Raw genomic sequence first — 144,179 nt, 5'->3', positions numbered from 1 at the left:
TAATTTGCAAATAAATTCATAAAAAAATCCTACAATGTGATTTTCTGGATTTTTTTTCTCATTTTGTCTGTCATGGTTGAAGTGTACCTATGACGACAATTACAGGCCTCTCATCTTTTTAAGTGGGAGAACTTGCACAATTGGTGGCTGACTAAATACTTTTTTGCCCCACTGTATGTAAAGCATTCCGTTGCATTAAAAAAATAGGTCAGGTGTCTTTCCTCCTCCTTTCGCATTGAGGATTTTTGATTATTTATTTTGATCCCGAGAACACCCCAAACTCTTTGATTAGGTCCAGAAGTGCGGGTATGGAATTGTACAAGTCTGTGAGAAACAAAATTTCATAGTTTGCATGAAGGACAATTCTATGTTCTATATGATCTATTCTGATACCTGAAATATTGGGGTGGGACCTAACAGCTACAGCTAGAGGCTCAATGGCTAGGATAAACAGGATAGGAGAAAGAGGGCAGCCCTGCCTAGAACCCCGGCAGATGTCAAATTTTTAGATACCGTATTAGTAGTAAGGATCTCTGCAGTGGGATTTGTATATAGTATCTTCATCCATTTAAAAAAGCTCTCACCACAACCAAAATGAGTAAACACTTCAAAGAGGTAGAGCCACTCAACCCTATCCAAGGCCTTCTCTGCATCCAACGACAGGATGGCAGTGTCTGACGACCCAATTCTAGCATGTAGAACATTTAGCACTCTCCTAACATTATGAAATCCTTGACGACCTTGAATAAAGACATTTTGGTCCCTACCCACCACATCCGGGAGAAAACCCTCCAACCTCCTCACAAGTGCTTTACAAAGAACCTTAGAGTCACAATTCAAAAGTGAGAGAGTATGATAGGAATCACATTTGGTATGCAGCTTTCCAGGTTTTAGGAAAAGATTGATCAGAGGTCCTCTCAAAGAATGGGCAGGAGACCATTTTTGTAAGATTCCAAAACATCTCCAGGAGGGGAGTGCACATTTTGTTCTCGTTCTCTTGTAGATGTCAATGGGCAGCCCATCTGGGCCAGATGCTCTCCCAGCCCTCATACTATCAATTGCATTGGAAATTTCCTCCACAGTCAGCTCATATAATTTTTCAGAAAATGAATTAAAGGTATTGTTTATCTCCCAATTGTCTACCTTCACAGCTCCCAATGCCTCCTGAATTGAATTGATTGCTCTCTCTGCTTGCTGCTGTTTGATTCGCCAGACCAACAGCTTACCAGCTTTTTCACCCTGGTCATAATATGATTGGTTTAGTCTCCAATAAGCTTGCTGCAGCTCTACCCACAGAAATCCTGTTATATTGAGCCCTGAGCAAGAGCAACTCCTTGTGTGCAGCTGTGGAATTAGTGAGGAACATTTCTCTCTCCAGAGATTTAATTTTGGTTTCAAGTCATTTCATTTTTTGACCAGTGTAATTTGACCACATATGAAACCTTTAAAGGCTTCCCATCTAGTACAAGCTGAAGTCTGTGTTGTATTAATTGAAAAGTATAGGTCAATTTGCTGTCCAATGTATTCTGTAAAACTTGTATCTTGCAGCCATTTAGGTTGGAAGCGCCATTTAGGTGGGTCACCGACTAAATTTGAATCAGAATATTTAAGAGATGCTGGAGCATGGTCAGAGATGACAATGCTCTCATAAAAGCAATCTTCAATTCTAGAGCGTAACGCTGCTGAGATCAAAAAATGGTCAATTTGGGAATAGGTCTGGTGGGTGCTAGAGTAACAGGAGTATTCCATATCATCTGGTTTCATTTCTCTCCAAATCTCTAAGTTTAAGTGTCACGCCCTTGACCTTAGAGCTTTTTATGTCTCTATTTTGGTTTGGTCAGGGCGTGATTTGGGTGAGCATTCTATGTTCCTTTTTCTATGTTTTTGTATTTCTTTGTTTTGGCTGGGTATGGTTCTCAATCAGGGACAGCTGTCTATCGTCTCTGATTGGGAACCATACTTAGGTAGCGTTTTCCCACAGGGGTAGTTGTTGTGGGTAGTTGTTTTCTGTTTAGTGTTTTGCACCTGACAGGACTGTTTCGGTTTCGGTTATTCACTTTGTTATTTTTGTTTAGTGTTCAGTTTAAATAAAAAGTCATGAACACTTCCCATGCTGCGCTTTGGTCCGATTCCTCTTCATCCGACGACGACACCCATTACATTAACCTTTTAGGGATAGGGCTGTCTACTGCCCCCGCTGGAGTAATTGCGTGCCCATGGTAAACATAATAATTTTTTGTCAAAAGTTGCTAATATATGCAAATAAAAAATAGTATTGAATAGAAAACACTCTAAAGCTTTTAAAACCGTTTAAATTGTGTCTCTGTGTAAAGCAGAACTCTCAAAATATGCATTCTCCCAAACTATCTCTTCTCATCAGAAAACTTAGGCCACCTTTGACGTCATCACAGACACCCTCCACAAACAGTTACCGCTCCCAGAACAGTCTCCACATGTTCAGCGTGATCTCAGCTTTCAAATGGGGCTTGTCATTGTGAGAATTGCCCGCTCGCGAGAGTTTGAGCACGTGGTATGCTCCCAGTCAATCAAAAACAGCTGTCACTTTTCTCTGCGCAGTGGTCAAGTCCTCTCTTTCTTCCAAGATCGATTGAACGGTGCCTGTGTTTCTGTTTGTTCTCAAAATTGCTGTACACCTTTATAACATGTTAAAGCTTGATTATGAAGTTAGTTTGACAAGTTAACTAGACATATAATATATAATTTCAACGTTTTGGTGCGCAACTACTTCAATTTTGCGTAAATTTCGACCGAAATGTGGTATTTTGACAACTGAAAGACTTGAAAACTAAACGCTGGTTTGGTAAGTATAATCCCTTCCAGGTCGTTTGATGGAAGAACAACAAAGGTAAGGGAATATTTAATGTATTAATTTTGGGTTTCTATCGACTCCAAGATAAAGGAGTCATTATGCTACTGTGGGAGCGCCGACTCCATATTATAGTCTAGTGAACGCAAAATGTAACGTTAAAATTAAATTTAACAATGCAATTGCATTTAGAAGAAGTGTATCTTGCTATACATATGTAAAACATGCATATTTAGTCAAAGTTTATGATGTGTATTCCTTGTTAGCTGACGTTATCTGCCGGGGCTATCGTCATTTCTCAGGACATTTGGGTAGCATTTTTTGAACGATGCATCATTGTAAACAGAGATTTATGGATATATATAGCATATTATTGAAAAAAATGAATGTACTGTGTAACATGTTATATTACTGTCATCTGATGAAGATTTCAAAAGGTTAGTGAAATGATTTTTCTTTTAATCCTGCGTTTGTTGATTGCATATTTTTTCCTACTTGGCTATGCTAATGAGCTATGTCTGCGGTGGTGGTTTGACATAAATATGTGCTATGTTTTCGCTGTAAAACATTTTAGAAATCTGACTTGCTGGCTAGATAAACAACTTGTTTATCTTTCATTTGAGCTATTTTACTTGTTAATGTGTGGAGGTTAAATATTTTTAGGAATATTTCTTGCGTTCCCTGCGCCACATTCCAGCTGGGGGGGTGGGGGCGCGTGTCCAAATGGGAACTGGTGTCTCTAACAGGTTTTAAGTCCTTCATAAAATGCTGTATTGTTTTCCTAGATTAGGTGTGGGAGTAGTTTGAATCCGAGTTGCGATTTTTTTTAACAGGATCTAAAGTGCAATTGAAGTCTTCTGCAACAATATAATTACCTGGAAGTGTGGAAAGGTTTAAAAACAAATCGTTAAAGAATTTAGTCATCTTTGTTGGGACCATACACATGAATTAAATTAAACTGCTCGGACAGCAAGGTACCCCGTATAATAATATATCTACCGGCTGGATCACAAATTGTTTGCAAATCTGATATGGAATGGATTTATGTGGAAGAATAATAACTCCCCTGGCATGGGAACTAAATGAGGCTGCAATGACCTGCCCAGTCCAACTCTTGCGTATCTTAGGAATTTTGCCAGATAATAAATGTGATTCTTACAAAAATATGATCTACTATACCAATAGACATCTGTTACCACCATAAACAAAAACACAAAGGACGCTTTAAAGCACGTCATTGTACAAAAACACATGCCTAACAATCAACCACAAACGTGTGATTAACCCTCTTACCCCAAAGTCTCTAACAGACCTCCCCCTTCCCCTCTCAGTGACACGCCATATAAAGTGCTCAACAGATCCACACACATGCGTTTTTTCCCCCTTTCTATACCTTCTGCCCCGCCAGTTGTCACTACACTATATTGTGTTCACCATTTAACAAAGAACCAAACAAATTACCAGGAGTGAGCCAGAATATAAGACCACCATGAACTAGCCTCATATAGGCCTAACTTAAACAAAACCGTTTCTATTTATATAAAATTATAATAAGGCTTACTTGTAAACTGGCCATGTTATTACAGTTCAAAAGACAGTGCTACTATGTTACTAGTTCAATTATAACACGGTGAACTGGCTCAAACCGAAAGCAACAGTTCGAGAAATGTAAAAAAAATTGCTCAAAGTTTAACTTTACGTTGCTATTGCCTCTTCTTCAACGTTGCTCTACTTCCACACCTCTGCCTAGCTTCTCAAGAATCTGCTCCGCCTCGGCTGGTGTTTAAACAATGTAGGAACAATCACAGTGAGAGACCCTCAGGTGCCCTGGGAAGATGATTCCATACTGAATAGCCTTAGCCTGTAGCCGCTGCTTGACACTGTCGAAGCATTTCTGCTGCTTGTGGACTTCCATGCAGAGATCTGGGATTATTGTAGAGTACTCTCCCTTTCGCCCTGGCTGCATTCACCATGCGCATATTACCTTAATAGTTTAAGAACTTCATTATCAGAGCCCCCGGGTGTGCGTTGGTGTCGGATTGTGGGACAGAAATCTCCAGAGCCTGGGTGGCTCCATCTCCAGAGCCTGGGTGGCTCCATCTCCAGAGCCTGTGTGGCTCCATCTCCAGAACCCGGGTGGCTCCATCTCCAGAGCCTGTGTGGCTCCATCTCCAGAACCTGTGTGGCTCCATCTCCAGAGCCTGTGTGGCTCCATCTCCAGAGCTTGTGTGGCTCCATCTCCAGAGCCTGTGTGGCTCCATCTCCAGAGCCTGGGTGGCTCCATCTCCAGAACCTGTGTGGCTCCATCTCCAGAACCTGTGTGGCTCCATCTCCAGAGCCTGTGTGGCTCCATCTCCAGAGCCTGTGTGGCTCCATCTCCAGAGCCTGTGTGGCTCCATCTCCAGAGCCTGGGTGGCTCCATCTCCAGAACCTGTGTGGCTCCATCTCCAGAACCTGTGTGGCTCCATCTCCAGAGCCTGTGTGGCTCCATCTCCAGAGCCTGTGTGGCTCCATCTCCAGAGCCTGTGTGGCTCCATCTCCAGAGCCTGTGTGGCTCCATCTCCAGAGCCTGTGTGGCTCCATCTCCAGATCCTGTGTGGCTCCATCTCCAGAGCCTGTGTGGCTCCATCTCCAGAGCCTGGGTGGCTCCATCTCCAGAACCTGGGTGGCTCCATCTCCAGAGCCTGTGTGGCTCCATCTCCAGAACCTGTGTGGCTCCATCTCCAGAGCCTGGGTGGCTCCATCTCCAGAGCCTGTGTGGCTCCATCTCCAGAGCCTGGGTGGCTCCATCTCCAGAGCCTGTGTGGCTCCATCTCCAGAGCCTGGGTGGCTCCATCTCCAGAACCTGTGGGGCTCCATCTCCAGAGCCTGGGTGGCTCCATCTCCATGCTTGCTCTAGGAATGAGCAAGCATCACTCCCTGCCGTGGCCCTCCAAATCAGCTAGTTTGGAGGTAAGCGATTCAACCTTTTCCTCAAGAGTGGTGGTCATTGCCTGCAGGGCTATAATGTTGTCTTGGGTTCCAGAGATGCGTACCGCAGCCTGAGAGATTTGAACAGCACATTCTTTGACTACCTTTTTAACATTGTCCACTGCAGACAGTACATTTTGGGGTGGCAGGTAGCCTAGTGGTTAGAGAGCTGGGACAGTAATCGAAAGGTTGCTAGATCAAATCCCAGACCTGACAAGGTATAATTATGTCGTTCTGCCCCTGAACAAGGCAGTTAACCCACTGTTCCTAGGCTGTCATTGTCAATAAGAATTTGTTCTTAACTGACTTGCCTAGTTAAATAAAGATAAGTTAAAAAACAGTTGAATTTGATAGAGAATTCTGCATTCATATCTTTGATGGCCTTGAGGATATCTTTGAAGCTAATGGCACTGCACGTGTTAATCACCTCAGTTCTGCTTCCACCACTAGCACATGAAGCACGGCGCCTTCGTTCTCAGACTCTTTGGTGTGACTTTGTCGGCATTGTGGGTTTTGGAAGCTAATAAACTATTACTGCCTTTCCTGGTACATTAAGCTTATTTTATGATTTCTTTCAAATTTGTATTGGAGGCAAAAAAAGATGCGACTCCTCAGCTCTGCTTCATACCGGAAGCCCCGCCACGGCTACACTTATGCTGTGCAACAACTCCGTGGTGGAGGAGTGTGTAACATGCGTGGTAGTGCAAAACCAAGAGTCGGATGAGGCAATTGAGTTCTCAAATGGGGATTTATTAACTAAAAAGTCTTAACCGGTAGCTTGGGGAATCTTCATGTCCCAAAATAAAGTTCTCCCTCAAACTTGGCAAACTCTCCATATCAAACACTGGCCATTTAAGGCAATAACTAAAATAAACTTAAATACTGCTGATATCCCAGAGGGTGTCTTAGTCAAGGCATAGCTTTAACCTGCATTGTGGTTCTAAAGCAATGGATACGTATCACTAGTCTGTCCACAGAGCAGCGTTGCTCATTCGCACATTATCTTAATTTGGATTTTATGAGAGGCCATTCTTCTTGTTCCCCTACTCAAAGAGCTTCAGTGTGGACAGTGAAAAGGACAAACAAATCACATTTATTATCTCCGTTAACTAATCTAAATTCGCAGTACTTTCAGATAGCGGCTGAAGAGATATTTAGAGCACTACTGTAAAATTAGACTGCAAATGTGCTTTCTTGCAATTAAATAGCAATTTATGGGTTTGCGTCAGCAAACCTCCAACGACCCGAATACGGCCAGACGTCGGAAGTGCTTTAAAAGCTTCATGGGGAAAACTGGGAAAGTTTATCAAGTTTATTAAGTCTGCCCCACTTCCTAATGTAGTCTGACTCCCACATGGTTTACTACAGTGATGAGAGGCATGAGGCAGAGTGGATGTGAAATGTGGGCACAAGCTGTGGGCGGTATCTGCTTCCTCTGTCTCCATTGGAGATGACAGGGAGACAAGAAGGCCTGCTGCACATTAGCCCGTCACTAATTCAAGATAGCAGCTGGAGTCAGAGGGCATTGTGTGATAATGTGTGTGAGGAGCACAGGAGTGTTACTATAACAAAACATCTGTTGGCATTATCTGTTTAGGGGTATAGTGTAACATTTGTTGGAAATATGCCATCTGTTTACATATTCCATTAATATGATATGTGCTCTTGGTGTAAAGTCAGCACTAATACCTCCTGGTATCCATTTGATTTGATGTCCAAGAAATGTTTCTTTATTTGCTGCAGTTTCAGCTTCTTCTATATGCTTAGACCTCAGATATATATTGAAGCTGCTTAGCCATATTCTGTTAAGCTTCTATAAAGGGACATTGGGGCAAAATAAGGCCTGTACTCTATGTCAATATATATCTGTCTATGATTCTATACGTCCTCTTTTCCACATCCCGTGTCTCTACTTACTTCGCTCAAATGTTCCACTTCCACACTGTTTCTATCCATGCCTACCGTTTACTCTTTTCTCTGACTGTGACTTGAATAGCTTTGAATTCACTAACCTCAGGTTCCCCCTCATCTACAATCGTTTAGCAGGACTTTGAAAAGGGCCTGTGATTTCAGGACCCTGTCAATAAGTCAAGTGTGGAGAGATAATTGTTTGACTGTTCTCATCCACAGAGACCCACTGCTGGGAATAGAGGAGAGGAAAAGCTCTCTTAGAGTGACACGGTTTTGATAGATCCGGTTAGTCAAAAAGCTCTTTAACATGATTCCCCAGAGTGCGTGACTGGCCAGTCGATATTGGTCCAACATCGCTCAGTTTAAAAGGGTGAAAGTCTTCTCTAGGACTCCAGTCCTCCAATAAGACTGGATCAAATATGGAGGTTTTCTGCTTTCTATCCCGCTCCTGGAGTCACCTGGCTCAGTAAAGGCCTCAGTCCTGTTCAAGTGAAATTATCTCTAGCTGCTCTGAAAGATGAAAGGCTGTGCATCCTCTCTGATTGGCCCATTTCCTCTCATTAATCTGATCCAGGATCTAGGGCCGTGGAGCTGCAGCCCAATGCACTGCCGCTGACAGCTAATCAACTTCTCATTCATATCACATGTCACATCGAGCCAGAGTTCTCTTGACTCCTTAGCCATTTAATATTGTGTTATGGACTGATTTGTCTTCTTCCCCGACAATTGAATCTCCGCCATGTTAGATCTCTATCATTTCTGGTCATTCATAAAATGGGGCAATATCCCAAAATTAAACGCAAACAAGTAATCTGATTAAATGTATTACATCTGTCCTATTTGAGTGGTCCAAGGAGAAAGCTAATGAGAAGTTCCAGAGTTTACCTGTTTTAGGGGAATATATTTGAAATCCCTAGCGTGTGTATAGAGGAACCAAAAACACAAGGCTCCTGAACAGGTGTCTGTGTACAGATCATGTATCAAGGCTCTGTACTGTGGTACATATTTTGAATAACAGCTCGAGGCTTTTCTTATGCTTGTGTCTTCTGTGGTTTTCTACGGTGGCTAAGCCATTTTAGACTTGTATTGTTTGTGTGTCTACATAGGGGAAACAAACGGTTTGGACACACCAAAGCCCACTGTGATGATAATGAAATCACATTTTTTGTTCCCCTCTCTCTGTATGTAATCCAGTGCAATCATACTCTACAATGGCTGTCCTGGCTGACAATACATACTGTATATCTCACTGAAACAGACAACAGTCGCTTACAATATATCACATTCCTCTTTTAGAAAGCGAAGTAAATAACTGTGTAAGCACCAAAATGACAATTTGTATAAGTGTGTAGTGTCTTCCTTCACCATACACATACATTACCTGCAGAGATTAAGAAAAACATTTCAGTCCCACAGACATTTTCATGCGGGAGGGGAGATAAAACAGAGGAGAGAGAGGAGATAAAACCGGGACAGAGGAGAGAGAGAAGGGATTAGGGTGGTCTCTGTATGATAGACCCTCTCTCTGTCTCCACAGTAGAGTATAGAGGAGTAAAGCAGAGTGTAGGGAGGCCACACAGTCGTATCAGTGTTGTGCTGACTCAGCTGAACTCTCCCTCTGAGAGGCTGATGAGGAGGAATGGCCTCGTGGAGGAGCTGGCGATGTGCATCCATAGCTGTCATCATCAACTCAATACAGGACTGCTGAGTCTGCAGCCCAGGCCCCCTGCATGGATGGGAAATGACCTGTCTGCATCAGACTGACACCCTCTTCGTCTTCACTAGGCCATCCAACCCCTCCAGCACTATCAACTACAGTGACCCTTTGACCTTCAATACACCATAGTTGTAGTATGTGGAAACCTTTTTCTGAGACTGCTTCATTGTGCTCTGACCTGTTGTTTGTGATGCATGGTGCTTTCAGGAGCTCAGCAGGAACATGTCCATGGAATATTCCAGTTCCATCTGCTGTGGTCTGCCAAGCTGGCTGGGTCCTCAACACTGGAGAGGGGGCGTGAGCTGTGAGTGAGACGATGGGGTTTTGGCTATTGGCCTATCCGTTATACGGTGGGGATTTTTGGCAAGAGCAAAGAGTGAAATGTAATGTCTTGCATCATGTGGGCGTGTGTGATCCACTGTGGGACAACAATTTTGGGTTGGCTAACCGCTCACACCTGCCTCTTATGTGTTCTCATATGCCAAAATCCAGTGAGTAAACACACATGAGGATTTATATGTGTCCAGGATAAGGGGAAAATGTAGGATTTTCAAATGCTCTCATAGCAGTTTGCGGATCAAATACATATTTATAGATGACAGGCGGCATTCTTTGCCTTCAGCAGCCTGTGCAGTGCACTAAATTGAATTCTGGTAAGCATTTCTCCCTGACAGAATGCTGAATAACTGAAAGGATTTGTATTTTGGAGAAACGCATGAATGGCATGGTCTGCATATAATGTACTTCAGAATAAAAATGATACAGTATGTTAGGACCAAAACACCCTTGGCACTTGACAGACAGAAGACTCGCTGCAAAATGAAAGCATGTAAATTAAAGCTGGACAAGACAACATAAATGTTTTTAAATTGTATTTCTTCTACACTACAGACGAAATGTACCACAGTTTAAATTCCTGTGATGTTCAGCTGTATTGTGTTATCCTACGCAAGGTTCTTCAATATTTTATTGTTAACAACTGTGCTATTGGCATATATTTCATCAGAGAAACCAGGCACCAAATAAATTTAGACTTATTCCATTGGAAATAAGAACAAGAAAGAATATTTGTAAAAAAAAGGCAAAAAATCTGTATAGTTAATTACGCGTTTTGATAAAATATATATATTTCTCTATTCCCCCTGAGCCACCTCAGAGTGAATCTTCTCAGAGACACAGAGACATTCTGCAGTGTTCTGCCACTGTGAATCTATTGATCTGTCAGGTCTTGGAGATGAGGCTCTGTATCCTCGAGTTTTGTTTTAATATCACAAAAAGTCTTTGTAAATATAAGAACGTCACTTCACACACTGCTTATTGTAAATACAATCTTGGTAAGGCAAAATTGATTGGCAGAGATCGTGTCAACATGATATAGACTGGTGCTACAACAGTATCTCAAATAAATTGGGTGCATTTAAAAGTTGGAAAAGGGCACATTTTATTTAATCAGTTTATAATGAATGTCTGTTAAATTGACAGATGCAGGGCTGTAGAGTAATCTGGGCGGTGATAGGGCTATGCCACACTTGACAGAGTTTACATGTGAAAGTGTGGTCGGTTTATCATAGCTCAGAACAAAATCATCACCTGAGCATGGATCACTGTCAGTTGCAAATCAAAATGTCCTTGGATAAAATGAATGATAGGAAATGTCCTCAACATCAGTAACAAAAGGATACCATAACTAGGGCCAAGAGTTTTTCCTGACCACGTGACCTGACTAGAGAACCTCCTGGCCCTAATCTTCACGACAGTGAACCACTCTTCTCCCCCCAGTGTAGAGGGCAGACAGAAACACAGCCACACAATCAAACGATGTAGGATTCATACAGCACAATTAGAAAGAACTAGGAATGATCAAATATAGAATACATATCAAGGGCCCTCAATTACACATAAAATACCAATTGTACTGCAGAAGGAACATGCTGTTTTTACTCTGAGGATTACATACGATGTGGTTCATGCCTATCAAGTAGGGGAGTCTGATCACATAGAATTGATACGTGTGAACTTCAGCCCTGGTCAGAGTGCTTGTCTTGTGGAATGCAGAGCTGGAACAGCAAGTATCTGAGAGGGGCATAGGTCTGTAGAGACCACAGTACTACACAATATTTATGTCTCATTACCATTCACTACCATGCTTATTGTATGCTGATATATTCACAGCCGAGAGGGAGTGAGGGAAAAAACCCCGACTACATTATTACATTAAGAATGCTGTATGTGGGAGGAGTAACAGTAACGTAGCCTATACATTTACCTAATTACCATTCAGTACATTAGGTCAATCTAATCAGTGCTCACATGCTTTTTGAGTGCCATTTAAATGCGCTACTCTGTTTTGCTGTGGGTGGTTTGACTAAGAATACTGAGTGTACAAAATATTAGGAACCATGACATAGACTGACCAGGTGAATCCAGGTGAAAGCTATGATCCCTTATTGATGCCACTCAATCAGTGTAGATAAATGTTTTGTACACTCAGTGTACAAATACAATGTGTTGCCCACTTCTGTTGGAGAATGTGACTGACTCACTCTACAAACACCTGTTCCTCCTCTTTCCTTCTCAGGACTTAAAGGTAAAGGTAAAAGGTGGTCCGCAGGCCATTTTCATCTCATCTGATGAAACAAACAAACTGTTCCAAAGGAAGTGTTTACTGTGACAGTACTCAGCAGCCCCAGGAGTAGGAGGAGGACCTACAGGAGCTAGCATCACTCATAGAAGCTGTCTCACGCAACTCTGCACCTACAAACTGACTGTGTTTTTTATTGTCCATTTCTCAACTGATAGCACATAGATTACAAAGGGACTGGTTAAAAAAAAATGTGAGTGTATTGTGTAGAATGAGTCAGTGTCACAATTCTCTGAACATTTCTCAACTTATAGTAACATTGCTCAGAGTGCAAAGCGTCAGACTGCGAGTTCTCCTTGGCCTGAACTGGCAAGATAGAGAGTGCACTCAGTGGCACTGCAGTCATTGTTTTGTTCTGTTTTGTTCATTTTGATTATTTCTCTCCCTACTCTGTCCCCTGGTGCAGTCTTGGATAAAACTACACACAAGTGATGCACTTTGCCTCTCAACCCAGGAGTGTAACTAGCCAGTCAGGATGCACACTTGCGATGTAAGAACAGTATTTTGCAGTGGATGTATGAGAAAACACCAAACTTCTGTCAAGCCTTGCAGCCATGTCCCAGTAAAGCAGGAGGCGCCAGCCCGTGGTCATCCATTTCCGTTAGTCTTTTATCTGAGGAGGGAGTCGCTTGTTGTTGCTGTTGTTTGGGCCCAGCTGCAGGGTAATTAATGGCACTGCTCAGACAGGAGCAGATGAAGAACGGGGAGAGGAATAAAGGTGAGGGATTGGATCGGAGACGCTGAGAGATCGAGCAGAGTTACACGTCCGACTGCACACAGATATTGATATAGTTCACTTGGGCATGGTCGACGTGAGCTGTTTCACCGAAAGCAGGAGCCTGGGGAGGAACTACTCTGTGTCATTGCCATCACACTGAACTGCCCAGGGTTATTCTGTTGTTTCATCCACTGGATCCCTCTTGTCACAACTGAGTCTAGGCTATTACAATCTACTATAGGAACTCCTACTCAACCCATTTCATCATCCATTAAACTCCTCAAGGGGTCTGAGTTTCAAACTAACACAGACAACTACAGAAAAGTGCATAACAATCTCACATTAAGTTGAATTGGGTTTTTATGAAACAAGTGGGTACATTTGTTTTTGATGAGAACTCTGATTGGAATGAGCATCACATTTAACAATGTGTGTTCACACGGCCCTGACAACAGTGGCCCTTTTATAGAGACAAGAATGGGAGCAAATTCAGATGATTACACTGAGTCCTCCCCTTCAGTGGGAACCACTAATTCTACCACATGCATGCACAAAGTCATTAATCAATTAATGCTCCCAATTACGCATGGGACAGCCCATTCATTCACACCTTGCTTTTCCTTTCTGGTCCAGTGTAGCTGTCTGCAGAGAGAAAGAGAGGGAATAAAGAGAAAGATGGGAATAGTGAGAGAGACAGTGAGAGAGATGGGTGAGTGCTAGTGGCTCATAATACTAATGAGGGCAGTCGATTGGCTGAGCATCCCTCATTGTTCAAGGCTGCAGGGGTGTGTGCAAACTGTGCATCCATGAGTCATCCATGCTTATGAGTGTGGTGAACATGTGTGTGTACTGTATGCATGTTTGTGCGAGGAAGAGGCAGTATGATAGCAGTACGCAGTGGAGAGAAAGAGTTGGGAGGAGGCAGTGAAGAAGAAGACTGGAGGAGCAGATGGTGTTGAATTCCAGGGTTTATTTCTGGAGAGTTCAGTCTTTACGGCTCATATACTGACTTAATTATGAGACAGAGGGGAGAATGAACCCCTGAAAGAGAGATTTAAAACGGGAAGGAAATCTTTATTAAACCCACAAGGTGTCAGCAGCACTGATAAAAATAACTTTGCACTCCCCCTAAGATCCCTTTTAACTTTGACAGCCCTCTGAGATCTATCACAACGGGATGATTAATCACACAGATGGTCTCAGGGACAGTTGTTAGCTTCCATGTTATTCCACTATAATATCATTTTTCATTCCACTATGTTTTAGCATCTTTATCCCTTCCATTTAAAGTTGTTATTGATTTCATACCACTTGTTATATAATTAGCAGCAATATTCAACTCTTTTACAAAGACAATTACAAACATGTAGGGGTGGTTTCCCAGACACAGATGAAGCCTAGTCCAGGACTAGAAAGCCTTATCAATGGAGATTCTCCACTGAAATAGCTTCACAATCCAAGACTAGGCTTCATCTGTGACTGGGAAACCGACCCTAATGTTTACCGGAATTGACCCACCTCATTAATGTTATCTCAGTTTTTTACAATCTTTATGTATATTGCGCAATGCATTAGACAAATATCTATGACCTTTCAGACCTAGAATCACTGAGAGTTCCTGGAACTGGTTCCCTGTGTAACATACACTACTAAAGTATGTAGACACCCTTTCAAAGGATTGGATTCGGCTATTTCAGCCACACCAGTTAATGCCAGGTGTATATAATTTTATCACACAGCCATGAAAATTCCATAGACAAACGTTGGCTGTAGAATTGCCTGTACTGAAGAGCTCAGTGACTTTCAAAGTGTCACCCTTGTAGGATGCCACGTTTCCAACAAATCAGTTCGTCACATTTCTGCCCTGCTCAGTGCTGACCCGGTCAACTGTAAGTGCTGTTATTGTGAAGTGGAAACATCTAGGACCAACAACGGCTTGGCCGTAAAGTGGTAGGCCAGACACACTCACAGAATGGGACTGGCAAGTGCTGAAACATGGTCCAACACCTTTGGGGTAAATTGGAACACCGACTGCAAGCCAGGCCTAATCGCCCAACATCAGTGCCCGGCCACCCATTAGACTGGATGCTAGGTTATAGGTAGCCTAGTGGCGGAATGTAGCCTCGTGGTTAGCGTGTTGGACTAGTACCTGAAAGGTTGCAAGGTCAAATCCCCGAGCTGACAAGGTAAAAATCTGTCTGTCTGCCCCTGAACGAGGCAGTTAACCCACTGTTCCTAGGCTGTCATTGAAAATCAGAATGTGTTCTTAACTGACTTGCCTAGTTAAATAAAAATAGCACCAACTCCATATTAATGCCCAGGATTTTGGAATGAGATGTTTGAGGAGCATGTAGTGTATTTGGCCTATTCAAGACAGTCATGCCTTGTGATGTTAGGCATTTCCTGAAAGGAAGAACCTACTCTGGTAGTTCGGAAGAACCTACGCTGAGGCCTCCTGTGCAGACGATCCCCATGGGCAGGGCGCCTAAATCACAAATATGGGAGAACTTGGTGGATGTTCGCCTGTAAATGGGACAGGTTTGGTGTCTTGGTCTCATTTGGTGTTACATTTTGGGCTCCCGAGTGGCACAGCGGTCTAAGGCATCACTGCAGTCCTGTGTTCGAATCCAGACTGCATCACACCCAGCTGTGATTGGGAGTCTCATGGGGCGGTGCACAATTGACCCAGCGTCGTCCGGGTTTGTCCAGGGTAGGCCGTCATTGTAAATAAGAATTTGTTCTTAACTGACTTGCCTCGTTAAATAAAAAAATAATATAAAACATTTCACACACTATGGTGACTGTGGATGTCATGCAGGTGAATGAGGACCCAAAAGCGACTTGGCGAAAACAGAGTTTTTAATCCAGTAAGATACTTAACAAAACAAAAGGCATAATACTACTCGTAAAGACGAGAACAGACTGGAGACTTGATCAAGAACTGCAGGTTGCCTCGGGAAGGCACTTGAACCTAGCAGACTCAGACACCTGCTCACCACGCAGCATCTGAGGGAAACACGACACGACAGGGCAAAACATAGACACAGCACGGTGAATATAGACAAGGATCCGACAGGGCAGGTACGGAAAACAAGGAGAGAAATAGGGACTCTAATCAGGGAAAAGGATCGGGAACAGGTGTGGGAAGACTAAATGATTGATTAGGGGAATAAGAACAGCTGGGAGCAGGAACGGAACGATAGAGAGAAGAGAGAGCGAGAGAGTGAGAGAGGGAGGGGGAGAGAGAGGGATAGAAAGAGGGAAAGAACCTAATAAGACCAGCAGAGGGAAACGAATAGAAGGGGAAGCACAGGGACAAGACATGATAATTAATGACAAAACATGACAGTACCCCCCACTCACCGAGCGCCTCCTGGCGCACTCGAGGAGGAACCCTGGCGGCAACGGAGGAAATCATCAATAAGCGAACGGTCCAGCACGTCCCGAGACGGAACCCAACTCCTCTCCTCAGGACCGTAACCCTCCCAATCCACTAAGTATTGGTGACCCCGTCCCCGAGAACGTATGTCCATGATCTTACGTACCTTGTAAATAGGTGCGCTCTCGACAAGGACGGGAGGGGGGGAGGGAAGACGAACGGGGGTGCGAAGAAAGGGCTTGACACAGGAGACATGGAAGACAGGATGGACGCGACGAAGATGTCGCGGAAGAAGCAGTCGCCCAGCGACAGGATTGACGACCTGGGAGACACGGAACGGACCAATGAACCGCGGAGTCAACTTACGAGAAGCTGTCGTAAGAGGAAGGTTGCGAGTGGAAAGCCACACTCTCTGGCCGCAACAATACCTTGGACTCTTAATCCTGCGTTTATTGGCGGCTCTCACAGTCTGTGCCCTGTAACGGCAAAGTGCAGACCTCACCCTCCTCCAGGTGCGCTCACAACGTTGGACAAACGCTTGAGCGGAGGGAACGCTGGACTCGGCAAGCTGGGATGAGAACAGAGGAGGCTGGTAACCCAGACTACTCTGAAACGGAGATAACCCGGTAGCAGACGAAGGAAGCGAGTTGTGAGCGTATTCTGGACGCACCAATCAAACGACAGAACTCCCTCCAAAACTGTGACGTGAATTGCGGACCTCTGTCTGAAACGGCGTCTAACGGGAGGCCATGAATTCTGAACACATTCTCGATAATGATTTGTGCCGTCTCCTTAGCGGAAGGAAGTTTAGCGAGGGGAATGAAATGTGCCGCCTTAGAGAACCTATCGACAACCGTAAGAATCACAGTCTTCCCCGCAGACAAAGGCAGACCGGTAATGAAGTCTAGGGCGATGTGAGACCATGGTCGAGAAGGAATGGGGAGCGGTCTGAGACGACCAGCAGGAGGAGAGTTACCCGACTTAGTCTGCGCGCAGTCCGAACAAGCAGCCACGAAACGGCGCGTGTCACGCTCCTGAGTCGGCCACCAAAAGCGCTGGCGAATAGACGCAAGAGTGCCTCGAACACCGGGATGACCAGCTAACTTGGCAGAGTGAGCCCACTGAAGAACAGCCAGACGAGTGGAAACAGGAACGAAAAGGAGGTTACTAGGACAAGCGCGCGGCGACGCAGTGTGCGTGAGTGCTTGCTTAACCTGTCTTTCAATTCCCCAGACTGTCAACCCGACAACACGCCCATAAGGAAGAATCCCCTCGGGATCAGTAGAAGCCACAGAAGAACTAAACAGACGGGATAAGGCATCAGGCTTGGTGTTTTTGCTACCCGGACGGTAAGAAATCACAAACTCGAAACGAGCGAAAAACAACGCCCAACGAGCTTGACGGGCATTAAGTCGTTTGGCAGAACGGATGTACTCAAGGTTCTTATGGTCTGTCCAAACGACAAAAGGAACGGTCGCCCCCTCCAACCACTGTCGCCATTCGCCTAGGGCTAAGCGGATGGCGAGCAGTTCACGGTTACCCACATCATAGTTGCGCTCAGATGGCGACAGGCGATGAGAAAAATAAGCGCAAGGATGAACCTTATCGTCAGACTGGAAGCGCTGGGATAGAATGGCTCCCACGCCTACCTCTGAAGCGTCAACCTCGACAATAAATTGTCTAGTGACGTCAGGAGTAACGAGGATAGGAGCGGACGTAAAACGTTCTTTTAGAAGATCAAAAGCTCCCTGGGCGGAACCGGACCACTTAAAACACGTCTTGACAGAAGTAAGAGCTGTGAGAGGGGCAGCAACTTGACCGAAATTACGAATGAAACGCCGATAGAAATTAGCGAAACCTAAAAAGCGCTGCAACTCGACACGTGACCTTGGAACGGGCCAATCACTGACAGCTTGGACCTTAGCGGAATCCATCTGAATGCCTTCAGCGGAAATAACGGAACCGAGAAAAGTAACGGAGGAGACATGAAAAGAGCACTTCTCAGCCTTTACGTAGAGACAATTCTCTAAAAGGCGCTGTAGAACACGTCGAACGTGCTGAACATGAATCTCGAGTGACGGTGAAAAAATCAGGATATCGTCAAGATAGACAAAAACAAAGATGTTCAGCATGTCTCTCAGAACATCATTAACTAATGCCTGAAAAACAGCTGGCGCATTGGCGAGACCAAACGGCAGAACCCGGTACTCAAAATGCCCTAACGGAGTGTTAAACGCCGTTTTCCACTCGTCCCCCTCTCTGATGCGCACGAGATGGTAAGCGTTACGAAGGTCCAACTTAGTAAAGCACCTGGCTCCCTGCAGAATCTCGAAGGCTGATGACATAAGGGGAAGCGGATAACGATTCTTAACCGTTATGTCATTCAGCCCTCGATAATCCACGCAGGGCGCAGAGTACCGTCCTTCTTCTTAACAAAAAAGAACCCCGCTCCGGCCGGAGAGGAAGAAGGCACTATGGTACCGGCGTCAAGAGACACAGATAAATAATCCTCGAGAACCTTACGTTCGGGAGCCGACAGAGAGTATAGTCTACCCCGAGGAGGAGTGGTCCCCGGAAGGAGATCAATACTACAATCATACGACCGGTGAGGAGGAAGGGAGTTGGCTCGGGACCGACTGAAGACCGTGCGCAGATCATGATATTCCTCCGGCACTCCTGTCAAATCGCCAGGTTCCTCCTGAGAAGTGGGGACAGAAGAAATGGGAGGGATGGCAGACATTAAACACTTCACATGACAAGAAACGTTCCAGGATAGGATAGAATTACTAGACCAATTAATAGAAGGATTATGACATACTAGCCAGGGATGACCCAAAACAACGGGTGTAAAAGGTGAACGAAAAATCAAAAAAGAAATAGTCTCACTGTGGTTACCAGATACTGTGAGAGTTAAAGGTAGTGTCTCAAATCTGATACTGGGAAGATGACTACCATCTAAGGCAAACATGGGCGTAGGCTTGTCTAACTGTCTGAAAGGAATGTCATGTTTCCGAGCCCATGCTTCGTCCATGAAACAACCCTCAGCCCCAGAGTCAATCAAGGCACTGCATGTAGCACCCGAACCGGTCCAGCGTAGATGGACCGACATAGTAGTACATGATCTAGATGAAGAGACCTGAGTAGTAGCGCTCACCAGTAGCCCTCCGCTTACTGATGAGCTCTGGCCTTTTACTGGACATGAATTGACAAAATGTCCATCAAATCCGCAATAGAGGCACAGGCGGTTGGTGATCCTCCGTTCCCTCTCCTTAGTCGAGATGCGAATCCCTCCCAGCTGCATGGGCTCAGTCTCTGAGCCAGAGGAGGGAGATGGTTGCGATGCGGAGCAGGGAAACACCGTTGATGCGAGCTCTCTTCCACGAGCCTGGTGACGAAGATCTACCCGTCGTTCTATGCGGATGGCGAAAGCAATCAAAGAGTCCACATCTGAAGGAACCTCCCGGGAGAGAATCTCATCCTTAACCACTGCGTGGAGTCCCTCCAGAAAACGAGCGAGCAGCGCCGGCTCGTTCCACTCACTAGAGGCAGCAAGAGTGCGAAACTCAATAGAGTAATCCGTTATGGATCGATCACCTTGGCATAGGGAAGCCAGGGCCCTAGAAGCCTCCCTACCAAAAACTGAACGGTCAAAAACCCGAATCATCTCCTCTTTAAAGTTCTGGAACTTGTTAGAGCAATCAGCCCTTGCCTCCCAGATAGCTGTGCCCCACTCTCGAGCCCGGCCAGTAAGGAGTGAAATGACGTAAGCAACCCGAGCTCTCTCTCTAGAGTATGTGTTGGGTTGGAGAGAGAACACAATCTCACACTGGGTGAGAAAGGAGCGGCACTCAGTGGGCTGCCCGGAGTAGCAAGGTGGGTTATTAACCCTAGGTTCTGGAGGCTCGGCAGGCCAGGAAGTAACAGGTGGCACGAGACGAAGACTCTGGAACTGTCCAGAGAGGTCGGAAACCTGAGCGGCCAGGTTCTCCACGGCATGGCGAGCAGCAGACAATTCCTGCTCGTGTCTGCCGAGCATGGCTCCTTGGATCTCGACGGCAGTGTTACGAGCGTCTGTAGTCGCTGGGTCCATTCCTTGGTCGGATCCTTCTGTCATGCAGGTGAATGAGGACCCAAAAGCGACTTGGCGAAAACAGAGTTTTTAATCCAGTAAGATACTTAACAAAACAAAAGGCATAATACTACTCGTAAAGACGAGAACAGACTGGAGACATGATCAAGAACTGCAGGTTGCCTCGGGAAGGCACTTGAACCTAGCAGACTCAGACACCTGCTCACCACGCAGCATCTGAGGGAAACACGACACGACAGGGCAAAACATAGACACAGCACGGTGAATATAGACAAGGATCCGACAGGGCAGGTACGGAAAACAAGGAGAGAAATAGGGACTCTAATCAGGGAAAAGGATCGGGAACAGGTGTGGGAAGACTAAATGATTGATTAGGGGAATAGGAACAGCTGGGAGCAGGAACGGAACAATAGAGAGAAGAGAGAGCGAGAGAGTGAGAGAGGGAGGGGGAGAGAGAGGGATAGAAAGAGGGAAAGAACCTAATAAGACCAGCAGAGGGAAACGAATAGAAGGGGAAGCACAGGGACAAGACATGATAATTAATGACAAAACATGACAGTGGAAGAGATGGTGTGAGAGGAGGAGGTGTGTGTTAGAAGTCCCAGCTCATTCTTTCACACTATTGACCCAAGGGGAAATCAACTTCCAGAATAGTGAATATATCAGTTTACTCAGTAAATCAATGGTTTAATGAGACGTAAGCAATGCCACAATGGAACTTTCAGTTCCAGGAACACTCAGTGATTCTATGTCTGAGAAGTCAGAGTTTCTAGTGAGAGTACTTCAGGACAGGAATTACCCATCGAACATGATTGGTTCAGCTAATAAGAAGCACTGGGCTTAATCATTTTTTCCTTTCCCAGAACCCATTGCTGTGGAAGTGGAGCCTCTAAAAGCCCCACTATGTCAATCAATTTGTGCTATTCATCGACTCAGTAGTTGTTATTTTTTGCATCACACACGCATGCCATTTCTGATAAAAAAGCAAAAACATGAGCACTTTGCAAAATACCCATCCTAATGCTTGAAGTGTGAAAGCACTCACAGCGGAGTCAAAAGGCGTCAAATCAAGAGTTCTTTATTGCCTCTGGGATCGCAACAGCTGCTTCAATTTACACTTCATAAGGAGCAACGTGCTGTAAACACCGTGTTCACAAACAGTCAGTAAACTGCCCAACTTAGGAAGTGAACGACTTTGGCAATGGCACAAGCTCCTATTGGCTTGACATTCAAATTGATGGTTTAAATGAATTTCAAAGTCAAGTATGACTGCAAAAGAACCTCGTATGAAAGAAGATAACACATTTCTGTAAACAATTTCTCTCAGGGACTGCCAGTCAAACAACCGTCATCCAGGCATCCAAGCAAATATATTTAGGATAGTAGAGGTGGCTCAGAAGATCTACTTCTATTTTGCATCCTTGGACTAAAACAGGAAACTAGTTATAACTGATATAAATGATGAATGCCGAAGATAAAGCCCTGAAAGTTAGAAACTTACCAGAGCATTGTCTGTATTCAGCCCATGCCTACAGATCACAGTTCCTAAATGAATGAGGCTGTAGCACATGCTGTACTCTGTTCTGCAGACCTAACTCTTACCATATTTCCAGCCTATTTACTTTGTCATGTTATCACAGCCAGTCTTGGGCCTGGCTATATTTAGAGAGCCAGTCTGAATTGAGTAAATTCCTGACCTCAGCACTTCAGTTCAGAAGCTGTGTGTGTGTATGTGAGAGGACATTGGGGAAAGGGAAAAAAGGAGGCATTACCATACATAGTTGAACAAAGCCATCCTCCCCTTACACTTGATATACTGTATCATTTTAATGCTGTACGGTTTGAACAGAAGGCTTGTCGTTATGCACATAATAATAGAGGACACTTGTTTTCTTTTCTTTAAGCATTTCAGCTCTTAGTTAACTGTGCACAATGCCTATGGGGCTCTAATACATTGGCATGTTATGGCCTCGTGGCAACAGTGTGAATCATAAGTACAGAACACAGTCTTTGGGACGTGTCTGTGGAGGTTGGAGTTGAAATCTTGTGTTAAAATGTCAACTAATTTTAAGAGCAATAATGCTATAACTGAATTGAAGTAAGCTCTGATTGTCTCCTAGTGTCAGTGCCGAGGTGTTGGAAAATACATAAAGAACGGGGCAACTTGGCAGCTTAGAATAAAACCTCACCGAGGAGAAAAAGTTACAAAAGTATATATTTTTATTACAAAACATCGAAGCACATTTCACTTTGGATTTATTTAGGATATCTCTTTCTTTCCCTCTCTCCTTCCTTCCAAGTGGAACTGTCCCCCCCCCCCCAACACACTCACCTCAGCCTCACCTTCCATTGTAGCCATTATATTTGTTGGGGTGTCCTTAGATGACTGATAGGAGGACATCTGATTTTGTCTCGGTATGGATTTTCTTCCTCTCCTGATAGAATAAGGTTGCCATAGATGCATCTGTGATGTTGTCATAGACTCATAGAACAAATGGGCAATGTGACCATGTCATTGCAGGGCAGAGGAGTTGGATGAATAGAAAACTCTGGAGGACAACATTTCAAAACAACAAACTGTGTGTATGTGTGTGTGGGTGTCAAATCAAATCAAAATGTTATTTGTCACATACACATGGTTAGCAGATGTTAATGCGAGTGTAGCAAAATACTTGTGCTTCTAGTTCCGACAATGCAGTAATAACCAACGAGTATTCTAACCTAACAATTTCACAACAGCTACCTTATGCACACAAGTGTAAAGGGATGAAGAATATGTACATAAAGATATACGAATGAGTGATGGTACAGAACGGCAAAGGCAAGATGCAGTAGATGGTATCGAGTACAGTATATACAGTACATATGAGATGAGTGTAATGTATGGTATGTAAACATTATAGTAAGTGGCATTGTTTAAAGTGACTAGTGACTATTTTTTTATATGTATGGCAGCAGCCACTCAATGTTAGTGGTGGCTGTTTAACAGTCTGATGGCCTTGAGATAGAAGCTGTTTTTCAGTCTCTCGGTCCCTGCTTTGACGCACCTGTACTGACCTCGCCACCTGGATGATAGCGGGGTGAACAGGCAGTGGCTCGGGTGGTTGTTGTCCTTGATGATCTTTATGGCCTTCCTTTGATATCGGGTGGTGTAGGTGTCCTGGAGGGCAGGTAGTTTGCCCCCGGTGTTGCGTTGTGCAGACCTCACTACCCTCTGGAGAGCCTTACGGTTGTGGGCGGAGCAGTTGCAGTACCAGGCGGTGATACATTCAAGTTCGCTTTACAATGGAGTGCACTCATACTAAGGAAATGGTCTACAACTAGTGACATGAGGCAGGCATGTCTTTATATGCTGTGTACTCCACCCCTATACTATGGGTGTCCTCTCCCGCTCTCTCTACTCAACCATACAACATCTACTGAGAAGGGGATGTGTGCTTCAAGTGCTCATTATACATAAATAACGAATGCAGCCTTGAGTTGTTTGAGTATATTTCCATACAGACAATTGGCCTGATTCTGGTGGCTGAGAGAAACCACTCAGAAAAGTGTTTTAGACTAAATTGATGGATGTGTCCACCTGATGAAGTAGAATACATAAGGTTCTATGAAAGCACAGAGGTCACAATTTGGGGAGACTGACTAAGAAACTCAGCAAACACTCCTAAAACCAGGGAGACAGAAAGTTCTAGAAAACAGAAGGTTTTTCTGGCAGTTGTGAAATGGTTGCTGTTGATGTGTCTCAGTTTTGCCCTTCACTGGGGGAATGTGATAGAAGAGAGGGACCAGACAGACAGCTCCTAGGAGGCTGGGCTCTCGGCAGCCAGAGCTCTGATGTAAAGGTCACTTCTGCTCTGAGATAATTAAAACAACACCTGCCTCTGAGAGCAGCTGCAGGCCTCCAGCCAAGTCCTACAGAGAGACAGACAGGTCTCCCAGGTGCCAAATACAGCAGCAAACTGGACTGGCCTGGGGATGGACATGAAACACTTTATCCTTGGGGAGAGCAGGGCTAGGTGCACCATCCCCACACTGGGTTCCCAAGGCCTTTGTCTGGAAAATGTTGTGAACCTTGATTTAACCCCTATTTCTGATCATAGGAGCACTAGGAATCTTAATGGCCTTCTCCTAGCAGTTTAGTTCGCACACAGAAGTATACTAAATGCTATACATATACTGCATTCGTAATATTCAGATATTGTTGAGGTGAATACAGCCATAGATCAATTATCTGTAAAGGCTAGTTTATATACAGGGCCTCCAAAAAGTAGTCACACCTCTTGACTTTTTCCACATTTTGTTGTCTTACAGCCTGAATTTAAAATGGATTAAATATATATATTTACTGTTCAAAAGTTTGGGGTCACTTAGAAATGTCCTTGTTTTTGAAAGAAAAGCATTTTTTTTCCTCCATTAAAATAACATCAAATTGATCATAAATTAAAAAGAACACAGACACTGGACAGAGGAACTCTGCCTAGAAGGCCAGCATCCCGGAGTCGCCTCTTCACTGTTGACGTTGAGACTGTTTTTTTGCGGGTACTATTTAATGAAGCTACCATCGGTATGCTTGTAATTGGTAAAGGTTGGGGAGCTTTTTAGGATTAACAACAATTGGAATAGAGCTAAGCACAGGCAAAATCACAGAGGAAATGCTTTCCTCCAGACACTGGGAGATAAATTCATGTTTCAGTAGGACAATAACCTCAAATAAAAGGCCAAGTTGCTTACCAAGAAGACAGTGAATGTTCCTGAGGAGCTGAGTTACAGTTTTAAGTCTACTTGAATCTACTTAAATCCACTTGAAAATCTATGGCAAGACCGGACAATGGTTGTCTAGCAATGATCAACAGCCAATTTGATAGAGCTTGAAGAATTTTGAAACGAATAATGGGCAAATGTTGCACAATCCATTTGTGCAAAGAAAGGTCTTAGAGACTTACCCAGAAAGCTGTAATCACTGCCAAAGGGCCTTAAATAAAGCATTGACTCAGGTGTGTAAATACTCATGTAAATGAGATATTTCTGTGTTTCATTTTCAAATAAATGTTTTAAATAAATAAAAACAACTTTTTCACTTTGTCATTATGGGGTATTGTGTGTAGATGGATGAAAACATGTATAATGAATGAATTTTGAATTCAGTCTGTAACACAACAAAATGTGGAATAAGTCAAAGGGTATGGATACTTTCTTAAGGCAGTGTATACACTATAGCCTAGCTGATTCTACCAGGCAGTTTATAAACACATACTTTAGTTTTTATATTTCATTTGTCCTTGGCAGATCATTTAGCTGGTCAAATAGACCTATTGATCATCCAAATGAGAGATGAGAAAAGTGTGCCCTTTGTAAAAGCAAGTAAAGGAATCAATGAAAAGAGTTTTAACCGTTTGGTTTTTAGAAGAGACAACAGTTCATTCCAGATCCTCTACAGAATATTTCCTCAGAGAGTGTTTATGTTCAGAGAGTCCGTGGCAAAACAACATATGATATAGATAATATAATTAAACATGTAAAGTTAATAAGGACAGTGTGGAGAGCAATTGATAATGTTGGAGAGTGATGATATATGCCCATGACCTACATTTATTAAACATTACAGCTGTTTTCATAATCACTACAATTATTTTCAATTTGCTATCCTTTTCCCCTCTGAGGATTGGAAGGACGGTGAGTGGTTTTGACTGCAGAATATTAAGTGCCATAGACATGGTCCCTCATTTAGATTAGATGAGCCTTGGGTCACCTTTTCCTTTAGCTTATTCGCTTTCCAAAGTCTTTGGCCAAAACTGTGAGAACATCGAGTACGGCCTCAGTGGCCTCTATGGGGTGTGTTCGATTAGTCATTGAGTGTACGCTACATCACTCATCAGTTCTACTACAGTGAACGGAGTCATGGCTGGATGTAAACACCTCAGGACCATCCGGTAATGCTGGCATTAAAAATGCATCCTTTCTGTTGCGATGGTGAGCAGTCCGAGGTACTAACTGGTGCATTCTGTGTCAGGGATGGGAAGTGTCAGGTCCCGTCCAAGCTCCGGTGATTGAAACCAAAGCGGACAGCTGCCGATGTTGGACGCTCTGGTACACAAGAAGTGGCAAAGAGACACACAGGTCTGTCTACTGGCATTAGCGTGAGTGACACTCTTTCTGCACCTTCACAGCCACAGACACCCATCTCCATGTCTGAACTTGAGACATATAACAGCTAGCACTTTAGAAGAAAAGGGATAGACAGCGATGGGATAGAAACTCTGTGAATATGTTTCAGTTGCCATCTCAAAGGTGACACGTTGCTTCTGTGTAGGACTAAATAGCATTAGATGTAGATATTATGTTAGACCGTCTCACTTTAGAAAGCAGGGCTAAAGAGAGATGACTGCTTTTACTATGCAATCCATCCACATATGGTAAATATGAAGACATATTGACTGAAGCCATCCCTAGATCTTTTTCCTACTCTAAAATTCAGTATCATCCTCCGCAGTCGGGTAATTAGTCTTCCGCTTACTGGAGAAACACACTGACATTGCATAAAATGGAACTTCATTTATGTATCTTTTATGCTTTCCTAATGTGCTCAGGTCCTCCACTATTTATCAAATGTCCCCACTGATGTCAAAACATGGAAATTGAGCGTTGTTACTCACGGTGCTCTTTGAGAACACATTAGTGGACAGGGAGTCACTGGAGATCTCACCCTGACTGTAACTGTCACCAGGAAGTCTTTCTTTCACAGTGAACTCTGCTGTGTGTAGGGGAGCTCGCTCTGTCTGCACCAACAGAGAAACAGGAAGTGATGCAGTGGTAGACTAGACAAGAAGGTTGAGTCGGGCCAATGTTTATATCAGTGAAAGTTTGTGAATAAAAACTTATTTATGTTTGTTTGTGAGTGCTCATTTCTATGTGTGTGTGTGTGTGTGTGTGTGTGTGTGTGTGTGTGTGTGTGTGTGTGTGTGTGTGTGTGTGTTTGTTTGTTTGTGCGTGTGTGTGTGTGTGTATGTAGAACTGCCTGAATAATAACTGTAAGTCTTTAAAGAGTAAATGATTCATGATTCCGTGCTAGAGAAGGCCCCAGGCCTACCACAAGATCACAAAAATATCCCAGCCTGGGTGACACTGCACTGCACTTGCCTCACATACCATAGAGTGCAACATTGACTCATAGGAGGCAGCGCATCCACCGAGGCACATGCACATTGCCGTGCAAACACACGTGTGCATGCACACCTGTACAACTGCAATGACCCCATCTTTTCTCACTGATACCCCTGGGCTTTAAACCAGAGAGACAAGCTCCAGGACGGACACGTCTTGACCTAAGACTGTTGGCATTCATACAGATCCATGAAGTCTCCTTAGAGGTGCACAAATCCCAATTTGTATCTTTCTTTGATGAGCAGGAATCAATGGAGGAAGGACAGAGGGGAGTAAACACAGCCACCGGCTCTCTCAGTGGATACTGTGTCTGCACTTACATTAACTAGATGTGGGAGTACTTGCAATACTTACTGAGCCGAAAATGATGACACAGTCTACTGTATCGAAGGACATAGCAATGTTATCTTTTAAACAGCAAAAAGCATCTGTGATTATGCTCGCTCTTTGCTCTGTGGAAACGGAATGTTTAACTCGGGTCATACACGTTTCTACGTGCTTACAATATGTTCAGCCATTCTGACACACATAACACAGTCTTACGTTGCAGCTATAGCTATGATAGAACGTGCATACATATGGGTGTTCTTATAAGTATGACCATTCTACCCCGTTCTCTCCGTCTCTGACTAGGGTTGACATGATTACGCCCTCTGACCTCAGCACTGTTTATTTATACGCATCACTTTATATTGCCTCAAAATAAATAATGTATCGAAATTGTGACTATATGCAACTTGGCCCTTCCCCTTTGGTCAATTCGATTGATGTCAGGGGCAAGTACGAGGCCTGCTCAGACACCAACACAGAGAATGCATGATGTGAGAAATACAAGGCTTACTAAGAGTACTAAAGCTGCTGCCCCTGATACTAAAAGTTAGGTTAAGAATAAGAACATGTGTTGTTGTATAAATATGTAACCAACAATTGCATGTGAGACAGTCAGTATTGTTGTGTACTAGTGGTGGCTGTGTACTAGTGGTGGCTGAGTGTATTCTCACTTTCTCAGAGTGTGTCTTGTGTTTGGTATCAGAGCTACTGTAACAGAGTCTATTCTCAGAATGTGCTGTTATACTATGGGTGGCTGAGTATTCTCAGAATCTGTTGTTATACTATGGGTGGCTGAGTATTCTCAGAATCTGTTGTTATACTATGGGTGGCTGAGTATTCTCAGAATGTGTTGTTATACTATGGGTGGGTTAGTATTCTCAGAATCTGTTGTTATACTATGGGTGGCTGAGTATTCTCAGAATGTGTTGTTATACTATGGGTGGGTTAGTATTCTCAGAATGTGTTGTTATATAATGGGTGGGTGAGTATTCTCAGAATGTGTTGTTATACTATGGGTGGCTGAGTATTCTCAGAGTGTGAGAGTAGGTTTGAGTGAGTGAGTGTATGTTGTGTGTGGTACTACTGTAGGCATAGCTGGTGAGGCTTGGTAAGAGCATTTGTTTCAAGTGTAATGCGTGTGCCTCCCTCCTCTCGCACACTCTCATCATTAACCGTGTTTAATTAAAGCTGCAGCCCACTCCTGTGGTTGGTGAGGGTGCTGTTAGGAATGTGAGGGGGGAGATGACACACACAGGGATATCAAACTCTATTAGTTATGAGAATGAGATGGAGGATCTTCTGCAGAGGCCTAAGCAGCCTCAAAGCAGTGTTAGCTTAAAGGGTTTTACTTGGTTTGTTTATTTGATTTAAATAGTCCTCTCTCAGACATCTTAAAGGTGATGAAGAGGAATGTTGGTTATCTTTCCCCTTTGAACTGATAAATACCAGTTTGCTGAATGTCTTATGTAATTCCTCTGTATCTGGTCATAAAACAGTGTAAAATCACGAGTGATGATTGTATTGATAACCTTAACCCCCTAAGGTCGATTTCCGAGCCCCTGCGTGAATAAAAACATTCTCATAAAAATCTGTTAGTTTAAGATAAAGTTAAAACATTTTTTAGTTGCATCTCAATCCACTGCATCCCCCTATGTCATACTTCCGCATCTGCGGTGAAAGGTGACAGAGCAAGAGTGGTGTTTGTCAGACCATGAGACATCCCCAAAATCGGTCTTCTGTAGCGTCTGAACAATTTGGTCTACAAACTATTATGACCCCTCTGCGGAAAGGTGAGACTCTTACAAACACATTGAATACAGTGCTTTCGGAAAGTATTCGGACCCCTTGACTTTTTGCACATTTTGTTAAATTACATCCTTATTCTACAATAGATTAAGTAAATATTTGCCTCATCAATCTACACACAATACCCAATCATGACAAAGCATAAACAGGTTTTTAGAAATAGTTGCAAATTTATATTTAATTTTTTTTAAATAACTTATTTACAGAAGTATTCAGACCCTTTCATTTGGGACTCATATCTGGGGAAGAGCACCAAAAAACTTCCTTGTTGACCAAGAGATTAGGGAGGTGACCAAGATCCCAATAGTCACTCAGATAGAGCCCCGGGGTTCCTCTGTGGAGATGGATGAACCTTCCAGAAGGACCACCATCTCTGCAGCACACCACCAATCAGGCCTTTATGATAGTGGCCAGACGGAAGCCACTCCTGAGTAAAAGGCACATGACAGCCTACTTGGAGTTTGCCAAAAGGCCCCAAAAAGACTCTCAGACCATGAGAAACAAGATTTTCTGGTCTGATCAAGCCAAGATTGAACTCTTTGGCCTGAATGCCAAGCATCAGATCTGGAGGAAACCTGGCAACATCCCTATGGTGAAGCATGGTGGTGGCAGCATCATGCTGTGGGGGTGTTTTTCAACAACAGGGATTGGGAGACTAGTCAGGGTTGAAGGAAAGATGAACGGAGCAAAGTACAGAGAGACCCTTGATGAAAACCTGCTCCAGAGCACTCAGGGCCTCAGACTGGGGTGAAGGTTCACCGTCCAACAGGATAATGACTCTAAGCCCAAGGTCAAGACAATACAGGAGTGGCTTCGTGACAAGTCTCTGAATGTCCTTGAGTGGCCCAGCCAGAGCCCTCACTTGAACCCGATCAAACTTCTCTGGAGAGACCTGAAAATAGCTGTGCAGTGCTCCATCCAACCTGACAGAGCTTGAGAGGATCTGCAAAGAAGAATTGGAGAAACTCCCCAAATACAGGTGTACCAAACTTATAGCATCATACCCAAGAAGACTCGAGGCTGTAATCGCTGCCAAAGGTGCTTCAACAAAGTACTGAGTAAAGGGTCTGAATACTTATGTAAATGTGATATTTCATGTTTTTTAAACAAAAAAATCTGTCGTTCTGCCCCTGAACAGGCATTTAACCCACTGTTCCTAGGCCGTCATTGAAAATAAGAATTTGTTCTTAACTGACTTGCCTGGTAAAATAAAAAAATCAAATAAAAAGTATTGCTAGCAAGTAGTATTGTCATGTAAAGTTGAGAGACCCAGTATAAAGTGTTATTCTGATCAGAAAGAGTGTAGAGGACATATTATGGAAATCAGGGTCAACTTATTATTTTTCTATTCCCTGGTGGCAGAGTGATGCTGTTCTCTCAAAGTCCTCTGACTCTGACCTTTACAGTCATACTACAGCTATGTGTGAAGACAAAGCCACTTCTCACTTTAATAGGTAACATTGATAGTTTGATGATCATCTTTTAAATCTGCCTTCTGACCTCTCATTCTCACCCTATTTGTCTTGATCTTTGAAGACAGAATTAAAGTGCTGACTCAAACAGGCTTTGTAGAAGCAAGGACCCATCTGCTACTTGGTGTTATGGGACTGATATACAGACCTAGTTTACCATGGAGCTCCAGGCAGTGTGATTGTGAGAGGTGGGGTAGTAGGGATTTGGGTGTAGGTAAGAGGTGGGGTAGTAGGAATTGGGGTGGAGGTAAGAGGTGGGGTAGTAGGGATTGGGGTGTAGGTAAGAGGTGGGGTAGTAAGGATTGGGGAGGATGTAAGAGGTGGGGTAGTAGGGATTGGGGAAGAGGTAAGAGGTGGGGTAGTAGGGATTGGAGTGGAGGTAAGAGGTGGGGTAGTAGGGATTGGGGTGGAGGTAAGAGGTGGGGTAGTAGGGATTGGGGTGGAGGTAAGAGGTGGGGTAGTAGGGATTGGGGAGGAGGTAAGAGGTGGGGTAGTAGGGATTGGGGTTGAGGTAAGAGGTCGGGTAGTAGGGATGGAAGTGAGAGGTAAAGTATGGCTAGAACTAGTGCTAGGGTTGAACATAAAGCTAGGGTTAGGGTTGATCCATGGGTTGAACATGAAGCTAGGCTTATGCTTGATCCATGGGTTGAACATGAAGCTAGGGTTATGGCAAGGGTTGATCCAGAGGTTGAACATGAAGTTAGGGTTGGAGTTGATCCAGGGTATGGACATGAAGCTAGGGTTAGGGCTAAGGTTCATCCAGGATGTGGAGATGAAGCTAGGGTTAGGGTTATGGTTAAGGTTAAGATTGAGCCAGGGATTGAACATGCCTGCAGACAACTCCTGTCTTCACCAATATATCCAGTAAAAATATGTCTTATTCTTTTTTATCTAAAATACGGGTCACATTTTATGAGGATAGTCTGGAAAGTCCATCTGTAGATCATATCAACAAACTACATGTTGATACATTTAGAATAAGGGTAAGGGTTAGGGCTAGGGTTAGTATTTTGACAATAAATATATCAATAAGCCAGATATTTTGACTTGAGGTTCTATGTGTCTTCATACTGACGTGGCTTTATTGAGTTAAGTCTGTGTTTTTTGGGGGCCAATGCAACACACAGGAGCTCAAGCACAACAGAGTTGTATTCAGCCTGGCTGGCACAGCTTCCAAAGTCTCTATATAGCTCAGGGTTCTCCAACCCTATTCCTGAAGAGCTACTGTCCTGTAGGTTTTTAGTTGGTTGATGAGCTGAATCAAGTTAGTGACAACTGGGGTTGGATTTAAAACCTACAGGAGGGTAGCTCTCCAGGAACACGGTTGGAGAGCCCTGGCACAGCTGAGAACACATTCAAATCAAGTGCATTTGTCCCCCCCCCCTATTCCTCCCTCCCTCCCTCTCAGCGGCTTGGGTGAGAGGGTGAGAGTGATTCCATAAAGCAGGACATAAATCCACAGAGACGCCCCAGGCAAGGTCTTCATCAGAAGTTAATTCCTCATCACTTTACATAAAGTTGTCAGTGTACCTGTATAATACACTGTGCTTTAGGGAATATGGGCTGGGAAATGCATGCATCTATGTGAGACTGCTCACACAATAAGCATTATACAATGTACAGCGCCTTCGAAATGTATTCAGACCCTTTGACTTTAATTTATTTTTGTTAGATGACAGCCTTCTAAAATGTATTAAGTTATTTTTTCCCCTCATCAATCTACACACATTATCCCATAATGACAAAGCAAAAAACGTTTTTTTATATTTATGAAAAAATACAAACCTGAAATATCACAGTCAAAGCTGTTCGCTGCTCTGGCCCCCCAATGGTGGAACAAACTCCCTCACGACGCCAGGACAGCGGAGTCAATCACCACCTTCCGGAGACACCTGAAACCCCACCTCTTTAAGGAATACCTAGGATAGGATAAAGTAATCCTTCTCACCCCCCCCTCCCTTAAAAGATTTAGATGCACTATTGTAAAGTGCCTGCTCCACTGGATGTCATAAGGTGAACGCACCAATTTGTAAGTCGCTCTGGATAAGAGCGTCTGCTAAATGACTTAAATGTCAAATGTAAATGTACTCAGCACTTTGTTGAAGCACCTTTGGCAGCGATTACAACCTTTAGTCTTCTTGGGTATGACACTACAAGCTTGGCACACCTGTATTTGGGGAGTTTCTCCCATGATTCTCTTCAGATCCTCTCAAGCGCTGTCAGATTGGATGGGGAGTGTTGCTGCACAGCAATTTTCAGGTCTCTCCAGAAGATGTTCGATTGGATTCACATCCGGGCTCTGGCTGGGCCACTCAAGGACATTCAGAGACTTGTCCCGAAGCCACTCCTGTGTTGTCTTGGCTGTGTACATCGGGTTGTTGTCCTGTTGGAAGATGAACCTTCGCACCAGTCTGAGGTCCTGAGCGCTCTGGAGCAGGTTTTCAACGAGGATCTCTCTGTACTTTGCTCTGTTAATCTTTTCCTCAATCCTGAATAGTCTCCCAGTCCCTGCAGTTGAAAACCATCCCACAGCATGATGTTGCCACCACCATGCTTCACCGTAGGGACGGTGAAAGGTTTCCTCCAGACGTGACGCTTGGCATTCAGGCCAAAGAGTTCAATCTTCATTTCATCACACCAGAAAGTCTTGTTTCTCATGATCTGAGAGTCTTTAGGTGTTTTTTGGGCAAACTCCAAGCGGACTGTCATGTGCCTTTTTACTGAGGAGTGGCTTCCGTCTGGCAACTACCATGAAGGCCTGATTGGTGGAGTGCTGCAGTTCTAATGCCGGGCAGTAGTTCTAATGCCAGGCAGTAGTTCTAAACTTCTTCCATTTAAGAATAATTGAGGTCACTGTGTTCTTGGGGATATTTAATCTTGCAGAAATGTTTTGATACCCTTCCCCAGATCTGTGCCTCGACACAATCCTGTCTCGGAGCTCAATAGACAATTCCTTCGACCTCATGGCTTGGTTTTTGTTCTGACATGCACGGTCAACTATTGGACCTTATATAGACAGGTGTGTGCCTTTCAAAATCATGTCCAATCAATTGAATTCATCACAGTTAGACTCCAATCAAGATGTAGAAAGGATGATCAATGGAAGCAGGATGCACTTTGAGCTCAATTTCGTGTCTTGTAGCAAAGGATCTGAATACTTATGTAAATAAGGTATTTCTGTTTTTTCGTTTTTATACATTTACAAAAATGTATAAAAACCTGTTTTTCCTTCGTCATTATGGATTATTGTGTGTAGATTGCTGAGTATTTGTTTTTCTTTAATCCATTTTAGAAAAAGGTTGCAACGTAACAAAATGTGGAAAAGTCAATGGGTCTGAACACCTTCCGAAGGCATTGTATGTACCTAGGTGCATAGTATGGTACATTAAGCTTTTCTAATTGTGCTTTTTACGCTTTTCTGTGCAGAAGGAGATGCTTTGCCATTCGGAAGCATTTTTTGAACGTGTACTGCGGGAAAACGATGTCTGCATCTAACAAACCTTTGCAAGGGGTAAGCTTTGCCCCTGTGAATTCGCTGACAATTTACATGAAATATTTAATTGTAGTATTTAATCATCAGCGTTATCATGACCACGGTGCCAACAGAGTAGACAGGTTTATTGCAGAAAGTAAAACACAAATGGAGATAGAGCAGGCAACAGATAGTCAGGTAAGATTACAAAAAATATCGCTGTGGGATTTTCTGATGACTCTGCACTCACCCTCTGTGCTTAATTACATAATTAATTATCCCATCATGGAAAATTGGGGATATTTAACAAGTAGTCATTAGTTAATCTTCAGTTACAATGCACAGACACGAAGGTCAATACCATAAGTCATTTTAAATTGTATATATATATATATACGTTCAGATACAATGGCCTGCAGAGGTAGTTTTCCACTGAGTTAGACACTGCCACCAAGAGTCATTTGTCATTTTTTAATGGGCCTAAAAAAGAACCACGGTGCATTTTCAAACAAAAAGGACGCAGACATTTAAAGCCTTCTTTCCTATTTTAACTCTTGACTCTGTTTGAGATTGTACTGTAATATTATTAAACCAATCATCCTCCAGTTAGAATCGGATATTCTAACATTTTACAAATCAGTTTGTGTTTGTGCATGTGAGTGTGTGTTGTGGGGTGTAGGTAGATTTGCCTGTGATTACTGTGCCATGTCCCGCTCTGTGAGAGGAAAATTAGGTAGTATTCTGTGCTCTTTGTGTTCACAATCTGTGTTAATGCTGAACCTATCAGTTTATTTACCCCTTTGTGGCAGACGGCAGGGAGAGGTAAGGGGAGTGGTAATTGAGGGTAGATATCTTGCAGGTCGCTGGCTCCACCCCCGGGCCTTATTATGGACTTCCTGCCCCAACGAGGCAAGGCTGTTCTTCGTTAAGCCAGAGAAGGCTTGGGGATAAAATAGGAGTGGTATGAAGAGTGAGATAAGCGAGAATAATAGCTGTGTCATTACCTGTTGTGACCGGACCTGTCGGATCACCCCCTTTGTGTACTGGACTGGCTGAGGACCTGAGTGTGAGGATTACCCCTGGAAAACGGAACGGACAACGAGAATGGCTTCTGGACTCTGAGGTGAATGGTGCATTTCCCCCTCTTCTTTACCAAAACCCCTAATAAACTTCCCATTTGCATTCAATTTGTGCTACTGGTGCCTGTTTTTGTTATTGAACTTGGTGCGGTGGGGTGCAAGTACGCCTGCTATACCTCGTGTAGTCTTAACATTCTGTATACTCCCCTTATCATCCAGGTAAAAAAATGACCCAACTTCACTACACCCCTAAAATAAAGCAGCTTAATTGAATTTTAAACCCTGACTCTATTTTGCATGAAGAAACAACCTGTAATTAATCACACACTTTGAATATCTGGGTTTTCCCTCTTAACAATGCAGATAGACTGCATTTAATCAGTGGACACCACTCGTTTTTATTACAACACCTGTCATTGTTTTCTTTAGTAAAGTAGAGGTTTATTATTGCTAAAAGTACAGCATGGGTGTGAATATTGTTTTGCAAGAGATGGCACTTGTATAGCCTATGAAATTAGCAGAAATGTGCAGAAAGTAGTTTGAATTTTTTATTGATGGGAAACAATAACAGTCAAACTTTTTTGGCAGCATAGTGATATTCTTATATAATGAGGAATTCAACTACAAAGTACTAGTCTTCTCCCTTGTTTTGAACCATTGCCCCCACCCACAAGGTGTATAAACAACACAAGATAATAGATACAAAATAGAAACGTGAGCATAAATCAATCAACTCTAATTAGCACATTTTGAACAGTTTGCAAGTGTGTGTGTGCATGGACTTTGTAGATGTATTTCTCACATGTGCAGCACATAGTATTTGTTTTACAGTCCTCCTTTGGGGGGCAGAATTGGCATCTCCTCCTCTTGCTTGCCCCAGCTGAAGCCTCAGGTGGATCAGGACAAGATTCAGTCCCTTGAACAGTTTCCACAAGGAAAGGCTGCTGTGCAGGGGAGGTGCTCCTTCCATTGAATGTGTGGGGTTACTCAAGTGCTCAGGCTTGTTCTTTCTAACTGTGTCAACCATGGTGATCTTCCTCTTCAGGAGCTTCTGGCTAGTTCAATCCGTAGCACACATAACGTCAATTTCTCAAGTGTTTTTGTGGTGTGTACATGATTTTATAACTGCCAGGTCAAATGACCCTAAGACAATCTTTTTACCCTTGTGTACAGCTTTCATGGAAATATGAACAAAGGTGATGTTTCACTTTTTCCTAATGTTGGTCACTCTATGAAAAGCATTTCAAGTTGAGAAAATATAATTTAGGGGGTTTTCTCTGCTGTTTAACATAATGGTGGGTCAAAAAATGTTTACCCTTAAGACAACAGAAGGGTTAAACACCAGGGACTATCGAGAGACTAACCTGGGATGTGGGGGACTTAAATCCATGGAAACTCAAACCTTTAGGGTAAACAAATCTAGGTGATAACACCCTAGGACATATTTGTTCATACACCGTTTAAATGACCATTCAGGTATTGTAAGTGGAAACCCCTCTATGCAGTACAGAAGAGTAAAGCCCCTTCAAGATTCCAGTTTCAGGGTGTTCAGACAGCCCATCCTGTGAGGTCTGAAGGTGCCCTTGACTGACTGTCTGGGCTCCAATGTACTGAGGTTCTGTCACCACTGGGAGAGGTGTGGGTGGCAGGTTTTAATCAGTAGTTTGATATGAGCAGAGAAAGACAGACGAGGTTTCCCCATCTGCATATCAAAGAGGACCTGTCATCTATATCATCTATCTTGTCACATAACCATTTTCTCACACTTAGAAATTCACCTGCATTCACAGCTGTGTCTTGAAGGGGAAAAGTTCTGTGGTTTAATAAGATAAAGTACATGTGACGATGAACTCAAATGTTTGTGATTCGTCGCATTGCAGCAGAGGTTGGTTGGGTACGTGTTTACATATGGCACAATGGAAAAGGCCTACCATGTTGACACATTCAATCTATCCAGTATACTGGGAGTACAGTGGCATGTGGGTGTCAGTGAGAAACAACTGTTCTGCTACAATGAGTTTTTGGAGAAGAAAAACAAATCCAAAAGGTACACAATCAACTCGTATCACCTGGAACCATATATGCATAACACTTTCGCGTACAGATGATTTAACCAAGATGACTTGGGCTTGATTAGATGTTCTCCTGGGATGAAGAGACTGCTGCTTCTTCCCTGTGCTCACCAAATAACACCTGGCCAGGGGCTCTCTAGTCTGTTTGTCCTCAGCCTTCACTGTCAGCGCTCTATGATAGGACTTTATTTAAGTTCCTCCCTGTGGATGGGATCTGAGCAGAGCATTGTTGAGATCTCAAGCAGTTCCTTATCACGGGCCTCTCACATTGTGCTCATAGAGCCATCACTCAGTTCACGATGCTCTACAGTCAAGTACAATAGCGCTCTCAAAGGGTGAGTCTGTGCGAGTCAGTCACCTTGAGGTGGTTGATAAGCAGACGTGTGAGGCTCGACGAGGGAACATTTACACAATCTTTTTGAGATCACCAGAGAAGTCCCTGGATGGGAAGAAAATACGGTGATCATGGCCAAGATCACTTAAGCCAAGAAATGTGACATCTCCATGACAACTAGGCTGCAGAGCCACCAACCTGTCCCAGAAGAAGCCAGTGAGAGCAGCCAACATTGACAGCAGCCCACAACTTGATTATGAAAGAAAATCTAAGGGAAAGAATTCTGTAAGAAAGTAAAGCCTCAGAAGTCATAATCTCAAAGGTCAGATAGGTTATTACAGTAGCTGCTTTGCCAACTTTTCATCCTGATATTTCCTGGGTGAAAGGTGGATGAGTTTGTTCACTTACCCACATTCAAAAATGCACTTTTTTAATGAATCCACTGTCACAGTATGGCAATATCTACCCGCTCATTTAATCTCTTTCCATCTCCCTATCCAAACCAGGCTGACATGACTGTGTTATTAAATGGGTGTTACACCTCTCTGTTCACACCTTCAAAAGCTTTTTTTTTTACCAAGCTCTGAAGCTGGCTGTGTCTAAACAATCAAAGAGTGCCGTGTCAGTGGATGGTGTTCTGGGGGTTTATTTTCTTGTACGATTGTCTTGGTAAGCAGCTGCTCCTCACACTTCAAAAGGCTGGCAGCAGTACTGGGGTAAAGCCTGTTTCAGTAGGGTAGTGCTAGGCCCCGGTGTTCTATCCTAAATTCACCTTGCATTGGAAGAAGAAAGAATGCCAGGTCCCGTGGGATTTATGAGGGAGCGTTTCACCAGTCGTTAACAGGATGCGTAGAGAAGGAGTGTGCTTAATGATTGATCCTTTGTCCCGTGGGATTTATGAGGGAGCGTTTCACCAGTCGCTAACAGGATGCGTAGAGAAGGAGTGTGCTTAATGATTGATCCTTTGTCCCGTGGGATTTATGAGGGGGCGTTTCACCAGTCGTTAACAGGATGCGTAGAGAAGGAGTGTGCTTAATGATTGATCCTTTGTCCCGTGGGATTTATGAGGGAGCGTTTCACCAGTCGCTAACAGGATGCGTAGAGAAGGAGTGTGCTTAATGATTGATCCTTTGTCCCGTTTGTCCCGCTAACAGGATGGGATTTATGATTGATCCTTTGTCCCGTGGGATTTATGAGGGAGCGTTTCACCAGTCGTTAACAGGATGCGTAGAGAAGGAGTGTGCTTAATGATTGATCCTTTGTCCCGTGGGATTTATGAGGGAGAGTTTCACCAGTCGCTAACAGGATGCGTAGAGAAGGAGTGTGCTTAATGATTGATCCTTTGCTGCCACAGTGGAAATCAAAATGGATTTCTGAAACGTCTTGACTCTTAAATCCCGACCTGGAGGACTGTGATTTATGGGCCTGATGTCAGGAGCGGGCCGCTCTTCGGTGTGTCTTACTGAGCTTGAGTGATACAGCATTGTTGTCTCATTGGGCTCCGTTCTTGTTATGCGTCTTAGGTATTGTGTGTCATACATTCCGCTCTTGTGTGGGATGTTTTGTACTATGCTATCTTTGACATGGTTGGGTTGTGTTGTTGACACAACAACGCTGTCAACAAAGATACATCACAGACTCACAATCATTCATGAATAACACTAGAATGGAATGATGTGATGCATAAAGCAAACAGAGGTGGATGCAGCTGTTGTGGGAAAACATTGACTCGGCACCAGGCTATCAGTTGTGGTTGAGTTGGTCTCATCAGATGTTACGGTGTAAATAGGTCTTACTATTCTACAGAGAGAACCACAAGTGTCACTGTGAAAATGAGCAAGTTTGAGTTGTCTGGTACTTTGTTTAATGACGCAACAGCATCAAGAAGCTGCAACAGTGAAGTCTCCGATCTTTGTGTATGAAGAAATAGTCATTCATCCCTCGGCTCCAAAGCAGACCTGACTTAGATGACTTTCTCTTGTGAACATGAAAGTATCAAATATATGAAACAGAGTTCCTGTCTCATAGAATTATATCGCTGATAGAGATACTGTTCTTTTCAGAGAAAAGCCATTTTATTAAGTTTAGAACAAACTCCCTGTTGAAAGTGAATTATACAAAGAACACGTGTTTATGATCTGGGAAGCAGATAGTTATTTCTGTCTGAATGGTTTGACATATTGATGAAAAAGTCATTGGTATGATGGAATTTTCAAAGTGCATGGGTTTGACTTGGAAAATACACATTTCAGTATATTCAATGATTTCATTCTGAATGATCCAACAATTGATGTGATGGCTGACATGGCCTTTAGAAGCCAGAGCACTTTGAAGCCGACTTAAAGAAAGTAATCAGAAAGTGCCTTCAGAAAGTAATCACTCCCCTTGACTTTTCCACATTTTGTTCTGTTACAGCCTGAATTTACAATTAGATTTGTTTTTTTTTCACTGGCCTACAAACAATACCCCATAATGTCAAAGTGGAATCATGTTTTTAGAAATGTTTACAAATTAATTAAAAATGAAAAGTTGAAATGTTTTGTGTTAATAAATATTCAACTATTTTGTTTTGGCAAGCATAAATAAATTCAGGGCAAAAAATGTTTTAACGAGTCGAATAATAAGTTGCAGACTCACTCTGCATGCATTAATTGTGTTTAATTTTTTTGGGATAGCATTTTGGATGAAAAGCATGTCCAAAGTAAACTGCCTGCTACTCAGGCCCAGAAGCATATAATTGGTAGATTTGGACAGAAAACACTAAATTTTCCAAAACTGTCAAAATATTGTCTGAGTATAACAGAACTGATATTGCAGGTGAAACCCTGAGAAAAATCAAACCAGGAAGTGGATTTTATTTTGAAAACCTCATGTTCCAAAGCCTCCCATTGCTCCATTTAAAGGGATATCAACCAGATTCCTCTTCCTATCACTTCCTCAAGGTGTCCACAGTCTTCAGACATAGTTTCAGGCTTTTATTTTGAAAAATGAGCCAGAACAATAACATTGCGTCAAGTGGTCACATGAGTTTTGCTCTTGGACAGCTATTGTTTTTACCTCTCCTACTGTGAAAGACATTTGCGGTTGATATAGCTTAGAGCATCGCTTATATATTTTTCAAAACAACCCATGAGAATGTATTGACTGTAAGTGAAAACGTCTTAAATGGCATATTTTTTTTATTTTTTATTTTTATTTTATTTTTTATTTTTATATATTATCGATTATATATTTTAAAAACAACCTGAGGATTGATTATGAAAACGTTTGACATGTTTCTGTGGACATTACGGATATTATTTGGAATTTGTCTGCGTTGTCGTGACCGCTCTTTCCTGTGGATTTCTGAACATAATGTGCCAAACAAACGGAGGTATTTTGGATATAAAAAAAATCTTTATGGAACAAAAGGAACATTTGTTGTGTAACTTGGAGTCTCGTGAGTGAAAACATCCGAAGATCAATAGATTACTTTGATTGATTTTCTGATTTTCGTGACCAAGCTACCTGATGCTAAGTGTACTTAATGTTTTGTCATGCGATCGATAAACTTACACAAACGCTTGGATTGCTTTCGCTGTAAAGCATAATTTCAACAACTTTGACGACAGGTGGATTAACAAAAGGCTAAGCTGTGTTTTGCAATATTGCACTTGTGATTTCATGACTATGAATATTATTTGACTGTGGCGCTATGCTATTCAGCGGTTGCTGATGACAATTATCCCGCTTAAGGGATGGGTAGCGTCAAGAAGTTAAGGTTTCAGATGTGAGGCCATGTACTAAACATCCAAAGAGTTCAAGACTAAAGGCTGGTTTATACTACGGGTGTGTTTTCTTAAATTCAATCTGGAGTGCCAGGCATTTATAAACTCAGAACGTTGTCAGATTGGCCGAGTGTTGATCCGAGCATTCTGACCTACAGCAGTCAAGTTAACTGGCTAACATTGGCAAGATTGCTAGCTACTTCCAAACACAAATGAGAGAACAGCTCACTCTGACCATTTTTACTGACCCTAGCAGAGCTGGGTTGCACTCAGACGAGGATGCTCTGAAATCAGAGTAGATAGCCAGGGCAAGTTTACCAGCAATGTCTATCGACAGTTGTTGCAGTGACATGAACATTCTATTGAAATGGTTACTTACATACTGGAGTATTTTGCTTAGACATGTAGCTAGCTAAACAATAGGCCAAAATCCCAAATCATAATGTTACTACCCTGCATGAAACTGCAGGTAGCTATCACCCAGATTCAATGTTAGCTAGCTAGCTAACATTAGGCAATAACTAGCAAAGCAAATGACTCTGATATACAAATAATATTACTACACGTAACATTAGCTAGCTAGCTAACGGTATGCTTTAACTTGAAATAAACAACTTTCTGACTAAATTAGAAATGTGTAATATCTGAAAATGTAGCTAGCTAGACTATCTTACATGGATGGATGCTTCTCCCTCTCTGTTATGCAGGTGAGTGAGGACCCAAAAGCGACTTAACAGAAACAGAGTTTATTAAGTCCAAACAGAAAATAACAAATCCTGAATCCTTAACAGGAAATGTCCAAACGGGGATAACAGAAATCCTCTAGTTTGTAGAGGGGAATAACAGGATAAGCGGCCACAGACTGCAGGTCCCTTCGGGTAGGCACAGGTCGTAGCTGACAGAGACACCTGCTCACACGCAGCATCTGATGAAGGCAAAAACACGACAGGACGGAACAAGTACACAGCGAACAGCAAACAAGAATCCGACAAGGACAGAAGCAGAAACAGAGACAGAAATAGGGACTTAATCAGAGGGCAAAATAGGGGACAGGTGTGAAAGAGTAAACGAGGTAGTTAGGAGAATGAGGAACAGCTGGGAGCAGGAACGAAACGATAGAGAGAGAGAGGGAGGGATAGAGAGAGAGGGATAGAGAGAGAGAGGGATAGAGAGAGGGAAAGAACCTAATAAGACCAGCAGGGGGGAAACAAATAGAAGAGAAAGCACAGGGACAAGACATGACAATATATGACAATACATGACACTCTCTGTCACAGATGCCATGGTTGCCCTTAGTTTGAAGATGTATAAAACACCTGTCTCTGGAATACAACAGACTTCTGTGTGTTCTCTTTTCGACTCACTTTGCATATTTGCAATCTCCTTAGCTATCATACTCCAACACAACACAATAGCTTTTTGCAGTTAAACTACGTGATATTGTTCAAAAAAGCCGTGTTAGAAAGGATTAACAACACATACTGACCAGCTCATGTTATAGACATAAGAGTGCTACAAGGCAGACCAATCCTAACTCACCCCTCCTGTCTCAGTCTCCAGTATTTATGCTGCAACAGTTTGTGTCGGGGGGCTAGGGTCAGTCTGTTATATCTGAAGTATTTCTCCTGTCTTATCCGGTGTCCTGTGTGAATTTAAGTATTCTCTCTCGCTCTCTCGCTCTCTCTCTCTCCCTCTCTCTTTCGAAGGAGGAGGACCTGAGCCCTAGGACCATGCTTCAGGACTACCTGCCCTGATGACTTCTTACCTTCCCCAGTCCACCTGGTTGTGCTGCAGCTCCAGTTTCAACTGTTCTGCCTGCGGCTATGGAACCCTGACCTGTTCATCGGACGTTCTACATTGTCCCAGACCTGCTGTTTACCACTCTCTAGAGATAGCAGGTGTGGTAGAGATACTCTGAATGATCAGCTATGAAAAGCTAACTGACATTTACTCCTGAGGTGCTGACCTGTTGCACCCTCTACAACCACTGTGATTATTATTACCTGACCTGACCTGATTATTATTACCTGGTCATCTATGAACATTTGAACATCTTATCCATGTTCTGTTAAAATCTCCACCTGGCTCAGCCAAAAGAGGACTGGCCACCCCTCAGCCTGGTTCCTCTCTAGGTTTTTTCCTAGGTTCCGGCCTTTCTAGGGAGTTTTTCCTAGCAACCGTGCTTCTACACCTGCATTGCTTGCTGTTTGGGGTTTTAGGCTGGGTTTCTGTACAGCACTTTTTGTTTGACATCAGCTGATGTAAGAAGGGCTTTATAAGTACATTTGATTTATTGATCTCTCAGCATGTCCAGCCCCCTCATCTCAAGCAATCCTGGCTAGCGGGATGGTTGCGGACTTTTTCGGTTGGCAAACCAACTACGCTTTTAATATCATTCATATTTACAGATGGCATACAAGTTTGTTGACTTATATTTTCAAGCATGATGGTGGCTACATTATTTTATGGGTATGCTTGTCATCAGCATCAACTAGGGAGATTTTTAGGATAAAAATAAATAGAATAGAGGTAAGCACAGGCAAATTCCGAGAGAACCTGGTTCAGTCTGCTTTCCAACAGATACTGGGAGACCAATAGACCTTTCAGCAGGATAATTATCTAAAACACAAGGCCGAATATACTTTGGAGTTGCTTACCAAGATGACATTGAATGTTCCTGAATGGCTCAAATCAGCATTATGGCAAGACTTGAAAATTACTGTCTAGTAATGATCAACAACCAACTTGAGAGAGAGGGAATTAGAGAGAGCATACTTAAATTCACACAGGACACCGGATAAGACAGGATAAATATTCCAGATATAACAGACTGACCCTAGCCCCCCGACACAAACTACTGTGGCATAAATACTGGAGGTTGAGACAAGAGGGGTCGAGAGACACTGTGGCCCCATCCGACGATACCCCCGGACAGGACCAAACAGGCAGGAAACAACCCCACCCACTTTGACAAGCACAGTCCCCACACCACTAGAGGGATATCTTCAACCCCATTAACTTACCATCCTGAGACAAGGCCGAGTATAGCCCACAAAGCTCTCCGCCACGGGACAACCCAAGTGGGGGCGCCAACCCAGACAGGAAGATCACGTCAGTGACTCAACCCATTCAAGTGACGCACCCCTCCTAGGGACGGCATGGAAGAGCACCAGTAAGCCAGTGACTCAGCCCCTGTAATAGGGTTAGAGGCAGATAATTCCAGTGGAGAGAGGGGAACTGGCCAGGCAGAGACAGCAAAGGCGGTTGAAGACTTGTGAGGCATCTGTTTCTCAAACTAGACACTCTAATGTACTTGTCCTCTTGATAAGATGTTCACCGGGGCCTCCCACTCCTCTTTCTATTCTGGTTAGTGCCAGTTTGTGCTGTTCTGTGAAGGGAGTAGTACACAGTGTTATATGATATCTTCAGTTTCTTGGCAATTTCTCGCATGGAATAGCCTTAATATCTCAGAACAAGAATAGACTGCAAGTTCTTTGTGTCTGGCCATTTTGAGCCTTGTAATCAAACCCACAAATGCTGATGCTCCAGATTCTAAACTAGTCTAAAGAAGGACAGTTTTATTGCTTCTTTAATCAGGGACAAAAGTTTTCAGCTGTGCTAACATAATTGCAAAAGGGTTATCTAATGTTCAATTAGCCTTTCAAAATGATAAACTTGGATTAGCTAACACAACGTTCCATTGGAACATAGCAGTGATGGTTGCTGATAATAGGCCTCTACGTCTAGATATTCCATAAGAAATCAGCCATTTAGAACATTAACAATGTCTAGACTGTATTTCTGATCAATTTGATGTTATTTTAATGGACAATTTTTTTTGCTTTTATTTAAAAAAAGGACATTCCTAAGTGACTCCAAACTTTTGAATAGTAATGTGTATGTGTGTGTGTATATTAAGATTAACAGATCTATATATATATATTTAACCTAAATTTCACATCACATTCCCAAACTATTTCCTACTTTGCAAGGTCTGTACGTGTCACGCCCTGATCTGTTTCACCTGTCCACGTGCTTGTCTCCACCCCCCTTCAGGTGTCGCCCATCTTGCCCCTTTATCCTCTGTGTATTTATACATGTGTTTTCTGTCTGTCTGTTGCCAGTTCGTCTTGTTTGTACAAGCCTACCAGCATTTTGTCTCTGCTCCTGTTTTTCCCTTAGTCTCTCTTTTTCTCATCCTGGTTTTTGACCTTTGCCTGTCCTGATCCTGTACCCGCCAGCCTGACCACTGCCTGTCTCTGAGCCTACCTGCCATCCTGTAACTTTTCTCCACCTCTGGATTACCGACCTCTGCCTGACCTGACCCTGAGCCTGCCTACCGTCCTGAATTTTGGCCTCAGCTCTGGATTATCAACCCCTGCCTGCCTTGACCTGTCGTTTGTCTGCCCCTGTGGTTACAATTAACATTGTTACTTCACACAATCTGCACTTGGGTCTTACCTTGATTCCTGATAGTACGTGCTTAACCAAGATGTAGACTTTAGCATTTGACATTACCTGACATATCTTCATATCTTTTTTAGTATGGGTCCAAACACCAAATATTTGGTTGTAGGCGCAAGACATTCCCAGAACCTATTTACAACATGTTCCTTACCAAAAAAAACTATGTTCTTGGCCCTCTCCAAGGGGAAGACAGGAGAACATGCAGTGTGGGACTGTAGATTTCGGGCCCTGCCTGTCTGTCTGTCAGGGTGGTCTCCCCTCCAGGGACCTCATTAGTCGCTTGGACACTCTACTTTCCACTCCCCAAATATCTGATTCCATGACACAACTTGCCTTGATTAATTAAGCATTAGCACTGGCCTTTTCCACCAGCCAAGAAAACAGCACACCACATAGAGAGAGGAAGAGATTGAGAGTGAGACCGAGACCGAGACCACCATAAACGTCCCACAATGCTGCACTAGCATCGTATCTAGTACTCCTCAGACCCCTTGTCTTGTCCTGCTCTAACTGTGGACGTCTCCGCTCTACTGAGGTAAATAATGAGGACCTAGCAGGCTGATAGCAGAACGTCAGAGTTCTCAACAAGAACAAATGACCTCACCAGAGTGCTGCTGCCCCCTCACACATCCTCTCCTCAGAAACAGGACACCTGCAGAGGAGAGTTGAATCATGCTAACATCAGTCAATCCACTCATACGGTAAAGCCTCTGTGGATGCCCAATTATTTCCTATACTTTTAGCATTCATTTCTCTCAGGCTCATGACGTTTCATGGAGTATTTAAGTTTAAAAAGGGACACTTCACTGAGAAAATGCATGCCTAATGTTTCTCAACATACAATCCCTCTCGACTAAGCAAGCCCTTAAAAATCGTTATGACGAAATCTGAAATTTTACCTGGTGAGCCATATTTGATAATTTATTGGCAATGTAATGAGAATTTTCTCTGTGAGATATGCTTGAATGGCCAGTAAAATAAAGTGGCTTCAGAATGCATTGTGTAATTATGCATTTAAAAAAATATATATATATTTCACTTTTATTTAACCAGGTAGGCTAGTTGAGAACAAGTTCTCATTTACATGGCCAATATGAAACAAGGATGAAGCAAAGCAGTGCCACACAAACAACAACAAAGAGTTACGCATAGAATAAACAAACATGCATTCAATAATACAATAGAGACAAAGTCTATATACGGTGTGTGCAAATGAGGTAAGATAATGGAGGTAGGCAATAAATAGGCCATAGTAGCGAAGTAATTACAATTTAGCAATTAAACACTGGAGTGATAATGTACAAAAGATGAAAGTGCAAATAGAGATACTGGGGTGCAAAGGAGCAAAAAATAAATAACAGTATGGGGATGAGGTAGTTGGATGGGCTATTTACAGATGGACTATGTACAGGTATAGTGATCTGTGAGCTGCTCTGAGAGCTGGTGCTTAAAGTTAGTGAGGGAGATATCAGTCTCCAGCTTCATTGATTTTTGCAATTCATTTCAGTCATTGGCACCAGAAAACTGGAAGGAAAGGCGGCCAAACGAGGAATTGGCTTTGGGGATGACCAGTGAGATATACCTGCTGGAGCACGTGCTACAGGTGGGTGTTGTTATCATGACCAATGAGCTGAGATAAGGCGGAGCTTTACCTAGCAAAGACTTATAGATGACCTGGAGCCAGTGGGTCTGGCGACAAATATGTAGAGAGGGCCAGCCGACGAGAGCATACAGGTCGCAGCGGTGGGTGGTGCATGAGGCTTTGGTGACAAAACGGATGGCACTGTGATAGACTGCATCCAGTTTGAGTATAGTGTTGGAGGCTATTTTGTAAATAACATTGCCGAAGTCGAGAATCGGTAGGATAGTCAGTTTTATAAGGGTATGTTTGGTGGCGTGAGTTAAGGAGGCTGTGTTGCAAAATAGGAAAAAGATTCAAAATGTAATTTCTAATATGAGTCTGGAAGGAGAGTTTACAGTCTAGCCAGACACTTAGGTATTTTTAGTTGTCCACATATTCTAAGTCGGAACCGTCCAGAGTAGTGATGATATTCGGGTGGGTGGGTGAGGGCAGCGAACAGTTGAAAAGCATGCATTTAGTTTTTACTAGCTTTTAAGAGCAGTTGGAGTCCATGGAAGGAATGTTGTATGGCATTTTAGCTCGTTTGGAGGTTTGTTAACACAGTGTACAAAGAAAGGCAAAATGTATACAGAATGGTATTGTCTGCGTAGAGGTGGATCAGGGAATCACCGGCAGCAAGAGCGACATCGTTGATATATACAGAGAAAAGAGTCAGCCTGAGAAATTAACCCTGTGGTACCCCCATAGTTACCTCCAGAGGTCCGGACAAAAGGCCCTCCGATTTGACACACTGAACTCTAACAGAGAAGTAGTTGGTGAACCAGGCGAGGCAGTCATTTGAGAAACCGAGGCTGTTGAGTCTGCCGATAAGAATATGATGATTGACAGAGTCGAAAGCCTTGGCCAGGTCGATGAAGACTGCTGCACAGTAGTGTCTTTTATTGATGATGGATATGATATCGTTTAGTACCTTGAGCGTGGCTGAGGTGCACCCGTGATCAGCTCGGAAACCAGATTGCACAGCAGAGAAGGTACGGTGGGATTTGAAATGGTCAGTGATCTGTGTATCAACTCGGCTTTCGAAGACTTTAGAAAGGCAGGGCAGGATGGATATAGGTCTATAACAGTTTGGGTCTAGAGTTTCACCCCCTTTGAAGACGGGGATGACCGAGGCAACTTTCCAATCTTTAGGAATCTCGGACGATACGAAAGAGAGGTTGAACAGATTGGTAATAGGGGTTGCAACAATGAAAGAGAGGGTCCAGATTGTCTAGCCCAGCTGATTTGTACTGGTTCCAGGTTTTGCAGCTCTTTCAGAACATCTGCAATCTGGATTTGTGTGAAGGAGAAGCTGGGGAAGCTTGGGTAAGTAGCTTCGGGGGGTGCGGAGCTGTTGGCCGGGGTTGGGGTAGCCAGGAGGAAAGCATGGCCAGCCATAGAGAAATGCTTCTTGAAATTCTAGATTATCGTGGATTTATCGGTGGTGACAGTGTTACCGAGCCTCAGTGCAGTGGGCAGCTGGGAGGGGGTGCTCTTATTCTCCATGGACTTTACAGTGTCCCAAAACTTTTTGGAGTTAGAGCTACAGGACTACAAATTTCTGTTTGAAAAAGCTAGATTTTTCTTTCCTGACTGTGTGTATTGGTTCCTGACTTCCCTGAAAAGTTACATATCACGGGGACTATTAGAAGCTAGTGCAGTCTGCCACAGGATGTTTTTGTGCTGGTCGAGGGCAGTCAGGTCTGGAGTGAACCATGGTCTACATCTGTTCTTATTTCTACATTTTTTGAAAGGGGCATGCTTATTTAAGATGGTGAGGAAATTATTTTTAAAGAAAGACCAGGCATCCTCAACTGACGGGTTGAGATCAATATCCTTCCAGGATACCTGGGCCAGGTCGATTAGAAAGGCCTGCTCACAGAAGTGTTTTAGGAAGTGTTTGACAGTGATGAGCGGTGGTCGTGATTGAAAACAGCAGAGGTGTATTTGGAGGGCAAGTTGGTCAGGATAATATCTATGAGGGTGCCTATGTTTACTGATTTAGGGTTGTACCTGGTGGGTTCCTTGATAATTTGTCTGAGATTGAGGGCATCTAGTTTAAATTGTAGGACTGCCTTAGTGTTAAGCATATCCCAGTTAAGGTCGCCTATCAGAAAGAACTCTGAAGATAGATGGGGGGCAATCAATTCATGCGGCTTGGAGAAAACAGGAGTTCAAACAATATGCCAATCTTTTTCTTAATTTCTTAAGCTTGCTGTTGAAAGCGCTATAGACTCGTATACACAAAAAGGGGGATGAAAATAAATAGGCCAAATGGCATTTCTCTGTTTTTAAAAGGCTTTTGAAAACAAAATGCAAAATAGCTTGGTTAAGTACTTATTGTCATGAATATTACCGAAGGTGACTCCCCTTCTTGTTCGGGTGGCGCTCGGCGGTCGTCGTCGCCGGTCTACTAGCTATCGCCGATCCGTTGTTCTGTGTTCGTTTAGTTTTGTCTAATTGGTAGCACCTGTTTCTAGTTTGGTTATTAGGATAGGGTATATATAGTCTGTTTAGCCCGCTTCTGTTTCGTGCGGGCTTGTTCGTCTGTTTTCTTGGTTGAGTGCATTTTGTTGTATTTAGGGTTACATGCTGTCCGGTTATATTTCTGTTCATTTGTGTTTCCACTTTGTACATGTTGTGTTTCGGGACATTAAAGCGTGTTGTTTTTCCCACATCTTTGCTCTCTGCGCCTGACTCCACACCTCTTCACTCATAACTGTGACAGAAGTCCGCACCACGATATGGATTCAGCAGGAGCAGCGACCACTCCTCTTCCCACTATGGAGGAGAGAGTCCAACATCACACATCCATCCTACATCGCCTAGGATCAGCGATGGAACGGATGATGGAGAGGATGGATCGTTGGGAGAGGAATGGTTTCCCTACTACTCCACCGACCCTCCCACCAGCAACTCTACCATCTGCCCCATCTGGATCCGGTTCCAGCGCTCTGCTCATGACGCCTCCGAGGAAATACGATGATACAGCGACAGGGTGCCAGGGATTCCTGCTGCAATTAGACCTCTACCTATCCACCGTTCGACCGGCCCCCTCAGAGGAGGAGAGAGTAGGGGTCCTCATCACCTGCCTGTCTGGTAGAGCCCTGGAGTGGGCTAATGCGGTCTGGAACGGGCCCGACTCGGCAAGAGACAACTACTCAGAGTTCATCCGCCGTTTCAGGGCCGTGTTCGATCAACCTCCAGAGGGTCGTGCGGCAGGTGAGCGATTGTTCCATCTGAGACAGGGGAAGAGGAGCGCGCAGGACTTCTCGCTGGAGTTCCGGACCTTGGCTGCGGGAGCAGGGTGGAACGACAGGGCCCTGATAGACCATTACAGGTGTAGCCTGAGAGAGGACGTCCGTAGGGAGCTGGCCTGTCGGGATACTACACTTGGCCTGGATGGACTGATAGACCTGTCGATCCGGTTGGACCATCTGCTAGCTGCTCGTGGACGTTCTGAAAGGGTCTTGTCAGTTCTACCTCCTGATCCTCCTGCCCCTATTCCGATGGAGTTAGGAGGTACCGCATCAAGGGAGATCAGAGGAGGAAGCTCCTCCTGTACCAGTTGTGGCTGGAGAGGGCACACGTCTGGTCGGTGCTGGAGGAATTCATCTGGGAATCATGAACGCAGGCAGAATACTCATCGGTCACCCCAGGTGAGTAAGCACCACACTCTCCCAGAGTTTCCTGTTGGCCACATGTTCCTATTAATTTGTTTCCTTAATTATTCTCCTTCTCTCCAGCATAAGGCACTGGTAGATTCAGGCGCAGCTGGAAACTTTATAGATCGCGGACTCGCTCAGAGGTTGAGGATTCCGTTAGTTAAAGTAAACCCCCCTTTTCCCGTGCACTCTTTAGATAGTCGACCATTAGGGTCAGGGCTGGTGAAGAAAGCCACAATTTCATTGGAGATGATTACGCAGGGGAATCACAAGGAGCGAATTAGTTTGTTCCTTATCGATTCACCTGCGTTTCCAGTTGTTCTGGGGATTCCCTGGTTGGCTATTCATAATCCTACGATTTCGTGGAAACAGGGAACTCTACAGGGGTGGTCTGATGAGTGTTCAGGCAGGTGTGTAGGGGTTTCCATCGGTGCTACAACGGTGGAGAGTCCAGACCAGGTTTCCACCGTACGCATTCCAGCTGAGTATGATGATTTGGCTATCGTTTTCAGTAAAAAGAAAGCGACCCAATTACCACCCCATAGGCAGGGGGATTGCGTGATAAATCTCCAGGTTAACGCTGCACTTCCCAGGAGTCATGTGTATCCTTTGTCTCAGGAGAAGGTGGCTATGGAAAATTATATCACCGAGGCTCTGGGACAGGGGTACATTCGGCCCTCCATGTCACCTGTCTCTTCGAGTTTCTTTTTTGTGAAGAAAAAAGATGGTGGTTTGCGTCCGTGTATTGATTATAGAGGTCTAAATTCCATCACAGTGGGTTTTAGTTACCCACTACCTCTCATTGCTACGGTAGTGGAATCATTTCACGGAGCGCAGTTCTTCACTAAACTGGATCTCAGGAGTGCTTATAATTTGGTGCGTATTCGGAAGGGAGATGAGTGGAAAACTGCATTTAGCACTATGTCGGGCCATTATGAGTATCGCGTCATGCCATACGGTTTAAAGAATGCTCCAGCTATATTTCAATCCTTCGTGGATGAAATACTCAGAGACCTGCACGGACAGGGTGTAGTGGTTTATATTGACGATATTTTGATCTACTCCGCTACACGCACTGCGCATGTATCTCTTGTGCGTAAAGTTCTTAGACGACTGCTGGAGCATGACCTGTATGTGAAGGCGGAGAAATGTGAGTTTTTCAAACAATCAGTTTCCTTCCTGGGTTATCGTATTTCCAGCTCTGGTTTGGTAATGGAGGGTGATCACGTTAAGGCCGTGCGTAATTGGCCGACTCCGACCACGGTAAAGGAGGTGCAGCGGTTCTTGGGATTTGCCAATTACTACCGGAGGTTTATCCGGGGTTTTGGTCAGATAGCTGCCCCTATTACCTCACTGCTGAAGGGGGGACCGGTGCGTTTACAGTGGTCAGCAGAGGCGAACGGAGCTTTTCTTAAGTTGAAGGCGATGTTTACTAAGGCGCCGGTGTTGGCACATCCGGACCCTTCTTTGGCGTTTATAGTAGAGGTGGACGCATCCGAGGCTGGGGTTGGAGCTGTGCTCTCACAGCGTTCGGGTGTGCCACCGAAGCTCCGCCCCTGTGCCTTTTTCTCTAAGAAACTCGGGCCAGCGGAGCGGAATTATGATGTGGGGGATAGGGAGTTGTTGGCTATGGTTAAGGCCCTGAAGGTGTGGAGACACTGGCTTGAGGGGGCTAAGCACCCTTTCCTTATCTGGACTGACCATCGTAACCTGGAGTATATCCGATCAGCTAGGAGAATGAATCCTCGTCAGGCAAGGTGGGCCATGTTTTTCACCAGATTTCATTTCACTGTCTCATATAGACCAGGTTCCCTCAACACTAAGGCTGACGCGCTGTCAAGACTCTATGACACTGAGGACAGGTCCATCGATCCTACTCCCATCATTCCGGCAGCTAAGCTGGTGGCACCGGTAGTATGGGATGTGGACGCGGACATCGAGCGGGCACTAAGGGGGGAACCTACGCCTCCACAGTGTCCGGAGGGTCGTAGGTACGTGCCGCTGGCTGTTCGTGATCAATTGATTCGATGGGCTCATTGTCTACCCTCATCGGGTCACCGAGGTGTTTATAGGACTGTGAGAGGTCTTGAGAGGAAGTACTGGTGGCCCACTTTGAGGAGGGATGTGCGATTCTATGTTTCCTCCTGTTCGGTGTGCGCCCAGAGTAAGGCTCCTAGACACCTGCCAAGAGGTAAATTACAACCTCTTCCCGTTCCACAACGGCCGTGGACCCATCTTTCGGTGGATTTTCTTACTGACCTTCCCCCCTCTCAGGGTAACACTACTATCCTGGTCGTTGTGGATCGGTTCTCTAAGTCCTGCCGTCTTATCCCATTGCCCGGTCTCCCTACGGCCCTACAGACTGCGGAAGCTCTTTTCACCCATGTCTTCCGGCACTACTGGGTGCCCGAGGATATAGTTTCTGATCGAAGCCCCCAATTTATCTCCCGTGTTTGGAGAGCATTTATGGAACGTCTGGGGGTCTCGGTCAGCCTTACCTCAGGGTATCACCCGGAGAGTAATGGTCAGGTGGAGAGAGTTAACCAGGAAGTGGGTAGGTTTCTGCGGTCGTATTGCCAGGACCGGCCAGGCGAGTGGGCGAGATATATTCCCTGGGCAGAAATAGCCCAGAATTCACTAAGCCACTCTTCTACCAACATGTCACCATTTGAGTGCGTGTTGGGGTACCAGCCGGTCTTGGCACCGTGGCATCAGAGCCAGACTGAGGCTCCTGCGGTGGAGGAGTGTGTACAGCGCTCTAAGGAGACCTGGAGGGCAGTCCAGGAGTCATTACGCCAAGCTAGTATAAGGCAGAAGAAGAGCGCTGACCGTCACCGCAGTGAGGCCCCCGTGCTTGCACCTGGGGACAGGGTCTGGCTCTCGACCCGTAACCTGCCTCTCCACTTGTCCTGCCGGAAGCTGGGTCCGCAGTGTATAGGGCCATTTAAAGTCCTGAGGAGAATAAATGAGGTTTGTTATCGATTATCACTTCCTTCGTATTATCGTATTAACCCCTCATTTCATGTGTCTCTTCTCAGGCCGGTGGTAGCTGGTCCCATGCAGGAGAATGAGGTACCGGAGGTTCCTCCACCCCCTCTGGACATCGAGGGGTCCCCGGCGTACAAGATACGAGCTATTCTGGACTCGAGACGCCGGGTGAGAGGCTTGCAGTACCTCGTCGACTGGGAGGGGTACGGTCCGGAGGAGAGGTGCTGGGTTCCGGCGAGGGATATTCTAGACCCATCCATGTTGAGTGAATTTCATCGCCTCCGCCCGGATCGCCCAGCGCCTCGGCCTCCGGGTCGTCTCCGAGGCCGACGTCGGCGCGCTGCGGGAGCTGCACGTGAGGAGGGGGGTACTGTCACGAATATTACCGAAGGTGACTCCCCTTCTTGTTCGGGTGGCGCTCGGCGGTCGTCGTCGCCGGTTTACTAGCTATCGCCGATCCGTTGTTCTGTGTTCGTTTAGTTTTGTCTAATTGGTAGCACCTGTTTCTAGTTTGGTTATTAGGATATGGTATATATAGTCTGTTTAGCCCGCTTCTGTTTCGTGCGGGCTTGTTCGTCTGTTTTCTTGGTTGAGTGCATTTTGTTGTATTTAGGGTTACACGCTGTCCGGTTATATTTCTGTTCATTTGTGTTTTCACTTTGTACATGTTGTGTTTCGGGACATTAAAGCGTGTTGTTTTTCCCACATCTTTGCTCTCTGCGCCTGACTCCACACCTCTTCACTCATAACTGTGACACTTATGTCTTCTCAAGTACACAGCAGTGCAACAGTCTGGAGCTATTCAGCAATAAATGTCAGGGCCATAGTTTGTCGAAGAAAATTCAGTATTGTTTATATAATTCAATATGCACAATAACAGAGTCAGTGGAACATTGCAAGACCAAAATACGTTTGAAACTTGTTGCTGGGTATTCATCAAAGTTTCAAAGCAATAACCTCAATAAACCCATAATATTTGTACAGTGCCTAATGGTTTTTGAAGAATCCAGCTGAGAAATACCTGAAATAGGGACATAGAGTTAGTGTTAAGCCTGCTTCCTCTCTAGGTTTCTTCCTCAGTTCCTGGCTTTCTAGGGAGTTTTTCCTAGCCACCGTGCTGCTACATATGCATTGCTCTTTGGGGTTTTAGGCTGGGTTTCTGTACAAGCACTTTGTGACATCTGCTGATGTAAACAGGTCTTTATAAATACATTTGATTGATTGATTGAATCTTCCAGAATAAGAACCAGTCATTAAAACGGAAGACTGCAGTTTGGAGTGTGCCTACACTGCGAGTGACCATACCAGGAAACGACAAACGTTACAGATTCAAATGGCAATAAGAAAAGTCTATATTTTTTGCTCACAAATTGTATTATTTTACTACAACAAATAGTGCATATCAATTACATTTTGGACTATTAGGGGGGAAGTGAACATCTTCTGGAAGGTAATTTACTTGGTTCCTTGTGGTGTGTGGCATTTGATCAGCTTTTATTCTATTGATTACAGCTTTGTCTCCTAGCCGATGCACCTGAGGGGTTTGAAGGGTATGAACAGAGCCGTGCCCCTGCTGGGCTTCACCTGCTGAGCAGTTTTTTGGGCTACACAGCCTCCTGAGGGGGGCTCCAATGGAGAGGTGGAGGGAAGGAGGGGGTCTTATTCATTAATCCCCTCTATGGAGCATCACTGGCAGGCATGCGATGGGAAAGTTCAGAGGCGTCACAGGGTGAACAGGCTGCAGGATGCTGGATGAGGTGGAGGCTTCAGAGGGTATTCTCCCCAGGATACTCAGCCTGTCTGATCTTAGCATGTGAAGCCTACTGAACAAGTGTCTCACTGCAGGGGTCTGATGTCAAGGGGGAGGAGACAGGTTGTGTAAATTAGGGGAGAGTTGATGTAAATAGACAAGAGAGCCAATCCACAGGTAACAAATCATTAAGAGATTGAGTCCCACCCCCTCGTCACTCCTCCTCTGGGTGGATATGGAGCTCTGTGGAGCTCAGGGAGGACCATATAGTTGCATAGAGATCACATTGTTGTATCTTTCCCATTATGGAATCTGTGAGAGCATGGGCAGCACCATTGAGGCCATCTCCATTTTCTTATTTTTCTAGTTCCATAAGTTGGTAAACAAACTGAAAGGGTACATACTCCCACCTGGAGTGTGTTGTTTGAACAGGTATGAAGGCAATGCTGGCAATTTACTGCCACCTGTAGTTATGGAATGGATACTCACAAGTATAATTCATTGGCTGATCCCTCCTGATGACCTGGATGGAATTATGTGATCCTTCCTTAACCCATAGGAAGTCCCGCCCAGTTGACTACTTAAAAATTGTGAAAGTCCTCAATGGTGTTGCCCATGCTAAAACGGCCCATAGAGTCCCCTATATAACTCTATGGGAGGGATTGAGAGAGACTAACCTAACACCTGAGCGGTGTTTCTTTCTTTCTGGTAATGATGAGAGAGAAAAAATGTTGGCCAAGGTTCTCTTATGCACCTTTCAAGCAATCCAGTAAATGTGGAGGAGGAGTTAAGATGGAGTGCATCCGGTTGGCTGCCCATGCTGAGGGTGGGGAGAGATTGCGAAGGAATGGGAGGGAACGCTTAAAGGCATGTCATGTCAGTCTTGCTGGTGACCATAATTAATTATGGCAGCATGACATTCAACATAGGTGTAACAAGTGTAAAAACGGATTTCACTGGCAAGGCAGGCAAAGTTCTCTCATCCTGCATGTCCCTTGTATGCACCAATACACACAGGGCTGCTGGTTCAAAGACAGGGGTATACTGTCCTGCAGAGTTCCCTACAGACATAGTGTGAAAGAGACAACATCCAGATTTCAAACAAACAGCATCTTGTGCGATTCCATGCTAAACCTAGTTGTGGTGCTGCATTTGGCATCCATTATTAGTTCAATTGACAAAGAGTATCGTATGTGGAAACCAATCTACTCTTTTCCGGGTCAACACCTGTGCAATCAATAGAAATGGAACAGCATTATAATTGTGCAATACATGAAAGCACTGACCATAAAATGGTTTAATATAATTATCCCAATTATGTAAAAAATAAATGTAGATGGAAACATGCATTCAAAAGTTTAAAGAATGCAGTGGATGTTTGCTGAATTATAGCACATTTCCCTCTAAGCCTCGGTATTAATTTGGTTACAGCCATCTTTCTCCTCGGATGCAATTGTGCCATATTTCACTAAATAATACATGTTGCAGCTGTCAAATATAATTGTCCTTTCATAAATAAAACAATGTAAGTTTCATGAATAGACAAAATAAAGAATGTTTGGGGGTTTCATTAGTTCAATGATTGACAGAGGAAGCCCATTTCAATTTGTACTCATAGACTGGATAGAATGGCTATCGCTGATGGGCATATGGCCTCAATTGGGTTTATAGGCCATGCAAAAACACAGGGACTCGAGCCAGGAGCTTTATCTAGCAGGAGACTTCCCACAACTCCTATTTTGGACAGGGTAGGCCCGAACAGGAGTCGAAAGGTCTCACAGACTTGATGAGCCATATATCTATCTCTAATCATTAGCTTTCCTCTCTTACATAACAGTTAAGGTTTTATGGGTAAAGAGTAAATGTTCATGTCTTGTGATCTCTATTGGACCCTGACTTGACATTTTAGATTTCCTTTTGTTTTGGAAAAACATTCAATTTGACAGGTTATGATAGAGAATACAAATCTTTCCATTAGTAAAGAGCTGTGATGTTGGCAGAGATGCAGAGGGAAATTGAGAAAAAGTTACAGCTCAATGGACTGTGGCCATTCCAGCAAAACAGAATGAAATATCCATAGCTAGCTTTTATTATTTCTTTGTGGGGAATGGAAAATGATATAGACCAAACCCGGAAAGTAAAACTGAATATTCTATTCATCCAGTAATTGTATGTTGATTTGAATGCAATGACAGGGTGGAGGGCTGTCGTGGTTGTGTGAGCACACATTGAGAGTGAATTTACAGACCTGCCTGTTCATCATTTCCTCTTTACCATCTCCTAAATTACCCACTCACAGCAGCTTGTCCTGACAGAAGGGTATCATCATCTGTATCGGTGTGTGTTTATTGGCCTAAAGTAGAGGGGGAATCACACTGAAACAAACAACACAGTCAGGGTGCTAAATTGTAGCTAGGGCTGTGCATCACCTGTGTTGGCTGTCCCTATAAGCACCAATGAAGAACAACATTAGTAGTACCTTTGTCACCCAGGTGAATGAGCAAGGTGCCAACTGTGGTGAAAGAACCATTCTCAAAAACTCTTCATGAGTATTGAAATAGAGCCCAGACTGTGAAGCAGCATGCCTGAACACAACTTAGCACTGCGTTAATGGAGAGAGTAATTAATGATGAACCATCATCATGAGAGTGAATAAGGGAGGAGGTAGAGGCAGAGGAGGAGGAGAAGAATGACAATTAAAAGAAAGAGTTCGAAAATTCCCCCTATCTTAAGCAGTGGAGCCCCACCTGTTTAGCAAAAAAAATCTTTACCGTACGCAAAGCTGTCATCAAGGCAAAAGGTGGCTACTTTAAAGAATCTCAAATATAAAATATATTTTGATTAATGGAACACTTTTTGGTTACTGCATGATTCCATATGTGTTATTTCATAGTTTTGATGTCTTCACTATTATTCTACAATGTAGAAAATTGTCATGATCTCTCCGGTACTGCTGCTCATTCCGTGCACCAGTTCCCGAGTTCTACGTCACCGGCTTCTAGGTGTCACTGAACTGGTTCAGTACCACCAACCCGGACTGTCTTGTCTAATTACTCACACCTGGTTCCTATTTTCCCCTTATTAGTAATTGTATATACAGTATGTGCCCTCTGTTCACCATTGTGTTGTCGGTTATTGTTGCCATGTCAGTTGGTCCTATGAGTGCCTGTTGTTGTTGTTTCGGTTTTTGTGCTGTATGTTTTGTGCAATTGTTATTACGGGTCTCGTCCCGTGCGTTGTTATTACGGGTCTCGTCTCGTGCGTTGTTATTACGGGTCTCGTCTCGTGCATTGTTATTACGGGTCTCGTCTCGCGCATTGTTATTACGGGTCTCGTCTCATGCATTGTTATTACGGGTCTCGTCCCGTGCATTGTTATTATGGGTCCTGTGCATTGTTAATACGGGTCTCGTCCCGTACATTGTTATTACAGGTTTCGTCTCGTGCATTGTTATTACGGGTCTTGTCCCGTGCGTTGTTATTACGGGTCTCGTGCATTGTTATTACGGGTCTCGTCCCATGCATTGTTATTATTGGTCCCGTGCATTGTTATTACGGGTCTCGTCCCGTGCATTGTTATTACGGGTCTCGTGCATTGTTATTACGGGTCTCGTGCATTGTTATTACGGGTCTCGTCCAGTGCATTGTTATTACGGGTCTCGTCCCGTGCATTGTTATTACGGGTCTCGTCCCGTGCATTGTTATTACGGGTCTCGTCCCGTGCATTGTTATTACGGGTCTCGTCCCGTGCATTGTTATTACGGGTCTTGTCCCGTGCATTGTTATTACGGATCTTGTCCCGTGCATTGCTATTACGGATCTCGTCCCGTGCATTGTTATTACGGGTCTCGTCCCGTGCATTGTTATTATTGGTCCCGTGCATTGTTATTACGGGTCTCGTCCCGTGCATTATTATTACGGGTCTCGTGCATTGTTATTACGGGTCTCGTCTCGTGCATTGTTATTACGGGTCTCGTCTCGTGCATTGTTATTACGGGTCTCGTCCCATGCATTGTTATTATTGGTCCCGTGCATTGTTATTACGGGTCTCGTCCCGTGCATTGTTATTACGGATCACGTCCCGTGCATTGTTATTACGGATCTCGTCCCGTGCATTGTTATTACGGATCTCGTCCCGTGCATTGTTATTACGGACCTCGTCCCGTGCATTGTTATTACGGACCTCGTCCCGTGCATTGTTATTACGGACCTCGTCCCGTGCATTGTTATTACGGGTCTCGTCCCGTGCATTGTTATTACGGACCTCATCCCGTGCATTGTTATTACGGACCTCGTCCCGTGCATTGTTATTACGGACCTCGTCCCGTGCATTGTTATTACGGACCTCGTCCCGTGCATTGTTATTACGGACCTCGTCCCGTGCATTGTTATTACGGGTCTCGTCCCGTGCATTGTTATTACGGACCTCATCCCGTGCATTGTTATTACTAGATTTACTGCATTTACTAGAGGTTTAACCTCGCTCTTTGGTTTGGGTTATATCCCTGTGTGTTTTGTATACGTGTTTGTTTTGGGGTTTGTCCCTCTGCCTTTCATGGCATGTTGGTTATTTTGGGTGGAGTATTAAAACCCCCTATTCCATATTCCTGCGCCTGTCTCCAATAATTTATACAATGTGATAGAAAATAGTAAAAATAAAGAAAACCCCTTGAATGACGAGGTGTGTCCAAACTTTTGACTGGTTTTATTTATATATTTTGTAACGGCTTTCTTGTGGTGCAGGATAGTCGGACCAAAATGCAGCGTGATGATGAATCATGATATTTTAATGAAGGAAAAAACTATACATGCAGAAACTACAAAATAATGAAATGTGAAAACCGAAACAGCCCTATCTGGTGCAAACACAAAGACAGGATCAATCACCCACAAAACACTCAAAGAATATGGCTGCCTAAATATGGTTCCCAATCAGAGACAACGATACACACCTGCCTCTGATTGAGAACCACTCCAGACAGCCATAGACTTTGCTAGATAACCCCACTAATCCACAAACCCAACACCCCACAAAACCCCAAGACAAAACACACCACAATAAATCCATGTCACACCCTGGCCTGACCAAATAAATGAAGACAAACACAATATATTACGACCAGGGCGTGACATATTTTTTTATTTATTTAACCTTTATTTAACTAGGCACTGTATATATTATATTTTGTGTATGCCTGTTTTGCATGTTATTTTGGCATTAATACGTGTCACATATCAGTTTGCAAACTATGTCAAAAAATGTTTTATCATTGAGCTAATTAAGCCGCATACAAACATGGTCTCTTTTTTGCTTTCTTTGTGGAAGGCATCTCCAACATGCAGGTGTTTCAGCCTAGCTCAGTGCTTTCTGTGGTGGTGGGGCAACCGGTGGAAAATACGGAGCGTAGGGGTTGATAATTAGAAGTGCCCATCTAACAAGACTCAAGGTCATTCGCCACAGATAAAATGATGTCAAATCACGTTATATCTACCGTAGCTTTGATTGAACTGATCATGTCAACATCATATTTTCTCATTCTTAGCCAGCAAGCTAGTAGCTGTCATCATCAAGAATCAAGTCGACAATCTACTCGTAAATCCTTTTCGATCCTTGTTATAAAAAGAGAAATTATAGATAAAATGTGTCCGTGCTCATTGGCCATTGGACATAAACAACAAGTTGGAAATGGCAAATTTAACAATGGGTGGTTTGGAAAGAATCAGTGGCTAACTGCAAGCATTACAAAGCAATCACTAGCCTGCTATTCAGTGGAGTCGGGGTGTGTGTGGTCCAAGTCTGGTCCAAGTGGTCCAAGTTTAAAGGGATAAACATTAAACATTGGCCATGCTGTCAATCCAGCATGACTTCTGTCACGTTCAAAATAACTGGAAACTCAGAATGGGAAATCTCAGACTTCAGGGAATTCAAGACAGCTGGGAACTCTGGGGGAAATAAACAAGCTCTCACTGGGAAAATACATTTTGAATGGTCATCCAACTCGGAATTCCAAGCCGGGAACTCAGGCCTCTTTCTAGAGCTCTGACCTGAAGATCACTGACATCATGATTTGTTCAACCTTGTTTTTTTTTAGATCCCAGTCGTCTTGAAAGCATCATAAATCCAGAGAATTCCAGATTTTGATGACAAAGTTTGATTACAAAATTTGGACAGTTACTTCACCTTCCTGTTCAAGTGAGCACAGCACAACAAGGTGAGTCAAAAAATGCTGCATAAATTATGTAATGTGCCAGGGAGATATGTACACTGTAGCTAAGAAAGTACTGCTAGGTGTATGTTGTGTAGTAAGCTGTTAGTAGCCCATATGCCACATCCCAATTTAGTACCCTTTCCCCTAATAACTTAGCCTACTGTTCTGACTTGGTGCACATGTTTCCTATAGCCTGTTTGAGAGATATCATCATCAAATGTTGTAAGAGATTTCATTGTCTGCTTATATGCCCTCTTTATTTATCCTACAGTTCTGACTTTGTGTACAGGGAGAATACTGTAAAAATGGCCCATATTCTGAATTCTGTCGATGTACTTTTCAAAAGTGATGAAACAAATAGATATATTGACAACGTCCATCCTAGCTCGCTCATTAATGTCTTAATCAAAATGACAGATTACTCCCGTATGCCATAGTTTGTACATCTTAATTGTCGGTAGAAACCACATTTGTTTAAGCAAATCAGCCATATCAGCAATGTTTTTCCCCAGCGTATTCGTCAGAAGCGTTTATTACACTACGCCAGCTGTGATTGGCTGGATATCGAGACGTGTTCATTGGGGAAGGGTGTCACTCCTACACTATAAAAGGTCAGACGCAGCATCAGAGTCCTTCATAAATAAGCAACACCTCTTCCTCGCTCATGCAAGGAGGGTGGTCTGATGAAATACCTCACTCATACTATCAGAGAACCGGGGTTATGATCGTAACCTAAAGTTCTCTTTCAAGTATTCGTTTTGGGATTTCACTTTGGGATATACTGACTCCCGCATTGCCAGACAAGCGTATCATGACGACCGACTGCCCTGTGCGATATATCACACAAATTGCCCATGCCCCTCAAAAGATCCTACATGTAAAATGGTATGCACCAGCAAATGTATGAGGCGAAGCCCAACTTGCTGCTGAGCAAATATCTTGGAAAGATATGCCATTAAATAAAGCCCAGGATGTAGCCCTTCCTCTAGTAGAATGAGCTAGTAGGCCAGCAGGAGACTGAAGTCACTTACTTGTGTATACCAAAGCAATAGCCCCCACTATCCAGTGGGAGAGGCACTGTTTAGTGAGCGCTATACCTGTGTAAGGTTTCGCCTAGGAAACAAACAGCTGATCACATTTTCTAAATCCCTTAGTCCCGTCCATGTAGATGTGCAGAGCGCGTACTGGGCACAACATATGTAAACCGTTGATGTTGATGATAATCTTAGGGATAAAGGCGCGGTTAGGCTACAATGATACCTTATTGTCACCGGGTGCAAATTGGGCACATGACGGGTTCATTGAGAGTGCGTGAATGTCACTTACACGCTTGGAGGAGGCCTGTGCTGGTAATAGCGCTATCTTAAATGAAAGCATCTTCAGATCCACCTAATCCAGGGGTTCAAAAGGTTGTTGGCGTAGAGCATCGAAAACAAGTCCCATGACGGGGCTAGCTGTTTGGACACCGGACGCAAACGACGTGCACGCTTCATGAAATGGGAGACAAGGGGCTGCTGCCCCACTGTCGTGCTCCCAAAACCCACAGGACAAGCCGAAATATCTGCCAGGTATACCTTAATAGTACAAAAAGCCTTTCCTTTGTCTAATGATAGAAATGTAGAAATGACAGGATTACTGGGACAGAGCACTGGAAAGGCACTGTCTGTGGTTTATAGCACCGTTCCTCAAACACACACAATTTACAATCACAAAGGGACATGGTAGATGAGGCTCTAGCACTCTGAGTAGTCATAATTACATTTTGGGGAAGCCCGGCAGTGTTCAGATTGAACCGTTAACGGGCCAGGGCCAGAGTGCCAACCGTTCTGGGTGAGGATGGAAAATCTCCCCGCCCGCCTGGCACAGTAGGTCCTGAATCAGAGGGAGGGGCCACGGTTGACCGCATAGTAGTTGTGTGATCTCCACTAGCCAGTGTTTCTCAATGTGATGTTATTGGTATGAGAGATATACCCTTCTCCTGTACCCTGGCTAGGGTGGGGGAAATCAATGTCAGTGGGGGGAATGCATACAGGACGATGCGTAGCCACTCGTGCGCCAATGACCCGTTTTCAGTATGTCTCATGGTCTGACAAAAACTGCTATAGTTTGGCCACCTTCCATATGTGGAAAGCCGACATAGACAGATGTGGTGGATAAAAAAAATGATATTGGACAGATTTTGATGGAGATTTGTTTTATTATGTTATTTAGATTGACCCAACCCAATAGACCCACCCGTGTGCCTTGGGGTTTACATTGTAGTAGTAGTATCAATATGTCAGGTTAATTGTGCTAGCTAGCTTCAGTTCAGAGCTGCGAGCACCAAATGATGTAGTAATGCTCAAATGTGCACAGCTTACTCCAGGCATTACCACACAACACATTTAGGCAATACGGATTCTCAAAATATTAAGTTGGCTTAAGCTACTTCAAGTTAGGCAAAGGAGAGAATGCTGACCCTGTCCATTACAATGACTGGAGTCAGGAAAGGCTGTGCATGTCAAGGATTTGAATGGATCGAATGGATGGAAAGAAAGGCATGGATACCCTGGCACCTTTCCTGAGGTTTTGATGCAGTTTTAGCAACAACAACAAACATTTTTGAGCATGAAAACACTGGAATCATTGAGAAAAAAAAAATTAGATAACAAAAAATAAATACAAATAGGCTTTTCATTAAATATTTTTTATGATATTATCACAGGGGAAGAATTACCTACACCTCCCACCCTGACTACACGTCATTGTAGTTTGGGTAGTGTCAATTTGACCATATTACAGTAAGGAGGTATGATATGAGATAAATTACAGTACAAATGAGGCCATTGTAATTGGGGAGCAGTTCTGATATGAATTCAGAGTTAAGGTTCAGTGAGTCATCACCCCCTACTTCTATACTCCAGTGTCTGTCTGCCTTTGATTCAATGCCCTGAGGAGTTTCCGAATCATAATTATTCTGACCATGGCATCACACTATTTCTCATTTGCCATGATATAATGATTAATTCTGGATCCTCATTCATTATTACAGTGACTCCTTTGAGAATGAAAAATGTAAGGACTGATCATTTGAATATCTATCTTTCTGTGAAGGTGTGAAAGAGCCAGTATCATCTCTAGTTAAATCATCTCTATTCCAAAACTAGTATTCTAGACAAGTGTATTTTTGTATGATTTCACATTCAACTTAACAAATCATTCATTTTTATTTTTACAATGGTACTTTTTCCTGAATTTTCGGAATATTTCCGACTCCATAGCCATATCCTCAAAGGGAAATATCCCATGTAGGGCTGAGCCCGTAGCCTGTCCACTTGATAAGCAGTTCCAAAGATGGTGGCCTGGGGGCTTTGATAATGCCACTACCGATTGGAATCCTTGACATAAATCCCAGCGCCTATTTGAAGTTGCATGCCCTATCGCTCCGCTCTCATTTTCTCTGGGGTTGCAGGTGTCTGCCAACGATACAGCCTCAAGGACAGAAACACAGATAAAGTGGATTCTCATGAACTATTACCAGCAGTTTGATTGACCTGTCAGATCAGCATCCCTCTTCTCCGGTTTCTGTGGGCGATTCCATGCCAGGATAGCCCAAAAATATTTTTGGTATCTCCGATTGTTCTGGCAATTCTGACATAGACATTTCATTGGGAGGAATGAAGGATTTTTGACAATTGTGTGAGAAAATCATAATGAAAGTGGCAAACATACTATTTCAACATATCACATTTCCAGTCGGATCTCTGGTACCTTTGAAGATGTGAGACATTTTATACATAGAAATGTACATTATAGGTCATCAACCAACCACAGCCCTCCTTTAGGGTTGAACATTCAGAAAATCACCAGCAGAGAGAGTTCCCTTTGAATCCATGTTGTAAGGGTTTTCTAGGTGTGGTGAGGGAGAGTCGGACCAAACTGCAGCGTGTCGATTGTGATCCATGTTTATTTAAACAAACGTAAACATGACTAAACACGAACACTACAAAACAATAAACGAAACGAAAACCGAAAACAGCCTATACATGTGTCAACTAACATCGAACAAGGACATCAAGACACTCAGGACAATCACCCACAATAAAACCAAAGAATATGGCTGCCCAAATATGGTTCCCAATCAGAGACAACGATAAACACCTGCCGCTGATTGAGAACCACTTCAGACAGCCATAGACTTTCCTAGAACACCCCACTAAGCTACAACCCCACTAAGCTACACACCACATACAAAAACCCATGTCACACCCTGGTCTGACCGAATACATGAAGAAAAACACAAAATACTTTTGACCAGGGCGTGACAGAACCCCCCCCCCCCTAAGGTGCGGACTCCCGAACGCACTTCAAATCAATAGGGAGGGTCCGGGTGGGCGTCTGTCCATGGTGGCGGCTCCGGCGCAGGACGTGGACCCCACTCAGTTGATGTCTTAGTCCCTTCTCCTTGCGTCCCTGGATAGTCCAACCTCGCCGCCAACCATGGCCTAGTAGTCCTCACCCAGAACCCCACTAGACTGAGGTGAAGCTCGGGACTGAGGTGAAGCTCGGGACTGAGGGGAAGCTCGGGAGTGAAAGGAAGCTCAGGAAAGGAAGCTCAGGAGCGAAAAGGAAGCTCAGGAGCGAAAAGGAAGATCAGGAGCGAAAAGGAAGCTCAGGAGCGAAAAGGAAGCTCAGGAGCGAAAAGGAAGCTCAGGAGCGAAAAGGAAGCTCAGGAGCGAAAAGAAGCTCAGGAGCGAAAAGAAGCTCAGGAGCGAAAAGAAGCTCAGGAGTAAGAGGAAGCTCAGGCAGGTTGATGGATCTACCAGATCCTGGCTGACTGGCAGATCCTGGCTGACTGGCGGATCCTGGCCGACTGATAGATCCTGGCTGACTGGCAGTTCTGGCAGATCCTGGCTGACTGGCAGATCTGGAAGAGTCTGGCTGACTGGCAGCTCTGGAAGAGCCTGGTTGACTGGCAGATTCTGGCTGACTGGCAGATCTGGAAGAATCTGGCTGACTGGCAGATCTGGAAGAATCTGGCTGACTGGCAGATCTGGAAGAGCCTGGTTGACTGGCAGATCTGGAAGCGTCTGGCTGACTGGCAGATCTGGAAGAGCCTGGTTGACTGGCAGATCTGGAAGATTCTGGCTGACTGGCAGATCTGGAAGATTCTGGCTGACTGGCAGATCTGGAAGAATCTGGCTGACTGGCAGATCTGGAAGAATCTGGCTGACTGGCAGATCTGGAAGAGCCTGGCTGACTGGCAGATCTGGAAGAGCCTGGCTGACTGGCAGATCTGGAAGAATCTGGCTGACTGGCAGATCTGGAAGAGCCTGGTTGACTGGCAGTTCTGTCAGATCCCGGCTGACTGGCGGATCCTGGCTGACTGGCAGTTCTGGCAGATCCTGGCAGAATGGCGGATCCTGGCAGACTGGCGGATCCTGGCTGACTGGCGGATCCTGGCTGACTGGCGGATCCTGGCTGACTGGCGGATCCTGGCAGTTCTGGCGGATCCTGGCAGTTCTGGCGGATCCTGGCAGACTGGCGGATCTTGGCAGACTGGCAGATCCTGGCCGACTGGCAGATCCTGGCCGACTGGCAGATCCTGGCCGACTGGCAGATCCTGGCCGACTGGCAGACTGGTGGCACTGGGCAGACTGGTGGCACTGGCGGCGCTGGGCAGACTGGGCGCACTGGCGGCGCTGGGAAGACTGGGGGCACTGGCAGTGCTGGGCAGACTGGCGGCACTGGTGGCGCTGGGCAGACTAGCGGCGCTGGGCATACTGGCGGCGCTGGGCAGACTGGCGGCACTGGGCAGACTGGCGGCGCTGGGCAGACTGGCGGCGCTGGGCAGACTGAAATATCTGGCTGCTCCATGCTGACTGTCGGCTCTGGCTGCTCCACGCTGACTGGCGGCTCTGGCTGCTCCATGTGGGCTGACAGCTCTGGCGGCTTCTTACAGACTGGCAGCTCCTTGCAGACTGACAGCTCCTTGCAGACTGACAGCTCCTTGCAGACTGGCAACTCCTTGCAGACTGGCAGCTCCTTGCAGACTGACAGCTCCTTGCAGACTGACAGCTCCTTGCAGACTGACAGCTCTGGCTGCTTCATGCAGACTGGCAGCTCTGGCTGCTCCATGTAGACTGGCAGCTCTGGCTGCTCCATGTAGACTGGCAGCTCTGGCTGCTCTATGCAGGCTGACAGCTCCATGCAGGCTGACAGCTCTGGCTGCGCTGAACAGACAGGAGACTCCAGCAGCGCAGTAGAGGAAGAAGGCTCTAGCTGCTTTGAACAAGCGGGAGACTCCGGTAGCGCTGGAGAGGAGAAAGGCTCTGGTAGCGCTGAACAGGCGGGAGGCTCCGGAAGCGCAGGAGAGGCGAGGTGCACTGTAGGCCTGATGCGTGGTGTTGGCACTGGTGGTACTGGGCCGAGGACACGCACAGGAAGCCTGGTGCGGGGAGCTGCTAAGGGAGGGCTGGGGTGTGGAGGTGGTACTGGATAGACCGGACCGTACAGGCGCACTGGAGCTCTTGAGCACCGAGCCTGCCCAACCTTACCCGGCTCGATGCCCACTTTAGCCCGGCCGATACGAGGAGTAGGAATATCTGCCCGGTCTCTCTAGCCCCCCAGTAAGCACAGGGAGTTTACGTAGGTCTTCTACCTGGCGTAGCCCTACTTCCTGTGTGCCTCCCCCCAATACATTTTTGGGGCTGACTCTCGGCCTTCCGTCCGCGCCATCGTGCTTGCTTCGCCAACCTCATTCTCCTGTAACCTTCCGCGCACTGCTCCATCGAATCCCAGGCAGGCTCCGGCACTCTCACTGGGTCGACTGCCCACCTGTCTATCTCCTCCCAAGAAGTATAGTCCATACTGTACTCCTCTTTGGGCTGCTCCTGTTTCCTCTTCTCCTGCTGCACCTTTGGGCGGCTACACTCCCCTGGTTTAGCCCAGGGTCCTCTCCCGTCAAGGATTTCCTCCCATGTCCAGAAATCCTTCTTACGCATCTCCTCTTTGGGCTGCTCCTGCCTGTTAACACGGTTTTCTAGGTGTGGTGAAGGAGAGTCGGACCAAACTGCAGCGTGTCGATTGTGATCCATGTTTATTTAAACAAAAGTAAACATGACTAAACACGAACACTACAAAACAATAAACGAAACGAAAACCGAAAACGGCCTATACATGTGTCAACTTAACATCGAACAAGGACATCAAGACACAGGACAATCACCCACAATACAACCAAAGAATATGGCTGCCTAAATATGGTTCCCAATCAGAGACAACGATAAACACCTGCCTCTGATTGAGAACCACTTCAGACAGCCATAGACTTTCCTAGAACACCCCACTAAGCTACAACCCCACTAAGCTACACACCACATACAAAAACCCATGTCACACCCTGGCCTGACCGAATACATGAAGAAAAACACAAAATACTTCGACCAGGGCGTGACACATGTTCAATTCCCTGTGTTGGTGGTACTCATTAAATTGATCATAACTTCAGAACTTGCAGAGTGCCCACTCGGAAAATTTGACATACTTGTAGATTATATTGTTTCAAATGATATGTATCAAAATAAACTAAATAAAAAAACGTAACTTTTGATATATTAACAGTAATCTTTTTTATGTTGAATAAATTAATATGAAACATTTCATTTCAAAATCTGGACATACTCCACATGTTGCAGCACACTATAAGTAAAATGACACCATTATGGTTCACGGATCATAGGGGTCTTATAGGAGGCACGTATAAGTGTAAGTGTAAAAAGGGCCTAAAACATATATACACTATATACGGTGATAGAAATGTAAAAAGCATGTCAATAATCTTCCTTTGAATAACGTTTCTATGTGAGAATTGCCAGAACAATCTGAGATGACATTTTTGGTCTGTCCTTGGCATGGAATCGACCATGTTTGTGTTTCTCTTACCTCTGCAACCATACCAAAAACAGTTACACCAGTTATGGCCTGGAAAGTGTCTATTTTGGCTGTCTCACATCATCAGTGTTAAACTGCAAATCATTGGTAACAATGCATATTCCAGGGTTATTCAACTCTTACCCTATGAGGTCCGGAGCCTGATGGTTTCTGTTCTACCTGATAATTAATTGCACCCACCTGGTGTCCCAGGTCTAAATCAGACCCTGATTAGAGGGGAAGAATGAAAAAAAAGAAGTGGAACTGGCTTCAGGTCCAGAGTTGAATATATTTGACCTTATACTGCAGGAATAACATTGGTAGTCTCCATGTGTGTCACACCCAAGTAGGTACAGTGTAACTGACTACGGGGTACAGAAAATAATCTCCAATGCCATTGTATCTGTTGATGTATTGGAGTTTCTGTCAACAATGTATTGAAGTCATACTTAGGGAAAGGGGGATACCAACTGAATGTATTCAACTGAAATGTGTCTTCCACATTTAACCCAAACCTTCGAATCAGAGAGGTGCAGGGGGCTGCCTTAATCAACATCCACATTTTCAGAACCCAGGGAACAGTGGGTTAACTGCCTTGCTCAGGGGGAGAACAAGAGATTTTTACCTTGTCAGCTCGGAGATTCAGTCCAGCAACCTTCCAGTTACTGGCCCAACACACTAACCACTAGGCTAGGTGTCGTATCACGCCACATTGATGTGAGGTTAATGCCTGGTTTATTTATGAAATTCAATTCAAATCATTTCAGAAGCTGGAAAATTATTTGAGCTAATTCATACATTTCATTCAAAGTAATGAATGCTGGCCTAAGAGAGACATTATCAGTGAATATGGATTTTTTTCCCTCTCTCAGTGATTGGCATCAGCCATTAGTGAACATCAAACACACCATAACTCAGCCTACTTTCTCCTGAACAAGCTTTGATGTGTTCTCACCCCTTCCGTGAGCACAGACAGACAGACAGACAGACAGACAGACAGACAGACAGACAGACAGACAGACAGACAGACAGACAGACAGACAGACAGACAGACAGACAGACAGACAGACAGACAGACAGACAGACAGACAGACAGACAGACAGACAGACAGACAGACAGACAGACAGACAGACAGACAGACAGACAGACAGACAGACAGACAGACAGACAGACAGACAGACTCCCTCCTCTGGAGAGAGCCTTCTAAAAGATATGGTGTGATACACGTTTGATCCCCTCCAGTCATGGAAGTACAGTGCATTCAAAAAGTGTTCAGACCCCTAGACTTTTTGCACATTGTTACGTTACAGCCATTTTCTAAAATGTATTAAATTGTTTTTTCCCTCATCAAGCTTCACACAACAGTTTCTCTCAGTCACATCTGGAGGAAACCTGGCACCACCTTGAGTGGCCCAGCCAGAGCCCGTACTTTAACCCAAGCGAACAGCTCTGGAGAGACCTGAAAATAGCTGTGCAGCGACGCTCCCCATCCAACCTAACAGAGCTTGAGAGAAGAATGGGAGAAACTGCCCAAATGTACGTGTGCCAAGCTTGTAGCGTTATATCCAAAAAGAGTCAAGGCTATAATCACTGCCAAAGTTGCTTCAAAAAAGTACTGAGCATAGGGTCTGAATACTTATGTAAATGTAGTGTTTTGGTGAGATAAAAAAAAATATATATTACAGAACGTAATCCATTTTAGAATAAGGCTGTAATGTAACAAAATGTGGAAAAAGGGAAGGGGTCTAAATACTTTCTGAATGCACTGTATTTCTCACACAGCCAGCCGAGAACAAGGCCCACACGAACCAAGAGCGGATCAATTGAGAAACCATCCATATATAGCCCAAACATTTAATGTCATTAGTAATCCAACCCAGTAGTCCAAACATATCCATGGTCTGGCTCCTGTAGCTGGGTGGTAGCCAGCCCAGCACTAGGGCTAGGCCCAACTAGCAGAGCATCAGGCAGAGCACCAGGCCCAGGCAGCTCCGTAAGTCTACATTCCCCCTCCCGTCCTGGTGTTCTCTGCCTCATTCCATCCACCCATAAACATCCCAGTAAATATGGAACCTCTAGGAGGGCATGGACGATTGATTTGATGACCTTTGGCAACACTATTTAGAGCTGTGCAATGGTTTGTGGCTGTTAGTGATATATCAAATGAAAAATAAACAGACTAATGAACGGTCTAACTTTTACAGCAGCACATATGGAGATGCAGTTTATTTTTATAATGGTTTATGCAGCTACTCATTCCCCAAATAACATGCAGACCACATTCAGTGCTGTCACAGAAGAGAGAAATGTAATGATGATGTCCAGTTCTGTTGGACATTTAGGCTGCTCATCGGCATGAAGCTAGCCAGAAGAAGGAGCCGTGAGGCAAGTATTTTGGGCTCCGGATTTCTTTAACCCTCCTCAGCCTTTCTACTTAACCCAAGTGAAGCCTGTCTCAACCCCAGTTCAATAGAAGCGGAGCCCTTATGGCCACAGGAAAGCAAGCACCGTTCTCAGGGCTAATTGTACAGTACATGTGACAACCATAATAACACACTGCTCCACCACTGGCTGATACAGAAATAGTCTCTAGACTATCGCTTTCGCTCTCTCTTTCTCTACCTTTCTCCCTTCCCCCCCAACACACACACACACCAGACTTATGAGTGCACACACACACACACCACCACCATACACACTGGTTTACGTTATATAGCCAAAAAAGAGATAAGAAGCTAATACAGATCCATACCCGGGGAGAAGTAATAGAATCCTGCATGGTTTCATACCTTAATATCCCTCACACACATGCACCCGGACACACACATACACATGTACAGTATAATAATAGTCTTTCTACCTTTCATGCGTCACTTTTCAACCTGATAAAGTATTACAGAGCTGTCATGAACACAGCATGGGAAACCGGCTAGATAGATCCAAAGGATTAATGTGATTGAATTGTTGTGAATTATTTATTTAAGTAAATGTTCGTAAATGCTTCTCGTCTCCAATCCCTCCGTTAAACTTATACAGAAATAATTGCAGGGTTGAAGTATCCTTTGGCTATGGATAATAAGTTAGAGAAATCAGAGAAAAACACCAAGGAGATGGAAATTGTGGTTTGTGTTTTCTGTTCTAAGGACAGCTTTATCTGTCAGGTACTTGCCTGACACATAAACACATAAAATAACCTCACATGGTCTCTCCTATCATTGCTATGCAGACGACACACAATTAATCTTCTCCTTTCCCCCTTCTGATGACCAGGTGGCGAATCGCATCTCTGCATGTCTGGCAGACATATCAGTGTGGATGACGGATCACCACCTCAAGCTGAACCTCGGCAAGACGGAGCTGCTCTTCCTCCCGGGGAAGGACTGCCCGTTCCATGATCTCGCCATCACAGTTGACAACTCCATTGTGTCCTCCTCCCAGAGCGCTAAGAACCTTGGCGTGATCCTGGACAACACCCTGTCGTTCTCAACTAACATCAAGGCAGAGGCCCGTTCCTGTAGGTTCATGCTCTACAACATCTGCAGAGTACGACCCTGCCTCACACAGGAAGCGGCGCAGGTCCTAATCCAGGCACTTGTCATCTCCCGTCTGGATTACTCCAACTCGCTGTTGGCTGGGCTCCCTGCCTGTGCCATTAAACCCCTACAACTCATCCAGAACGCCGCAGCCCGTCTGGTGTTCAACCTTCCCAAGTTCTCTCACGTCACCCCGCTCCTCCGCTCTCTCCACTGGCTTCCAGTTGAAGCTCGCATCCGCTACAAGACCATGGTGCTTGCCTACGGAGCTGTGAGGGGAACGGCACCTCAGTACCTCCAGGCTCTGATCAGGCCCTACACCCAAACAAGGGCACTGCGTTCATCCACCTCTGGCCTGCTCGCCTCCCTACCACTGAGGAAGTACAGTTCTCGCTCAGCCCAGTCAAAATTGTTCGCTGCTCTGGCCCCCCAATGGTGGAACAAACTCCTTCACGACGCCAGGACAGTGGAGTCAATCACCACCTTCCGGAGACACCTGAAACCCCACCTCTTTAAGGAATACCTAGGATAGGATAAAGTAATCCTTCTCACCCCCCCCCTTAAAAGATTTAGATGCACTATTGTAAAGTGGCTGTTCCACTGGATGTCATAAGGTGAATGCACCAATTTGTAAGTCGCTCTGGATAAGAGCGTCTGCTAAATGACTTAAATGTTAATGTTAAATGTTAAATAAAAAATATATATACAGTACCAGTCACAAGTTAAGACACATCTACTCAGTCAAGGGTTTTTCTTTATTGTTTACTATTTTCTACATTGTAGAATAATAACACCTCATGTCGTAACCAAAAAAGTGTTAAACACATCAAAATATGTTTTATATTTTAGATTCTTCAAAGTAGCCACTCATTGCCCTGATGACAGCTTTGCACACTCTTGGAATTCTCTCAACCAGCTTCACCTGGAATGCTTTTCCAACAGTCTTGAAGGAGTTCCCACATATGCTGAGCACTTGTTGACTACTTTTTCACCACGTTGCAGTCCAATTCATCCCAAACCATCTCAATTTGACTCAGTTCGGATGATTGTGGAAGCCAGGTCATCTGATGCAGCACTCCATCACTCTCCTTAATGGGTCAAATTGCCCGTACACAGCCTAGAGGTGTGTTCTAGGTCATTGTCCTGTTCAAAAACAAATGATAGTCCCATTAAGCGCAAACTAGATGGTATAGCTTATTGCTGCAGAATTCTGTGGTAGCTGTGCTGGTTAAGTGTGCCTTACATTTACATTTAAGTCATTTAGCAGACGCTCTTATCCAGAGCGACTTACAAATTGGATTCTAAATAAATCACAGACAGTGTCATCAGCTATTAACCCACACTGCCACGGTGGTGGCAGAGACTGTCCTAAAGACATTATTAACGACACTCAGGTGTGTTCAATTTACTCATTATGATTTCCCTGTTGAAAGAGGTGTGTTTTCTGTTGTCCTTTGCAGAAGATTGAATTGTTTACCGTGTTCAGTCATTTCCAGAGTGAGTTTTTGAGACTTAGTGTTTTTCAAGTGTACTGCGAACCTGCAGCTACCATGTCTCAGTAAAGTATTATGTTTATCCTTAACTTCTTGGATGTAGGGGGCGCTCTTTTAATTTTTGGATGAAAAACGTTCCCGTTTTAAACAAGATATTTTGTCACGAAAAGATGCTTGACTATGCATAATTGACATCTTTGGAAAGAAAACCCTCTGACGTTTCCAAATCTGCAAAGATATTGTCTGTGAGTGCCACAGAACTGATGTCACAGGCGAAACCCAGATAAAAATCCAATCAGGAAGTGCCGCATTTTTTGAAACCACCTCATGCCAATAACCCCTTATATGGCTGTGAAGGAGCAAGGAGTCAGCTTACGTTTTCCACGTTTTCCACAAGGTGTCTACAGCATTGTGACGTATTTGTAGGCATATCATTGGAAGATTGATCATAAGAGACTACATCTACCAGGAGGTCGCTTGGTGTCCTCCGTTGCAATTATTGCGTAATCTCCAGCTGCAGTATTTTTCCATTTGCTTCTGATGAGAAGCCAACTGCCACCACTGATAGATTATCGAATAGATATGTGAAAAACACCTTGAGGATTGATTCTAAACAACGTTTGCCATGTTTCTGTCGATATTATGGAGCTAATTTGGAAAAAAGTTCAGCGTTGTAAGTGACTGCATTTTCCAGTCTTTTTCTTAGCCAAACGTGATGAACAAAACGGAGCTATTTCGTCTACACAAATAATATTTTAGGAAAAAAAGAACATTTGCTATCTAACTAAGAGTCTCGTCATTGAAAACATCCGAAGTTCTTCAAAGGTAAATTATTTTATTTGAATGCTTTTCTTGTTTTTGTGAAAATGTTGCCTGCTGAATGCAAGGCTTAATGCTATGCTAGGCTATCAATACTCTTACACAAATGCTCATGTAGCTTTGGTTGAAAAGCATATTTTGAAAATCTGAGATGACAGTGTTGTTAACAAAAGGCTAAGCTTGTGTTTGAATATATTTATTTCATTTCATTTGCGATTTTCATGAATAGGATACGTTGCGTTATGGTAATGAGTTTGAGGCTATAATTACGCTCCCGGATACGGGATTGCTCGTCGCAACAGGTTAAGAAGGTAAGAAATTCCACAAATGAACTTTTAACAAGACTCACCTGCTAATTGAAATGCATTCCAGGTGACTACCTCATGAAGCTTGTTGAGAGAATTCCAAGAGTGTGCAAAGCTGTCTTCAAGGCAAAGGGTGGCTACTTTGAAGAATATTAAATTGTTTAACACTTTTTTGGTTACTACATGATTCCATATGTGTTATTTCATAGTTTTTATGTGTTCACCATTATTCTACAATGTAGAAAATAGCAAAAATAAAGAAAAACCCTTGAATGAGTGGATGTGTCTTAATGAGTAGGTTTGTCCGAACTTTTGACAGGTACTATATATCCCCCAAATATAATCTCTCTGGTGAGATTCTTAAAACAGAAAAAACTTGAAGGTTTATGCATTCACTTCAACTGGTTACGGGAAGGGTTAAGGTTTGTGATAATGGTTAAAACATAAAAAAATCAAACGAGTGCCTTGCACCGGGACTGATGCGTGCGGTTTAAAGGCATCCTCTATCCCCATCCACAACGCCCTAGCAAGCTGTGAGCCTACTAAATGGTAATGCGTGCGCACACTAGTGGACGGTATTGAAGGCATCTCCCGACATCATGGGGACCTGGACAAACGTTCAATACTGAACTCTATCTGGTGTGATCTTGCTGGAATTAGTTGAGAACAACCAGGACCTATACTGAGCAAGAAAATCGATCATAGAAAACAAGACACACATCAGTTTCAACAGGGTAAACCATCCACAGTACAGTGTATCTGTCTAGAATAACGTTGGTTACGGTTTACGTCACTCTAGTGTCAAGACAACAGTTATGTTCAGGGGCTATTCAGGGACTGATTCAGACCTTGGATTAGGGCTGTTACGGGTATTCATGAGTCATGAACACAGTAAAATTCCATTTGACCGTTGAGTCATGGTAATCTCCTTTTATGCTCTCTGGAGATGCGTTGGTAGTATACAACTCACTAACAACTATCAGGTCACTAATGGCCTGGTACTCAGGGTTCTATTGTCCCTCTAACCACTCTGACATCAACGCAATCAAAAGTCACATAAAACACTTAGCATTAAGACAGTGCTTTTAAAACTCACCTCACTGTGATTGATCAATTTAAAGAAAGAAGTTCAACAACAGGTTGAAACTCAGTGGAAAACATGGTCATTGTGGATGTTGTTTCAAAGGCCTGACACAACGAAATGGACAGCGCTTTCTAAGGTTAATTCAAAACACTCATACGTATATTAGAGCTTATGCAAACGCATAAGGGACGGATTGAAATGTACAGAATGGTTACCTAGAGGAAAATGGGGGATGGTCATGCTTTTTCAATTTCAGGCAAGGGGAGGGGTTAGTATTTTTTGTATCTAGTCCAGGGGAGGGTCACGTAATTTGTAATTGATGAAATTTCAATATTTCTCAGTTTTAGAATTAGTTTGCTAATTAAGCTATGTATTGATGTGTGCCCAATGCTGACCCTCGTCTCTGATTCTCCTCTGGGCGTGCAATATCAAGTGCACCTATAGGCTATTTATTGTGTTCTCAATCACATGATCCATTGCCTTTAGGCTATTTGTTGTGGTCTCAATCACATGATTCATTGCCTTTAGGCTATGAAGCGCATGCTCAGAGAAGCACAGAGCAAAGTTATATTTCTAAGATAGCTGCTAGGATGGGGTAAATAAAACTAAGCTTCAATACACAATGTAATGGATATTCCAACCATGAGCCCTGGCCTGCTGTGCTCTTGCTGATCAAAGAAACGTTTTGTGTGCTACTTAATCAATGCCGGTCTTGTGTAGGGCTAAGGTGAAAGTTCAGGAGGAGAGTCAAAGGTTTCTTCCGAAAAATGTTGGATTACGCGGGACTAGTCTATACGCAATGCTCTGTTCAGTTTGTGCTTTTTATTAAGTGTCTGCTCAGCCCACATGCCTACATGCTCTATATAGAGAACATTGGGAAAGTAGTCAGACCCCTTCACTTTTTCCATATTTTGTTACGGTATAGCCTTGTTCTAATATTGATGAAGTTGTTTATTTCCTTCATCAATCTACACATTATACCCCATAATGACAAAGCAAAAACAGGTTTTTAGACATCTTTGCGGATTGAAAAATAAATAACTGAAATATGACATTTACACAAGTATTCAGACCTTTTACTCAGTACTTTCTTGAAGCACCTTTGGCAGCAATTACAGACTCTGGTCTTGGTGTGACACTACAAGCTGGGCACACCTGTATTTGGGGAGTTTCTCCAATTCTTCTCTGCAGAACATCTCAAGCTCTGTCAGGTAGGATGGAGCGCTTCGCTGCCTAGCTATTTTCAGGTCTCCCCAGAGATTGTTTGATCGGGTTATAGTCCGGGCTCTGGCTGGGCCACTCAAGGACATTCAGAGACTTGTCACGAAGCCACTCCTGTATTGACTTGGCTGTGTGCTTAGGGTCTTTGTCCTGTTGGACAAATACCCAGTCTGAGATCCTGAGCACTATGGAACAAATGTTCATCAAGGATCTCTCTGTACTTTGCTCCATTCATCTTTCCCTCGATCCTGACTAGTCTCCCAGTCCCTGCCACTGAAAACCACAGCATGATGCTGCCACCAGAGGAACTCTGGAATTCTGTCAGAGTGACCATCAGGTTCTTGGTCACCTCCCTGATCAAGGTCCTCCTCCCCTGACTGCTCAGTTTGGCCGGTCGACCAGCTCTAGGAAGAGTCTTGGTGGTTCAAAACTTCTTCCATTTAAGAATGATGGAGGCCACTGTGTTCTTGGGGACCTTCAATGCTGCAGACATTTTTTGGTACCATTCCCCAGATCTGTGCCTCGACACAATCCTGTCTCGGAGCTCTACTGACAATGCCTTCGACCTCGTGGCTTGGTTTTTGCTCTGACATGCATTGTCAACTGTGGGACCTTATATAGACAGGTGTGTGCCTTTCCAAATAATGTCCAAACAATTGAATTTCCCACAGGTGAATCAAGTTGTAGAAACATCTCAAGGATGATCAATGGAAACAGAATGCACCTGAGCTCAATTTCAAGTCTCATAGCAAAGGGTCTGAATACTTTTTTAGATAAGGTATATGTTTTTTAATTTGACTACATTTGTGAAAATGTCTAAAAACCTGTTTTCACGTTGCCATTATGGGGTATTGTAGGTAGATTGATGAAAATAAAATGTATGTAATCCATTTTAGAATACGAATGTAACATAACAAAATGTGAAAAAGGGGAAGGGCTCTGAATACTTTCTGAATGCATAAAATAACTACATATTTATACTATGATCCTCCCAGTCTAGGGAATACCCACATCCCTCATTGCGTCATGTCTGTTAAAATGTTTAACTTGGTTCTTCAATGATAGACGGAACATATATGGTTAAGTTTGATTCTATATAAACACCAACAACATCCACCGTATCACATTGAATGTCCACAGACTCGATGATGGGAAAGCATATGGCTATCAAACACCTAAAGAAATTGTTAGCAGATGTGTTCTTTTGTTGCAAGTGTTACATCTAAATAAGGGGGTAATTAAAAATGTAAAGGGGAGATGTGTTGGAAAAGCCTACTGAAGTAACAGCAGAGGTGTAGGTATCCGGATAAATACGAGTACACGGGGGCTCCTAAGTTGCACAGTGGTCAATCTGTGCCGCTAGAGATTCTGGGTTCAAGTCCAGGCTCTGTGGCAGCTCTGTGGCATGGCTCTCGACCTTCGCCTCTCCCGAGTCCGTACGGGAGTTGCAGCGATGAGACAAGACTGTAACTACCAATTGGATACCATGAAATTGGGGAGAAAAAGGGGTAAAAAAAAAATAGGAATACACAATTTCCCTGATATCCCAGCATATGGACCAAGAAGGCCATTTTCAAATATTGAATGGTGTCTTACATTGTGAAAAATACACACTGATTTGATTGGATATCCCACCAGGGCCAAATCTGAACGTTACTAAATTGAATTCTATTTATACTAGATCAATCCAGACAGGAACAACTACTTTAGCAGGTGACCTAAATCATACATCAATTGCTCTTAAATACAAGTAAAGAGAGCATCGGGAGAGCATCACCCATGCTCTTCAACCGATCGCTACCTGCACCTGCCTGCCTGTCCAACATCACTACTCTGGACGGCTCAAACTTGGACAACTACAAATACCTAGGTGTCTGGTTAGACTGTAAACTCTCCTTCCAGACCCACATCAAACATCTCCAATCCAAAGTTAAATCTAGAATTTGCTTCCTATTTCGCAACAAAGCATCCTTCACTCATGCTGCCCACAAATTGGATGCAGTCTATCACAGTGCAATCCGTTTTGTCACCAAAGCCCCATATACTACCCACCATTGCGACCTGTAGGCTCTCGTTGGCTGGCCCTCGCTTCATACTCGTCGCCAAACCCACTGGCTCCATGTCATCTACAAGACCCTGCTAGGTAAAGTCCCCCCTTATCTCAGCTCGCTGGTTACCATAGTATCACCCACCTGTAGCACGCGCTCCAGCAGGTATATCTCTCTGGTCACCCCCAAAACCAATTCTTTCTTTGGCCGCCTGTCCTTCCAGTTCTCTGCTGCCAATGACTGGAACGAACTACAAAAATCTCTGAAACTGGAAACACTTATCTCCCTCACTAGCTTTAAGCACCAACTGTCAGAGCAGCTCACAGATTACTGCACCTGTACATAGGCCACCTATAATTTAGCCCAAACAACTACCTCTTTCCTCCTGTATTTTTTTATTTTATTTATTTATTTTGCTCCTTCTACTTTGCACATTCTTCCACTGCAAATCTACAATTCCAGTGTTTTACTTGCTATATTGTATTTACTTTGCCACCATGGCCTTTTTTTGTCTTTACCTCCCTTATCTCACCTCATTTGCTCACATCGTATATAGACCTGTTTATACTGTATTATTGACTGTATGTTTGTTTTACTCCATGTGTAACTCTGTGTCGTTGTATCTGTCGAACTGCTTTGCTTTATCTTGGCCAGGTCTCAGTTGTAAATGAGAACTTGTTCTCAACTTGCCTACCTGGTTAAATAAAGGTGAAATAAATAAAAATAAAATAAAAAATAAATTTGATAAAATTGACAGACATAGTAATAAAAAAGGAACATTTAGGGAGCCTCTCTACAAATAATTTAAAGGACACCTGGAGATTACTATTCCAAACTACAAAATGTTTTTTTCTCAAAGTAAGAAAAGTTATTGAATAATTGACGACACTCAATGATTTACTGGATACAAAAAAATAATGATATTGTTATATTGGATAATTTTCCTGTATCATGCTTAATTACATTTAAAAAAATACATTTAGTGACAGAATTTGGAGAATGAACAGAGCACCTCTTCTGGACCCAAATTTTATTAATGAAGTAAACATTTTTTTAAACCATTATCACTCCCTAGAAAAACAACCTTATGGAGCAATCCTTGAATATATTTTCAGAATTCATCGATAAATTGGCCCACATGGAAAACTAAAGGCAAAGAAACCATAAAAGACTAAAAGAAGTACATTTATTTCCATGACAGAATAAACAAGTAATTTTGGACTGACCAATATAGATAGTTTCAAATACACGCAACTTAAAAGTTACATCACAACGTTTTAATTTGATATCAGAACCACGAGGGAATCTTATTTGAGTCAGAAAAGGATGTTCAGAGAGCACATCCAACTGACAATCTCTTAGAAAAAAAAGAAACTATTGGAACCAAGATTTTAAAAGAACAGATGTTGGAACAAAATGGAGGGAAAGTTGGAGCATACTTAATGAAATATCAGTTAACAAAAATGCTTAATCCAGTATAAACTAATATACAGAATATATTATACGAGAGACAAAGTACACAAATTCTACAGCACAACGGCAGATTCATGTCTCAAGTGTAAAACCAATAATGACTCAATAATCCATGCTTTCTGTGTATGCTACAAAGTCCGGAAGTTGTGGGTGGAGCTAGAAAGTTGGCTGTCAGAAGTATTACAATGTAAACATACTTTTAATCCATCTGTCTGCATATTTCCACACGAGGCATATGGAGATGTAGTGAGATACCCAGTGGGCTGGATGATTCTTTTCTCATCACTCATTTAGAAAAATCGTATACTAAAAATGTGTAAGTCAGTCACTCCGCCATCACTGACTGTAACGGCGTTCGTCTGTTGATTGAAGAGAGTCAGACCGAAATGCAGCGTGTAGGTTACTCATGACTTTAATGAATGAAAACAGTACATGAAATAACTGAATTACGAAAACAACAAACTAATTACAGCCTATCTGGTGACTACTACACAGAGACAGGAACAAACACCCACCAAATACAAAGCGAAAGTCAGGCTGTCTAAATACGGTTCTCAATCAGAGACAACAACAAGCACCTGACTCTGATTGAGAATCACCTCAGGCAGCCAAGCCTAACTAGACACACCCCTAATCAGCCGCGATCCCAAATATTACAAACCCCAATGCGAAACACAACATATAAACCCATGTCACACTCTGGCCTACCCAAACATATAACAAAAACACAAAATACAATGACCAAGGCGTGACACTGACACAATGAAAAAATCAAATAATTTATTATTGGAATATTGAAATAGCATGGGTGATGAGGAAAAGAAATTGGTACAATTTCAGGCAAAACAGATCCGATTATCTAAAGTGATTTATAACAGCACTTTGGTCTGTGATGCATTATGTTTTAAATACCCGGGAAAGACGTGACTCCGATGCATATGGGGATATCATTGTTTCATTTCTTTAACATTCAGATGCTGACTTTGCTTGGGAAGTAATCTACAAAATATAAACGCAACCTGTCAAGTGTTTCTTCAGCTGAAATAAAAGATCACAGAAAGTTTCCATAAGCACAAAAAGCGTATTTATCTCAAATTTTGTGCACAAATTTGTTTACATCCATGTTAGTGAGCATTTCCCCTTTACCAAGATAAGCCATCCACTTTACAGATGTGGCATATCAAGCTGATTAAACAGCATGATCATTGAACAGGTGCCCCTTGTGCAGGGGACAATACAAATCCACTCTAAAATGTGCAGTATTGTCACACAACAGAATGCAACAGATGTGTCTAGTTTTGAGGGAGCATGCAATTGGCCTGCTGACTGCAGGAATGTCCACCAGAGCTGTTGCCAGAGAATTTAATGTAATTTCTCTACCATAAGCCAACCTCCATTGTTTTAGAAAATTTAGCAGTACGTCCAACCGGGCCTCACAACCGCCAACCATGTATAACCATGCCAGCCCAGGACCTCCTCATCCATCTTTTTCACCTGTGGGATCGTTTATGTCTGTAATTGTTGTAACTTTAATGTGTTACAGAGTTAATGTTTAAGATAATTAGTTTAAGTTAATTCATTGAGGATTATCTAAAGATATTTCTTTACAGTTATTTACATATGCAATTGTATTGGTTAGTATTGAATTACGCTTTTGACTGCAAGTTCCAGAATGCCTTGCGACAGGAATGAGAGAGATAACGAGCCAGTTATGTGCAAAGTGATTAAGCTGATTTTCCGATAGCATCTTACCTGCATTGCTCTGTAGAATCTAAAGTTGTTAAATGTAACGTGAACAAGTATTATTACTAAAAGAAGCTTTCATATCAAACCCGACGTCCCGAGTCATTACTTTGAAGACAGTTAATCTAAAGTAATAAAGCCCTTTTGTGGGGAAAAACACAATCTGATTGGTTGGGCCTGGTTCGCCAGTGGGTGGGCCTGGCTCCCAAGTTGTTGAGCTGTGCCCATTCCCAGTCATGTGAAAGCCATAGATTAGGGCCTAATGAAATCATTTCAATTGGCGGATTTCCTTATATGAACTGTAACTCAGTAAAATCTTTTAAATTGTTTCATGTTGCATTTATATTTTTGTTCAGTATAATTCTATTGGAGGTAAAAATTCTACATTCACTTTCTGTACAATAGAAGATGTTTAAACCCAAACACCTTTTAGGTAAACACTTGTAACCTTCTGCCGTTGGGTTATGCCAAGCATGAAAAGTAGCCAGCAGTTAAAGTTTACATTGTTCTGCGTAGGTAGTCCTATCCCACCTCAGACAGAATAGGCCTACCTTACGCAGAACAAACTTTTAAAAGTTCCCTGCTCAGATTCCTAATAATGTCCCCAGATTTAATTATTTGCAAACAGGGACAGTTTCATTGCAAACAAGACACACTGATTTGTCATTGGAGAAATATGATAAGATAATAGGCCTATCTTTCTGTCCGTTCTTAGGCTGCGATTTCAGTAATGTGTGTGATATTTAAAAAATGATCTGCTAATATGTCAAATTACATGGGGAATTGCATGAAATGTTTATAAAACACATTTTTTAAAATCTGAACTGCAAATACGACGATAGATTCACTAGATTTATAGACGATAGACGATAGATTCACGACGATAGATTTCACTAGAAATGAGATCTTTCCACCGGTTCTCTTGTCCACGGTGGTCTGCGAACCCACAACCTTCTGGCCCACAGCCCTGTGCGCTATAAACATTTCTGCACTGCCATGTAATGCTAATGGGATGAAGGACAAGAAGTGAGGGTAAACGGTAGACTTGCTGTCTGTTATCCACTTTGTTTTAATTATTATTTTGGGTATAGGAGAGGGTCACTTTTATATATATATATTTTCTTTACATTCAGAAAGGGTTTAGGTAAAATATAGATTTAGATGAAGTGAGGGTCCTCCATTTTCATTTCAGAAAGGCCCAACTTTCTCCATGTAGCCCTCCCTATAAGGGCAGAAGGCGAGACCCAAATGCAGACACAGGAGGCAGATGGTTGAGCTCCAATATTTATTATAACAAAGGGGGTAGGCAAAAGACGGGTCGGGGACAGGCGAGAGTTCATAAACCAGGTCAGAATCCAAACAGTACCAGGCGATAGGCAGGCTCGAGGTCAGGACAGGCAGGGGTTCAGTGATCAGGTCTGAGTCCAAACTGTACAAGGGGATAGGCAGGCACGAGGTCAGAACAGGCAGAGTGGTCAGGCAGGTGGGTTCGGTGTCAGGACAGCCAAGGGCCAAAACCAGGTGGGTGAGGAAAAAACTGACTGGGACAAAGGAGCTAGGAAAAATGCTAGTTGACTTGGCAAAACAAGACGATCTGGCACAAAGACACAGGAAACACAGGGATAAATAGTGACACCTGGACGGGTGTGGAGACGAGCACAAGGACAGGTGAAACAGATCAGGGTGTGACACTCCTTTAACATTTACTCCCCAAGCCTGCGTATATATGAGCCCAAGCCGGGAAAAACCATATTATACATGGCAGAAAAACATTTAAAAAACTGATGTAAGATGTATTTGGTACATTAGTGGTCTAGCTAGCCTGTACTCCAACATTGTAGTAATCACCTTTATGCGTGGAATGTATTCTTATGCATGCTGGATGGACTGGGTACCTTATACTATGCTCCAAATGTTCTAGCCATGAGTCTGGGAGAGAACATATAGGCCTAGGCGGCTTACACATTTAGCCTATAAAATTAGATTTTGAATAGCCTAATGACAGGTTATTTTCATATTTTCATAATGATAATGATTACTTTTAACTACAGAATATCGTACCACTGTGTGTTTCCCTCTCCTCCTCTTTCATGAGCGCGCAGAGAGAGGGACTGTCAACATTTTAATGAAATATGTTTTATTGTGAAAACATGTTACTCTCGATGTTTCCGAACATATGTAACTTGGTTTCCCAAATGAAGCACTGTGTAGCTGCAGGAACAGGGTGGGAGAGCCCATGGCTTACAGATTTTGGGCAGAATATCAGCTAGAGGCTGCATGCTCCTCAAACAGTGGTTGAGGAGTGGAGTGAAATAACTGGAGCTGCATACCCTGAATGGTTGAAAAGCATTGGGAAAGCAGCCTCCATTTGCTATTCAAGTGCATACTGATGACATGTCTTTTCCCCCAGCCCCTGTTCCTGCTTATCTTATAATGGGCCTTTCTAAATCCAAATTAATTGTACAAATTAGTAAAGGCAAGACTAAAATGAGAATAGTCCGATGGATGAAAATATGATAATTTGATGAGAGAACTGTGTGTTCTGAGAACTGAGTGCAAGCATTTTTTTTCAACTTTCTCAAATCATCAATAGCCTATAGTCACATCATGCAGCCCATACAGTTGAAGTCGGAAATTTACATGCACCTTAGCCAAATACATTTAAACTCAGTTTTTCACAATTTCTGACATTTAATCCTAGTAAATATTCTCTGTCATTGGACAGTTAGGATCACCACTTTATTTTAAGAATGTGAAATGTCAGAATAATAGTAGAGAGAATGATTTATTTCAGTTTTGATTTATTTCATCACATTCCCAGTGGGTCAGAAGTTTACATACACTCAATTAATATTTGGTAGCATTGCCTTAAAATTGACTTGAGTCAAATTAACTTGAGTCAAACGTTTCGGATAGCCTTCCGCAAGCTTCCCATAATAAGTTGGTTGAATTTTGGCCCATTCCTCCTGACAGAGCTGGTGTAACTGAGTCAGGTTTGCTCGCACAAGCTTTTCAGTTCTGCCAACACATTTTTCATGGGATTGAGGTCAGGGCTTTGTGATGGCCACTCTAGTACCTTGACTTTGTTGTCCTTAAGCCGTTCTGCCACAACTTTGGAAGTATAATTGGGGTCATTGTCCATTTGGAAGACCCATTTGTGACCAAGCTTTAACTTCCTGACTGATGAGATGTTGCTTCAATATATCCACATCATTTTCCTCCCTCATGATGCAATCTTTATTGTGAAGTGCACCAGTCCCTCCTGCAGCAAAGCACCACAACAACATAATGCTGCCACCCCCGTGCTTCACAGTTTGGATGGTGTTCTTCAGCTTGCAAGCCTCCCCCTTTTCCCTCCAAACCTAACGAGGGTCATTATGGACAAACAGTTTCATCAGACCAGAGGACATTTCTCCAAAAAGTACGATCTCTGTCCCCATGTGCAGTTGCAAACTGTAGTCTGGCTTTTTTATGGCGGTTTTGGAGCAGGTGCTTCTTCCTTGCTGAGCGGCCTTTCAGGTTATGTCAATGTAGGACTCATTTTACGGATATAGATACTTTGGTACCTGTTTCCTCCAGCATCTTCACAATATCCTTTGCTGTTGTTCTGGGATCGATTTGCACTTTTCACACCAAAATATGTTCATCTCTAGGAGACAGAACGCATCTCCTTCCTGAGTGGAATGACGGCTGTGTGATCCCATGGTGTTTATACTTGCGTAGTATTGTTTGTACAGATGAACGTGGTACCTTCAGTCGTTTGGAAATTGCTCCCAAGGATGAACCAGACAGAAAAATAATTCTGAGGTCTGGGCTGATTTCTTTTGATTTTCCCATGATGTCAAGCAAAGAAGCACTGAGTTTGAAGGTAAGTCTTGAAATAGATCCACAGGTACACCTCCATTTGACTCAAATGATGTCAATCAGAAGCTTGTAAAGGCATGACATCATTTTCTGGAATTTTCCAAGCTGTTTAAAGGCACAGTCAACTTAGTGTATGTAAACTTCTGATGAAGTGAAATAATCGGTCTGTAAACAATTTTTACAAAAATGACTTGTGTCAAGCACAAAGTAGAAGTCCTAACCGACTTGCGAAAACTATAGTTTGTTAACAATAAATTTGTGGAGTGGTTTAAAAAACAGTTTTAATAACTCCAATCTAAGTTTATGTAACCTTCCCACTTCAACTGTATGTGTTTTGATTTCTAAGACGTTAGAAGGTTTATAATTCATACTGAAGTTGCCAAATAGCTCAAAGTCTAGCACATAGGACATGTTTCAAATTATTACTTTTACACTCAACAAAAATATTATTTCTATTTTTTAAGTTCAATTATATATTCTTCTTGCTATGAAATCATATAATATACAATAATGGCACTGGACTTATGAGAATATCTTGTTTTTAAACTGCTGCTACTCGTTGTTAATTATCTATGCATATTCACCAGCCCTATCTACAAATGACCTCGACTAACCTGCACGCCCGCACATTGACTCGGTACCCGTAACCTCTGTATATAGCTCCATTATTGTTATTTTATTGTGTTAGTTATTTAAAAAATGTAACTTTTGTTTATTTAGTGAATATTTTCTTAACTCTATTTTCTTAACTGCATTGTTGGTTAAGGGCTTGTAAGTAAGCATTTCATGGTTAGGTCTAAACCTGTTGTATTCGGCACATGTGACAAATAAAATATGATTTGATTTGATTTGTCTACTAAATGAACAAGCCTATGACATGACGCATAGCCACAACTTATAGTAGGCCAACTTATATTCTGTTCTTCTGAAATACATTTTCTTCAGACCTGCCTAAAATAAATAATGGATTTATTGTGATGTCGTATATTGCAATGATTTATTCGACTTTTTAAAGTAGAAGTTCCCATGGGGAGCATCAGCAGGTTGTACTGTATGCGCCTTGTATGCGTGGAGTCCTGGGGATGCTAAATGTGTTTATGTTAATTTACAGTCAATTATCGATAGACCGGCACTCTTTTGCATGACAATAGCCAGCTGACAACATTTGATAGCTGCTAGAGCCCTACCTTGGGCACCAGGTGAGTAAACCCTTACAGTAAACCCTTACACTGACAGTAATTACCAAGAAGAAAAGGTAAACTGCCGTCCTGTTTAGCTCTGTTCAAGACTAGAGTAAAGGTGGCGAGAGTAGCAGCGGTCCATTGTCTCAACTCTGGCTACTGTCAAGGTATTAGAAGGGAATGGTAGTGCTAGTCATTTGATGAAACATAATCATCTTGCTGCCCTTGATGACTATTGCTCCCTGTCTGTGACCCTCATATTAGCAGCAATACTGTTCCCCTGAGCTTTGGGGACAGAGAGTGAAGGTAATTACAGAACGTAATGTTATTAATTACTTCCTGCTCTAGCACTCAGGCTGGGAAGGAACTGGGAGCAGGTGAGTAAGAGCGGGCAGGAAACCACTATGTGATACAACCTCTTGATATCTCAGACAGAGCAGTGAAAACTTCACATCCATCCTTTGACCCACTGTGAAGAAAAAGAGAGAAAGAAATCCCACGTTTCCTCTGAAAAGTCTGTCTGTCACTCTTAGTTCCCTGTGTGAAGGAGTCCCACAAGCACATACACAAATCTACATGTTGTATCGGCAATGTCACCTCCACGGACATAAAACAGAGAGAGAAATAATTCATACGTAGAGCATTTGCTGTATCTTTAAGAGGCCATGGGAATGTGCTCCCTGTCATTTAAATCGAGGATCCTTTCTTAATGGCTTTCTTAATGGCAGTGACAGCTTCATTTACACGTACACACACATGCACACACACCTCGTGCTTCTCTCTGAATCCCTGCATCTTGGAATTCTAAGATCACTCACTGAGATGTGCTCCATTTGTTTTTAATGAAACTCCCCTCACATGTCAGGCTCATACAGCAGTTTAGAGAGAGCTGCCGTTGCCTTGGTGTAAAAGTCCCCCTCTTCCACTGTGTGAAGCCAATAGGACAGAGCAGCAGTATCAGTAGCAGCAGCAGCTATTCCTGTTATACCATCAGGTCTGTATTGTGTGGCAACCATTGTGTTTTCCTCCAATTCGTGCATCTGGTACTGCCTGAAAAGAGATGTATTCACTCTCAGTCATTCTGACTCAATCATTAGTATCCTACCAGTATGTTGAATCTAATCATCACAACCATGACTGCCATAGCAGGACAGGGGGAAAACATCATTAATAGAGAGTTTCCCATTCACCCAGAATGCAGTATAGTGAACTGAGAATGCTTGGTTAGATTGATCATGATGAAAAGTGAGCATCTCTAAACCTGGTCAATGAATGCTGAGTGGGATTGACATAGGTACCACAGGAGGCTGAGGGACCACTCAGTAATGAATAAACACTTTGTCCCTGCTTAACTTTCATTCATTATCACTGTGCCCTCATACCAAGGAAGAAAGTGAGAGCGTTACTGAGCAGGGAATAGTTTCTCAGTCCAAGGTAATTGAATCTGTTTCGGTTGGGGGACTATATAACCTCATAAATTATTTGCTTCCAAATTAGAAATGTTGTTATGTGCTCCAGGCATTCAATTATATTAACAGATACAAGGTGCAAATTATTTTAGTGTTTGGAAGTTACTGAGATTAACTGTGAATTTATAATGAAATTTCAACCTTACAAGATTCGAACTGTTTATGCTTTCAATAACTGTAGCTCTGGCTCTATATAAACTTTTGGTCTTGGGAAACAAATCAAATCAAAATCAAATCAAATTTGGTCGCAAACACATATTTTGCAGATGTTATTGTGAGTGTAGCGAAATGCTAAATCTAAAAAGAGTGAATCTCAAGTAGAAAATATATTTTGATTTGTTTAATACTTTTTTGGTTACTACATAGTTTTGATGTCTTCACTTTCATTCAACCATGTAGAAAATAGTAAAAATAAAGAAAAACCCTGGAATGAGTAGGTGTGTCCAAACCTTTGACTGGTACTGTTTACGGTATGTATGTATATGTATAATGTATATAAATACTACCATTCAAAAGTTTGGGGTCAATTAGAAATGTTGTTGTTTTTTAAAGAAAAGCAAATGTTATGTCTATTAAAATAACATCAAACTGATCAGAAATACAGTGTTGACATTGTTCATGTTGTAAGTGACTACTGTAGTTGCAAACCGCTGATTCTGAATGGAATATCTACATACAGTAGGCGTACAGAGGCCTATTAACAGCAACCGTCAATCCTGTGTTCCAATGGCAAGTTGTGTTAGCTAATCCAAGTTTATCATTTTAAAAGGCTAATTGATCATTATAAATCCCTTTTGCAATTATGTTAGCACAGCTGAAAACTGTTGTCTGATTAAAGAATGAATAAAACTGGCCTTCTTTAGACTAGTTGAGTATCTGGAGCATCAGCACTTGTGGGTTCGATTACAGGATCAAAATGGCCAGAAACAAAGCGCTTTCTTATGAAACTCAACTGAGAAATGAAGGATATTCCATGCAAGAAATTGCCAAGAAACTGAAGATCTCGTACATTGCTGTGTACTACTCCCTTCACAGAACAGCGCAAACTGTCTAACTAGAATAGAAAGAGGAGTGGGAGGCCCCGGGGCACAACTGAGCAAGAGGACAAGTACCCTAGAGTGTCTAGTTTGAGAAACAAATGCCTCAAGTCCTCAACTGGCAGCTTCATTAAATAGCACCCCCAAAAGATCAGTCTCAACATCAACAGTGAGGTTGATGAGGCGTTGTTGCACCTTATTCATGACACTGTCTGTGTGGGTGGACCATTTCAGATTGTCAGTGATGTGTACGGCGGAGAACTTGAAGCTTTTCACCTTCTCCACTCCAGCCCGGTTGGTGTGGATGGGGGTGTGCTTCCTCTGCGGTCTCCTGATGTCCACAATCAGCTTCTGTGTTTTGTTGAGGTTGAGGTTATTTTCCTGGCACCACTTCACCAGAGGCGTCACCTCCTCCCTGTAGGCTGACTCGTCGTTGTTGGTAACCAGGCTTACCACTGTTGTGTCATCTGCGAACTTGATGATTGAGTTGTAGACATGAGTGGCCACGCAGTCATGGGTGTACAGGGAGTACAGGAGGGGGCTGAGCATGCATCCTTATGGGGCCCCTGTGTTGAGGATTAGCATAGTGGAGGTGTTGTTGCCTACCTTCACCACCTGGCCCATCAGGAAGTCCAGGACCCAGTTGCACAGGAGAGGGTTCAGACCCAGGCCCCTGAGCTTAATGATGAGGTTGGGGGGTATCATGGTGTTTAAGGCCGAGCTGTCGTCAATGAACAGCATTCTTTCATAGTTATTCCTCTTGTCCAGATGGGGCAGTGTGCAATGCGCGATGGCGATTGCATCATCTGTGGATCTTTTGGGATGGTATGCAAATTGCAGTGGGTCTAGGATGTTGGGTAAGGTGGAGGCGATATGATCCTTAACCTTAGGATGCATATGGCTTGTCAAAATGACTGGGCCTAATGTTTTTTTTCTGTTTTGGTACTCCAAAAATTGAATCATCTAATATTCCAGGAATTCCTTAAATAATGTGCCTTTAATCCTATTTTTTAAGTTCAAGTAGTTTTTGCATTACTACCCCAAGATTTCATATGTGGGTCAAATATGACCCGTATGTATTTCCTATGGAATTCACTGCATTGTACTTGTGAAACTGACCTTTTTCCTTTTGCTACAACAATAAAATCAATGTAATTAATAAAATATGTATTAAATATCTTATTTTTAATATTAATATTAATATATTAATTAATTAATATTAATTAATATTAATATTAATTAATTAATTTTCATTTCAAAAAACTAATTGAGTGAAAGGAGTTTTCATAAGGAGGCTCATAAGGATGTTGCCAGATATACAACCAAAATGGTTTTACAGATGCTGGATGAGGAAGCCATTGGTCCAGCTGTCTGTCCTAGATGATTCTACAGTGAAAACCAGTCAACTGGAGTGAACCCCCCCCCCCCCCCCCACACACACACACACTAAAGGCAGGACCAGAAGCCATAAGATCCTGAGGAGCTGCCTAGGGCCTGAGTCGGGGTCAACAGCTGTGTCACCAAAAGATGCCTGGGAGCTGTTCATTAGTGACAATATCATTAAGGAGGTCCTAATGCGAACACATTTAGGACAGCGAATAGCGACAGCAAAAGAGACAGAGTGGAGAGAGGTCACCAAAGAGGAACTAAAGGTCTTTATTGGTTTAACCCTCCTCGCCGTGTGGAGAAAATCTGTGATGTCTCCACATGGGAGCTATTTTTGGATCTACTGCAGAATCCAATGTATAAGGCCACAATGTCGGTCGTAAGATATGATGATATCCGTCGCTACCTCGGGCTTGATGACAAGAGGACCAGAGTGTTCAGAGAGGCAACAGACCACCTCGCAGCCTTCTGGTCTGTGTGGGACCTTTTCCTAGAAAACTGTAGAGGAAGGTTCATTTCCAGCGACTGTGTCACAGTGGATGTGCAGCTTTCCTCCAGAAGTGACGCTTGGCATTCCATCTAATGAGTTCAATCTTGGTTTCATCAGACCAGAGAATCTTGTTTCTCATGGTCTAAGAGTCCTTTAGGTGCCTTTTGGCAAACTCCATGCGGGCTGTCATGTGCCTTTTACTGAGGAGTGGCTTCCGTCAGGCCACTCAACCATAAAGGCCTGATTGTTGGAGTGCTGCAGAGTTGATTGTCCTTTTGGAAGGTTCTCCCATCTCCACAGAAGAACTGAGGCAATGGTAAGATGTGGGGTGATGAAAGAGAGCCATGCCACCACCACTCAGAGCAGCCAGGTCCAGAAGAGGAAGAGATGCCAGCTCTGCCCAAGCGCAAAGGCTAGAAGAGTCAGCTGCTGGTGTTCTCAGTGCAACATACCCATCTGCAAAGACTACGGTCACATGCTTGTGGTTTGTCACAAATGCATGGACTAAGACAGCATAAGTAAGCATCACACACACGCTCACACCTTTTAGTGTTCATGTTTTCTCAATTCACAATTGTTAGTGTTGTTTATATTCATGATGAACTTTGGATTTAAAAATAAATGTTTTGAAATATTATAAAACATGCTTACGGTGTTTTTTTGTTTGTTCTTCACACTAAAATGTTGAATGTGAAACTTTGATTGTAAGAAAAATATGCTAATATGTTCAATGAATTTTCATTATATGAAAATGTTATGATTTTTCATAATATGTAATCATTGAAATGTGTATCAAACTGTTGAAGAGGAACTAAAAACATTTCAAACAATAAAATAATTATTGAAAAGTTCCAAATCATCACTCAAAAGAATTATGTTCCACAAAATGGATAATATTTTAGACCCATATAAATAAAACACAGATATTACATTATCGTGTCACTTTGACCCAGCATATGCATTCTTGGGGCATCATGTTAACTATGCATCCTAGGGTTAACTTGCCTCTCAAAGCATTTTATGACACCAGATGTGAGTGCTACGTGGCAATAGTTATTCAGTTCAGCTACCTTCGCTTTCTTGGGTACAGGGACAATGGTGGACATCTTGAAGCAATTGGGGACAACAGACAGGGATAGGGAGAGATTGAATATGTCCGTAAACATGCATCATTAACATGTACTTGTGCGATCTTTCTCTCTTCTCCGTAATTTGACTATAAATAGAAACATGTTTTTCATGAAAGGACACAAATGCCCAAATTAAATCTGCGTGAAGTCTTGTTTATGTTTTTGACCTTTTTTATTTTTGGGGAAAATGACATTTAGCAAAGTGAAAGGAAGGATGGTTATCAGCACAACAAGCGCTGCAGGATGTCAAGACAGCCTGCGGGACATTTGTTTCTGACACTAGCTTGTCCCTTTAAGGAAAGTTGTCTTATCAGGGGAAATAGAGATAGAACAAGCATGTTTTCTGACTTTATTGTCTGCTCTATTGCATAATTCAGGCATTGAGGAATATCTGTGTTGCAAATTAATGAGATTTCTCCTCATTGTCAGGCTCATCCTCAGTTAAACGAGGGATCCATCTGTAACAGAGAGATAGGGATGCGACTCATCTCCAGGGAAGGCCACAGGGGTTCTCCTATACAGGGAGGAAGCAACTACTGGGAAGAGACTTTCTAACGAAGTAAAAATCACCAGTTTTCGAGTCTGTTTTAGGCAAATCAGTTTATTGCTCGAATATTATTAGCACCTACTATTGAGAAAGTCCCGTTCCTTTGAAAAACACCACTGTCACATCACCTTTTTATTAATGTTTTTATGCATGCTTGAAAAGTGATCATCTAACCCCAAGAACACCATATACTGTCCATATGATGTTATCCCTGTCTGTTTAGTTCATTTTCCAAGTCAAGTCTCAAGCACGAATCAGAGAATAATCTCAAGACTTTACAAATAAGTCAGAGTATTGTGTGCGCTCTCTTTGATTGGCACAATGTCTGTGCAGAGCTATATTGCACTATAATGCCCAGGCTTATCTGTTTCACAGTATTAGTTACTATTTTATTTTCCAACATGTGGTGAAGCAGAGAGAGGAACGGTCTCCATGTGAGCCAATTAAGGGATGTTTATTTTCCTCCTCTGTCTAATAAACGTCACTCGCTGTTTTTAATGGCTTGGAAACAGAGTGTTATTAAAATTCAGTCCCTCAGGATGACCAAACGTTACCAAATGGAAAGCAGGGCTATCATTTCCCCCCCAGGCAGTTCATCATTTGAAATGGATATGGCAACAAAGAAACACACAGAAAATACATACTGGGAAGGATATGATGGACATAGCAATGGAGACAATAAATGACAGATCTGAGATGGAATGTAACATTTCATAGTGATCATGTAATAATATGATATATAGTCTCAACCAGCACCCAAGTAAATAGAATTATGGGTATAAAAAACATTGAACCCTCGTAATAATTGTTTTTCACTCGTCATTTTGCCACATGGGTTACAGACAGTATAAAATATCAATAGGACATAAAACAAAATCTAACTCCACTTCATCATTGTACACAGCTCACACTTATTGAACCTCTCCTACCTCTGGAAACGATTCTTCAGGCAAAGCAAGATTAATCTGTCATTGTTTATAGGAGTGAAAAGCTTGAAGACTCCCTCACACCCATATTCATTATGCCCGTGACCAAAGCTCTCAAGGAGTTTGTCTGCTAGTTCAACAAAAAAAAACAGTTTGGAAGATAATTGAATAAGGTAGAGAGGGAGTTCTGAAAAGAGTTGCCAGTCAGCTCTGAAAAGCACACAGGAGAATATGGATCCTTTATTAGTTCCAACTCCTTAATGAAATGGAAGAGGGGAAAAGGGCAGCACTTCAGGGAATGACTCAAGTGACCGTAATATTTAGATATCTGTATTTTCTTCTCTTTTTGGACCTTAACTTCAATTGGTAAAGTCATGGATACGGTCCCTTTTTGTTCGCTGGTGTGAACAATAAAGGTGAATTAACTTTGGCAGTGCATTTAACTACAAATAGTAGGATTTGAGTACTAATGAAGATTAGAATCACCCTTTCATGATAAAATACAGCAAAAAACATAAAATAAAACAATCTAACAACAACCAAGTCATCACATTGGGTTAAATGTGGAATACAAGTTTCAGTTGAAAAACTGATCAGGTATCCCCCTTTCCCTTTCGCTTAATGCAAATTATACTGAAGAAAGATCTAAAGTAACATGTGACAATGTCAACGATTTTCCTGAGTTACGGGTCATATAAGGGAATCATTGGAGGCGGATTATGGTAGAGAAATGAAAATGTGAATTCTCTGCAACACCTCTGGTGGACATTCCTGCAGTCAGCATCCCAGTTGCTCACTCAAAACTTGAGACAACTGTGGCATTGTGTTGTGCGGAAAAACTGCACATTTTAGGCTGGCCTTTAATTGTCTCCAGCACAAGTTGCACCTGTGTGAGAGATGAGAGATGCTCACTAACATGGATGTAAACATATTTGTGCACTACACAATTTGGGAGAAATAAGCTTTTTGTGCATATGGAAGATTTCTGGTATCTTTTATTTCAGCTCATGCAACATGTTGCGTTTATATATATTTTTTACTTTCAGTATATTTCCCCGTCTCCTACTTTACCTTCCACAGTGCTATACTGTATCTCTTCATCTTTCTATCTATTGCCTTCTCTCATGTTCATAATTGGATGAGTTCTTCCTGACATTTGGAAATAGCAAAAAATAGCAAAATAAAACATTGATGAGAAAGACTAGGCAATGGAAGTAAAATCCCCAAATCTTTTTGTTCTACCCTTTCTAGCATAGAGTTAAATCTAGAGCTATGTGTGTAGTGACACAGTAGATAAGAGTAGAATAAACCAAGTTAATGAAGTCTTCCTCGTGAAAAGTACCTGTCTTGAATGTTTTAACCTGGGAAGAAAGAAGATGGATAGAAGTCCTTATAGAATGCAGGAATTATAGACTTGGAGTGAGAGGAGCACAGAGCAGGATCCTGGACTGCAGTGCTTAGTGAGTACAAAGGTGTCTAACTGAGTGGGTTTGTGGCTGTTTTATCAGCATGGTGATTGTTAACGCATTGCAGATTCAAGAAGAAACCTGGGTTCTGGGAGATTTAGTTCCTCTGGTGGTGCTGAAAGGTATGCTACGAAGCTGTGTGCTACCCGTATTTGCACACACACACACACACATTTCATGCTGTGAAATACAAACCAGCAGGAGATGCTATTAATCAGGAGCATTTTCCATCTGTAATGTCAGGCTTGTATAAATGGTTGGAGTCAGATATTTTGAATTTAATCAGGGAACAAAGGTTATACATGGACAATGAAAATATACAAGCAGCACTGCTGCAGCGTTCAGCTAACCTTTTCTAATATGCATCCATTTCCTTGGAGGAAATAGTTGTCGTTACAGCTTCCCGAGAATTGCAAGTGCAGTGAAACAATACATTTTTCCTGTTAACGCACAAGCAGAACAGAACAACAGGTATGGAACAAGTGATGGAACACAGATTTTAACATATCCAGGTGACACTTTTAGAAGCTTCTTTGGTCCCAGGGCTTCCCACAGCGGGAAAAATGAAATTCACTACTTGCATTAATCTACTTGCTCTGCCCTCTTATTTAGCCTCACATTGAAGTGTTTTACTATTTTCTTTTCAGGACAATGAGTGCTACGCCAGCACAGCAATACGCCATCCCATCTGGTTTGCGTGTAATGGCTATCATTTGTTTTTAAACAGGACAATGACCCCAAACACCTCCAGGCTGTGTAAGGGCTATTTGACCAATAATGAGAGTGATGGAGTGCTGCATCAGATGACATGGCTTCTACAATCAACCAACCTCAACCCAATTGAGATGGTTTTGGATGAGTTGGACCGCAGAGTCATGAAAAAGCAGCAACCAAGTTCTCAGCATATGTGGAAAATCCTTCAAGACTGTTGGAAAAGCATTCCAGGTGGATCTGGTTGAGATAATGCCAAGAGTGTACAAAGTTGTCATCAAGGCAAAGCGTGGTTACTTTGAAGAATCTCAAATATAAAATACATTTTGATTTGTTTAACACTTTTTTGGTTACTACATGATTCCATATGTTGTTTAATAGTTTTCATGTCTTCACTATTATTCTACAATATAGAAAATAAATAAAAACCCTTGAATGAGTAGGTGTGCCCAAACGTTTGACAGGTACTGTATATATATATATATATATATATACAGTGGGGAGAACAATTATTTGATACACTGCCGAATTTGCAGGTTTTCCTACTTACAAAGCATGTAGAGGTCTGTAAATTTTATCATAGGTAGACTTCAACTGTGAGAGATGGAATCTAAAACAAAAATTCAGAAAATCACATTGTATGATTTTTAAGTAATTCATTTGCATTTTATTGCATGACATAAGTATTTGATCACCTACCAACCAGTACAAATTCTGGCTCTCACAGACCTGTTAGTTTTTCTTTAAGAAGCCCTCCTGTTCTCCACTTATTACCTATATTAACTGCACCTGTTTGAACTCATTACCTGTATAAAATACACCTGTCCACACACTCAATCAAACAGACTCCAACCTCTCCTCCATGTCCAGGCCCGTCTGAAGTTTGCCAATGACCATCTAGATGATCCAGAGGAGGAATGGGAGAAGGTCATGTGGTCTGATGAGACAAAAATAGAGCTTTTGGTCTAAACTCCACTCGCCATGTTTGGAGGAAGAAGAGGGATGAGTACAACCCCAAGAACACCATCTCAACCGTGAAGCATGGAGGTGGAAACATCCTTCTTTGGGGATGCTTTTCTGCAAAGGGGACAGGATGACTGTGACGTATTGAGGGGAGGATGAATGAGGCCATGTATCGCAAGATCTTGGCCAACAACCTCCTTTCCTCAGTAAGAGCATTGAAGATGGGCCGTGGCTGGGTGTCCAGAATGACAACGACCCAAAACACACAGCCAGGGCAACTAAGGAGTGGCTCCGTAAGAAGCATCTCAAGGTCCTGGAGTGGCCTAGCCAGTCTCCAGACCTGAACCCAATAGAAAATATTTGGAGGGAGCTGAAAGTCTGTATTGCCCAGTAACAGCCCTGAAGGATCTGGAGAAGGTCTGTATGGAGGAGTGGGCCAAAGGTTTCTGTACCAAATATTAACTTCTGCTTTTCTGATGTATCAAATACTTACGTCATGCAATAAAATGCAAATTAATTACTTAAAAATCATACAATGTGATATTCTGGATTTTTGTTTTAGATTCCGTCTCTCACAGTTGAAGTGTACCTATGATAAAAATTACAGACTGCTACATGCTTTGTAGGCAGGAAAACCTGCAAAACCATCAGTGTATCAAATACTTGTTCTCCTCTCTCTCTCTCTCTCTCTCTCTCTCTCTCTCTCTCTCTCTCTCTCTCTCTCTCTCTCTCTCTCTCTCTCTCTCTCTCTCTCTCTCTCTCTCTCTCTCTCTCTCTCTATATATATATATATATATATATATATATATATATATATATATATATATATATATATATATATATATATACACTACACGACCAAAAGTATTTGGACACCTGCTCGTCAAACATCTCATTCCAAAATCATGGACATTAATGTGGAGTTGGTCCCCAACAGCCTCCACTTATCTGGAAAGGCTGAACACTAGATGTTGGGACATTCAACCGCAAGAGCATTAGTGAGGTCTGGCACTGATGTTGGGTGATTAGTCCTGGCTCGTATTCGGCATTCCAATTTGTCCTAGCGGTGTTTGATGTGGTTGAGGTCAGGGCTCTGTGCAGGCCAGTCAAGTTCTTCCATACGATTTTGACAAACCTTTTTATGTATGGACCTCGCTTGTGCACGGGGGAATTGTCATGCTGAAACAGGAAAGGGTCTTTCCAAAACTGTTGCCACAAAGTTGGAAGCACAGAATCATCTTTAATGTCATTGTATGCTGTAGTGTAAAGATTTCCCTTCACTGGAACTAAGGGACCTAGCACGAACCATGAAAAACAGCCTCAGACAATTATTCCTCCTCCACCGTTTTTTACAGTTGGCACTATGTATTGGGGCAAGTGGCGTTCTCCTGGCATCCTCCAAAACCAGATTTGTCTGTCAGATTGTGTGATACATCGCTCCAGTCCAATGGAGTCCACTTCAGCCAACGCTTGGCATTGCGCATGGTGATCTTAGGCTCGTGTGCAGCTGCTCCGCCATGGTAACCCATTTAATGGAGCTTGGAACTCGGTAGTGAGTGTTGCAACTGAGGACAGACGATTTTTACACAGCTGTCCTATTCCTGAACATGTATGTCTTACCACTTTGCGGATGAGCCGTTGTTGCTCCTAGACGTTTCCACTTCACAATAATAGCACTTACAGTTAACCGGGGAAGCTCTAGCAGGGCAAACATTTGACGACCAGACTTGCTGGAAAGGTGGCATCCTATGACAGTGCAAGTTAATGAGCTCTTCAGTGAGTCCATTCTACTGAAGGGTGTGTGGTGGGTGTAAAAAGGCATCCTCATTTGACAAGCAACCTTGGACATTTAATGGGGTAGATTAGGAGATAAAGGGTGGGGGAGGGAAGAGTGTTGTGGTTGGATGAATAGGTTGCGGGTGGAGGCATTTTTTTTCTGTTTCCAAAGTAAAATTATTCAATAGTTTGTACTTACCTGTATGTACCTTTAATATATAGTTTCTACTTTTTTTTCAATTGTCACAAAAATAGTTTTAAAATAAGTACATAGGAACCTACATATTACCATATTTAAACTCTTCAGATTGCATTTATTCAAATCATATGATAATCAACTCTCTAAATATCAGTGGTTTAAAGTATTTCTTTATAATTAAGCCCACAAGGACCTGTATGAGGTCCAGCATTTCACATTAGCCAGAGGGAGGAGACCCACGCGGTTTGGTAGGCTTGCTCTCATGGTTAGGATAAATATCTATGGAGTCTGTCCTCTGGCCCCGTCCCTTTGCAGGGTCAACAGGGATACCTGGTGGGCCTGCCCTGAGGTGAGGGGAGGTCAGGGGGCAGCACTGTACTGACTCCTTCGGGCCAGGAGCCACTGCGAAGGCGGGAACGATAGAGATGGGTTGAAAAGGTGCTGATGGGAAATAAAACAGTCACGTGGATGAAGGAAAGGAAGGTAATTGGGAATAGCATTCTTAAATCTATATTCAAATGAAAAAACCTCTATAACATGGTGTGGGCTATGCGATGATGGTGTGTGGGTGTGGTTGTGTAAACATGAGTGTCCATGTGTCTTCTCTATGTTTATGGGAGTCTTACTCTGGGCTGGCTGGAGAATCCTAATAGAGACTGCTGTGTGTTCTGTGGTTTAGTGGTTTAGTGTGTATGTGCTCCATTGCATCCCCTTCTATGTGTTATCTGGAGGGTCCCGCGGAGCTCCTCGGGCCTTGCTCTCCAGTCCCAGTAATGATGGGGGACTAATTACTGATCACACTCTGCTGATTGAGAAGCGCTGAAGGATCCCTTCTGTTACCCCACCCCTCCTCACCCCATCCCCCCTCACTCAAACCCTCATGTCTAGTGCCTTGAAGTAGACTACATCTCCATGGTGACAGCACTCAATGTCGCCATGGTGTAGCTGTGTCCATTAATTATAATTAGCCTATAAATCACATTCCGCGAGCAGGAGGAAAAGCATGTAAAGGGTTCTTGACAATGTGTGCCTAGGACCAAGCTGAACATATTGCTTTAAGTTCCCCAGTGGGAGGTAGATAATGCATCAGAATGTCAATCTTCCAGTGGAACTGTGGGAAAAGCCCCCAAGTGTTCCAAGAGAAATGGGAATAAATCCTGAGAGTGCGTCAACTCTCATTCTCCTTATCCCACATTATCTGCTCAGCTCTTCTCCAAAAATATGATTCCGGAATACATCCCTGGACTTTGAATGCACCTGCAACATTCAGCACATATAACAAACAGAGCTACATAGGTGGAGGGGAAAGATTAAGGCAGGAGAGAGAGAGTGGGGAGAAGCAGAGAGAGCAGCACTTGCAAGATGGATCGAGGGGCTCTGCCTGCCTTCCCTGACCTTGGGCTATCATCAGACATCCTTCTCTCCCTCCTCCATCGGTGTGCAAAGGGCAAACATTGTGACAAGCTAGAAAAACAATTTCTGAGAAAGACAAAGCACTTTCTCAGATCAGCTAATTGAGTAATTGGCCCAAACCAGGGGTACATTCATTAGACCCCTCTCCCACCCACCCCCAACTCTCTTACTCAGTACCCCCCTTCTCGATTTATCACGGCAGAATGATTCCCTGGTTTAAGTGAAAGTGATGAAGATGACTGCAGGACCACTGCGGACACAGCAGGACCCTTCAGGCTAAAGTGTCCCGATCAATCACAGGCCTATCTGGGACAGGCTGCTCCAAAGATATCAGAGGGGATATAGGACACTCTTCCACTGCTATAGACACAAAACAACCACGCACAGAACAAGATACAAACATACAAATATCTGATGGACAGATAAAGCAAAAACACAAACACATTGTTCCAAAGACAAGTCCCACAATAGTCATCTTTCATATATTATGTAAAAACGACACCACATTAGCAGTGTATTAGTGTAGGTTGGTTACCACTAGGCACTGGGGTAAACTGAACCTGGATATAAGTGATAGAAATGCCACAACGAAAGAATAGAGTTACAAAGTGCTCAGTAGTACCAAAGAAGAGCCAATCACAGAAATACACTGAGTTATGGGTCTGGAGGGAATGTTCAACAGTATAATACTGGTGGTCTTCCTGTCTGGGTTGGCGCCCCCCCTTGGGTTGTGCCGTGGCGGAGATCTTTGTGGGCCTTGTGGGCCTTGTATCGGGATGGTAAGTTGGTGGTCGAAGGTATTCCATTTTTTTTGTGTGGCCTCATCTTAATGGTGGACTATTTATACTTGATAAAAACTTTATACATGTTTAACATCTGCTAACCATGTGTATGTGACAAATAAAATTTGATTTGATTTGAGTGACTGGTGTATTTCTCACATTGGTAGACATTCCAGCAGTACCTGATGCTCCTTAAGGTCTCAAAATAGCCTAGAACATATCAATGGTAAAGGAATATGCACACGAGGATGTTAAAGAAAATATATAAAAACATTTTTATTCAAAACATTGTTGTGAAACAACTGTCGCAAGGACTTGAGGAAGAGTTGTAAATGTGAGTGTTTTGCTAATCTTGACAACCTCGCAAACACAAGATAATCATGAAACAGAGATGTAGCCTTCTCACAACAGCTTTTTCTAGAGGATGTTTATTCCTTCATTACTGACTGATATGTGATTGAGGTAGAAATGTTACATGCTACATCCAAGCTTAGATGTCTGCCAGGCATGCAGAGATGATTGTCACCACCTGGGTGTCAGAAAGGAGGAAGGAGAACATGAGTTGAGTGTCATCTGCATAGCAATGATAGGAGAGACGATGTGGGGATATACCGGAGACGAGTGACTTGGTGTAAAAGAGCAAAGAGGAGAGGGCCTAAAACCTAGAAGACTTCGCAAGGGTGGAGACGTTGTAAACCGGAACTCCCAATTTCTAACACATATTGACCCAGAAGTTAATCACGCAGCTGACCAAAACTATAGTTCTGGGTTAACCAAGATTAGACTACTCTAAGGAGTGACTGCAATCCACACTTTGGTTTTGGTCGAAAAGTCCCTGCCAAGAAAAACTTGTTAGCATTTTCGGACAAAACACGTTATTTTACAACAGTGTGACTGTTTCAGAATAAAATGTTCAACATATTTTCTTAAATATCCTCTGTATTGTGTGATTATTGTTAGACATTGATATGTTTGTTCTAGGGGACTTTTGGGACCTTTCAAGCAATTTATTTTTGAGGTAAGAACAAATTCTAATTTACAATGACACTCTTTTGTTCCCTCCAGACCCAATTGTGCACTGCCCTATGAGACTCCCAATCACAGCCAGACATAATACAGCCTGGATTTGAACCAGGTACTGGAGTGATGCCTCTTGCACTGAGATGTGGTGTTCTAGACCACTGTGCCACTCAGGAGCCAATAGTATAGAGAATGTATAGCAGGGCTTCCTGGAGATCTACCGTCCTGTAGGTTTTCTGTCCAACCTAAGTTTAGCATATCTGATTCAGCTATTTAAGGTCTTGCTGAGCAGCTTTCCTGAGCAGAATCAGGTGTGTTAATTTAGGGTTGGTCTGAAAACCCACAGGACGATAGATCTCCAGGAAGAGGGTTGGGCAGCCATGGTGTATAGTATAGTGTATAGTGAATGTATAGTGTAGAGAATCATTGTACCATATAAACCTCGGTGAAATATATTTCCAATAACCAAAAATATAGTAATTTAAGTTGTTTGAAGCTGGTTTACAAAACCTGAAAGTGAAAGATGCAAAAACAAACAACAGGAAGCATAGAAATAGCACATATAGATCATATCTACCGCTTCTTAGACTTGCTTTCAATGAATGTGACAGATATATAACTCACATTTCTATGTGATTTTGGTCAGGTCTCCCAAAAAGTTACATATTGCAGCTTTAAGGAGCTTTCGAGTCTAAATTTAATACATTCTGAATAAAGTATTTACAAATCCATTATAAATGCTTTATTACGTAGAATTATTATAAAGTGCTACCAAATAAGGTAATTATTTTGCATTCCCACTAGCTCAAAATCCTATTGGACTACTGTAATCACACATTAAATGGAGACACATGGTAGAGTATTTATTTAATATGGAAGGCCATAGGATTGTGGTGTTGGCTGTATATGACCCTGGGCTCGCTATTTGAGAAGATAATAACATTTATTAAAATATCTGAGAGTTATCAGAGTGCTCAATTGTTGAGATTATGCCCAGACTAGACTAGCAGTTTCATTAAATAGTACCCTCAAAACACCCGTCTCAAAGTCAACAGTGAAGAGGCGACTCTGGGATGCTGGCCTTCAAGACAGAGTTGCAAAGAAAAAGCCATATCTCAGACTGGCCAATAAAAAGAAAAGATTAAGATGGGCAAAAGAACACAGAGGAACACTAACCAGAAGGTCAGCATCCCAGAGTCGCCTCTTCACTGTTGACATTGAGACTGGTGTTTTGTGGGTACTATTTAATGAAGCTGCCAGTTGAGGACTTGTGAGGCGTCTGTTTCTCAAACTAAACACTCTAATGTACTCGTCCTTTTGCTCAGTAGTAGTAGTACACAGTGTTATACGAGATCTTCAGTTTCTTGGCAATTTCTCGCATGGAATAGCCTTCATTTCTTTGTTTCTGGCCATTTTAAGTCTGTAATCAAACCCACAAATGCTGATGCTCCAGATACTAAACTAGTCTAAAGAAGGCCAGTGTTATTGCTTCTATAATCAGGACAACAGTTTTCAGCTGTGCTAACATAATTGCAAGGGTTTTCTAATGAGCAATTAGCCTTTAAAATTATAAACTTGGATTAGCTAACACAACATGCCATTGGAACACAGGAGTGATGGTTGCTGATAGTGGGCCTCTGTAAACCTATGTAGATATTCCATTAAACATAATCAGCCATTTCCAGCTACAATAGTCATTTACATTTATACATGTATATATACATACACTACACGACCAAGAGTATCTCATTCCAAAATCATAGGCATTACTACGCAGTTGGTCCCCCCTTTGCTGCTATAACAGCCTTCACTCTTCCGGGAAGGCTTTCCACTAAATGTTGGAACATTGCTACGGGGACTTGCTTCCATTCAGCCACAAGAGTATTAGTGAGGTCGGGCACTGATGTTGGACGATTAGGCTCCCAGTCTGAGTTCCAATTCATCCCAAAGGTCTACGATGGGGTTGAGGTCAGGGGCTCTGTGCAGGCCAGTCAAGTTCTTCCACACCATCTCACAAACTATTTCTTTGTGAACCTCACATTGCGCACAAGGGCATATGTATTCGGGCAGGTACTGTAGCGTTCTGCTGGTATCTGCACAATCCAGATTCGTCCGTTGGACTCCCAGATAGTGAAGCATGATTCATCCCTCCAGAGACTGCATTCCCACTGCTCCAGAGTCCAATGGCTGCGAGCTTTACACCACTCCAGCCGATTCTTGGCATTGCGCATGTTGATCTTAGTCTTGTGTGCGCCTGCTCGGCCATGGTAATCCATTTCATGAAGCTCCCGAGGAACAGTTATTGTGCTGACGTTGCTTCCATAGGCAGTTTGTAACTCTGTAGAGTGTTGCAACCAAAAACCAACAATTTTTATGCGCTACGTACTTTAGTACTCGTTCTGCAGGCTTGTGTTGCCTACCACTTTGTGGCTGAGCTGTTGTTGCTCCTAGACGTTTCCACTTCACAGTAACAGCAGTTTAAGGTGACCGGGCAGATCCAGCAGAACAGAAATTTGACGAACTGACTTGTTGGAAAGGTGGCATCCTATGACGGTGCCATGTTAAAAGTCACTGTGATCTTCAGTAGGGCGATTCTACTGCCAATGTTTGTCTACGGAGGTGCATGGCTGTGTGCTCAATTTTATACACCTGTCAGAAATGGCTGTTGCTGAAATCCACTAATTTGAAGGGGTGTCCATATATTTCATATATATAGTGTATATGTTCCGCAGTAGTTAAATAGGATGACCATGACTAGAATAAGGTATATACATTTGAAGTGGGTAAAATAGTATATAAACTCGATTTAAAGTCACCAGCGTTCCATGACTATGTACATAGTGCAGCAGCCTCTAAGGTATATGGTAGGGTAACCCGGGTGGTAGCCGTCTAGTGACCGTGACTAAAGATCAGTGCAGGGAACTCCTCCCGGTAGGCTGTCTCGGAATTGTTGGTATTCAGGCCTACGACAGTTATGTTGTCTGCAAACTTGATGATTGAGTTGGAGACGTGTGTGGCCATGCTGTCATGGGTGAACAGGGAGTACAGGAGGGGGCTGAGTACGCACCCTTTTGGGGTTCCTGTGTTGAGGATCAGCGTAGTGTGAGTGTTGTTACCTACCTTCACAACCTGGGAGCAACCCGTCAGACCCAGGACCCAGTTGCACAGGACGAGGTTCAGACCCAAGGCCCCGAACTTAATGATGAGCTTGGAGGCTACTATGGTATTGAGGGCTGAGCTGAGGTCAATGAACAGCATTCTTACATAGGTATTCCTCTTGTCCAGATGGGATAGGGCAGTGCAATGCCCATTGCGTTGTCTGTGGATCTATTGGGGCGGTATTCAAAGTCTAGCGAGTCTAGCGTGTTGATTGCATCTTATGTGGACCTTTTTGGGCAGTAAGCGATTGAGGTGGGTCTAGGGTGAGAGGTAAGGTGAAGGTGATATGATCCTTAACTAGCCTCTCAAAGCACTTCATGATGACAGTTCAGTTACCTTCGCTTTCTTGGGTACAGGAACAATGGTTGACATCTTCAAGCAAGTGGGGACAACAGATGGGGATAGGGAGAGATTGAATATGTATGTAAACACTCCATTCATCTGGTTTGCACATGCTCTGAGGAAGCAGCTAGGGATGCCGTCTAGGCCGGCAGCTTTGTCAGGGTTGGCAAGCTTAAATGTCTTTCTCACGTCGACCACGGAGAATGAAAGCTCACAGTCCACGGGAGCGTTGGTGGCCCACATCGGCGGAACTGTGTTTCCCTCGAAGCGGGTGATGAAGGTGTTTAGCTTGTCTGGGAGCAAGACGTCGGTGCCCGCAACATGGCTGGCTTTCCCTTTATTACCCATGATTGTTTGGAGTCCCTGCCACATACGTCTCGTGTCTGAGCCGTTGAATTGCAACTTCACTTTGTCTTTATACTGCCTTTTTGATTGCCTTACGGAGGGCACAACTGGACTGTCCATATTCCCAGTCACCTTGCTGTGGTTAAATGCGATGGTTCGCGCTTTCAGTTTTGCACGAATGCTCCCATCTATGCACGGTTTTTGGTTTGGATAGGTTTTAATCCTCACAGTGGGAACAACATCCCCTATACACATCCTGATGACCTCAGTCACCATGTCAGTTCATACGTCAATGTTATTATCAGAGGCGATATAGCTGCATTTACTCTAGGGAAAAACAGGCTAGCATGCTAGCTAGCGCTCCAGTGCAGTGCTCTGAACTGTGGAGGGAACTCTTTCCACATGGCTGGCTACCTGAAAGCCCCAGAGTGAAAGGTTTATGGAGTAATTAGTAAGGTTTTCATATGTCTCTGCCACTGTTAATTACCAGAGAGCTAATGGGTGCATCCGCCCAGTGGAGAGGGCAGAGTAGAGGGGACAAGTGAGATGTTCATCTATGTAGTCTCATTAACATTTGGCGAGGCCCCCCTTGTTCCCTTATTGACTCATCATGGGGAAAGTGGAACACACTGCTCAGTGTTCCATGGCGCTCGAGGTCAGTGTGGTGTCAACCTGTGTGTTTGTCTCATGTAGAGGTTTCAGCATGTACAAGTAAAGGGTGGGATAATAGACACCCTCATGGCTATTGTCATGTTAATGATTACATTTTGTTTTGTTTTCAGCCCAATGAGATTGCGTTACTTTACTTTAAATAAAACCATTATCACATAAAGCTGCTTACAAATAGCCTGGTTGCCGTCTTTGTTCAGCTATTACATTCCACTCCTCGCTACTCCTGTCATTTGCCATCAAGACTGGCTTTTAAGCAATTTTCAAATATGAACATTCTATCATTATTAATGAGCTTGAGGAGGTCAGAGGATTTGATCCTGAACCCTCATGGATATCATCCAATCACAATGTTTATGCAAATTACACTGATAGGAAAACAAAAAATTCATTAATTTGATTGGAAGCATTCTAACATTGGTCATTCTGACGTAATACATTTTACTGTAAACATAAACATTGGGTGTGGGGAGAACAGAGGACTATTGCATTTTTACCACCAGCCAATGTGATCACATCACGCCAGACAAGCTCTCACTATTCAAACTTCCTCGCCAGTTTACTCTGAACGCTGTAGCCTATTTAATATCCAGCAAACAAGAGCAAGGTGCTTCTTTCCTCTAATATATTTTTAATGATCAAAATAAATGACAAAACTCTATTGCTACATCTGGGACACCCATTGAGCTAGGCTACTGGTTCAATTGCTACAGTGGGGCAAAAAAGTATTTAGTCAGCCACCAATTGTGCATGTTCTCCCACTTAAAAATATGAGAGAGGCTTGTAATTTTCATCATAGGTACACTTCAAATATGACAGACAAAATGAGAAGAAATAAATCCAGAAAATCACATTGTAGGATTTTTAATGAATTTATTTGCAAATTATGATGTAATGTTAGCTGATTATGTTTATTTTGCAAGCTAGCGGTAGAAACTTTATACAGCAGGCTAAATATAGTGGCAAGTAGATCTAATGTACTCTTTTCTCCAACCAATGTAGGCCTACCTACCGAAGTTAGCTAACATTATCCCCTTTTCAACATAGAGTGTTTAATCACGATTGGTGCTGATAGACATGATAGCTGGGCTACATTGATTGATGGACCATGTCAAATCGGCTAGCTAGCTAATAACAGATCATGTCAAAAATAGCTAGTTTAAGAAGCTAACCTTTATGGATTTTACATAACTTGGAATACAGATATGCATATGTTGGTCACAGATACTTTAAAAAAAGATCAGAAAACCATTCAGTATCTGCTGTGGCCACCATTCACCTCATGCAGCGGGACACATCTCTTTCACATAGAGTTGATCAGGCTGTTGATTGTGGCCTATGGAATGTTCTCCCACTCCTTTTCAATGGCTGGGCAAAGTTGCTGGATATTGGTGGGAACTGGAACACGCTGTCGTACATGTTGATCCAGAGCATCCCAAACATGCTCAATGGGTGATGCCTGGTGAGTATGCTGGCCATGGAAGATCTGGACATTTTCAGCTTCCGGGAATTGTGTACAGAACTTTGCAACATGGGGCCGTGCCTTATCATGCTGAAAAATGAGGTGATGGTGGCGGATAAATGGTATGACAATGGGCCTCAGGATCTCGTCACGGTATTTCTGTGCATTCAAACTGCCATCGATAAAATGCAATTGTGTTCGTTATCCGTAGTTTAAACCCAACGCCACCAGGGGGCACTCTGTTCATAACGTTGACATCAGCAAACCGCTCACCTACACAACGCCATACACGCTGTCTGCCCTCTGCCCAGTACAGTTGAAACCGGGATTCATCCATGAAGAGCACACCTATCCAGTGTGCCCTGGGCCATTGAAAGTTGGTATTTGCCCACAGAAGTCGGTTAAGATGCCGAACTGCAGTCAGGTCAAAAGAACAACGAGCAATCAGATGAGTTTCCTTGAGACGGTTTCTGACAGCTTGTGCAGAAACGATTCTGTTGCAGTGACCGTATTCGTATACGGTGACCATTGAGTCACGGTAATCTCCTCTTATGCACTCTGGACACTTATCATCAAAACAGTATGTGCTTTTATAACTCACCTCACAGGTTGAAACTGAGTGAAAAAGATGGTCATTGTGGATGTTGTGTCAAAGCCTAACACAACAAAATGTACAGTGCTTTCTAAGGTGATGATTATTCAAAACACCATATGCATAAACATAGGCCTATATATGAGCCCAAGCCTGAAAAAACACCCTGAATTAAAATAATGATAGTATATTTAAAAAACTGATTTTTGGTACATAATTGGTCTAGCCTAAATTAAACAAATTCAGAGTTAGCCTATAATTATAGTGGATTTGTAATTGACTTTGAATAGCCTAGTAATAGGGCATTTTGTATATTTTCATAATTAATAGACTTACACATTATCTTTAGCTGCAGAATATCTCACAGCCGTGCATTTTAATGTACTCCCTGCTGTCCTTCTTTCCTTTCTCCAGCTCGCAGAGGGAAGGGCTGTCAACAGTTTCATGAAATATGTTTCCTTTTGATGTTGCCGAACAAATTTCACTTGGTTTCCCAAATTAAGCACTGGTTGGCTGCAGGAACAGGGTTGGAGAGCCCATGGCATACAGAGTTTGGATGGAATATCACCTGTCATGCGCAAAATAACTGGAGTAGCCTACCAACATTAATGAAACAAACTGGTCCTCCACTTGCCATATGGATGACATGTCTATTTTCTCTTGACCCTGTTCCTGCACATTTAATAATGGGCCATAAAAATCTAATCAAATTTTGTTGGTCACATAAACATAATTAGCAGATGCTATTGCGGGTGTAGCGAAATGCTTGTGTTCCTAGCTCCAACAGTGCAGTAGTATCTAACAATACACACAAATCTAAAAGTAAAATAAAATATATATAAATATTAGATTGAGCAATGTCGGAGTGGCATTGACAAAAATACAGTAGAATGGAATACATTACATACACATGAGATGAGTAAAGCAGTATAAACATTATTTAAACATTAAAGTGACAAGTGTTCCATTATTAAAGTGGCCAGTGATTCCAAGTCCATGCATATAGGGCAGCCTCTAAGGTGTAGGGTAGCGTAACCTGGTTGGAAGCCGGCTAGTGATGGCAAATTTGACATATTAGTAAAGACAAGATTCAATTCAGGATTGTCTAATGTGTGAAAATATGATCACTTGATGAGAGAACAGCTGAATATTTTTTTTGCTATATCTCAAAACATCAATAGCCTATAGTCGCAGCCCATACAGTTGAAGTCAGAAGTTTACATACACATTTAAATGGGAACAGCATCAAATACATTTAAACTCAGTTTTTCACAATTCCTGACATTTAATCCTAGTAAAAAGTCCATGTCTTAGGTCAGTTAGGAACACCACTTTATTTTAAGAATGTGAAATGTCAGTATAATAGTAGAGAGAATGATTTGTTTGTACATGATTACTTCATATACATACTACCTAAATGGCCCGACCAACCGGGCTATCTGCACTACTAACCCCTATTTTTCAGTTTCTACTACTCTCTGTCCATCATATATGCATAGTCGCTGTAACGATACCTACATGTACATACTATCTCAATAAGCCTAACTAACAGGTGTCTGTATATAGCCTTACTACTCTTTTTCCAAATATCTTTTTACTGTTGTTTTATTTCTTTACTTTCTTTACACACACACACACACACACACACACACACACACACACACACACACACACACACACACACACACACACACACACACACACACACACACACACACACACACACACACACACACACACACACACACACACACACACACACACACACACACACACACACACACACACACACATTTAAGATTACATTTACATTTAAGTCATTTAGCAGACGCTCTTATCCAGAGCTACTTACAAATTGGTGCATTCACCTTATGACATCCAGTGGAACAGTCACTTTACAATAGTGCACACACCATTGGTTAGAGCCTGTAAGTAAGAATTTCACTGTAAGGTCTACCTACACCAGTTGTATTTGGCGCACGTGACAAATAAACTTTGATTTGATTTGTTTCAGCTTTTAATTCTTTCATCACATTCCCAGTGGGTCAGAAGTTTACATACACTCAATTAGTATTTGGTAGCATTGCCTTTAAATATTTAACCTTGGTCAAACGTTTTGGGTAGCCTTCCACAAGATTCCCAAAATAAGTTAGGTGAATTTTGGCCCATTCCTCCTGACAGAGCTGGTGTAACTGAGTCAGGTTTGTAAGGCCTTATTGCTCGTTTTGTAAGGCCTTATTGCTTTTTCAGTTCTGCCCACACATTTTCTATGGGATTGAGGTCAGGGCTTTGTGACGGCCACTCCAAAACCTTGACTTTGTTGTCCTTAATTCCATTTTGCTACAACTTTGGAAGTATGCTTGGGGTCATTGATCATTTGGAAGACCCATTTGTGACCAAGCTTTAACTCCCTGACTGATGTCTTGAGATGTTGCTTCAATATATCCACATCACTTTCCTCATGATGCCATCTATTTTGTGTAGTGCACCAGTCCCTCCTGCAGCAATGCACTCCCACAACATGATGCTGCCACCCCTGTGCCTCCCGGTTGGTATGGTGTTCTTCGGCTTGCAAGCCTCCCCCTTTTTCCTCCAAACATAACGATGGTCATTAAGGCCAAACAGTTCTATTTTTGTTTCATCAGACCAGAGGACATTTCTCCAAAAAGTACGATCTTTGTCCCCATGTGCAGTTGCAAACCGTAGTCTGGCTTTTTTAATGGTGGTTTTGAAGCAGTGGCTTCTTTGTTGAGCAGCCTTTCAGGTTATGTCGATATAGGACTCGTTTTTCCTATGGATATAGATACTTTTGTACCTGTTTCCTCCAGCATCTTCACAAGGTCCTTTGCTGTTGTTCTTGGATTGATTTGCACTTTTCACACCAAAGTACGTTTGTCTCTAGGTGTAACGGCCGTTGGTGGTGGAAGAAGAGGAGGACCAAGGTGCAGCGCGGCATGTGTCCATATTTATTAAATGAACACGGAAATAACAAAAAAATAACAAAGAGAATGACCGAAAACAGTTCTGGCTGGTGCAGACACACAACAGAAAACAGAAAATAATCACCCACAAAACACAATAGAAACCAGGCTCCCTAAATATGGTTCTCAATCAGGCACAATGATTGACAGCTGCCTCTGATTGAGAACCATACCAGGCCAAACACAGAAATAGCAAATCATAGAAAAACGAACATAGACAACCTACCCAACTCACGCCCTGACCATACTAAAACAAAGACATAACAAAATAACTAAGGTCAGAACGTGACATTAGGAGACAGACCGCGTCTCCTTCCTGAGAGCTATTACGGCTGTGTGGTCCCATGGTGTTTATACTTGCGTACTATTGTTTGTATAGACGAACATGGTACCTTCAGGCATTTGGAAATTGCTCCCAAGGATGAACCAGACTTGTGGGGTTCTACAAAAAACATTCTGAGGTCTTGGCTGATTTCTTTTGATTTCCCCATGATATCAAGCAAAGAGGCACTGTAGAAAAGGCTCATGGAGTTGGTGGAATACTCCTTTAATTCATTGCCATTTACTCAGCTGGGCCAGGGGCGCTTTAATTAGGTCAGGTGGAAATGTCCTACAGATCTCAACTCCATAAAAGGAGGAATGCCATCGCCTGATCTCGCTGCTTTCTCTTCCCTAACTCCATCTGATCCAGAAGTTCTGTGCGTCCATGAATCCACGTAAGTCCACCGACTCTTACCTTTCATCTGAATGATCTGTGGTGATCGGGAAAGTGGGCCATTCAGTTATTGTTTATAGTTATCACCGCGGAGCGCGGCTTGGAGCGCACGCTTCAAACATATTATTTCACATATATATTTCATTCATATACATTATATATATAATGTGAATTGTCAATGATCACGGCCCTACAGATCCTCATAGGCCAATTACACAATCGATATGGTTCATGTGTATTGAAATTAATTATATGTACACATGAAGACTATTGAAAGCGTGAAATGAGAAACGTCATTGTTTGCTAACTGATTGACTTTGATCATGGGGATTATAGATTGTATAACCATTCACTGTTTGTATTCTTTCATGATTTATGATAAATAGTTATGAGCCTAAATGACTCTCGGATGATTACTATTGACATCTTAATGAACTGGACTGTTGAATTCCTTAACTTATGTTAATAATGACTGCTATGATTTGATCTTTGATTATGAATTTGATTGTATTTGTTTCCTTTGTGATGCAGCACAGACTACCAGTAAATATACCACTTTATTGTTAAAGGAATTCCTGCCTCAGTCTCATACATTCCCCTGTCACCTGACACGTGACCACCTGTTCACCTTCACTGTCAGTCATCCTACCTGTCCAGCTACCCACACAGATTCCACTAATCTTTCAGGCACTGAGTTTGAAGGTAGGTAAATACATCCACAGGTACACCTCTAATTGACTCAAATTATGTCAGTTAACCTGTTACTCCTACCCCCTACTTTTTCGAACATTCTGTTAAAAATCGCGCAACATTTCAGCGCCCTGCTGCTCATGCCAGGAATATAGTATATGCATATGATTAGTATGTGTGGATAGAAAAAACTCAGAAGTTTATAAAACTAAATCACGGCTGTGACTATAACAGAACGTGTGTTTCATTGAAAAGCGCAGGAAAATCTAATCACTGAAAATGGAAATATATATCCATCCGCCACTTCAACCCATTGATAAAGGTGAACCACAATAAATGGGGCTGAGGTTGCAATACCTACAGCTTCCACACAATGTCAACAGTCTTGTCATTTGCCTAGGCTTTGTTTCTTGGTCAAACGAAGAAGAGACAAGCCATTTGTTCAGGTCTCCGACCTGATATTTTGGTTGAGATTTACCCGGACATTATTTCCAGACGGACAGCTAAAGAATATACATCGCCTCGTGATCAATTTGATCGCTTATTAACATGTACGAATACCTAAAGTTGCATTACAAAAGTATTTCGAAGTGTTTTGTGAAAGTTTATCGTCGACTTTTTTAATTTAAAAAAAATGACGTTACTTTATAAGACGCTATTTTTTGTTTGTTTATCACACAGTCTTCATAGATCGATATCTAGGCTATATATGGACCAATTTAATCGAAAAAAAGACCCAATAGTGATTATGGGACATCTAGGAGTGCCAACAAAGATGGTCAAAGGTAATGAGTGTTTTATATTTTATTTGTGCGGTTTGTGTAGCGCCGACTATGCTAATTATTTTGTTTACGTCCCCTGCGGGTTTTTTGGGGTGTTACATGCTATCAGATAATAGCTTCTCATGCTTTCGCCGAAAAGCATTTAAAAATCTGACTCGTTGCCTGGATTCACAACGAGTGTAGCTTTAATTCAATACCCTGCGTGTGTATTTTAATGAACGTTTGAATTTTAACTAGTACTATTAGCATTTAGCGTAGCGCATTTGCATTTCCAGATGTCTAGATGGGACGCCTGCGTGTCGGGTAGGAGCAAGAGGTCAACCTATCAGAAGCTTCTAAAGCCATGGAATTATAAGTGTTATTATAAGTGAAATAATCTGTCTGTAAACAATTACTGTAAAAATGACTTGTCATTTCATGTCATGCACAAAGTAGGTGCCCTAACCGACTTGCCAAAGCTATAGTTTGTTAACAAGATATTTGTGGAGGGGTTTAAAAATGCATTTTAATGACTTCAACCTAAGTGTATGTAAACTCCCGACTTCAACTGTATCTTTTCATTTCTAAGGCATTCCATCGTTTGTATCATTCACAACTAAAGTTGCCAAATAACTCTAAATCTAGTCTGTAGGACTTCATTCAAATGATCACTTTTATGCTCAACATAGCCACTTCATATGCGCACTCTCACTCCGGAATGGAATAAATATCCTTTCTATTTTATTGAGCTAAGTAATATATTCTTCTTTCTATATAAAATCATAAAATAATGGCATAAGAATATATTGTCTGATAAATTAGCTAGCCTATGGAAAGGTGCGTAACCAGATAACATACAGTAGGCCAACTCCTATTCTGTTCTTCTGCAATACTGTTACGGTTTTCTTCCGTCGAAAGAGGAGAGGACCAAAATGCAGCGTGGTAATTTCCATACATGTTTATTGAACGACAAAAACACGAACAATACAAAACAACAAACGGAACGTGAAAACCTATACAGCCTATCTGGTGACAACTAACACAGAGACAGGAACAATCACCCACCAAATACTCAAAGAATATGGCTGCCTAAATATGGTTCCCAATCAGAGACAACGATAATCACCCGACTCTGATTGAGAACTGCCTCAGGCAGCCATAGACTATGCTAGACACCCCACAAAACCCCATGACAAAAACACACCACAATAACCCATGTCACACCCTGGCCTGACCAAAATGAATGAAGACAAACATAATATATTCCTACCAGGACGTGACAGAACCCCCCGCCCCTAAGGTGCGGACTCCTGGAATCACATCAAAACAATAGGGAGGGTCCGGGTGGGCGTCTGTCCATGGTGGCAGCTCCGGCGCGGGACGTGGACCCCACTCTATCAATGTTTTAGTCCCTCTTCCTCGCGTCCTAGGATATTCCACTCTCGCCGCCGACCATGGCCTAGTAGTCCTCACCCAGAACCCCACTGGACTGAGGGGCAGCTCGGGACTGAGGGGTAGCTCGGGACTGAGGCAGCTCGGGACTGAGGGGTAGTTCGGAACTGAGGGAAAGCTCGGGACTGAGGGGAAGCTCGGCACTGAGGGTAAGCTCAGCACTGAGGGTAAGCTCAGCACTGAGGGTAAGCTCAGCACTGAGGGGAAGCTCAGCACTGAGAGGAAGCCCAACACTAAGAGGAAGCTCAGGCAGGTAGTTGGGTCCGGAAAATCCTGGCTGGCTGGCTAATCTGGAAGAGTCTGGCTGACTGGCAGATCTGGAAGAGTCTCGCTGACTGGCAGATCTGGAAGAGTCTGGCTGACTGGAAGAGTCTGGCTGACTGGCTGACTGGAAGAGTCTGGCTGACTGGCAGACTGGCAGCTCTGGCTGCTCCATGCAGACTGGCTACTCTGGCTGCTCCATGCAGACTGGCAGCTCTGGCTGCTCCATGCAGACTGGCAGCTCTGGCTGCTCTATGCAGACTGGCAGCTCTATGCAGACTGGAAGCTCTGGCTGCTCCATGCAAACTGGCAGCTCTGGCTGCTCCATGCAGACTGGCAGCTCTGGCTGCTCCATGCAGACTGGCACCTCTGGCTGCTCCATGCAGACTGACAGCTCAGGCTGCTCCATGCAGACTGACAGCTCAGGCTGCTCCATGCAGGCTGGCAGCTCTGGCTACGCTGAACAGGCGGGAGACTCCGGCAGCACAGGAGAGGAGGAAGGCTCTGGCTGCGCTAAACAGGCGGGAGACTGCAGCAGCGCTGTAGAGGAGGAAGGCTCTGGCTGCGCTGAACAGGCGGGAGGCTCCGGCAGCGCTGTAGAGGAGGAAGGCTCTGGCTGAGCTAAACAGGCGGGAGACTCCAGCAGCGCTAGAGAGGAGGAAGGCTCTGATAGCGCTAGACAGGCGAGGCACACTGAAGGCCTAGTGCGTGGTGCTGGCACTGGTGGTACTGGACCGAGGACACGCACAGGAAGCCTGGTGCGGGGAGCTGCCACTGGAGGACTGGTGTGTGGAGGTGGCACTGGATAGACCGGACCGTGCAGGCGCACTGGAGCTCTTGAGCACCGAGCCTGCCTAACCTTACCTGGCTCAATGCCCACTCTAGCCCGGCCAATACGAAGAGCTGGTATGTACCGCACCGGGCTATGCACCCGCACTGGAGACACCGTGCACTCCATAGAATAACACTGCCCGGTCTCTTTAGCCCCCCGGTAAGCACAGGAAGTTTGCGCAGGTCTCCTACCTGGCATAGCCATACTCCCTGTGAGCCCCCCCCAATACATTTTTGGGGCTGACTCTCGGGCTTCCATCCGCGTCGCCGTGCTGCCTCTATATACCAGCGCCTCTCCGCTTTCAACGCCTCCAGTTCTTCTTTGGGCGTCGATATTCACCAGGCTGTGCCCAGGGTCCTTTTCCGACCAATATCTCCTCCCACGTCCAGAAGTCCTGTGATCGCTGCTCCTCACGATAAACAGGGGGAGTTGGCTCAGGTTTGAACCCTGACTCTGCCACACAACACCCTGTCATTCTCAACCAACATCAAGGCGGTGGCCCGTTCCTGTAGGTTCATGCTCTACAACATCCGCAGAGTACGACCCTGCCTCACACAGGAAGCGGCGCAGGTCCTAATCCAGGCACTTGTCATCTCCCGTCTGGATTACTGCAACTTGCTGTTGGATGGGCTCCCTGCCTGTGCCATTAAACCCCTTCAACTCATCCAGAACGCCGCAGCCCGTCTGGTGTTCAACCTTCCCAAGTTCTCTCACGTCACCCCGCTCCTCCGTTCTCTCCACTGGCTTCCAGTTGAAGCTCGCATCCGCTACAAGACCATGGTGCTTGCCTACGGAGCTGTGAGGGGAACGGCACCTCAGTACCTCCAGGCTCTGATCAGGCCCTACACCCAAACAAGGGCACTGCATTCATCCACCTCTGGCCTGCTCGCCTCCCTACCACTGAGGAAGTACAGCTCCCGCTCAGCCCAGTCAAAACTGTTCGCTGCTCTGGCCCCCCAATGGTGGAACAAACTCCCTCACGACGCCAGGACAGCGGAGTCAATCACCACCTTCCGGAGACACCTGAAACCCCACCTCTTTAAGGAATACCTAGGATAGGATAAGTAATCCCTCTCACCCCCCCTTTAAGATTTAGATGCACTATTGTAAAGTGACTGTTCCACTGGATGTCATAAGGTGAATGCACCAATTTGTAAGTCGCTCTGGATAAGAGCGTCTGCTAAATGACTTAAATGTAACTTAAATGATTTGTGAAGCCGGTTGAACAAACTGCCAAATTCTCTAAAATTATGTGGAGGTGGCTTATGGTTGAGAAATTAACATTTAATTAACTGGCAACAGCACTGATGGACATTCCTGCAGGCAGCATGCCAGTTGCACGCTCACTTAAAACTTGAGACATTGTGGCATTGTGTGACAAAACGTCACATTTTAGACTGGCCCCAGCACAAGGTCCACCTGTGTAATGATCATGCTGTTTAATTAACTTCTTGGATATAGGGGGCGCTCTTTTAATTCATGGATAAAAAACGTTCCCATTTTAAACAAGATATTTTGTCATGAAAAGATGCTCGACTATGCATATAATTGAAAGCTTTGCAAAGAAAACACGACGATTCCAAAACTGCAAAGATATTGTCTGTGAGTGCCACAGAACTAATGCTACAGGTGAAACCAAGATGAAACTTCAAACAGGAAGTGAGACAGATTTTTGAGGCGCTGTGTTCCAATGTCTCCTTATATGGCTGTGAATGCGCCAGGAACGAGCCTACACCTTCTGTCGTTTCCTCAAGGTGTCTGCAGCACTGTGACGTATTTGTAGGCATATCATTGGAAGATTGACCATAAGAAACTACATTTACCAGGTTCGCCTGGTGTCCTCCGTCGAAATTGGTGCGTAATCTCCAGCTGCATGTATTTTCCCATGTGATTCAGAGGAGAAACCAAACTGCCACGAATTACTTATCATCGATAGACATGTAAAAAACACCTTGAGGATTGATTCTAAACAACGTTTGCCATGTTTCAGTCTATATTATGGAGTTAATTTGGAAAAAGTTAGGCGTTTTGATGACTGAATTTTCGGGGTTTTTCTCAGCCAAACGTGATGAACAAAACGGAGCGATTTCTCCTACACAAATAATCTTTTTGGAAAAACTGAACATTTGCTATCTAACTGAGAGTCTCCTCATTGAAAACATCCGAAGTTCTTCAAAGGTAAATGATTTTATTTGAATGCTTTTCTTGTTTTTGTAAAAATGTTGCCTGCTGAATGCTAGGCTTAATGCTATGCTAGCTATCAATACTCTTACAAATGCTTGTTTTGCTATGGTTGAAAAGCATATTTTGAAAATCTGAAATAACAGTGTTGTTAACAAAAGGCTAAGCTTGAGAGCCAGTATATTTATTTTATTTTATTTACGATTTTCATGAATAGTTAACGTTGCGTTATGGTAATGAGCTTGAGGCTATAATTACTATCCCGGATACGGGATTGCTCGTCGCAACAGGTTAATCAGCTTCTTGACATGCCACACCAGTCAGGTAGATGGATTATCTTGGCAAAGAACAAATGCTCAATAACAGGGATGTAAACAAATTTGTGCACAACATTTAAGAGAAGGCTTTTTGTGCACATGGAAAATGTCGGGATTTAAAAAATTTCAGCTCATGAAACATGGGACCAACAATTTCCATTGCGTTTATAAGTTAATTCAGTATAGATTACTTTATCCAAATATTGTATGATAAGTCCGATGACAGAAGTCCGATGACAGAAGTCAACTGACAACTTCACCAGGACGTTTTATTGATAACGACCCATTCTAATTTCATATTGTGCCAAATTCTTTGCGCACCCCATGTATGAAATATGAATGGTGTTTACAACTGCCAATCAGCAGCTGTGCTGGAAATCTGGCTGCATATTGAACGTTGGGATTGCTAAAAGGCCAGTTTCTTTGACAAATGACAGGAGTGTCAAGGAATAGAATGTTAGCTCGAAAGACTGGTCCCCAGACTAGCTTACAAAGTATTTTGTTGAAAATATAAATAATGCACAGCTTATCTAGGTAAATGAGCTATACAAGCCACACCACTTCCCTCTCAAGGCCTTTTCCAGCTAATTAAATAAGGATCAGCTCAAAATAGAATGGGAATCAACCTGCTGCGTATGACAGAAAAAATACCGCACTGTCAAAAAAAGGGAACGGTTAGATAACAGGGACCATTATTTACATCCCCTGTAATATCCTGAAATTGTCAGGATAGCAGTTTTATTCTCATTAAAAAACAGTTTACACACGTCTCTCTGGCCATATTGCTGTTATGGTTGTTTTGTCAGACTGTGAGGAAGCACCAGGTGTTGTTTTTCTCTCTGTGCCTGTTTGCTTGTCTACTAGCAGTCTCTATGTGGTGTTTTTCCATTTCAGGTCTGAACAGATCATAGAATGGCCCAGTACGAGGAAGCCTGTGGTGCAATCAGTTCCATGGTGGGTTTGTGAAAAACACAAAGAGACAGACATGAAAGCTGCTGGTTCACCTGCAGAGTGGTGATGATAACCGAACCGCCTTCCATTCCTTATCATTTCCCAGAAACAAGACTAGTGGTCGGAGATGAATTAGTCATATTTGTGTGTGTGTTACATGGTTTGCATTTGTGACATATATATGTAGCCATGAAAATATATTTTTTTGGTGTGCATGAGTGTGCATGTGCATGCAATAGTGTGTATGTCAGCGAGAGTCATTGAAATGCATCATGTGTGCTGTGGTAAATGGTAAGCTTGGTGATCCCTGAAGGTTGCCCTTTACAGTGCCAAGTCTCAGCACCTCTACTCTTCTGTCTCATTGTCCCAGTGGCCCTGAGGAATGACACTCATAACTTGCAGACTGTCACTAGACCTCCAACATACAGGTGCACACCTCCAGTCCTTTACATACCCTTTCTTGAGCTCCAACAAAACGATATTGATATGTAAAGTAGTACTGTTCAGTTTGAATCTGTTTTTGAAAAATGATATAAATAAATCCTGAAGGTAACATTCCTGAATAAAACAAATTTGTAGACTCTGAGCTGAAAACTTCTCCCTGCATCTCTTAACCCTCAGATGTACCCACTAAGAGCCAAAGGCAGAGCCAGTCAGAGTGATTGATTCACTCTACTGATGTTTGTTTCACATCCATTTCAAATGTCCATTTCATTGCACCGTGGTTTGTTAAATGGTCCTCTGAACATCAGACAGTGGAATCGCATAAAAGGAAAAAGCAAGAACCACTTAGCAAGTCACTGTGGTTTCTGCGAGCTGATGGTGGTAAACAGGACGTGGATGGAGATGTCTGTCACACGACATTACTATTCTTACATTTTACACCCCCTTTCGGTTTCAAAGGTTCTGTTTGTCCTCAGCAGGTGCGCCAGTTGCCTTGAGCCTGTTGGTCTTCAAACACAAATGGGTGTGTTTGATATCAGAATCCTATATTTTATTTTCAGCATTATTTACCTCTCAAATCTCCTTCAAAGCCGACTGAAGCAGGCGAGCAGAGGCCCTGTGAGAATTCTGACAGAATATTTTACTGTGTCTTGTTTTCTTGCTCTGATGGAGAGGTGTGCGCTCCGCCCACCTGCTTTATACAGACTGTCAGTCATGGATACCTTCACAAAGAGTCCCCCATTCCCATGACAACAGAGTGTCATTCTCTCATACATCCTCATCAATAGTGTCAGTCAGTCACACATCCACCCCCAGACCGTCCCTTCTATATACCTACCATATCCCCTAAGCAAGTGGAAAACGTGTCACTTCGACACAATCACCTAGCCTGCTATCACTGTGAGAGCATTGGGGGGATCATTTCTGGAGTTCTGTCAGGCTTTTATGCTGACATTGACAAGCTATTTTTATCATCACATTACCATTCTTTTTATGTGCCAAGTTCCTGTCAAATGTCTGAGACTAACTGGAATGATAATGATTATATTGGAAATAATGATTTGGACATCATTGTGAAAACAACACTGTGACCAGTGGCGAACCATGGCTATTGGACGTAGGCTTCAGTGGGGCGGGGGGGGGGGGGATATTCCAAAACGTTGTAGTACATAAACTTAAAAATCAAGAAAAATAACAAACTTAGCATCACTTAGACGTTAACGCGCCCGGCTGAATCAAACAGGTCTGAGCCAAGCTTCGGGCTGCCACTCACACCGATACAATACCCACTATACTAACAACAACCACACTGCTTACACAACCTATGGTAACCTAAAGGCATTACTATCACCAAAAAAGAAAACAGTGACACATCAAAGGATGAGTTTGACAGGCTTGTGATGCAATAAATCAACAAACTTTTTTTCAAAATAATTAAGCACCGTACTAACAGGAGTCATCCAGCTTGGCCCAAGGTGAGCTGTGGTGGTATAGTGTTGAGGGGTTCATGGGATCTAGGTTGCCATGATAAAAACTCCCCAGACATAATCTGTGTGAAATGGCTCGCCAAGTAGCTCTGGTCCCTCTCCAAACAGCTCTGGAGTTGAGTTGGAAAAGAGCACATCATTCCGGATATTGGGGACTTGACGAACCACACTGGTTTTCCATTTTGCAGGCCATCCTCTTTATAGCTCATCAGGTCAACAAATATCAAATCAGAGAATCCTACATCTGTAAAAGTGCTGGCAGTACTCCTCTGATCCGTTCTGTTGACAACTGATCCGTTCTGTGCAAGCAACTTCTCATACGGGCACGGTTTGTATGTGCATAGTATCACTGTGGTGCGTATCTCTGTTGGAACTATGCTGTTTCTCGCAACGGTGGTTCGTATATCGGCTGGAACTGGACTAATTCTCTCACCTCTGGTTCATATTGCTGATTGATGCACCCATCTCTTGGTAGTGAGACTGCAGTATTCTCCTCAGTGTGGGTATAGTCAACTCTGACTTTCCATCCAGATAGCTCTGCATTTGCAGCCCAGGCGCAACAACTTTTACCACTGCATCCACTATTTTATCACTGGAGACCCTTTATTCAGTCCGTTTTTGGTTTGGTGAGCTAGGCTGGAGAACGTGAGTCTGACAAGCAACCACTTAGATATGGTCACATTTTCACGTTTTCATATATTCTTAGAATGATTAGGAATTACATATACTAGGGCATTCGGGAAAATTCTATCGACATGTAGAGTGGGAAAGTGGAAATGCGTTTGGACATTTAATAGTCACTGCAGCAAATAAAACCAAATAAAACCACCTGTCTTGTCCAGGACAGGAGTCTACACAGATCGGTGCTTTTTAGCCAATCATAGCGACAGTAGACCTTTAAACAAACAAACCATTTTCCACACTGGCCTGCCATCATTCACTTTGAATGGACTGTGAGTTTACAGGCACTTTCAACAGGGTGACTTTAGATCATTAGAACGCATTTTCAAAAAGCTACAAAATACACCTGAAAGGATTTCTGCAAATGCAGCGACCTCAGACAGTATTCAGACCACTCGACTTTTTCCACATTTTGTTATGTTACAGCCTTATTCTAAAATTGATGAAATCATTTTGTTTTCCTCATCAATCTACACACAATACCCCATAATGACAAAGCAAAAACACATTTTTTAGAAATACATTTATTAAAAATAAAAAACATGAAAAACATAATTATATACATTAAATATTTAGACCCTTTGCTTGTGAGACTCAGGTGCATCATGCTTCCATTGATCATCCTTGAGATGTTTCTACAACATGACAGCCCACTTGGATTTTGCCAAAAGGCACCTACATACTCTAAGACCATGGGAATCTAGATTCTCTGGTCTGATGAAACCAAGATTGAACTCTTTGGCCTGACTGCCAAGCGTCAGAAAACCAGGCACTATTCCTACTGTAGCATGGTAGTCGCAGCATCATGCAGTGGGGGCGTTTTTCAGCGGTAGGGAGAAGAATCAGGATTGAGGGAAAGATGAATGGAGCAAAGTACATAGAGACCCTTGATTAAACTTGCTACAGAGCACTCAGGACCTCTGAATGAGGAGTAGGTTCACCTTCCAACAAGGCAACATTGAATTGTAGCCTCCTCGTCCTTCTGCAGCTTTCCTGCCAATGTATGCTTTCCCAACCAATAACCCAAGCTAAATGGCTAAAGTTGGCTAGTTTGCTAGCTAAACAAATTACACCTGCATCTGTATAGCCATGGAAAAATTATATGACGGAATGGCATGAAATGACATCTTCCTAGAAACTACCTAGCTAGCCATCTACACTACCAGTCAAAAGTTTGGACACACCTACTGATTCAAGGTTTTTCTTTATTGTCACAATAATAATGAACATATCGAAACTATGAAAAAACACATATGGAATCATGTAGAAACCAAAGAAGTGTTAAACAAATCAAAATATTTTTTATATTTTAAATTCTTCAAACTAGCCTTGATGACAGCTTTGTACACTGGCATTCTCTGAAGGAGTTCCCACATATGCTGAGCACTTGTTGGCTGCTTTTCCTTATCCCAAACCATCTGGGTTGAGGTTGGGTGATTGTGGAGGTCATCTGATGCAGAACTCCATCACTCTCCTTCTTGGTCAAATAGCCCTTACACTGCCTGGGTCATTATCCGGTTGAAAAACAAATGATAGTCCCACTGAGCAAAAACCAGATGGGATGGCATATACCTGCAGAATGCTGTGGTAGCCATGCTGATTAAGTGTGCCTTGAATTCTAAATAAATCACTGACAGTGTCAACAGCAAAGCACCCCCACACCATCACACCTCCTCCTCCATGCTTCACGGTGGCAACCACACATGCAAAGATCATCCATTCGCCTACTCTCTGCGTCTCACAAAGACACAGCGGTTGGAACCAAACATCTCAAATGTGGAGTCATCAGACCAAAGGACAGATTTATAACGTGCATTCCTTGTGTTTCTTGGCCCAAGCAAGTCTCTTCTTATTATTGGTGTCCTTAAAATGATTAAGTAGTGGTTTCTTTGCAGCAATTCGATCAGTCTCCTCTGAACAGTTGATGTTGATATAAGTATGTTACCTGAACAATGTGAAGCATTTATTTGGGCTGCAATTTGATGTGCAGTTAACTCCACTGAACTTAACCATCGCAGCAGACGTAACTCTGTGTTTTCCTTTCCTGTGGTGGTCCTCATGAGAGCCAGTTTCATCATAGCGCTTTATGGCTTTTGCGACTGCACTTGAAGAAACGTTCAAAGTTCTTGGCATTTTCCGTAATGATGGACTGTCGTTTCTCTTTGCTTATTTGAGCTATTCTTGCCATAATATGGACCAAATAGGACTATCATCTGTTGTCTATCAACAATGGCAAGCCACCGGTGTCTGTCAATCTGGATGGAAAATTACTAGGATAATAGCGGACGATATACTGTCATTCCGCTACCCAAGAATAAAGAAAGCCCCCTTAACAGGCTCAAAAGCCGACCAACAGCCTGTTGCCAACATTTAGTACATTTCTGGGGAAAATGTTGTTTGACCAGATACAATTCTATTTCACAATAAACAAATTGACAACATACTTTCATAACGCTTATAGGGAAGGACACTCAACAAGAAAAGCACTTATAAAAGTAACTGATGATTTGCTGAAAGAAATGGATGATAAAATTGATTGTGGGGGCTGTCTTGTTAGATGTCTATGCAGCTTTGACATTATCATAGTTTTCTGGTGGAAAAACGTATGTGTTATGGCTTTACACCCCCTGCTATAATGTGGATAAAGAGTTACTTGTCTAACAGAACACAGAGGGTGTTCTTTAATGGAAGCCTCTCAAACATAATCCAGGTATAATCAGGAATTCTCCCGGGTAGCTGTTTAGGCGCCTTACTGTTTTCAATCATTACTAACGATATGCCACTGGCTTTGTATGCGGATTACTCAACACGATACATGTCAGCTACTACAGCAACTGAAATGACTGCAACACTTAACCTCTTGAGTGTAGGGGGCAGTATTTTGATGTTTGGATGAAAAATTTACCCAAATGAAACTGCCTATTTCCCAGGCCCAGAATCTAGAATATGCATATAATTGTCAGATTAGGATAGAAAACACTAAAGTTTCCAAAACTGTCAAAATATTGTCTGTGAGTATAACAGGAAAACCCAACCAGGAAGTGCTGTTTTTACTGAAAACTCTCTGTTCCATTGCATGCCTTCCCTCCATTTAAAGGGATATCAACGAGATTCATTTTCCTATGGCTTCCACATGGTGTGAACAGTCTTTAGACATAGTTTCGGGCATTTATTTTGAAAAATGAGCGTCATCGGATGGCTGGGTGCCAGCAGCGTTTTTCATACACACAGCTTGGAGCAGACATTTTCTCTCTCTCTCCTATTGAAATATTATCGATTATATATTGTAAAAACAACCTGAGGATTGATTATAAGAAACGTTTGACATGTTTCTACGAACTTTACGGAAACTATTTTGAATTTTCGTCTGCCTCGTCGTGACCGCTCGAGCCTGTGGATTTCTGAACATAACGCGCCTGTAACGGCGTTCTTCGTTTGTTGAAAGAGAGTCGGACCGAAATGCAGCGTGGTGGTTTCTCATGTCTTTAATGAATGAATCGCGGTACATGAAATAATGATACAAATACAAAACAACAAAACGGAACGTGAAACTTAATTACAGCCTATCTGGTGAACACTATACAGAGACAGAAACAATCACCCACGAAATACAAAGTGAAACCCAGGCTACCTAAATATGGTTCCCCATCAGAGACAACCAGAATCACCTCTCTGATTGAGAACCGCCTCAGGCAGCCAAGCCTATACTAGACACACCCCTAATCAACCACAATCCCAATGCCTACAAAAACCCCAATACGACAATACAATAACCCCATGTCACACCCTGGCCTGAACAAATAATTAAAGAAAACACAAAATACTAAGACCAAGGCGTGACAGCGCCAACCAAATGGAGGTATTTTGGATATAAAATAATCTTTATGGAACAAAAGGAACATTTATTGTGTAACTGGGAGTCTCGTGAGTGCAAACATCCGAAGATCATCAAATCACATGTATTTATATAGCCCTTCGTACATTAGCTGATATCTCAAAGTGCTGTACAGAAACCGAGCCTAAAACCCCAAACAGCAAGCAATGCAGGTGTAGAAGCACCATCAAAGGTAAGCGATTCATTTTGTTGCTTTTCTGCTTTTCTGACTTTCTTGACCAATCTACTTTGCTGCTAGCTGTTTGTAATGTTTTGTCTGCTGAGAGAGATATCCTTACATAAACGCTTGGTATGCTTTCGCTGAAAAGCTTTTTTGAAATCTGACATGCTAGGTGGATTAACAACAACCTAAGCTGTGTTTTGCTATATTGCACTAGTAATTTCATGAAAATTTAATATTTTTAGTAATTTAATTTGAATTTGGCGCTCTGCAATTCAGAGGATGTTGACGAAAATTATCCCGCTAACGGGATGGGTGCGTCAAGAAGTTGCAGTTAGAAATGGGTAGGAAGAAATAAGTTAGTCCTAAACATTTCTTAAACTTAAAGCATTGTATTTGGGACAAATCATTAATTTCATTTTTTTATTTCTATGTAAAGTTTTTGTCAGGATTTGGCCTGGGTTGTTCCGGTTTTTGGCAGAAGTCAGAGTGCCTTCAGCCTTGAAGTTCGTCAGACACTGTCGGCTTATGTGGAGGAAGACCCGTCTTAATCCTATGCGTTCCTCACAGAGGTACCAACAACAAGCCAACAGACGTCGCTGTCCCGGGCCTACCCTGCGCCCCGGCCAGAGAGTCTGGCTCTCCACAAGAGACTTACCACTACGGGTGGAGTCTCGCAAGCTGTCCCAAAAATACATCGGTCCCTTTAAGGTTGCCAGGAGAGTTAACCCTGTTTCTTATCGCCTACACTTACCCAGATCCCTTAAGATTAATCCCACGTTTCACATTTCCTTATTAAAACCTGTTGTTTTTTCTCCCCTTGTCCCGGCAGACAGACCTCCCCCTCCGCCTCGTGTCATTGGAGGCCAGCCGGCTTATACCGTCCATCGGATACTGGATTCCCGCCGGGTGCAGCGGTCCTGGCAGAATCTGGTGGACTGGGAAGGCTACGGTCCCGAGGATCGCTCCTGGGTTCCTGCCAAAGACATACTGGACCCTGACCTCATTCATCAGTTCAGGGCCCTCCACCCTGAGAGAGCTGGTAGGAACGTCAGGAGCCGTTCCTAGGGGGGGGGGGGGGGTTCTGTCAGGATTTGTCCAGGGTTGTTCCGGTTTTTGGTCACTAGATGCCACCATTGTGCCTTTTGACCTTTTGTTTTCCCTTGATCCCCATTATTATTTGCACCTGTGCCTCGTTTCCCCTGATTGTATTTAAACCCTTTGTTTACCGGGACTCAATGACATAACCGTCCGTAACCATTACCCGCTACACCTTATGGCCACAGCCTTCGAGCTGCTACAGGAAGCAGTTGTTTTCACTAAGCTTGACCTGTGGAACGCATACCATCTTGTGCGGATCAGACCTGGTGACGAGTGGAAGACCGCTTTCAACACGCCTACTGGTCACTATGAATACTTGGTGATGCCCTTCGGCCTGACCAACGCCCCAGCGGTGTTCCAAGCGCTCATAAACGATGTGCTTAGGGATTTGCTTAACATATTTGTGTTCGTTTACTTGGATGACATCCTCATCTTTTCGAGCTCTCTTCAAGAACACACTAAGCATGTCAGACAAGTACTCAAACGCCTCCTAGACAGCCATCTGTACGTTAAGCCGGAAAAATGTGAATTCCATTCATCCCGAGTACAATTCCTGGGATTTGTAGTGGAACCCAGTCGAGTCCAAATGGACCCCAGGAAGGTAGGGGCGGTAGCGGATTGGCCCACCCCCAAATCCGTTAAGGAAGTTCAGCGTTTCCTGGGCTTCACTAACTTTTACCACAAGTTCATCAAGAACTTCAGCTTGGTGGCAGCCGCTCTCTCAGCTTTAACCAAGGGTGGCAATGCAAGGTTTTTGTGGGGAAGAGAAGCTGAGACGACCTTCCAAGGACTCAAGCAGCGCGTCCTCTCTGCTCCCATCCTGATACTACCGACTACGGATGAACCGTTTGTGGTGGAGGTAGACGCCTCAGAGGTTGGTGTTGGAGCTGTCCTGTCTCAGAGGGGTGTAGACAAGAAGCTTCATCCGTGCGCTTTCTTCTCACACCGGCTTACCCCGGCTGAGAGGAACTACGATGTGGGGGATCGTGAACTCTTAGCGGTTAAGATGGCATTGAAGGAATGGAGACACTGGCTCGAGGGGGCTTCTCACCCGTTTCAAGTGCTTACGGACCACAAAAATCTGGAGTATATCCAGCAGGCGAAGCGGTTGAACTCTAGACAAGCTAGATGGTCTTGTCATAATCGACAGGTTTTCAAAGGCGGCCAGGTTCGTCCCTCTGACTAAGTTACCTTCTGCCAAGGGCTGAGTTGGTAATTAATCATGTGTTCCGAGTCTTCGGCATTCTTCAAGATATGGTTTCTGACAGAGGTCCCCAGTTCGCCTCTAGGTTTTGGAAGGCCTTCTGCCAACTCATGGGGGCTTCTGCCAGTCTATCTTCAGGGTACCACCCGGAGTCCAACGGCCAAACAGAGAGGATGAATCAAGAGCTGGAAACCACCCTCGGATGTATGACTCGTAACAACCCGTCCACACGGTCGTCCTTCATTGTTTGGGCCGAATACGTGCACAACACCTTGCGCTCCTCCTCCACTGGTATGTCCCCGCACGAGTGTCAATTTGGCTATGCCCCTCCATTGTTCCCGGACCAGGAGGCAGAAGTCAGAGTGCCTTCAGCCTTGAAGTTCGTCAGACGCTGTCGGCTTATGTGGAGGAAGACCCGTCTTAATCCTATGCGTTCCTCACAGAGGTACCAACAACAAGCCAACAGACGTCGCTGTCCCGGGCCTACCCTGCGCCCCGGCCAGAGAGTCTGGCTCTCCACAAGAGACTTACCACTACGGGGGAGTCTCGCAAGCTGTCCCAAAATACATCGGTCCCTTTAAGGTTGCCAGGAGAGTTAACCCTGTTTCTTATCGCCTACACTTACCCAGATCCCTTAAGATTAATCCCACATTTCACATTTCCTTATTAAAATCTGTTGTTTTTTCTCCCCTTGTCCCGGCAGACAGACCTCCCCCTCCGCCTCGTGTCATTGGAGGCCAGCCGGCTTATACCGTCCATCGGATACTGGATTCCCGCTGGGTGCAGTGGTCCTGGCAGTATCTGGTGGACTGGGAAGGCTACGGTCCCGAGGATCGCTCCTGGGTTCCTGCCAAAGACATACTGGACCCTGACCTCATTCATCAGTTCAGGGCCCTCCACCCTGAGAGAGCTGGTAGGAACGTCAGGAGCCGTTCCTAGGGGGGGGGGGGGGATTCTGTCAGGATTTGTCCAGGGTTGTTCCGGTTTTTGGTCACTAGATGCCCCCATTGTGCCTTTTGACCTTTTGTTTTCCCTTGATCCCCATTATTATTTGCACCTGTGCCTCGTTTCCCCTGATTGTATTTAAACCCTTTGTTTTCCTCAGTCCTTTGCTCTGTGTTTGTATGTTAGCACTCAGCCCTAGTTCTCTGTGAACTCTTGTTGATCCCGGTGGACTCTCTTGTGGAATTCTGTTTTTTGTTCTTGTTTGTTTGTTTTTGAGTATTTTTTTAGGCTTTTTGTGCTATACCTTCCACCTTGTGGATTTACCTTTTGTCTTGGAGGATTACCTTTGTTCTTGTGGAATTCCTTTTGAGGTTGTGGAGTTACATGTTTTCCTGAAGAACTTCACTTTTAACTTCATTAAATACACCGTCTCAAGTACTGCTGTGTCTGCCTCATCTTCTGGGTTCTGCCAACTATTTGTGGCTCAGTTGGTTAAGTGACTGATTCTCACTCCGGAGACCCGGGTTCGTAACCGGGTCCTGACAGTTTTAATATGTTTGGACCCCAGGAATAGTAGCTGCAAGGCAGCAGCTAATGGGGATCCCTAATAAATACAAACACCAACCCGACCTTGTCACAACACAACTGATTGGCTCAAACACATTAAGGAAAGAAGTCCCACTAATTACATTTTAACAAGGCACATCTGTTAATTGAAATGCATTCCAGGTGACTACCACATGAATCTGGTAGAGAGAATGCCAAGGGTGTGCAAAGCTGTTATCATGGCAAAGGGTGGCTACTTTGAATTATCTCAAATATAAATTATATTTTGATTTGTTTAACACTTTTTGGGTTACTACATGATTCCATGTGTTATTTCATAGTTTTGATGTCTTCCCTATTATTGTACAATGTAGAAAATAGTCCAAATAAAGAAAGACCCTGGAATGAGTAGGTGTGTCTAAACCTTTGACTGATAGTGCAGCTAATGGGAGGCTAAATATTTTTAGATTTCCACATGAATAGATATGCTAGCCTATTACCCATGTTATGAATGATTTGTGATCATTACCATTGCGAGTTTGATTGTATTGACATTCCCAGCCTTAATTACATTTGTCTGTTTCTATCCAGAATATTGAGCTATTGAAACTGAAACAGTGCACCCAGAATGGAGGCAGCAAACAATGTACATCGCCAGCTGTGATTTACAACCTGATAGCAATATTTTTGGGACTACCAAGAAATGTATTGGTGAATTATATTAATCATGCATTGAACTGCATCCATCTATTCTGCCAACAATGCCTTAGTGTACATCATAGAATGTTGAGTCAAATAAAACCTATTTTTAAAACCTCTTGTAAGTTGGGTTTGTAGCATAAACTGTGAATTTGGTATTTCTGACTGATATTATGATTGTCTGTTTGTTTCATATCTGCAAAGTAGTTAAAACGCTGTCAGTTACACTTGAGGTCACTTGTTACTTTGTGTGCTAAAATTATTTTTGCAATGGGAAGTAATAGTTGTGCATTTCAATCGGGAAATGCTTAATGGTTGTGTTTCTGTATTCCTATCTTCGGGACCTACTGGCTTTATGGACTGCTTATCCTTTAACCTTTCTAGCGCAGGCGTTCTGCTAGCAGAACCCCTAGACAACATTCCGCTGAAAAGGCCTTCTCCTTAATGCAACCGCTGTGTCAAATAAAATTTTTAAAATAATGGAAAAGGCATAATCTGAGTACGGCGCTCAGAGCCCAATCCAGCCAAAGAAATGTCCGCCATGTTGGAGTCAACAGAAGATAGAAATAACATTATAAATATTCACTTACCTTTGATCTTCATCAGAATGCACTCCCAGGAATCCCAGTTCGACAATAAATGACTGATTTGTTCTATAAAGTTCAATAAAGTCCATAATTTATATTCAAATAGCAACTTGTTGTTAGCGTGTTCAGCCAAATAATACATCTTCATGAGGTGCGAGCACTACGTCCAGACAAACTCAAAAATGTCCATTACAGGTCATAGAAACATGTCAAACGATGTATGGAATCAATCTTTAGGATGTTTTTAACATAAAACTTTAATAATGGTCCAACCGGAGAATTCCATTGTCTGTAGAAAAGCACTGGAACGAGAGCTAACTTTGTTGGGACCATGCATCACGAGCCTGAGACAATCTGCCAGACCACTGACTCATTCAGCTCCCATTCCCCCCTCCTTTATAGCAGAAGCCTGAAACAAGTTTCTAAAGACGGTTGACATCTAGTGGAAGCCTTAGGAAGTGCAACTCGACCCCATAGACACTGTGTATTCGGTAGGCCAAGCTTTGAAAAACTACAATCCTCAAATTTCCCACTTCCTGGTTGGATTTTTCTCAGGTTTTCGCATGCCATCTGAGTTCTGTTATACTCACAGACATCATTAAAACAGTTTTAGAAACTTCAGTGTTTTCTATCCAATACTACTAATAATAATCTGCATATATTAGCATCTGGGACAGAGCAGGAGGCAGTTCACTCTGGGCACGCTATTCATCCAAAAGTGCTGCCCCCTATCCCAAACAGGTTTTAACGTCATGATGTGTGTTACTGCTGTCTTTCCATCGGCCCTATACAGTGGTGTAGCTGTGCCTGGAGAAGTGGGTATACTCAATTTTGCCAAAAAGTTCCCAAATGGCCTCTCAGTGAAGGAAATGCACCCTCTGGGAATAATCCTGTTTTCCTATGTTTTTGTCATTTGTTATCCTTTAGAGTTTTCAAATTTTCACTATCAAAGAAAACTTGAATGGTACAGCAATAGGTTGGTACAGCTTTCTGTGAGAAAATGCGAAGAGTAGAGTCCCCCCTGTTTAGCTTACTATTGGCAGTTATAGTTTTTGGAGAAGGGACTGTGTGACAGTTGCAGTACTTTTGTCATCATCATTTTTTTAAATAGAAAAATAGTGACATTTTTTGTTTCTTGTTAAAACACATCAGTCTGATTGGGTGGGCCTGTCAGGGCCTGGCTCCCCAGTGGGTGGGCCTCTGTCCACCCAGGCCCATCCATGTCTACACCCCTGATTCAAATAGTGAATGATGGCAATAGCGTATCACAAATAGCCTACTAACCAACATTTCGTAGTAAACTTTTTCAATACCTGGTTTGCGTACCCATTGTTGCTTTAGTTAAGCATTTACTGGTAGATATCATGATTTGAAAGGTCTTTCCTACCCTACAGAGTACCGATGTCATTATTCTGTGAGCTGCTCCATTCCGAAACCAGATGACAGCTGCTACACTCTTGCTGCCTGCTGATGATCTTCCTCTGAAACTGGGCTGGGTGTGCTGCGAGCATGTGAATATATTTAATGTGCCTTGCGATTGTGTAGGCTACTTTGTGCATGATTTCTCTATTATACTATAATCGATTATAATCTATTATACTATAATATATTATAATCTATTATACTATAATATTATACTATAATCGATAAGTCGTATACCTCCACTACACTACTTTGATATGCATCAGTAGGGTTTAAAAAGTGAGTATAAGCAATGCCAACTGAATCAAAACGGCACATATTCTCCACTACACCACTGGTCCTTTGTGTTTTACCAAAAGTCTTCTCTCCTACATGAGTGCGCTGGTATTATGGTTGCTGTCCTTTCAGAATCATGAACCTGTCACACACTGAAGGCCTATAGGTTCGCCACTGCGCAAACATGTCTACAATAAATATAAGGGCTGTTAAGATAGCGAAGCGGTTTTATGCACTGACTGAATGGAAGCTGATAATTCTGAGTTTTTTACTTAGCTGGTCTTGGCTGGTCTTGGGAAGAAGTTACGAAATGACAAGCAGACCGAGACCGCTTTAAGTATGACTACACTGACTTTGTCAGGATAGTGTATTGGAGGCCAAGTCAAGTGCAGGAGAGCAGACTATAATGAACAGGCGCACTTTTATTATAGTTCCAAAAAACGAGAGCACTACATGAATCAAACGCGCTCAAAAAAACAGAACATAAAAGTAGTTCTCGTAAACTAACACCACCTAAGATGAAAACAATTACACACCAAACATGATGGGAAACAGAGGGTTAAATACAAGTAGCTTAATTGGGGAAATGAAAACCAGATGTGTATGGAAACAAGACGACAAATGGATATACAAAAAATGGAGCTGCGATGGCTAGAAAGCCGGGCCGAACACCACCAGAACAAGGAGAGGGACTGACTTCAGCAGAAGTCGTGACAGACTTATACATCATAAGGACCAGAAGGCTCATCACAGTTTAGATACACATGTATCTCTACATTATTTTAAACAAAACCATGGTAAGAAATCTTACAAACCTGAAAAAGGATAAATAAGGAGACACGGAAAGTTGGCTTTTTTTCACTGTGCTTCTCTTCCAACACATGAAGAAGTAGAGAGGCACATGCCTGCAACTGTTGAGAGTTTATGAGTTTATGACATGAGCAGTCTGGAAATTTCCAGTAACATGTTAATGTATAATTAGGATTTTCAAACCCATAAATTCCCTTATCGCTCAAGTGTTCATGGATGCATGGGAAATTCCCACCTACAACCGTTCACATCAAATTTCACAGGAATTTTAAATGCAACAATGTTTCACATGCATAATTGTTTTTCTTCCAGAGACATAGCTAGCTAACATCAGCAAGCGGGCTGCAATCAAAAAAACAGTTCCACTAACCAGTTGATGACCATTTGAAACTTAACTTCCTGTTGAAAGTTAATCTTGAAAACATCCTCTTCAATATCACCTGCTGCTGTTGCAGACGCTGCACAACAGCCTTAAACAAAAGCTAGCTAGCTAGACAGTGGAAGAACATCATATTGCTATTGCGCAGTGATCTGTCAGCCTTCAAGATCTGTCAGCCTTCACTCCAAAATTCTGCCCAAATGCAGTTGAACAGCAGATGCCTTCTGAGGGTTGAGTCAAGTGGTTCCCACCTGTGGGGTGTGCCCCAGGGGTCAGAAGGGGGAAGAAGGAAGTAAATCCAGCTTTCAATTTACTCTTGGGTAGTGCTTCACCAGTTCCTCTTATAATCTTAGTCATTGCAGAGAGCTCGTTATAAATCTCCAGATCAACTCGCCCATGTCAGCTAACGTTTTTTATTGAGGTTTTCTTGCCCAGATATATTGTAATTTTTTAGTCACTCAAATATTACAGGAATGCACATTAAATATGTCAAAATGTATAGAATTGCATGAAATAAGCTTTAAACCTGCAAAATTCTCCCACCAACGAGGTGTGAACAGTTTGTATCATGAACAGTGCTTGTGCCCTCAAGTCTTTCGAGACTTTTAATTGTAAAGTTTTACCTTTCCACATTTCAGTTCAAAATGGGCAAACTTAGTTTGAACCTCAATTACTGCTTTGCTACTTCTGTGCAAAGCAGGTTAGAAAAGGTTAGAAAATGATTTTCCTGTTCTAATTTCACCGGTCTCATTAATTAAGAGTTGAACAAGAGTGTGTAAATCTAAGTCTTGTTTAAAAGAACAGTGTAACAGGGAGCATCCATGAACAGCCATGAACACAGACCGTCGCTACTGTTTACTGCCTCTGAGGAAGAAGAGAACATCCCTGTAAAACAACTTAATGTTTCTGTCAATACAGCATGTGTGTGTCTTACAGCATGTGTGTCCTGCTGTGCACCTCAAACAATGATGAGAAAGTTACTGTGGCTGTTTATGACGTATAGGGAGGCAGTTGTTAATTCTTGACGCACCCTATCCCGTTATACATATTTAATTTTCATGAAATCACATGTGTAATATAGCAAAACGCAGCTTAGCTTGTTGTTAATCCACCTGTCATGTCAGATTTTGAAAATATGCAAAACTCGATCATTAGACAAAATATTATGAACACCCATCAAAGCTATCTACTCAAATGAATCGCTTAATGTTATCTTTACACAATAAATGTTCCATAAAGATTATTTTTATATCTCATTTTTTGACAAAATAAAAGCCTGAAACTAGTGTCCATAATGTCCAAGACTGTTTTTTATAATCAATCCTCAGAAAATATATAATCGATACATATCAACCGGGACAATCACTTTTTCAATAGGAGGGGAGAGCCCCACTCTGTTGCGCATAGGAAAATGTTATCTTTCTCGAATCTGAAACTTGATATCCCTTTAAATGGAGCGAAAGGCAGGCTATGGAACACGGAGCTTTCAAAATAGAAGCCACTTCCTGGTTTGATTTTCCTCAGGTTTTCACCTGCAATATCAGTTCTGTTATACTCATAGATAATATTTTGACAGTTTTGGAAACTTTAGAGTGTTTTCTATCCCAATCTGACAATTATATGCATATTCTAGTTTCTGGGCCTGAGAAATAGGCCTTTTCAAATGGGTACGTTTTTCATTTTAAAAAATCTAAATACTGCCCCCTACACTCAACAAGTTAATGTTGACTTATGTTGACATTACTTATCTGTATTGTGTGCATGCAGCAGAGGCAACCTCTGGAGCATGGGCAGCGCCTTCCCAGGATATAGCCTAGTACAGTGTAGGGAATTTTGTTAGTGTTTCTGTGTGTGTTAACCAGATTAAACCCTTTTGTAATTTAACATCAAGGAAGAGTACTATTCAGGGATATACTGTTATGAAGAGCACACCTGTGCAGTACAGATGATGTATTGTCCTGTGACCCCCTTCTACTCTGATCTGTGTCTTTTCTGTAGTCTACATCCATCATTCCCAACACTGGACCGAGGACAGGGCAGAGCTATTTTTCCTCATCTGCGCAAAATTGGAACACATGCTTACTTCATAATATAGTTCAGAGGAGAGTGTGTAAGAGGGAAGGTATATTACAATGTAAGCCTCTCTTCCTGACTCTAAAAGAGGTTGTAAATTGTCAACATTCTAAAGAAGAAGTTTTGAAGGAAAATGGCTCCATGTTGGTTGATGAAAGGGTAATGGATTTCTTACACTGCATTTTTGGCATTTTACAACAGTGGTCAGTATCTCGACTATTTGGTTGGATGGCTGAACTGTTTGATTTTGTGTTGTGTGTTCTGAACTGTGTCTGGCATACAGTGCCTTCAGAAAGGATTCACACCCGTTTACTTTTTCCATATTTTGATGTTAAAAAGTGGAATTACAATGGATTTAATTGTGATTTTTTTGTCAACGATATACACAAAATAATCTATCAAAGTGGAAGAAAAATTCATGTGTATATATATATATATTTTAATGGAAAATATAAGACTAAGATATCGTGATTATATAATGATTCAACCCCTGGGTCTCTAAGAGTTTTGCACACCTAGATTGTACAATATTTGCCCATTATTCTTTAAAAAGTTATTCAAGCTCTGTCAAGTTCGTTGTTGATCATTGGTAGACAACCATTTTCAAGTCTTGCCTTACATTTTCATCAGATTTAAATCCAAACTATAAGTAGGCCACTCAGGAACATTCTATGTCGTTCTTGGTAAGAAATTCCAGTGTATATTTGAGCTTGTGTATTAGATTACTGTCCTGCTGAAAGGTGCATTCGTCTCTCAGTGTCTGTTAGAAAGCAGACTGAACCAAGTTTTCCTCTAGTATTTTGTCTGTGCTTAGCTCTATTCCATTTATTTTTATTATAAAAACTCCCAGTCCTTGCCGATGACAAGCAAACCCATAACAGGATGAGCCGCCACCACCATGCTTGAAAAATATGAAGAGTGGTACTCAGTGATGTGTTGTGTTGGATTTGCCCCAAACATAACACTTTGTATTCAGGATTTTAAAAAACAACATTTTACCAACATTTTTGCAGTATTACTTTAGTGTATTATTGCAAACAGGATGCACGTTTGGCATATTTATCCTGTAATATCCTATGATTGTCACGTTCTGACCTTAGTTCCTTTGTTATGTCTTTGTTTTAGTATGGTCAGGGTGTGAGTTGGGTGGATTGTCTATGTTGTGTTTTTGTGTTTGGCCTGGTATGGTTCTCAATCAGAGGCAGGTGTCGTTAGTTGTCTCTGAGAATCATGTTGGTGTTTATTTTCTGTCTAGTGTGTTTTGTCACCTTACAGAACTGTTTTGGTTTCATTTCTTTCTCTTTGTTATTTTGTTTAGTGTCCTGAGTTGAAATAAATATCATCATGAACACATACCACGCTGCGCTTTGGTCCTCACCTTATTCCACAGACGACCGTTACAATGATAGTATTGTGGAGTAACTATAATGTTGTTGATCCATCCTCAGTTCTCTCATCACAGCTGTCACGGCCATCAAAAGAAGTGGACCAAAGTGCAGCGTGCTGAGCGTACATTTTCCTTTTTATATATAAAGGACAACCGAAAGAAAACAACAAACAAAATAAATAACTGAGAAGCTTATAGGGCCACAAACAAAGTTAACTACCCACACTGAAAGGAGGGAAGAAGGAGGGAAAAAGGGCTTCCTAAGTATGAGAACCATACCCAGGCCAACACATAGAAACACAAATCATAGAAATAAAGGACATAGAATGCCCACCCAAATCACACCCTGACCAAAGCAAAAAGAGACATAAAAAAGGCTCTCTAAGGTCAGGGCATGACAACAGCCTTTAAACTCTGTAACTGTTTTAAAATCACCATTGGCCTCAAGGTTGAAATCCCGAGTGGTTTCCTTCCTCTACGGCGACTGAGAAGGAGGAAGGGCACCTGTATCTTTGTAGTGACTGGGTGTATTGATACACCATCCAAAGTGTAATTAATAACTGCACCATGCTCAAAGGGATATTCAATGACAGGTTTTCTGCTACCAATAGGTGCCCCTCTCTGCAAATCATTGGAAAACCTCCCTAATCTTCATGGTTGAATCTGTGCTTGAAATTCCCTGCTCAACTGAGGGACCTTACATATAATTGTACAGTATGTGTGGGGTACAGATATGGGGTAGTCATTTAAAAATCATGTTAAACATTATTATTACACACAGAATGAATCAATGCAACTTTATTGTGACATATTAAGCAAATGTTTACTCCTGAATGTATTTAGGCTTGCCGTAACACAAGGGTTGAAGACTTCTGGACTGAAGTCATTTCAGCTTTTCATTTTTATTCATTTGTAAACGTTTAAAATAAATCTACTTTGACATGATGGGGTATTGTGTGTAGATCAGTGACACAGAATCTCAATTTAATCCATGTTAAATTCAGGCTGTAACACAACAAAATGTGGAAAAGGTCAAGGGGTGTGAATACTTTCTGAAGGCACTGTAATTGCCCATGGCATGGTGTGTGTGGCCACTGTGAGTGCTGCTTGTGAATGGATTGGTTCTCTGGAGAATTGAAGTCTCCATTTGGCCCGATGGGTCTGCGTTTCCTGCCAGATCAAAGGGGACTCAGGCAGGTTCTGTGTCTCTGGCCTCTCCTTTTATCTCAGGCTCCACTACACCCTCAATGTGCCAGCCCTGAACCAGACCCTTCTTCACAAAGTTCAATCTTCTCATTTTCCTCACCCATTTCTTAAGGTTATAGCTTTTTTCATTGACTGTCCGTGTCATTCTTTCACCATATGGCCTAAGGCCTACAGGAGGTACTGTTGCCTGAGATGACACACTATTGTCCTGAGAGGATTTGCATCAAATACACACACACACACACAATTCAGGGGTGCTGTTACAATGTATCTGTGTGCATCTTCTACAGCGATTGATGATTCATTTGTCAAATGTAAATATATGCCTCGTAATGTGAGCTATAACTATAAAGTGTGAGATATTATGGATGAGACTGCCTTCTCACGAGAGAACACGATACATTGAAGAGTAATAACGAGTGAGAGAAATTGGGCAGGAGACAAAGAGAGGAAACAAATGGCTCCAAATGAAATATGCTTCCTAAAGTATGAGAGGTGCTCAGTCTCTCCTGGCCCGTCATCTCATCCCCACCATGATGGACAGGAACCTTGAGGTTTGGCACTGAGCTCAGGGTAGTTCGGCTTCCGCTTGCCTTTGGTCCAAATCAGTGTTGGCTATGCGATTAATCCCTGTCCAGATCTCTGTGCTTCGTCAGCCTCACTCCCAGTTGAGATAAATCAGGCCGGCCCAGTCTTTAACAAGGGGATGCCGATGGTAAAGTCTCCCTCACCACCTCATTAACCTGTCTGGGAGAAAAGGACACAGAAAAGGAGAACATTCATTTTGTCTTAATCTCTAATTTAAACACATTTTCCTCTCGTGCTAATTGAAAGGAGTGGTTTTCTTTGATTTAAATTATATTTCAACAAGTGATTCCAGTGGCATTGGCAGTGGCACAATACATATTTAGGAGGATAACATCTTTACTAGAGCAAGATCAGCTCCAGGAATTCCAGCAACATAGTACAAATCTGTGGATCCTGTGGCATTGAATTGAGTATCTTTCTCTACTCTCCGTTGACACAAATACACGGTCCACATGCTGTGGAAGAAATCAATTATCACTCCAGTCCCCAAGAAACCATGCCCTGTAATGAATGACTTAGACCAATCGCACTCACATCCGTAGTGATGAAGTCCTTAGAGAAAATAATGGTTGGAAACCTACGCACTGATGTCCAAAAATCCTTAGATCCCTATCAGTTTGGGTACAAGAAGAAGAGGGGCTTGGATGACGCTATTGGCACAATAGTGCATCTTATCCTAAAACACAGTGAAAGCCCATCAGCATACTTAAGGCTCACGTTCATTGACTTTAGCTCCGCCTTAAATACTATCCAAGTGCATGTCCTGCTGGAGAAGCTGAGTTCGCCATTCATAATAAGGTGGTACCACTCCTTCCTTACCAACAGGATGCAGCAAGTAAGTTCTCGGATGGCACCGCTGTCCTCGGGCTCTTAAACAAAGGCTCTGAAACCAACGACTGAAGGGCAAATATTTAAGGATTCGTCATATGGTGTTATGAACAAAAAACAGAGTTGATCCTTGAATCCATTGGGGACCACATCACCATAGTAGTGCATGGGGAAAACGTTGAGCAGGTGAACTCATACAAGTACCTGTGGATCCAAACGGACAGTGGGCTGTGCTGGCTCAACCATGTGGAGTGTGTTTGCTCAAACATCCAACAGCGTTTGCACTTCCTGCATCGACTCAGTATATGGAGTCAACCAGAAGCCGACATGAGTAAGACCTTTAAACGGGTCAACATACAGAAGGCTGCTCGGCCAGACAGATTACCAGGATGTGTGCTCTGGGCATGTGCTGACCAACTGGCAGGTGTCTTCACTGACATTTTCAATATTTCCCTGATTGAGTCTGTAATACCAACATGCTGTGCCCAAGTGCCCAAGAGCACTAAGGCAACCTGCCTAAATGACTACAGACGTGTAGCACTCACGTACATAGCTTTGAAGTGCTTTGAAAGGCTGGTAAGGACTCACATTAACACCATTATCCTAGACCCACTCCAATTTGCATACCACTCAAGCAAATCCACAGATCACGCAATCTCTATTGCACTCCACATTGTCCTTTCTTACATGGAAAAAAGGAACACCTACGTGAGAATGTTATTCAATGACTACAGCTCAGCGTTCAACACCATAGTGCCCTCAAAGCTCATCACTAAGCTAAGGATCCTGGGACTAAACACCTCCCTCTGCAACTGGATCCTGGACTTCCTGACAGACCGCCCCCAGGTGGTGAAGGTAGGTAGCAACACATCTGCCACGCTGATCCTCAACACTGGAGCCCCTCAGGGGTGCGTGCTCAGTACCCTCCTGTACTCCCTGTTCACCCATGACTGCATGGCCAGACATGACTCCAACACCATCATTAAGTTTGCCAATGACACAACAATGGTAGGCCTGATCACCGACGACAATGAGACAACCTATAGGGAGGAGTTCAGAGACCTGGTTGAGTGGTGCCAGAATAACAACCCATCCCTCAATGTAATCAAGACAAAGGAGATGATTGTGGACTAGTGGAGCAGGATGAGAGGTTCAAGTTTCTTGGTGTCCACATTACCAACAAACTAGAATGGTCCAAACACACCAAGACAGTCGTGAAGAGGGCTCTACAAAACCTATTCCCCCTCAACGATTTGGCATGGGTATGCAGACTTAAAAGGTTTAAGAGCTGCAACATCGAGAGCATCACTGCCTG

The sequence above is a fragment of the Oncorhynchus gorbuscha genome, linkage group LG11, assembly GCF_021184085.1.
Source record: "Oncorhynchus gorbuscha isolate QuinsamMale2020 ecotype Even-year linkage group LG11, OgorEven_v1.0, whole genome shotgun sequence".
Taxonomy (NCBI): domain Eukaryota; kingdom Metazoa; phylum Chordata; class Actinopteri; order Salmoniformes; family Salmonidae; genus Oncorhynchus; species Oncorhynchus gorbuscha.
This window is presented reverse-complemented; position numbering follows the sequence as displayed.